This window comes from Lagopus leucura, unplaced genomic scaffold (assembly GCF_019238085.1).
Source record: "Lagopus leucura isolate 7727_CA_CO unplaced genomic scaffold, USGS_WTPT01 Super-Scaffold_100001, whole genome shotgun sequence".
Lineage (NCBI taxonomy): Eukaryota > Metazoa > Chordata > Aves > Galliformes > Phasianidae > Lagopus > Lagopus leucura.
The window spans coordinates 79160631-79304809 of record NW_024962262.1 but is presented as its reverse complement, the minus strand read 5'-3'; the positions used below and the strand labels follow the sequence as shown (position 1 = coordinate 79304809).

Genomic DNA, 144179 nt, shown 5'->3' with positions numbered 1-144179 from the left:
GAACTGCACCCACTTGTCCTAGTTCATCTTTATATAGGATGTTTGTTAACTTACAAGTCTGGAAGAAAAAGTGATTTTATTCTCCAGGATTTTTTTTCTTTCTTTTTTTTTAATAAAAAAAAAGATTAAAAAAAGAATAATTCATATACAATTCATTCTTATGCTCAAATATTACATTATCTGCCATTAACTGATTGCTAACTCATAACTCTGCTGAAAACATCAGAATTTCCTGTTATATTTCTAGTTAAAGTGAACTTCCCAAAGGCAAAATGACAGAATCTTGTCTTTCAACATATGTATGCTATTATTATAAAAGTACCTACTTTGATAAAGCCTTTTTTCTTTGCAGATCTCCAGAATTCCAATTAGATGATATATTAAGATACAGAATTCCAATTCTTCAGGTGGCGTTAATGCAAATTAATAAAATGCAGCTGAGTGAAACCGTTTGTTAAATATAGGAATCTATGTAATTGGAGATACTTTAATAAAGATAAATTTTAAATGCTGCTGTAGGGAATTTGGAAAGGAAATTAATGTATTTCAAGCACAATAAATGGGTGAAATTTCTGAAATATTATTTGTAAGAAGTAGTTCTTTTTTAGGGTTTCTTCGACATTGTTTACCCACTTCAAATATTAATATGAATACTATCAGTAAGTTTTCTTATGGTTTGTTCCAACATTGTGGCAATATAAGATTTGCATATATGTTATGGCTACATGTTAAAAAGACAAAAAAAAAAAGCAAACAAAAAATCTGAAAAATTCAGAATTTCCCTTCACACTGCTAGTTTAAAAGCTCATTCCAGAGATTAAATGTTATATAGCACCTTGTCTTTCAGCATACCTATGTTAGTATTTTTTTGAAAAATTCATTTTGATATGCATGTCACATAGCATTAGGGCTTTTTTTAATTTACAATGTGATTTACACATGGTCAGCACTTAACACTGAATGTGAAGCCATTGATTACAGTTTATGATATTTAGGAAAAACTCCAGAAAATGATATTTTGCTATTATTTACTTTTTATTATGATAGTGAATGCCTAAGGAAGTGTCAGTAGAATGACATCTCCTTGCAGATGCTTATTTAGTTTCACAGCAATGCTTCCTATGCCTGGTCCTGAGTAGATCATGATATTTCAGTTGCTTGGAAAATACAATACTAACTAACTATTGGACTCCTAATAGGTACAGACCTGGTCACCAGATAGAAACAGCTTAAGAATTTAGGGAATTAAGAGTGTCAATACACTCTTAACAGAAAATGCATATATGCTATTTTTTAAAGCCATAGTTTTGTTAGGAGAGAGTGATGGTTATAATTACCTTGTATTATAAATTTATTATAATTACATGTAATACAGCATACAGCTTCATGGTAAAATTAAGGGACAGTCCAAATGAGCTCAAGCTAAGATACTGACTGAGATGATAATTAAAGCATGTAAAATTTTTGAGTTTTCTTAGGATATTTAATGCTTATCATCAGCTTCCTGTACTGGGCACACATAGCCGGTGGGTAACACAGATCAAGAAAAAAGTTTAGACTCAGATATAAGCTACAGTGCACTGCTCTCATTAAATGTGTAATAGATATATTATTTATTACAAAAAAAAAAAAAAAAAAAAAAGAGATAAAAACATACATTTTCATGTCTGACAGGTAAGAGAGAATCTGGTGGATACCTATTCCATCTGCATTTCATACGTAGTCAATACCACTTTCAAAGCAAATTGAGAAACAAGAAAATGCATGACATGACTCATCTATCAAAATTTCATTTGGTATCTGAGATCAATAGTACACTTAATGCATCTAGAACCACAGATATCATCATTTTAATTAAAAATGCTAGAAGACTAATTACTTTTTGAGCATATGGCCACAGATAAGAAAATTGGATGACACTTAAATTAGTTCTGTAATAAAATGAATTTGCATTAGAAAGTCACTATTAGCCAGTTCAATGGAACAAAGGGAGATCAAGGTTATGAATGTTTGCTCCTTAGGTTAGGAAACCTGTTTTATGAGAGGTGATGTATTTGGTCTTTAAGACCAATAGGGTCTCAATGATTTTTCTCATCCCAGTGTCAGTTTAATTAGTGTCAACACACAAAGTAGCATTCGTTACTTTATTTCAGCAGCAGATAAGTGACCCTTTCTAAAGTGGAAAATACCATAGACTTAATTTTGTTCTAGAAATATAATCACCACTCTGTAACTGAAGCCACTGGACAGTCAAATTTGGAGGTGAAGGAAATCTTTAATTTTTTATTTTGCAACTTTTTAAAATATGATGTTAATCCAGTTAAATTTTTGGTGTAGTGAGGTCTGAAGAGGTATAAAATGAGAAAGGAAGCACAGGAAAATCTTCCTGATGTCTCATTAGAAAATTTCTGATTAATGACATTAATTTTTTTTTCAAATGAAAGCTAATTTATTGATATCCTTTAAAATTACTTTGATTTATTTTTTTTAATTCAAAAATAAAATATTTATTTTATTCACTCCTTCCTCAGCTTTTGTCCAAAATTTCAAAGCAAGTGTAAGAAGGTAAATCCTTATTAGACTCCAAGATGAAACTAGTATGTTACTTTTCCAAACTTATTGACATCTATTCATTTGTAATTTCAGGAATTATTTTTTTATATATAATCTATGAATACTCAGTGGAAGCTGAAGGTATTTTCTGCCAGCCCCAAGTCTTACTTCTTAGTAGTTTTCTCTGCAGTAAATTATTTAAAAGTCTGAATTCAAGCAACAGAGCCTGCGGGAATGGCATGGAGCTGAGTCACAGGAGGATCAGTGGGAGTTAAGGAAAGATTCTTTGCCAAACGGAAATGGACATGGAATAAGTTTCCGAGAGCAGTGACCATGGCCCCATGGGTCTCTTCCAACTTGGGATATTCTATGATTCGATAATGTTTTCCACTGTCATTTCTGGGCCCAGTGTAAGTGTAGTTTATATTCTTTTTATATGCATATGAGAAGTACTTCGCATCTTAAAAAAAAAAGAAAGAAAAAGCTTTAAATTGTGGAAAAAAGATGATCTGGGGAGATTATCCAGCCTATGACATACTAATTTCATTGGATTTTGATTTACTAGAAAGCATTTCCAAGTTCAAATTTATTCAAAGCTTGTTTGACTGCTGACCATCCCGTCTGCAACAGAAGTCAGGCGACATAAATATGAACGTGTCAGTACCTTATTTTTGTGAAGATTGGGCCATTGACATGTTAAGTTCTGAGATTTTTCTAGCTAGATTATTCTTAGAGAAACAATGAATTCTTTGTTGAGGTTAGAACTGTAGTAATGCAGATGAAAACAAGATTGATCTAGTTACAGGAAAGGAAATAAAACTGCTAAGTCATTGGAAAAAAGACAGCAATTTTCTGGTTTAAAATTACAGATATCATGACAACTGGATCTATCTAGAACATTGTTATAAACATTCAGAGCCCAAAAGATACTCTTAAAGCCCTGATAGTTTTCAATTTTTTTATGAATGTAGCTGAGGGGAGAAATAAACATTCTCTTAGCAAATTTAAATAACTTTATCTGTTTCTATATCTATTCACTGTTGTATAAAAAAAAAAAACAACTTGTTATATATGCTTAATTGTATATTGCTTCTTAGAAGCATTAGAAAAAAATAACAGAGATCTGTACGAATAATCATTTGTTGAAAAGGTTTATTTGGCTATAGTGAATTGTGACTGTTAACAGAAATACCTAGGCTTCTTGTCTTTCATATTTTTATTTTTTTTTCTTTTTGTCAAAATTCACATTACAAATTCCACCATGAACACCCATAGTGGTTTATTACTGTAAGGATTGCTTTCACATTAGAGTAGTGACACTCCTGGTACCACCTCAATAAATGTGAATGTTTCTCTGTTGCTTACCAGGAAATTTACATTTTTTTTCCCTAGCAAATTAAAAGTTAATTGCTTTAAGCATCAGTCAATAAAATATACAAAAGATCTAATGGTTTCTGGCCTCCAAGCATCCTGTATATCTTCATGGCTTTGTTCCTAGTTGTTTAGCTGCAGTAAATTTGCTTGTTTGAACTTCACTGAAATCTTGAAACCGCAAAGTGCATAGTTTACTTCCTGAAAGTGTTGATTTGATCTTTTAACATAGAGAGTCAAGAAGGCTGGGACAGACCTCCTTTCCTGAAGTCTTCCCGTCCAGCCTTTTGCTGAAAGCATGTCTGTTAGTGTAAGTTGCTCAGGGGGCTGTGTCCAGGTAAGTTTTGAATATTGCAAGGGATGGAGTCTGACAAACTCTATGGACAGCATAGCCCTTTCTCATCAGAATCCTCCCTGCCCGAAATCTCTAGTCAGTCCAGGTCATGTTGAATGGTAGCACAGCCTTCAAGTAGGTCAGACATTCCTCCCAGTTTTGTATCATCTGCAAACATGCTGAGGTTGCACTTTATCCCTTCTTCCAGGTAATTTATGATGATGTTGAACAAAACTGGACCCAGCACTGACCCCTGGGGAACACTATTAGTTACAGGCCTTCAAACAGACTCTGCACTATTGATGAACACCCTCTGAGCTCTGCCAGACAGATAGTTCTCAATCCACCTCACTGCCCATTCATCTATCTCACCCTTTCAAAGTTTCCTTACAAGAATGCTGTAGGAGACAGTGTGAAACGCCTTGCTAATGTCAAGGTGCACAACATCCACTGCTTTCCCTTCATCCTAATGACATAGAAGGCTATCAGGTTTGTCAAGCATAATTTCCCCTCGGTGAATATGCATTGACTACTTCTGACAACCTTCTTCTCTTCCAATTGCTTGGAGATGATCCAGAACAAGTTGTTCTGTCACTTTCTATCCCCCTTTCCTAGGGATGGAAGTGAGGCTGACTGGCCTGTAGCTGCCCATATCATTCTTACCATTTTGAAGACTGGTGTGATGTTTGCTATCCTCTAGTACTCAGGGATCTCTCCCATTCTCCAGGACCAATCAAAGATGACAGAAAGCAGTTTAGCAATCACTTCTGCCAGTTCTCTCAGCATACATGGATACAACCCCTCAGGGCCCATGGATTCGTGTGCGTTGATTTTGGATCTGATCAAGTCTATCTCTACCAAAGGGAAGTCTTCCATTCCCCAGACTCTCTGTCTTACATCAGGGGTCTGGGATTCCCTAGGGATAGTCTTAGTAGTAAAGGCTAAGGCAAGTAAGGCATTCAATTATCTCTACCTTCTCAGGATCCTCTGTTACCAGGGCATCACTATTCAGTAGCAGACCCACACTGTCTCTAGTCCTCCTTTTACTATTGCCATATTTTAAGAAGCCTTTCTTTTTATCCTTCTGACCTCTTTTGCTATATTTAATTCCAAGTCAGCCTTAGCCTGCCTTCTTGCATATCTGTGGGCCCTAACAACATTCCAGTACTCTTTCCAAGTAGGCAGACCCTTTTTCCACATGTCATGGACCTTCTTCTTACCTTTGAATTTTCCCATGAGCTCTTTGTTCATCCATGCAGACCTCCTGCCACTTTCCCTGATTTCATACTCTTAGGGACGCATCGATCTTAAGCTTGTCCAAGAGCCTAGAAGTGTTTACTTTACTACTAAGTGTAGTGGAAATGTGGCCTTAAAAGAACAGAGTAGGATAGAAGAATAATTTCTCTGGACCTGCTGACTGTACCCCAACCTGCACAGAGGCATACTTCGCATCTCAAACAGGATGCTTTCTTTTTCTTTAATGCAAGGACTTGTAATTTCTTTTACCTAGTTGCAATTGTAATGCCAAATTACAAATAAATATTGAAATATGTTCTGAGACATCTCAGCAGAAGATGTTGCATGAAATATTTCACTATAGCAAAGAAGGTTTAATTTACAACAGAAAAACACGCAGATGTGAGCTAATCTCAGATTACTACAATAATGCAGGCACTTCAGATACCTCTCCAAACTCAGCTTCTGTACTTATGTAAAAACTAAACACTGATGTAATCTAATTCAAGTTTAAAAATCTGACCATCATCATCACAGATTATGACATGAACATTCAAAGCTGCTAATGTAAATGCTCCACATGGTTCAAGTGTTTTCCCTTCAGATTAGGCAAACTCAAAAGAAACCTAGCATTATGTTAAGGACAGTTTTGGTAAGCTCAGGTGAAACCAATGATGGCTCTAGAAGCTTACAAAAAATGAGAAATGAGAATTCTACTTTTTCTATGTAGAACAGCAAGTCTGCCAACTGAAGGTATTCAGTTTTCCTCTGGGGAAGATTTTACTTCCCTTTTCAGTAAATTATTCACTCTCATTTCAAAGAGTACCAGTTCAGCACTGTTCAATATAGTCATGCTCCATAACTGTTATCATTTAAATAGGACAAATAATGGATGGTCTATTCTCTCAGCATTGTTTATTTTGTTAGCACCTTTTTATATATTTTTATCACAGATAGAAGCACACAGATGTAGCAGGAAGCCCTGTTCAAGGATCCCTTTCTTCTTACACTTCTCCATCCCCATGATTGCTTTCCTTTGTTTTAATCTTTTTGTTAGTTGCAAATGTAGGATATCCAACCCTGAAGATATGAAGCTCACTCTCATTCCATGAATTTATGATTTAATTCTATTAAGCATACCAAAATAACTGTTTCTCAATTAAGCTACGGTGTGTTTTACTTGTAGAAAAGAATATAAAAGATAGGTCTAGTATATTTGTGGGTTACTTTGTTGGCTTTTTGAGGAAGCATTATATGTAATAATTTTATTGCTCTAGCAGTGTTCCCTCTTGTATAATCTCCTCAATGCAGGATAATCCAGCAATGTGTATCTTTCCTAGCTGAATGTACATCTGTGTCAATAAAAGTATGCATCTTAAATCACACCATTATAAAAAATTCTGTAAGAATTAGGGGTATGTCAGGAATGGTACTGCTGGAGAATCTGAAAACCGAAGACAATTTTATTTTGGTTCTTATACTTTGATTAAACTTTAGCATATTAAATGAAAAGTTTTCACACTGACTGTTACATTTACTTGTAATATTTTTGAGCAAAAAGTAGTGTAAGAGATTAGTGTATAAAAATCTTTTAAAAATGAATACCCAAATATTTGCCTTTTTTCTATACTAAGTGCAGTGAGAGTTATATTCAGAGGATTACAGACAAAAGACAACACTTTAAATTGTGATATTTTTTTCTTTTCCTTTTTCTTTTTTAATAAGCTTTGTATCTCAAATATTTAAGGCTAGATTGATTTGCTACCTTGGAAATGTATTTGGATCTATCCTATCTTTTGCCATCCTATTTTGTGCATTTGATCTTTATTGTTTGAGGTATGGGATTATAACCTCAAAATAGACAAGAACGTAGATGTTTGCATGTTTTAGAAAGCAACATTTAAAAAAAATTCTTTATAAGCTTTTCACAGTAATTGCAAATAAAGAGATAAGTTAAAAAAAAGTTGAGAAAAGATACGACCTAAGTTGTCAGTAGGCAAAATACAACGGGATATTAAATAGCAGTGAATATAAATCACTCAAGTGATTTCTAAAGGCTTTCTAAAGTGTAAAATAAGGGTAAGTGACAGATGAAGATGATTTATTTACTAGAAACTAAGCAAGCATTCCAAACCACAATTGCTAAAGTTTAATCTCTGGCTGAATTCAACCATTAAGTTGAAGTTCAAATTATTTTCTTTCATGGATGCTAAATTTGATGAGCGCTTTTAACTGAAGTATCAAATACAGAAATAAATGCCCAAGACAGAGTGTAGGCTAAGCACAGGTTATGTACAAGATTGTAAGCCATTTTTTTTACGTGGTGTATTCCAGAGAGCTTTTTTTTTCTTTTTTTTTCTCCAGGTGGAAAATGAAAAGAATTTTCAACAGGTATGTAGTATTTCTCTTTCCAGCAGAAACCACAGATTACAACTTTTAAGAACTAAATTTCTTTGTAGATTTGCAGGGACTAGGGAAATAATTGGTAAGTTTTCCATTAATAGAGATCATGATCCATCATGATTTTCTTCTCATTCCCCAGTCAGGTATTAACCCTCTAATTTCTCAGCAGAGGCTTGGTCTTTTTTGATTGATGCTTACTCCTGCAGGAAAACTGTGATATTTTGTAATTTTTGCACCACGGAAATCTTTATTGCATGATTCAGTGACTATGCAGTACTATGGTAATCTGTCCAGAATTTTCCTCAGCGATGGAACCTCTGTGATAGATGTTTGAGGTGGAGACAGGAGAGGAGAGGCAAGATGGCTCCAGATGGCTTTCAGACTTAGCTCAGACTTCAGGAATGAAATGGAGTCATTCTATATTTACTGAGAAGGGTAAAATGCATCATCTCTTCTCTTAGCAGCAACTAGTAAATTCCTGGGTGGGTGACTTTCCCTCTATTTCTAATTTTTTTCCGCAGTAGATTATGGTGACTTGAATCTCATGTCTTCTTAAAACAAACAAACAAACAAAAAAAAAAAACCTCCTAATTTCTTACATATATGCTGCTTTGTTCTGTAGAAAGAAAGAACACCTCTGCTGTGAAAGTGAAATTCACTTTCATGGATTTGTTTTAATACTTAACATTTAGCATCTGTACTTTTGCTCAGTAATATACATATGCATTCCTGGATTTGAAAAAAAAGTGAATCTGAGCTTTAAATTTCTAGGATTTTAAAATGTGATTTATGAATATTTTATGTAACTCTGTCAAAATATTTATGTCCATTGATAAGGTTTGCTTTGTTTTTTTTCAAATAATAACTGCAGTCAAGTCAAGTTACAAATTCCCTGTGAAAAGTTTCACACAATTTATTTAGAAGTTTTAATACAAAAATTAGAGCAGAGTTGTGCTTGGAATTTCTCAGATGTTCAATCAAATTCACTGCCCAGAGCAACCATTTTGTAGTTCTTTGCACTAGGGAAAATATCTAATCATTAGTTTCTTAAGCTAATTCAGAGACATTTAGTATTTCCCAAAATATCATTATTAAGTAGGTTAAGATTTTCTCTCATTAAAATATCAACTGTTTATTGGATATGGTATACTTTCTCACTTTAAATATACATTTTCAGTTACCTTGTTCTTTTTATTAGGTATCGTCTATAGGTGTTTCACCAATATTCTTTGTGATTTGAGTTTTGAGTAGGAGATTATATATTAGTATATACACTTGAGTAGGAGGTGTTTATCTTATATACACTTCATTACACTTCTTATATATAGATAGATATAATTAGTATTATAGTATTAGTATTAGGATGCTCATCTTTTTTTTTTTTTTTTTTTTTTTTTTTTAGCAAAAGGCAGCTGTCTTGGTAGTTACCGTCCATTCTCCGTGTGCTAGAAGATGTTTGCCTCAAGTATCCCTGTTGTATTTAACGGTTCTAAAACTATGTGGAGTAGAAAGTTGTTGAGTCCAGCAAATTTACCAGTAGATGTGAACATAGTGGTAGCTCTGTGTTCTGCTGAGACAGCTTTATGTACAGCATTGTCTTGCATTCCTGAGAGTTGTGGAAAGTTTTTAGTCTATTGATTTAAGCCTTATAAGTAGTTAGGTAGACTGAATTGACAGTAAGACCTGAATTACATTTCTTCCTCCTTCTTTCGTTTTTCATTTTACTCTGCTAGAATTTTCCCAGATCTTTATTTTGTCCTCAGTGCAGCTTTTCTTTCTTTTCTTGGAAGTGTCAAAATGCATTATATGATAAGAGCATTTCAGTCTTCGTTGGCTTTTGCTTGTTGGTAAGTACTTTTTATTTTTTACAATTTTATTGATGAGATAATTAATGCTTTCCAGCTGTAGGAATTTTCTTTGTTAGTCATTATTACACAAGTTAACCTTGTTAGCAAATTAACAAGCTTACCTCTTCTGATGCTGAGAGAATGTGGTTTTGTGTGCATTGCCTGTGGCCTATGGACATACAGTTTTCTGTTTTCTTCAGACATCATTCTTTTCTTAATGTTTCTCACTAGATGTACCATGGTGCAGTAGAACAATGTAAATCACTGGCAGCAATCTGCTTTTTGAATTTATATTGTCTCACAGGCATACTGCTTAACTATGATTTTTTTTTTTTACTATGGGATTCTTTAAAATGATATTTTTTCCTCATTATCTATAATATATAATAAAGTTATTTCTACCTTTTACTTTCAACTTACCTTTCAAATGATTGTTGAATTTGTCACTTTCATTATACAACTCACAAAATTATGTTTTACAATGAAATAGGATTCTAAAAATATTGTTTCTCTATCTAATCTATCTCTTTATTTATATTAAAAATCAGATTTATCCCTAATTATAGTTTTTTGTTTGTTTGTTTGTTTTTGTTTTTGTTTTTTTTTTGCTAGAGGCAAGAAAAAGGCTTTAGTAACAGGATGACCAGTGCTTAATTTTGCCCACAACTTAGAAATTACTTTATAACTTCTTTCCTATTATTGTAAAAAACCCACTATGAATTCTCATCATGTTGCCTTGCAAGATACCAGGTACGTGCAGTAAAATATTCTGCCATTTAAGTCAGCACAGAGTGTTGCTGATCTAGCAGGTAAAAGAGCCATTGGTAGAAACATATATCAGAAAGTAGTTACATCAGAGGGGAATAGTGTATGTACCACTCACTTGGTGAGACTGCTTGTCGTGCCCTTTAAATGATCCTGGGGTACTATCTGGAGACTTAACTTAGGATCTTAACAGTGTGTTAAAAGGACCCAGTACAAAGCCCATTAATGTCAGTGGAACAATCCCCATAGACTTAAATGAACTTTAAATCAGGATGAGTATGAGTCAGTATTTTATTTGAGTCATAGATGGGACTAACAGAAGGGGAAGGTTTTGAAGTTAGAATGAAGTGGACCTCAGATCCCAGCAGTAAATCTCACTAGGTATGATTTGATAGTCCTAAAATGACATTATGCTTTGTTTTATACTGACATTAGTGAGTAATATGAGCTGATAACTTCTAGCAGACTTGCAGAGCAAGGCTATGAGGACAGAAAGACTCTGTCAAATTTAGGAGTAATAAACCTGCATTCCTTTTCTATCAGCTATATTTTTTTTCTACTTTTAGAAACTCCTTTATATCAGCACTTTGTTTTATTCTAGAGTGGAGAATGATTTTCTTAATACCTTTCCACAGTGCAAACTTTAGTGTTGTGAACCATGTTGATGAACCCATACTTACCAGTGGCACTGAATGATAATTTCTAGATACAAAGTTTATGTTATCTCAAAGAATAAGGACTAGTCTCTTTTAAAGATGGATTTTCTGCTGTGTGTACAACCATTCTAGCTTGAAATAAAATATGCCTAGGTACCATCTTGAGCTAGATTCTTTGTTTACACAGAGTATCCAATTGATCTCTTTTGATGAGAATCTTGATGTTACTGAAAGAACTGCAGTAAGAAACCAAGTAGTGCAGCAAATATTGTAAGTACTAGTTTTTTCTTCTTTCCTTTTTAATCAAGAACTGTAAAAATTAGCATTGTATACTATGATCATAAAAAATCAGTAATGAGAAAACTCTACTGAAAAACAGATAAACTTCTGAACATTTCATTATATGGCTACAATTTATCTTTTTTTTTACTTAGCCTCTAGCATCAGCACAATGAATGCAACACATGAAAATACATAAATTGGTTTGTCTTTTTCTTCATTTTTTGAAGCAAATCTAGTCAGATCATAAAGAAAATATGTTAAAGTTTTCCAGAATGTTAAAAAAAAAGTTTGAAAATGCCGTAAGCAATTATTTAATTTCAGAGTTATTGGAAGAACAAAAATAAAAACAAAACAATGGGGTCATGGAGAAACATAGAAAGGTTTTGTGCTATGTTTTTTTCCTTGGTCTCTGTGAAAGAACAGATCTATGGAAAAATAATGTATTAATTCATAATTTTCTTGTCTTTTTGTTAAGAAGATCTCCAAAATATGGGAAAAACAAACAAACAAAAAAAATCAGATATTCACTGTTCGTATGATATTAGAAATTATAACTTGATGTTCATACTTATAAAATATCTTGACACCCTGTTAAAGAGGAGCAAGTTGAACTCTGAAGACCACACAGTGGGTTAAACTAGGAGCTGCACTGCTTTAAACACTTCCAAAAATATCACATCAAAAAATTACAAAAGATCAGACACTGTTCCTGGTTTTAATATTTTTACAGCCTCTACGACTTTTTGTGTAAGTCTTCATTTTTTCCTCTATTACAGTTCAGTGGTATGGTAGTAGATTAATAAATAGGATAACCTATTACTTTGAAGGGGAAATTAAATGTTAATGAAAATTTTTCTCTACATTTACATATGTCATACATATATATGAAATAACTGTAGTGGCTTGTGTTTTCTTTTTAAATCAATCAAATAACAACATTTCATTGTAAATATATGTAATGAAATGTAATTCTGCAAATGTAGAATGCAGACTAAAGAAACTCAGTGGGCACTCAGAGGAAGTTGTCTGTGGGTCAGTATCAAGAACAGTTGATGTTCAATTTGTAGCAACCTCTTACCTCTTAGAAAAAATCACATATTTCTGAGGAGTGAATTACACAGTTGAATAGACAATGTAACATGCAACTCTTCTAACACATTCTCTGTAGTGCAACAGAAAGGATATGCATTTAACTTGACTTGATGACAGGTCTTTCTCTGGTCTTCTCATTATCAACTACTCATCTGTATAACTTTTGGAACCACTGAATACAGTCCTAACTATAGCTGAGTATTTAGCTTTCAGAAAAGCTGCCTTGCAACAGGAGCCGCCATCTTGCATCAAGACCCACCAACTGTGCAGATTTTTTAGTGGAGGGAGGCAGAGGAAGAGTAAGTGAGGACATGGAAAACAGAATAAGTCTTCGATTTACTTTTGAAATTCTTTCATTTGATTGAGGACTGGAAGTTTCTAGGCAGCTTTGTTTGTTTGCTAGTTTGTTTGGCTTGATTTGTTGCTTTATTTTTTCTTTTTCTTTTCTTTTTTTTTTTTTCTTTCCCCTGATAATATTGACATTTTAAACAGGTGAAGAAAATGTCATTAGCAAAATCACAAACAGCGTGTGAAATGGCATTTTAAGATGCTTACAAAACAAAATATCGTATACTTATAAATGCTCTCTGAAACTGAATGGATACCTATGATGTAATCTAATATATAATTGGCTCAGTTTTAAGACTAATTGCACATCACATTGCTCTGCCAGATGTGTCAATGCCCATGATATTTGTGCATTATTACAAAAGGAGTGCCAAATAATGAATAATGTACCTTACATTGACATGAGTAATTTGTGTGCTTACAAGAAATCAGAACACTTTTCTGCATCAAAGAGATTCAAGAGTTAAACCATGTACAGAAAAATTAAGAACAACTCTGGTACAAACACCTACCTTTCTCTTCATGTAGAAAGAAATGTGAGAACTATCAGTGGTGCTATATAATAATGGCTAATATCTTCCATGTCCAAGACAAATCGCATTGCCATTAAGAGAGGTGAAGACTTGTTTTCTCTTCCAACTTCATAGCACAGTGCTTTGGAGAAAAATGCATTTACATTGGAAACAGATTATGACTGGTCAGTTTACTCTCATTTTTTTTCCACCTTACGACAGGAAACAAACAAACAAACAAACAAACAAAAAATACCATAAGGATTTTCCTTCACCAAGTTCAATTATCTGCTGTTGTAGGTAATTCATAGCATAATCTTAGAATCATAGAATCATAGAATCACCAAGGTTGGAAAAGACCTTCAAGATCATCCAGTCCAACCATTCACCTATTCCCAGTAGCTCCCACTAAACCATGTCTCTCAACACAACATCCAGCCTTTATCTTGTTCACATACTTACTTCTCCTTGCTATTCCTTCTAGGCACTGCTTTACAACTTCATTTTCTGGTGGTTTGGAATCTTCTAATTTACAGTGCAATTTTCAGGCCAAATTACATACTTTTGTTCTAGCACTGATACTGTCTTCTAGTTTTAATAACTCTTCCTTCTTCCCTGTGTTTGTTCCCATATGTACTTATAGAAAACAATCACCTACACTCTTATCTTATGTTTTCTTAGCCTAAACAAGCCTACCTCTTTCAGTCAGTCATGTAAGATATGCTCTGTCTCCCTTGTTTGTTACACATTAATTCTCACTCAAAAGAATTATCAGAAGAAACACTCACTGGAGAATAAAGTTTCAGCATACAGTGTAGAGAATTCAAACCCTTCCAAATTTATTTCAGGCATAAGCCTAGAATTGTGCACCGGGTAAGTGTTTTTAAAGAACTGTTAATTAAATTTCTAAGTCAAAATTGCAGGTTATGTACATTTAGTAATAATGATGCCACTGTGTCTGTAGAAATTTCTGGAAAATTAGATTGATCCAATTCACAGCACAGTATAAGCTAGGAAGACTATTTTATTTTCAGAAAAGGAAAGGAACCAAATTTTAAAAGATAAGCAAGCTGTGAGAATCCTTCCTTGTTTTTTTGGCTCAAAGCTTGCTTCCTGAGGTATTGCTTGTGAGAAGACTGACTTGTCTAGCAGATGAGTGATGGGTGTTGCCGTGTGGCAATCAACATCACTGTGTGGACAATTTTAGCTGTTTGCCTTCAGAAGATAGTGCTCAGGCAAAAGATCTGGCCTGTGACCAAATAACTCCAGCTTGCTATGGGAGACTGGGGAACGATGCCATTGTATCCTGTGAAGGCAAGATACAAGTTGGTGCCTCCCTGCTCCTTCTTATCTGCTGGGAAGCTAGGAAGATGATAACAAAGGAGTTTCCACTGAGATCCCAAAGCCAGAAGCTGCCACTCCAAGGAGAGCTGACTCAACCACTTTGGATTTGAACTGTCACTCCAAAGACAGCTGACTTGACCACTTTGGAACCATTGAAAAAGGGCCATCATCACCATGGTTGTCATCATCGTCATCAACAGAACAACACTGCCCAATGACCCATCACTACTGAAGATCAATGACTGAACTACGAACCATGCTGAATCCATGGTGGTGACTATCTCCTTCTTTCTTCCTATAAAGATTCCTTGTTTCTTCTTTCCTATCTTTTCTATCACCCTCCTTCCCCTCCCCATTACTCTAATTCATAATAGTGTCTGTCCTCCCCTTCCCCATCTCCCTGATTAAGATCTGTAATAAACTGGTGGGACCAACATTTGAACCATTGTTTCTCAATCTCACGCTGGGTATACAGATATTAAAACAAACCTCCTCTCCCTCCTATAAATTGGAGCAAGACACAAGCAAATAGATAAGAATATGTAGTTACCCCAATAAAGAATTTGTAATTACCCCAATAAATACAAAATATCTTCTCTCCTTTTCCTTCTAAAAACAAACAATAAGAAGAAAAGTAAATCCTATGAAAATGATATCTATTTGCTTCTTTTTGAAGTTTTAGGCATACCTGTCAACATTTGAGTTTCTGGTGGCTGAGAGTGGAGACTATGATCTGCTTTGATCTTTGCATGCAATGGAAACAGCCCACTGGGCCCCGAGACTGCAGCAGGCACAGCATCTCATAGTTCTGCAGCTCAAGTGTGTTTAAGGAAGGACAGTACCTATGTTCAAGGAGACACTTGAGAAAGTATTCAAGAACATGACTGTGGGAAAGAGGGAGGAGAAATGAAGATATATAAAGTGACATTTCTGAAAGGAGAGGCTCCATGAGAGAGAAAATACCCCTGAGATACCTTGGAGTAGGGAGGATACCATAAGTGGACAGGAACAACCCTAAAGGGTCTGTGGATCAAGGAGAAATCTGTGCCAGTATGGGGACACCACAACGTGTGGCCTTTGAAGACCACATCAGGGCAGGGATGCCCTTGAAAGGACAGTAGGCCATAGAGGAGCCCACACTGGGATGAGGAGGGTCCTAAAGGACTGTTGCCCATCTTGTTGCAGAGGAAAAAAGTGAGGAACATAAAGCAGCAAAGGAAAATGAGTAAAAAGTAGAGAAGGTCAAAAATAAACAAGTACTAATCTCAATAGCCTGCTCTTTCATTTGCCTAATAAAAGAGATTGGGAAGGAATGCATTTAACTTTGGAAGAAACCAGAGAAGTTGATATTACTAAAGAGAAAGGAGGTACTGAACAAAAGTTGAGCTTAAGAAAGATGGAAGTTTTTCCCTGTGTTTGTCTATTCTTGAGAATAGAGCACATGAGAGATGTGGAGGTGATCTGAGGCAGACAGTGCAGCTTCACCAAGGGCAGATCACGCCTGAACAATCTTATAGTCTTCTATGATGTAGTGGTCTCCAGTACAGGAAGGATGCAGAGCTGTGGGAGTGGGTACAGAAGAATGCGACAAAGATATTCAAAGGGCTGGAGCACCTCTCATGTTGAGAGGAGAAAAGAGACAAGAAAAGTTGAGGGAGTTGGCTTGTTTAGTCTGAGGCAGAGAAGGTTCCAGGGAGACTCCATTGCAGCCTGACAGTACTTGAGCTTACAAGCGAGAAGGGCGCTTAGTATTTTCAGTATGATAGTAACAGAACAAGGGGGAAGAGCTTTAAATTAAATGAGGGTAGAATATTATTAGATGCAAGGAAGAAAGTTTTTACTAAAAAGGCTGTGAGGCACTGCCCAGAGAAGCTGTGGTACCGCATCCCTGGAGAAGCACAAGGCCAGTTTGTTTGGGGCCCTAGGCAGCCTTATTTGGTGGGTTGCAGCCTCGCCTGTGGAAGGGGATTGGAACTAGATGGACTTTATTGTCTCTTTTAACCTAAGTCATTCTATGATTCTATGATCTATGTGTGCAGCACTGAGGATATGCAGTAGCAATAAAGAATACAAGATCATAATTCAATTCTCTCTTCTGAGAGAAGTTCAAAGAAAATCTGAACCAGTTTCACTTGTTAGTTAAATACTGTAGTCATTCAGAAGATGTATTAGAAGGCAGCATGCTCTCAGTCATTTCATTTGAAAGCCAGTCTTCGTGGCACAATCAAATGCTCATCATTTATTACCCCCTTATAAACAAGACACCTTTAAGAAGAAGTGAAGCTCTTTTAAGACATTTGTCCTAGTAGCTATTATATGCTTTTGAGTAGTACTGGCCTCTAGTGCTGACAGTGCCATTTGTGTCCCATGAATCTGGAAGAAATTTGAGAGCCAAACCTAAAAGTTCTAAAATCTGTTTAGGCAGACAACAACTATTTTAAAAATCCCAGTCAGCTGAAGCAGCCAGTGACCTTTGTGTGAAGGAGCCTGTAGCATTGCCCTCTTTAGCTATATTTCAGCAATAAAACAAGGCAAAGAGTAAGAATCGTGTCATTCATTTTGAAGATCTGCTTCTGAGTGCCTTACGCTAGTGCAGTTTGGAGTCCATGAAGAAAAATTCGTATTTTTGGATTACAGGCCATCCAGCCTGTTCAAGGTTTTGCTTTATCATACCTCTTTTTTCTTATTTGTTGATACTGATAATGATCATGTGGGTCAGCAGCAAATGTCTGCTTACTAAATTTCTGCTTCTGACATATCCTAAGAACGAAAAACACAGTATTCAGACTTGCAAGATAATGCTCATACAGAACTTTGAGATTACTAGTAGTAGTAGTTGCTACAGATTTGAAGTAGTTTTCACTACTGCAAGCACAATATACTCTTACTGTTTTGGTGGTGTCACAGTTTTTAATCCATTTGTGCATGTATATACTTCCTAGAGCTGATTTACTGACTCTTAAGATTTATTATGTTTCACAAAATTTGGTGATAAGTTCTTATTTAGCACAAAAACAGCTGATCTGAAACCAGTGCATTATAATTTATTGGACTAGAGGATCTTAAATACTAGCTCAGTGAACCAAGTTGTTGTAACAACCTCTTTTCCAATTGTTGTTCTTTTTATAGGCATCAGTGAAGTTGTTTCGGAGAATTTTTTTCCACTTTTTTCTTTTATTTTCTTTCTTAATTCTTAATTCTAATGAAATTAAGCGAGTCACTACATACCTAAACTATGCATCTAATTTCAGAAAGTGATTATTATCACTGTAGAAGTCAGAAAGTAATTGCAATCTTATCTCAAATAAGTTATGAGTTTTCTCCAGCATGTAACACTTGTATTATTTATACACACACATTTATGCATATAGCTTTTACTTTTAATACTTAAGTAGACAGGAAATAGACTGCTCTCTTCAAATGCCTGAAAGGTGCTTACAGCAAGAGTTGGTCTCTTCTCACTGGTGACAGGTGACAGGACGAGGGCAAATGACCTCAAGTTGTACCAGGGGTAGTTTAGGTTGTATATTAGGAAACACTTATGTACAGAAAGGGTTGTTAAGTACTGGAATAGGTTCCCCAGGGAAGTGGTTAAGTCACCTCACCGAATGTGTTTAAAAGCTGTTTGGATGTTGGTGTTCAAGGACATGATTTAGTGAAGGACTGTGAGAGTTAGGGTAGTATGGTTAGGTTGAGGTTGGACCTGGTGATCATTAAGGTCCTTTCCAACCTGAGCAATTATATGATTCTATGATTCTATTATTTTAGGTGTGTTTTCTTTCTTATAGTGCCCTTTTCATCCTGACTTGAGCAACTTCATGTAGCTAAAAGGGAACTTCTAAGTTAATACAGATATTTTGATTGCTACCTTGAGATACGCACAAATACATGTCAAAGCTTTTAACAGATTCTATGCTCCCAAATTTGTCTTTAAAGACACAGATTATACTTTTTTTTCTAATGCCATATTTATCAGACACTGGATTACCTCTGTAATAATATGAATTTAAGTTTCCAATAGTTCTTAGAGTAAGTTAAGCCTTTCAATTGTCTGCAGTTCTGTATTTCTATTATTAAATCCCATAAAAAATGAACCAAAGATAAATAAATAAATAAATAAATAAAGTTAAAGAATCCATAAATAAATGAAAAAATAATACAGTTGTTTTTAAAAAAAACAACATTCTAAATTAGAACAATCATAATTCCAAAATGGTTTAAATAAAATATAAGTATATACTTGTCATTTTTAAAATGTTAATAATAAATGCACCGTTGTAAGGAGAAGTTATCAAAACTTTTATAACTGCCTTCAATGTAAGCAACTGAAACCCTCCCCTATTTGCTATTGTCAGTGTTTTTTCAGTCAAGGGCAATCTGTGTGCTATAGATTTGACACTTGACTCTGTGTACTCTGCTTTTGAGCTAGAAAACTAAAGCAGTCTACAGTAAAGTGCAGGATGACTTGTTTTTTTCATCTACCGAATACATTTAGATTAGTGAAAGCTCAGTTCAACACTGCCAGGTAAGATTTTTCTTTCTCTTTTGCTAGCTTATTACCACTTGAAGTTAAGGCACTTGAAGTCTTATATCATTTGCTACTTCAGTAGTAAGTTTAGTACAGGTGTCATTTTGATCCTAGATAGACAAAGCATGTCTGTTCACTCTTTTGTTTTTGGTGCCTCCCACACACAGAGTAGTTAATAGATGAGGAGTATAGGTTATCCTCCTCGCTACCACAGCCTTTGTTCTCACTACTGGGATAAAGTCAGGGAGCCAATTTTGACCTTGCTAGCAATTCTGCATCTTACATCTTCACTGGATAAGTTTCAAGCATCAAAGCAGTCTGTGTATTGTATAATGTTAGAGCTGTGTAAAATTGTTATTCATGGGTTTCTTTTAACTTTATGTTTTAGCCAGAGGAAGTACAGTGAAGTGGGAAAAGAATGCAAAAATGCATTTTGTCTGAATGAAAAGCTGAAAGACCAGTTAGGCTAGGACATCCTCCCTTCCCTACTACAGTTAAGTTGAAATCCCCCATTTTTGACAAAATGGTATTTGAGATTTGATTGACTTATCAGATTTATGGGAACTTTATCACCTGATGGTGATGACTGGTTGGGAATAAATCTTCACAAAAATTCATGCTTCTGATGTTGCTATTGCTTGATTACAGTGGTGCAAGGCATTTGGACATCTACATGACTGCGTTTTCCTTTTAAACAGAAAAACTGAGATACTATATTAAGCTTGAATGACTGAACAGACTAAACCTGAACAAACTTCAGCTTGTTTCTTTAAAAAAAAAAAAAAAAAAGGATTGAAAAAGATCAATGGAAAATATTTATATAGAGAAGAATTATTATTTTTTAAAAAGTAAAATATCTTTACAAATTATTTCCAGTCTGCTCAAATAGCTAAACTGTCTTCATAAAAACAATTATGAATCCACTAGAAATTATGTTCTATGTTATGTTTCACATTTGGTAGAATCAGTAGTTGGCACTCAATGTGGTAATGCCACTGCAATAGATCTCTAGATTGATTCTCATGTTACTTGTTTCATGAATAATACATTTATAATCTTAAAGAACTTCTGAGGAGTCTTTTCTAAATACTTGAATAATATGCTACTGGTTTATACACATAAACTGATATTATTAGAACTCTTGAAACTTCCAGCCAAATTCAAGAATAAAACAGTTTTGACTTTTCAGTTAAAATGTTTATTCTCCTACTAAAAAGTAACATTTTGAGAAATGAAGCCTTTATAAAATATATTATTAACTACAGTGACCAATGATTTTCAACTGAAAAGAAAGAAAGCATTCTCAAATTACAGTCTAAACATAAATTAAAAAGTTGCAGCAGAATAAAAATATTTTAGTGATAAAAAGTTGTTGGGTTTTTGTTCACATTCATCAGAGTAAGACTTGATGCCAAAACACATGGTAGTTCAAGCATCCATTGAGTCTTCTCTTGTGAACACAGATAGATGAGACCAGCAGTACATCTAATTCCTTTTTACTTGCTATTGTTGCAGTTGTCTTTGCCAGAAGGCTACAATACAAGTGCTGAGTACTTCTGATCCTGCCAGAATCATGCTAGTGTGCTTTGGGACTGAGTTTGGTGCATTGGTGCTGATGTGGGTTATACAGGGGGGATGTGAGACTTAGAATGAGTTAGAGCATAGTACAGTTCTGGTGGGGATAGGCTTCACTTTCCTCGGTATACATGGTGCTGTGGATGTGAATAAACTCATCCCAGTGACACCCATACTGGTGGCCTCAAAGGCAGACAGACTGATTAGAGATGAACAACAGAAAATCTTTTTAAAGCGTTGTTTCTTAACATTGACATGGTGGCTGGCAACTCTGCTTATGGCAGGCAGCATGGAATTAGATGGTCTTTGAGGTCCCTTCCCACCCAAGCTATTCTATAATTCTATGATTTAGGGTCTGCCCTTTTGGAAGCACAAAACTGGAAAATTCAATGTAATTATAGTAAACGTAGTTTACAACTTTACGCATATATGGGAAAACTAACTGCAATATTCAATACAGATTTTTAAAAATATCAAAATCATGCATGTCTTTTTCTCTGAAGAAATCCTAACTTTCCTTTGAAACATCCTGACAAATGCATTTGAACTTTGGAGGGAAAGAATCATGAAAAATAATAACCAAGAAACAAAATAGAAGCATGTTCAACTACTTGGTTTTTTTCTGCATGAGTTATAATTTCTGTGTTTGCCTTGGCACAAGAAGTATAGGACTTTCATGTAGCTTTCAAGTGTGTGTGTTTATAAATATGTATAAGTACACAGATACAGGAAAGTTTCTAAAACTTCAAATTGCTCTAGCTTTATCATTAAGTTAGTACAATAAGATAGCTTTCTTCTCCTGTCCTATTAATTTCACTGACATGGAAAAGGTTGCAACCAAGCAAAAGGAAAGACCTCAGGGTGAGAGAGAGATAAACTGTGATTCTGTGGAAGAGTCCTGCTGTAATTCTTCCTTGCCCTCCAGTTACCAGAGTGTTTTCTTCATTTCCTTTTATCTAGATGTAGCGTTTGGTGGGTACACTGTCTGCTAGCAAGCATGTTGCAAGAGTTTGCGGGATAACTGTGCAGCTAGCAGGACAGCTAGCAAGTTCTTTATACAGCTAAATTGTTGAGTGAAAAGGAACTTATTGAAAATATATTTATCTACAAAGGTGCCTCCCATTTTGAAAGGAAACAAATACTGTTTTCCAACTGAAAGCTAAGAGATTTTCTGTTGCACCAACAAACTGCCAGTACTCAAACAGAACATTAGAAGAATTGTAATCCTGTTTGGCAAAAACTGGCTTTATGTTGTGAAAGTCTAATAATAGTAAGAGTTCTCAGACACCACTGAAATTATCCCTTTATTTAAATAGTGGTGGTGTGTGCTTATCTATGCAGTCAGAAATTATGTAATTAAACTATGAAGAATGGAATAATGTACCCTATGGTTTAGAAAAGTAAGTTCACACACAAATAGGAATAAAAAAAAAAGAAAAAAATGATAATTCATACTTATTTGGTTGTTTGTATAATAGCAGAGACTTTGTATTGGAATCATAATATGCTAAGGAAACTTGATTTTAATAAAAATGACTGAATACAGCAGTTAAGTGAAAGCCTTAGAGAACTTTTGCTGTATATATAAACTTGAACCTGTATTTTCTTGTACTAATATGTTTATAATTTCCTAATTAAAGATTATCTGCATGAATAGGATCTGAGATAACTGAGGATAAATAATGTTTTGGACAACTAACTGAAGTCTATTTATTATTTTCTCATGAATAGAAATGGTCTTTTATTTATTTACATATTTATTTATTCTCTTTTTACATCTGTGCTCTCTGGACATGTAGAAAGGCTGGAATAAGCTTTCTTTGAGTGCACTCAGGTGGCTATTGTTAACTGACGGTCCAAGCACTTCTGCCTCCTACGGCCACAATGGCTTAGGAACCTGTGGAACTTGCACTTGCCTCACTCATGCCTGTCACCCCTAGTATCTGATTTGGATGAACACACTGCTCCCACCCCATGGACAAGGGTAGAAAACCCCCCTGGCTCCTGTAGTTGATGCTGGATCCCCATTCACTCCAGTAGCTGGCACCACAGGCTGGAAGTGCCTACCTCTGATACACTCCCCTGTGTGAATTCATTTGCTGGTACAAGTTTCACTTGCACACACGCTGGTCTTGCCAATAACTGGCATGCAGTCCCTGTAGCATGCAGACACATGGAAGAAAGAGTGAGAATACACAGAGAGATTTAAGAAAGATTTAGTGAGGAAAAGAATTTCAATAAAAAGGGTAGTGGAGAAATTTGATATAAATTGGGAGTTAGCTCAAAAGCATTACAGATCTTTTTATATTATTTTTTCTGCATTGGAGTGTATTACCTTCAAAATATTCCACATCTTCCTGGGGACTCAATCTGTAAGCATGAAAATAAAATTGATTACGGTTTGTTCACACTACTAACTATGCAAGTGACCTATGCAGTGTTACATCACGCTTGCAAAATGTAATGAGAAGAAACAGAACTGAAATGCAACATGAGCATGCATACAGCTACTTTAATTGTCTAAAAGTGTGATCAATTATACTCATTCCTAACTAATGTTTTTCATCAAAATTTAAAGAACTCCAGAGCTAGAAAGACATATAGTGTCTCCATGCAAACTGTTCTAGAGCTTCTCTATTTTTTCCTAATGCCTGGATTGACTCTTCTTTACTGCAGATGAATGCTGTTACTAGTCTAGTAGTAAAAAGACTAGGAGAAAGGGATATGGGCTAGGGAGAGACATTTTTTCAATTTATAGGGTGAGAAGTGTTGGAAATACACAGAAACAGAGGATTCAGAGCAACTGTTTAGGGAAACGAAATGAAGTGAAATTTTCTAAGGAGAAAAGCACAGAACAGTGAACTACTAGCAAAAGCATCGTGTCACTATTCAAAATTGCACAGCCACCCTGTAGTGCTTTCATCATGAATGAATTCCCTTCCTTAGAATTCAATACCAGTGTTCCTTTTCATCTAGGCATTTTCAAAACCTGCAACCACCTTCTAGGGAAAGAAAATACTTATGCAGAAAAATGCAATCCCTGATGTTGCCTAGAATCTTAAGAATCCTAGAATCACAAAGTGATGTTGACTTTGAGTCGGAGGTGGCTCAAAGGAACTAGAAATTCTGCTGTAGGTACTAAACATCTGACAACACTATCATTGTAATGATAAGAATAGTTAAATATTGAGTACATTTCCACTGAATCTCATTATATTGCTTACTGTAAAAGTAGTTCAATTCAAATGCAACAAGAAAAAATTGTCAAGAAAAACACAAAATATTACGTGTAATAATAAGTATTAGGATCATTAGGTAAAAATTAAATTTGACTTCCGTTGGGTCAAGTAAGCAACTTTCACATTCTATGGGTCTAAGCATTTTTACACATTTACACAAGTATTAATAAATTTACCTTGTATTTCCAGGTTTCTGGAATGAAAGGCTGTTATGCAGAGAGGTAATCTCCAGTGCTTACCTTTTCTTTCTACTTGTCTTTGACAACAAATTTTGCACTGCAGCAAGATATGATTTTTGACTATTTAAATGAAGCCAACGAGCCCATTGGGATCACTATCATTCTAAAAATAAATTCATGATTTTACAGCACATCATATTTATCTTATAACTGCTACATGCCCAATAATTTGACATAGCATTGTGTCATTAGTGGATTTGTATAGCTATTATTTTTGTGTGTGTTGCATTTGGATAGAGAGGGGAAAAGAGAACAGTTGTCCAACTTTTTATCTTCCAGACTTCAAGTTCACTTGCTTACAGCTACTAAGAGTCTAAAATAGTCACAGACAATGTACTGGCCTAGAAAATGTTTCTCTTTGGAGACAACAGTTTCTTGAATATTATAACACAAAGAAGATGAAAATGTATTTTTAATACTGTTTATTTTTTTCTAATGAAAAACTATGAGGTCTATTTAGCTAATGACTTGTGAAATTAATATTATATATTAATATACCAAGAAATTTTACATAAAATTTTATGTTTTCCTACAGATATTTAGCTGCCACTCATCTTTAACCTAAATTTCTCAAAATCTCTCTGGAAAATTGTGGATAAAAATTGTCTCTCTATCAAGAAAAGTGAATAGATACTTTTCCCTTGGTAGGGACTGTTAATTAATAGACTAATAAAGGAAAATTCTACACATGAAAAATAAACGTGAGAATATCTTCAATTAGACAAGATATTGAACTTCAATCTTTAGTCTGTTTAGCCATTGCCACATTTCAAGAAAATTTGCTTTTTGTTATAGATAGATAAAAAGTTGAAAACATTTGAAGTAGATAAGAGGTGGTTTAAAACATTTCTGAAAGACAGTTAAAAATAATTGTATGATTTTGATTTGATTTACAATCAACCAAGTAATGAATGAATAAACAATCAAATAAGGGGTTGCTACACATACTGTGGAATGGAAAAGACCAGAAACAAAAACTCTTGTACTTTAGATTTTTCAATTTGTTATTGTAAAATGTGCAATATAGATGTGCAATTGTAATTTAATTTCTGATAGACTTTTTATTATTATTATCCTGCCAGAAGTTGGTATCACAGAATACAATATGATTTATAAAGGCTCATTCAAAAAAGCAGTTAGAAGATTGAAAGGTAAGGGACAGTGTATAGTTAATTAATATGACATTTTTTGCTGTGTCTGAAAAATTGTAGCAAAGATTAATTTCAAAAATTTATGCTTTCACAGTTAAATGGCAATGTACAATAATTACATAAATATCTATAAATCCTTACGTGTTGTTTTTTTTTTTTGTTTTTATTTTTTTTGTTTGTTTGTTTGTTTTCCACAAAAATACTTCTGATGTGGAACATCTATTGAAAAAAAATTGCCAGAATAACAATAGCTTTTTAAAATTTGTTTAATGTATTTGCAACTCTGATGATTTGAAGCCTTTATTGTTGATAGCCTTTGACTTTTCTGAAGTCACTGAATGAAATGCCAGTGAAAATAGAAGTCTGTAAGTGCTTAATTCTCTCTGATCTTTTCAGTTACTTTTCTTTTTACCCCATTTGACATGAAAGTATTTCATTTTCAAATAGAAGATGAAAATAAGAAATTCTAGCATCAAAGAAAAAGCTATAAGAAATAACTGACCAGAATGCACCACTGAGTTAAGTAGAATGCATTCATACTGCAATATGCAGTGATTGTGTCTAATTTCAAAGCATGCTGACAATTTCAAATCATTTGTTGAGTTTGTGTGGTTTATCCTTTATACGAAATTGTTGAATTAGTTGACTTGCTTTTGTCTTCATCTAAACAAATTTTACAAAAAATACCAAATATTTTCAACCACATGTATGAACTGGATAGAAGAATAAATTTAAATATTAATTCCTATTGCAAAAGCCATATAATTGGGAAACAATTAAGGAAGAAACTGACTGAACATTTAGAAACTGCCATAAGAACAAAGATAACATCTACGCAAAAAGGCGAGTAAGAAAGCTAACATGAGCTCCGTTTGGATGCTCATCTATGGATTATAGGTTTCCTTAAAAAATACCTATTCAAATCTTTAAAAAAATTAAAATAAAATAAAAAAGATTTTAGAATCAGCTTATATCCATATTTGAATATTTTTTTAAAAGATAATCTTGAGCAATCTTTTTTATTTTTACGGAGAGATTTTTAGAGCAGTGGTTTTTTTTTGTATATGTGAGAAGCATAGAGGAAACAATTGATTTCTCATTGTGTGAAGAGGTGAAAATAGTGCTTTAATATTCCAGTGGAAAAAAAAAAAAAAAAAAAAGCATGCTATTGAGAACTGTAAGTTTCTATGTTTTATGTGCTTACCTTACCTCTATTGATGTGGTATTGATTGTTACCCCCTGTAACACTAACTTAAATTTTAAGGTTAATCATATGAGTAAAGGAGAATATATGTTCATTGAAAAATTTGATCTTAGAAAATTAGCTGCATTCCTGCTATTGTATCCAGATCAAACATATAAAATATTCCCACTGGAAACCATTGCAGCTTCAGATGTACTTGCTGAAGTTTATAGTGTGATATTTGGACTACAAAGGCCACTCGTTTCCTCAGGGACCCTGCATTCATAACTCACACTATGTTGAGGACAGAGATCTGGTAAATTGCTTAAATTTTCCAGGGAATTTTCAATCTGCAATGATATCTTAAGACATTTGTTAGAAGACTATTCACTCTGAGGCCACAGGTATCTCATGTTCTCCTAATGATTGTGATTCAACAATTCTATTTTATTGATTTTTAGCTCTGAAGCATAACATTTTTTCAGCTGGATATTATTTGATATTCATCAGTGTATTAAAACAATGTTGCATGTTTCTCCTCTAAAATCAGTAAAGAACCTGATGATCAAAACATTTCATATAGTTAACATAAATTAGATATAGAAGCAGTACAGTGGACTGGACCTGTAAGCTTGATTTTTCCCTCTGGAGAAAGTTTTCCACTGGCTCAAATTACTCTTTAGCTTTGAAACAGCACAGGTTATTTCTCTCAAAAAACTGGCATAGGATTAATCTTATTAAATCCACCAATAGCTAACATACTCGGGGAAGGCTCAGTGTAAAGCTGATTTTCTGCTATCTTAAGCATGTCTTTTTCACTGAAGCATAAATGGGAAAATATCTGCATAAATATAAATCCATAACACTATAATTCATTGAAGCAAACCTACCTGTATTTTATTGTTGTGACCATCATATTTGGAGTCTCTTGAATGAAATGTAAGATAGACCAGAAGATTCTGGAAGAGATTCATTAATTACGTGTAATTTTTAAGCATGATAGTATAAAATTAAATATTACTTCTTTCTTACCAAATATTTCAACTTATCTGTCCTAAAAGCTTTCCAGGAAAAAAAAAAAAATAATAATCATTCATCTATTCAATATAATTTTTATTTTTATATTATTTAAATTAAATATTTCTTTATACACAATAGATCCTAATGGAAATTCAGTGACACATTATACTGTACAACTCTTCTGAGCAGTCCACAATCCATTGTAGCACCTATGAATATTGGCAAGATGTCAAGCACTGGAAGAGTTGTTGAAATCTGTATAATACTACCTCTTTATATTGGGATCTAAGTAATCCCACATTATTTAGAAAAGCTTTATCTTTTTTTCTACTCACCAGTAATTTATATCACACATTTATGCTCTTACACATCTGAAAAAAAAAAAAAAACTTTACATTAATTTCTAGGATTTTCAGGTAAGTTATTAATGTGTATAAGATCTGAAGCATTTCATTACTGAAATGGAGCAAAACAAATCAAAGGAACACAATTTTGATTACACACCACTTATTTTCTGGCAGTACAATCACATGCTATTCTTTAAAGAATTAATAAAATTGATATGAATAGAAAGGAAGACTTAATTTTAGTAAAGCTTTGGAAAAAAGTGAATTTTACACATAATCTTTTTAAAATTTTGTAAAGCATATTTGTGTGATATCCTGAGCTCTGTCTCATTGTGACATTTTCTCAGGCCATTAGACACATTGCATTGTCTTCTGTAATACTGCTTGGCAGAGCACAAGGAATACAGCTTGATTTGAGTTGTCACAGTACAAGGTGTCCTCAAGACAACTTTGAAAACAAAAGAGCAAAGTACCATTAAACATACTTCAGCTTTCCAGTGGGAAATAAAGGTTTTCTTTCTGTGAATAAACTCTGGAAAGCATAAAATGCTGAAAATTTTCACTGTCTTTCTGACTTGTATAATTTTCTTAAATAAAACAATGGCAGATCTCTTCAACTTCAATGAAACAGTAGCTGTGAAGCTGAAAAGAATGTATGTAGATCATAAAATATGCAAAAACAACCTCTTAAAATTGAGAGAAAAGACATCTCAGCATGTGAATTTATTGCCATTGTTCATTAGCTACAGAACAGGGAGTATGTAGAAGTTTTGAAAGAGCTTTGATGCTACTGTCAGTCAATGACATTGGGTGCTGTAATCCCTATGTCTTTTTAAATTTTTATAAAGTATGATTGTGAAAACTATGAAACTGAAAAAAAAACATTATTTGATTAGCTAGTAGGAGTCCACCAGGCTCATGTTACCTCATCTTGTCTTCTGTGTTTCACAGTGTTTATAATGAGACCTATTCCTTTTTGAAGACATCACAAGAATTTCTCTGTTCACCTTCAGTGAAATGTGCCCAATAACGTTTTGTGAGGACACGTAATACTTACTTGTCTGAGTGTATTAGTATGAGATTGTGAAACATATTATTTTTATGTTGGCCTGCTCAAGATAGTACGCAGACAAGAGAGAAAAACTGAGTAACTGACAAACACATTGTATTTTTCCATTTTATTTCTCTGTGTTTTCTTAATTACTATCTGTAATGTTCTGCTTAGTTTCTTTTCACAGATTTTTGTATATTTTAATAAATAGTATTAAGGAAAAAGTCCCAAGATATCATTATTTCCTTGACATATTCTGCTACATCTTTTTCAACTTGCCAATCAGATATTAGTTTATTTTTCAGCCCTAAGCTAATCAAAACTACATCCAAAATATAGTTTTTCATCTATAGACTTCTATCAGTTTTCTGATCATATGCTATTGTTTGTAGCCTTACTAATTCAAATGTGTTAATTTTACAAGAGAACTTCAGTGAAGCAAGGATTTGGGAGCCACAAGTACCTATTAAAGAAAATATGTTGCCTGAAATAAAGTAATAGATTATTCTAAGAAATTAAAATATTGATTTACATCTGGCCAGAGGCTTAGAATTTATGTATTTCAGAAAAAGTAATAAATTTAATGTCAGAACTAACATAAAATCAAGCATTAGGGTGTGGCAGTATTTTTAATATAGACAGATACCATAAAACACCTAAGTAGTCTTTTTATGTTGACTATTCTTTGACATATGTATAACAGCAGAATATTTATTCTTGGAGGACGCTATAATTTTGAAACAGTGTTGGGATTTGTTCCAACCTTCTTCAGTGATGAAGGAAAAACATAATCACGTTCAAATATGAAAACAAAGAAGAAATAATGATCATATGTGTTCCATTCTTGATAAATTCCAGTGCATAGTCTTACTAGAAAAATAATTTTTGTGATGGTTTAAATAAAGCATGTTTCTTATTTAATTTATATGTCCTTTCTGAAAATTATGTGACAGCTACACATGATTTAAAAAGATAATTTGGAAGAGGAATAAATTCTATTCAGCAAACTGAATTTTAAGAAAATGTCAGGTATATGAGACAGATGGAGATGCAATCAGAAAAGAATATCTTTTTTTGTGAATTTGAAGAATTTCAAATTCATAGATGTCTCTCTTTCCATCATGAATTATTAGGTACTAATCTTTCTATACTCACTGGTCAGGAAAAAAAAAAAAAAAAAAAAAAAGGCAGTTTCTCTTGCTATTGTTCCTGTGGACACATAACCCCACTGAGCTATCCAAATGTGACTTCTATGTTTCAAGAGACTCCAGTCTACAATTTTCTGTTAAAAACCAAAAAAACGAAAAACAACCAAGCAAACAAACAAACAAAAAACATATTTAACAGCAATAATGAAACAGGTTTATTCAAGCTACGCATAAAACATCCAAAGCAGTTATAACAGTACTCTATGTCTCACAGTTATCTTGCTCTTTGCTTCTTTTTTTTTTTTTTTTTTTTTTTTTTTTTTTCACCCAGATACTTTCTCTATGCACTTCTGGCAAAATAAACCTCTGAGAATGACTTCACTCTCTGTTTACTGATCATTAAATTTGCTTGTTTCAGCATAAATAATTATTAGGCATAATCTTTGCTGCTATGTCAACCTTTCAAAAGCCTTATCTGCTCTCATCTCATATCCCGTGTTCTTCCATGCTCAGGGACAGATCCTCAGCTGTATTTGTGAAGCATTCAGAAAAGCTCAGGAGGGAATCATCCCATTTTCTTATTCCACTGTTAGGGGTATGAGTTGATTTATTGCATTTATCAGAAGTTATTTTATTAATTATCTCCTAACCATTAATATGCTATGCACTGAGATGATTCTAAAAGCCTGTGTAAATTGCTGTAAGGCCACTTTTTGCTGGTCTGATATTGTAAAACTGCCAACACAGACATGGAACAAAAACTGTGTCAGTCTACTGCAGTTTATGTGAGCAAAATGCTTCATTGTAGTGGAATGATCTGTTTTAAGTCTGGGCTTGAAGAAAATAACAATACCAACAAGCATGCAATTCATTTAGGCACACACTGCTTTTGCAGAAGGAAGAGGTCACTTTCACATAGGAGAGCCTCGTGATTTTTTTTTTTCCTATGAGCAAATTGTTTTGAAAGAAGACGATAAAGGGTATATAACCTTTATCTACAGTAATAAAAATTGTACAGATGAGGAAACAGAAAATATAACTAAAACTAAAGTTAACCATTCTAACCATTGTTTGTAGGATGGACCTGCCACTAAAAAGTTTCTTGTACAGGAAAGTAAGATTTGATTTCAAGAAGAAAAATTCATGCCTTTTGTTGCCATCTTGAAATCTTTCCAATACTGCTTAAACAAATAGCTTCTCTTTTTAATTGTCTCAGATGCAAGGGCTCTGTTTTATTCTTATCATGGAAGTACAGGCCTAGTTATTTCACACTTTGATTGAGTGTTTCCCAATTGCATTTGAGAGGAGATAGAAAAACTCATGTACAGGAGGTGCAAAAATATGGTAGAAGGGCAAGATATTTCACGTGGGTTGTGGCAACCTCCACTATCAATACAAGCTGGGGGTTGTAATGACGGAGCACAGCCCTGCTGAAAAGGACTTAGGGGTACTGGTGGATAGCAGGCTGGACATGAGTCCGCAGTGTGCCTTCATAGCTCAGAAATCTGACCATATCCTGGGTTGCATCAAAAGAAGCATGGCCAGCAGGTTGAGGAAGGTGATCCTCTAATCTGCGAAGGTGAGACATGACTTAAAGTACTACGTCCAGATGTGGAGTCCTCAGTATAGGAGAGATCTGTTGGAGCATGTCCAGAAGAGATCCACAAAGATGATCCAAGGGACAGAACACCTCCCCTACAAGGACAGGTAGAGAGATCTGGGGCTGTCCAGACTGGAGAAAGGAAGGTTTTTGGGAGACCAGATAGCAGCCTTTCAGTATATAAAGAGGAGCAAAAAGAAAGATGGGGACAGACTCTTTATCAGCATCTGTTTTGATAGGATAAGGATAAAAGAGGAGAGATTTAGATTGGACATAAGGAAGAAGGTTTTTTTCCAATAAAAGTGGTGAGGCACTAGACCAGGTTCCAGAGAGGTGGTAGATGTCCCACCCTTGGAAACGCTCAAGGTGTGGCTGGATGTGGCTCTGAGAAATCTGACCTTGATATAGATGCCCTTATTCACCGCAGTGGAGTTGAACTAGATGATCCTTAAGTGTCCCTTCCAGCTTAAAAAATTCTATGATTATATGACAACCTGTGGTTTTTGTCTTCAAATACTTCAATGTTTATCTCTTTTAATATTGAACAAGATGCCAGGTTTATGCATTTCTTCTATTAGCTCAACATTTTTTATATATATGCAGACATAAGCTTTAGATTTTAACAATGATTTTTAATATTTTTAATAATGTTAGTTTTTTCATTGGGCAACTAACAGTTGATGTCAGTAATTCTGATGAACTCTTTCAGAAAAAAAAAAAAAAAAAAAAAAAGGATTAAAAATGTGTAGACATGGAATATTATTAAATATAAACTGATTGGGATAATTCAAAATTTAGGTTGGTACCATTTAGAAATGAATTGAAAAATTCTTCCAGACATGCTATATTATCTTTCTACTCTTCTTTAAATACAGTAGTATTTTTTGGAGATTTTCCAATAAATGATTTTTTGAGTGAACTTAATTTTACTTTAGTTTCTTTCAGTCAACTGTTGGATTAAATTTTAGAAATTTCTTCTATCTTTTTCAACCTTACAGCCATTTGTTTTGTTCTGTTTTGTTTTGTTTTCCCAGCTAGGAAAGAAAGTGATATCCAAAAAAACTTGATAGAAGGAGCACTGATATCAAGCAGGATGTTTCAGAGTCCAAAAACTTGTCTCACAACTGTAGATAAAGTTTACAGGATTATTGCTTAAAGCACTGCTACTTACTTGCCCATACAATACTTTTAATAATTCAGTTGCCCAGTGATCTAAAATAAATATGTCTGTATTATTGTTATTTCATAGACATGGACTGAAATGTTCCATAAGCCTTATTCATTCCAAAAACATGACTCATAAAAGAATTTGATTTCCAAATGAATTGTCCCTCATAGTATAATGTCTTTATGTCAAAACTTAGTGCATTAGAAAACAAAACAGAGATATCACTAGAATTATCCTTTTCATCTTGTTCCAAAATTCATTATTTTAATGAGGCACAATCATTGAATCTGTACGTGGCTAATCAAGTAAAAACATTTTTACTTTTTTTTAACGTTTTCTTTCAGAGTAAAAACTGTGAAATGAGATCCTCCCATTTCTTCATGACTTACTGGAATGAGAGATATTAATTACCAGACTGACAGGAGTTTTGTGTTTTTATATTTTTTTAAAGTAATTTTAACCATAAATTAATTACTTCCAATTCTAAACTCACAGAATACATTAGGACGCATATAAAATGCATAAAACCTTTAGTTTTAACTATATTAGTTATTGTTACAGTGTAACTGTAGCTTTTATCAGATTTGATGTCAGCAAATTTTGAAAACTAAACGGTTTTCAGTCTGTGCATCTCAAAAAAGGAAATCCATGCAAAGTCCAGCAGTGACATACTTGACTTAAAATTAAAGTCAGATAGATGTATCAACAATATGATTCACCTTCACATAGCTTCTCTGGTTTTGAGGTCTGCAAGAGAACTATTTTTGAATTATATTGGGAATTATTTGAATTATAATGGGAATGTAATGAAGGGAAAATGACAGAAATTAAGCTCCTTGTATCTTTTTTATTACAGAACTCAAATAATAGCATAAAATTCCATATTCACATTCTGTGGAAAATGAGGGGGAAAGAGTGGACAAGAGAAAGAAGGGTTTGAAAAGAATACATTTTCACAAATGCATTTTACTTGTCTGAACTGGCATGAAACTTTTTCAGTCTAGTTGCCTCTATCAGTTCCCATTCTGTAAATGAAAGTTGAATAGTCCTTTCCTACCATTTATGATATTTCAGAAGAATTGTATTGATTTAATTTTGTTTCCTCTCAAAACTTGTGGAAGCTTTTCTTCTCACTTTTTCCACTGAATTCAATGGCAGCAGAATTAGTTTAGCAGTGAATAAGCTTGGGAACTGTGTTCCTTAAATGACAATTCAAGTGCATTTTTAATTTTGTCTTTAATTATTTGAATAGCCCTGTTAAAAAAATAAAAAAATAAAAACCTCTATTTTTAAGACTGATTATTTCAATTGTTGCTCCAGGTAACTCATTCAATAATATCTTTCTTTCATGATTGTTTTCCTCCCCATGTTATAAATGATATACAAGGTAGTGTCTTTTGTTTTCTATTTCAAAAAGAAGCAATTTAATTTAACTAGTTCCTATGCTTTCCAAGAAATTTCACAAACAGCATCATTTTTCAGTCAGACTGTTTCAATAACACTGGGATTTTAAAAAAAAAACAAACCTCAAATACTCTGAATTCCATGAAAAAGACAGTCCTAAAATGGAATATGATATTATTGAATCTTATACTGTATTTGAAAAATCAGAAAATGCAAGTTTGCACTGAAAAATCTCAGAAAGTGTGCTTAGAGAACATCTTTTTGTAGTAATGTACCTTGAAAGTTTTTGTTTTTTTGTTGAAGCCTAAAAGACAGGAAAAGAAATAAAAAGATAATGGGTTTCATTTGCTATAAATTAAAAAAATATATATTTCTATGGAATAGTTGGAAAGTGGCAAACCCATTTGTAATAGCACTGTCATTTGGTTAATTAACAGTAACTCCATTTCAATTAGTGTGAGAAGAAAATTGAGATCTTACGGTCTAGGACCTTTGCTTTTACATATAGGGCTTGAGAACCACTGGCAAAGTGATTTAAACTGTTAACTTTCTTAAGCTGCAATGAAGTGCACTAGCAAGACATAATAATACATTCAAACTTTTCTTCTTTCTCTTGACATTTGAAAAATCAAGAGCACTACATAATCATTTCCATCTTCTTTTCCTAGGGGTTCTTGACATATCTCTGAAGTATGAAAAGTGTATGAAGTTGAGATGGAAACCAAAATATTCCTATTCCACTCCATGATAGCTGAGTAAAATGCGGTTGCAGTTTGAACTGTAGTCCTTTGTAATACCATAATTTAGATTCTCCAGAGATGTTAAGATTTCTCAGTTGAATAAAGGAACTGAAAATTGATTTTTTTTGAATTATAAAAGATAGAAGAATACAAGGACAATTTCTGTCTCTTGTCATGATCATAGTTGCTACTGCAAAAAATTTAAGTGGATAGATAGCATCCTGGCTCCCTTAATTTCCTTAAACTGTTAATATTCTTAAACATAATAATATTCTTAAATGTTATCTTGAAGAAAATCAAAAGCACAACCTTTTTCAGATTCTATTTTATGTTATAATCCATTGTCTGGAGCAATGCTTGCTTTTAATTTTCAGTTTCAACTACTTTTAACGTTCTCTTAGTTGGTAATAATTCATAATCCAGTTCTTTCACAATCAGTGCACAAAGTGACATGTGCCAGCTGGTAACGCTAGCTTGATTTAGGAGAAAGTCTTACTGGGATTTTCCAGAGAAGGTGGGAATAGTGCTCTGAATTAATTATATTTAAAAACATTTTTCTGGGGAGAACATAAATATTCCTTCTGCTAAGAAATATAGACAGGTGACAAACCAGATTGAAAATCCCAGGACTTGTGTCTTGGAAATGAAGTGGGTTTGACTCAAAGGAATTGTGCAATTTTTTTAATACTGTTAAAGCATTGAATACAAAACAATACTGCTCATGACAAGATTTATTTTGAACTACTTTCTCTACTTTCTCTATTTAAACTAAGAAGCGTGTGGAATTTTCAGCTGAAATGTTTGGAGACTGTTGTCTTGATTGGTAAGTTGTCTTCTGTACCATTTATCTTGAGATCATAACAAAATTTTTTTTAAAAAAATCCTTCCTGTGAAAAATTTAGTAAAGTCACTCTTACGCTACTTTGAATGAACAGTGTTTGATACGAGGGGGAAAAAAAAAAAAAAAAAAAAAAAAAAGGTATTTTTCTTCTTGTATTGTGCTTTAGACGTCCATACATTTTGATACTTAACATTTGCAAACTACTTAAACAAAAAAACAAACAAACATAGAGCAACCCCAAAACTTCTAACAGTGGCATATGTAGTTTTCATAGTAGTATAACCAAAGTCCTGATGGGTGAGAAGGCAATTCCATGCTGTGTATACTAAGAGCAAAGACATCTGGAAAACAAGCTTGCTAGCATCATTTGAAATATCACAGGAAGTAAGAAGCACACTAGTCATATTAGATAGCACTTTGAATGTCATGGTCTTAAAAAACACATATGGTTTCATGTATTATCTAAGCAAAGAGGTTGCTTTAAAACCACATCATGTGCAAAAATGAGAGCATTTCATTTCTTCACAGGTCCCATAAAAATATTCTTTTTCTTTGTTTGTTTGTTTGTTTTAAGCTATTTCTTGCAGCTTAACCACTTCATATTTTATGAATTTCTTCATAAATTCACTTTATGAATTTTTAAAATAAATAAATAAAAACTGTGCAGTTAAACTCAGAAAATCTTTCTTTGCATTTTGAATACATCAATTTTTGTGTTCATTTTAATGGAGAAATACCAAAGATAATTTAAATCCAGAATGACTAAGAACCACATCAGTAAATATACATTAACAGAATGGATCTGTTAGTAGGACCATTCAGAATGTTTAAATATAATAATAATAAAATAATAACTTTCACTAGAAAGACTGAAATTCAACTGGAGCTATAACATAGTGGTGAGGTTGTCATTTGTGATGGGAAATTCTGTGGGCGGCTTCTGTTTTGATTGGACAAAATTCAGATAGATAAAAAGATCTACAAAGTAATCATTAATATATACATGTATTAATGAAAGAATGTCTAAGCTTGTTTGCTCAGATGATAATCATGTTTTTGTTGCTTTGGACTGGAAATAAAACAGGCTTTGGAAATGTCTGGAGGCAATACCTAAAAGGGAAAAAATAATTAATCAGAAGGTGCATCGTTGTAAAGTGAAATGAAGTTCAGGTGTAGTGTAGTATTAAAGAAATACTTTGCTATAACAAAAAGTTAATTTAGAAGCAAAAAAAAGCATATCTAAAAATACACAACATAAAATCAACTGTGTACTATTTATTTGTACTTACTTTCTGTCCTCTACAGCAATTGCAAAGTCAGAACTCGCCACTCTAAAATGAATTCTTTATGTGACTTACTCTTCTGTCCTCAAGAGTCAGAGACTATCTTTCATAATGCAAATGAATATCCAGCTTGTATAATTCTGCTCTGTACAATACTGCAACAAACGTTGCCAGCTGTCAAGAATTGTTAAATGAAATAAAGCTGATGAAGTATTATTTGTGTGTATAGAAATGGTTGAGACAAAGACAACCAAAAAATTGTCTTCTGTTAATAGACAATAACGAAGGTGAATTCATACATGCTAATAGTACATTTTCTTAACTATGAGTCTATAAGGCAAAGTTTTATTGCCTAGTATGCTATGAACATTTGTACAATATTCTGAAATTCAAATGAGTGTTACTGAGTGCTACTGTAACTTCTTAAGCTCAAGCACACATATTTTTATACAAAGGTGATAAGAAGGTTATGAAAACAACTTTCAATTACAGTAGCATATTTCAAACATGCTGATGAATAGAAATTTTCAAAGGCATAACATCAAGAAATACAAGCTCACCTTCATTATTGCTTCTAACATTTGCAGAAGCCTTTTGTCAGCTGCAAGAAAACAAAAAATATCTATGAAGATCAGAAAATTAAATAGAAAAAAAAACCATGAAAAATGTGATGTGGCCTGTATAAGTAGGAAATACATTTTACATTAGCACCAATGAACACCTTTAGTACCTTATTCATACTTATCCCTTATCTTTTCACATGATGAGAAAAGGCATAACCATGGAAAATTATTTTGTTATCATGTATTGATAATACCTGCAATATTTAGTCTATTTTTACCATTCTTATTGTCTGATTGGTTTGAATTTACTTGCTTGATTTAGGATCTTCTTTTTGGGTAGGAAATCATTGGAATTACGACCAATAAAGATATGCTTAACATTTTTTCTCAAATCCAGAGAGATTAATATTCAGATATAAATCTGCCAAAACTAATACATTTTTCTTACATCTCCTGTGGATCAGCTTAGTGTGAAATATGAGTAGTTGATTTAAATATTTTTATTCCATTACTGTGGACTATCCACACTCCTGTTCAAGGCAGCAATATGTTACTTCAAGAAGCCTTGCCTTTCTGGTCTCTCTGGAGGTAATATTTTAACATTAAATTTAAGCACAATGAATTAATAATTTGTAACAATTTATTATATATTGCAAAGAGGGATTAAATAAAATTGTCACTTTAAAATAAACTATTTTGAGGAGATAATACATCATTGAAGAAAAGACAGACATGAATAATGGGGATTCTTCCTTTTCTTTGAAATTCTGGGATTAGCTTTGAGAAAAATCGAACACTTTCAAGCAAGAGTTTTTGGGTTGGTTCTGCTGTACAATGTCAGTGTAAAAGACTTTTTTAGGTAATGACACAAAAAATAGCATAATAGGACTATTATTTCTTCAATTCAATTCATTTTATGATTCTTCTTATTACTGGAATTATTTCTGTGATAAATATGTTTGACCGTTATGTTTTATTTTCTTCCTACTTTAACAATGAATATAATGTTTATAGAATCTACTGTGAATTAAGAATGAAACAGTTGTATAAACTAAAAAGAATGCAATGAAAAGCTGAATTGAATCCTTATTTCTTGATTTTAGATTAACGTTGTTTGATGCTGAATTTATATATTAGAATCTGATTTTTGTTTGTATCTTCTTTGTTACTAAGTATTCATGGTATCTAATACAGTTACCCCAGTGGATAAGTCTTCTGGTCATAACTATTTCACCGAACCAAAATAATTTCTCCTGAAGAGAATGTGATTTCTGCTTTAATAAGCTTAGTTCACATGCAGTCAGACTTGAATTTTTCTGAGTTACTGCAAATATATGTTCCAATTTTTACATCGCATATGCATGGTCTCAGTGCTGATACTGCATTTCCAACAATACAGAATTTGTGTAAAGTTATGCTCCCCACTGTGTGCAAAAGTGGAAAGGCTGTACTGGAAATGCTGCATATGTTTGGGCACATCTTGCTCAAGACAGTCCTGCTATAAGGTACCAGATGGTAGCTAGAACACACTGGATCTGAGGAGAGCTGAGGGGAGCTGGTCTTTTTCAATTTGACAGCACGACAGTTCTTCAGAGGATAACCGCAAAGATGATGGAGCCAAACTCTTTGCAGTAGCAATGAACTCCCATGCAAGGAAGGGGGTAACAGTGACAAACGGTGGACTGGAAACTTTAAGAAAAACCTTAGTAAAAAGATTATCAGCCAAAGTGCAAAAGCAGTGCTGAAAAAGCTGCTCACTGACATCATGGATCCTCCACCAGTGGAACTTTCCAGGACACAGCTAGAGAAAGGCAAAAGTGACCTGATCTACTGCAGGACGCTGTCCCACTTTTTGTCTGAAGTTGAGCTAGACAACCTGCAGAGATCCTTCCTGGGGAACATTTTATGATCTTCTGATTAATTAGTAAGTATTATTAACTAGAGGGGCAAGAACTGAAAATATACATTTAATGATAAAAATGAGTTTTAAACAGATGTCAAATGAGTTTAACTGCCCAAATTTTCCTAATAGAAATGGTAAGTATGGTGGTGCAAGTTGCCTTCCCTCTTCATTTTCCCTCTTCTATTAGGACTCTTGGTGCTTTGTGTGATTCTTCTCCTTGGATGAAAAGCAAAGGATCAATACACAAAAGCACTCTTTCTTGTACCTAGCACCTGCTTGCCTGTAAATTGTGAAAAAGTAGCAGAGCAGAGCATTAAGGCACCTGTTTACTGTATCTGACTCCTGCTTCTTCTCCTATCACCTGGAAACTATTGTGGAATCAATCATCTCCTGACAACTTGGTACATCTGTACCTTGATCGTGACCCTTGATTTGTGAATATCACAAATTCTAGTTTTTGAGCCACTTGTGGAAAGTATCAGAATATTTCACTGTCCAAGGGGGCTGGTATAGATCAGTACTGACAAAAGTCAGTTGTCTTGAATCCTATAAATAGAAGTTCTAAGACCCTTTGAGCATTTCTGAATCACAGTGGCCTGTGACCAGCATCTCCTCTGGGTTGGGATGCCACTAGGTACTGCAAAATCCTTGAAGCCATCTAGTAGGGCCAGGGTGAAATCATCCCAGTGGAGTGAGCCTAAATTATCACCTGATGAGGAATACCAATGTATTGTATTCATTCTAAATTCGAGTAGAGGAAGATTTTAAGTATAGGCTGGCTCTTTTTTTCTGTCCGTCTTCCTACTCGTATATGCATTTCAGCGATGAAGATTTGTTTAATGACTGTGGTCACTGAGATATTTTACTGGTGTGAGAATCCTTCTTAGTTTTTTTTTGGCTCAAAGCTTGCTTCCTGAGGTTTTTCTTTGATAAGACTCTGAGTGACTTGTCAAGGAGGCAGCTGATGGGTGCTAACTGTGTGACAATTGATATCGCTTTGGGAACATTTGCAAGCCCCTTCCCCCAGAGCTGCTTGCTCTGTAGAAGAGCGGAAGAGAGTGCCGCTCCAGCTAAGTATGGAAGGCTGGGGGATGATACCATTGTATCTTGCGAAGGCAAGATGCAAGTTGGTGCCTCCCTGCTTCCTCTTATCTGCTGGCAAGGCCAGAAAGATAAGAACAAAGGAGGTTCCTGCTGAGATCCCAGAGCCAGAAGCTGCCACCGCAAGGAGAACTGACTCGACTACTTTGGATTTGAGCTGTCACTCCAAAAAGAGCTGACTCAACCACTTTGAAGCATTGAAAAAGGGCCATCATCACCATGGTTGTCGTCGTCATTGTCAACAGGACAACTCTGCCTGACGACCCACCGCTACTGAGGATCAAAGACGGAACTACGAACCTCGCTGGATCCATGGTGGTGACTATCTCCCTCTTGCTGCCTATAAAGACTCCTTGCTTCTTCTTTTCTATCTTTTCTATCGCCCTCCTTCCCTTCCCCCATTACCCTAATCATAATAGTGTCCGTCCTCCCCTTCCCCATTTCCCCTAATTAAGATTTGTAATAAACTGGTTGGACCAACATTTGAACCGTTGCTTCTTAATCTCACGCCGGGTATATAGATAATAAAAGAACCTCCTCTCCCTCCTATAAATTGGAGCGAGACAACTGGATCAACATATTTCTGTTTATCCATGTGTATATATGTGTGTGTATGAGTTTATATATGTTACATTTCATATCTGTACATTGATTTATTATATGTTGTTAGTAAGTTAGTGTGAATTTTGTCATCAATGAATCTGTAACAAGTCACTGTGTAATCATCACATATTTCTCTACATCATCTTATTAATCTCCAAATTGGTTAATGGCTAAATGTTGCTAAAATTCAGTGCTTTGATTATACTATCAATAAATCTAAAACTGCTGCAAAAAATAATTGAGTGAAATATACTTCTACAAGTTAGTAGGATTTCTCTATGGTTTCTTTATGTTTTAGGAGAACTTGAGATGCAATTCTGAGAATAAAATTAAGAAGTTATTCAATATTTAATAGAAAGTAATTTTCATTTAATGTTTTGAGACTTTATGCTTGTTTATAAAAAAACAAGAATACTCTGACTGCAGTAAGTACAAATTTTAGTCACAGTCATTTTACTTATAATTTAAAAATTGTGGATAACTGCAATGATACTCAAAAGTAAAACCCCCCAAATAATGCAAGCAAGCATATGTGCAGTGGCTTTTTAGTAATATGCTTACTGAGACTTATAATTCCTGTTGTAGTTCTCAGGATGGGCTTGTTCTATTATGCCATGTTCAGTGATTTGTGGCAATGTTTTTTTGAGTACTGAAAGGTCCAGGAGAGCTAGGAAGGATGGCTCTTCCCTTGGATGAGTATAGTTGTACATGATACTTCAGCAGATGTAAACTCAAGGCAGACTAATTAGGCCTTGGTGTTCTCAGAAGTAGTGAATGACTAATACAAAGGAAAATTTTGGAAAATGAGCTGTCTGCTTTGTCACATGGGATTTCCATGAGGTCCATCTGCTAGGATGCGAATATAAGATGCAAAATAATCTCTATGGCTAAAGACTGTAACAGAGGAAAGCAGTCTTTTCATCATTTTACCTCTGCTCTGACAAGCTTGACAAAAAAAGCAAAATCATTTAAACTCAGCTGATGTGCAGTTTTGTCTGTATTACTTCTTCTTCCTAAGCATGTTTTTATGAACTTACTTATTAACATAGAAACATTCCATATGTATTGCATTCTAAGGGCAAATTCATAAAAATGTTTATAGAGATACATGATCATATAGAAATAAGCCAACAAGTGCTTTTACTTCACATGGATCAGTTAAGCCAGGTAAAGTTTATAGAGAAAGTAGGAAACATAAAGACTACAACATACAACGATATCTTTTTATTTTCTTTTAAATTTCAGTGTTTAGCTGAAAAACACTCTTTTCAAACCTGTAGTTGTTTGAAAGCCAGTTAGATAACAACCTTCTCTGTTCTTACTGATTCAAGCAAATGAGTGTCTATGTTCCTGCACCTTTCTTTCCAAACCTTTCTTTCCAAACTTTCTTCACCAACTTTCTCAGCATAAATTTCATTTTCTCTTAGATAAAAAATGTATGCAATTGTAGTTTGTAACAAGGTACTGATAGAGAGAAAAAAGTGTAATACTAAAAATCACAATCTGAAAATCATAGGAAAATACAATTAAGGAAAAAGAGATAAGCATCTTGATTTGTAAAAAAATTTTAAGAAAATGAGAAGAACAAATAGGAAAAAAAGTCACAAGCATGACCTGGAAAGTAAAATAAAAAGATAGATAATAAGCTAAAAATATATAGTTACTGGTCTCTAATTAAAGTTTAATCACTGTTCACTTTCTGTTTTTGTTTGCTATAACTGAGAATCTGAAATTAGAGTTATTGAAGTTATTATAGCTTTATTAAGATAAGCTCTAAAGGCTTGTTCATTCAGATCATCATATGGTTTGAAATAGAAGTGCAATTAGAACTGCAATACATTATTAACTCCAATTATGGTTACTTTCTTTCTTAAATGAAGCATTCTGTATTTTATCTGGTATGCTGTAAACTCAGACAGTGTAACATTTCTGGAGATAGTTTGCATAAACATGTCTTTGCTTCATATTTAAATTGAAATAAAATAACCAAAATAAATGACCCATATTCCAGAAAGACACCCTTTGCATGAAGAATTCATCCAGTTGAGTTGAATAGTTGAATCTGTCACTAGGTCAACTACTACACAAACTGCTGTATTTCTGTTTGACTTGAATCAGACAAAAATTGTCTGATAGCCCAAAAAGAAATAAGAACACTTCTTCTATTTCTATATTTTTCTACAATGTTCATTATATTTCTGTTTGTGTTTTTTGCTTCTTTATTTTTCTGGGGGAAGGATACCTTGCTTATGGAATTTCTGTCCCTCATCAATAATTAGGCATAGATGACTGAAAATTGGCAAAGGTACTTAACACTCTCTGTAATATACTGTGCGAAGGTAAAAATGTATTTATTAAAAAAAAAATTATGATCTCTTATAGTTCTTTACAAATGTACTTGTATCTTGATATAGAAAACTCCTGGTAGTTGCTTTCTTGTACTTGGAAACAAATAGTGATCATAGTGATACTGAGTAATCACTTATCATTTTCTGATACTGCAACAAGTTATATATGTTTTCAGAAAAATATTCCTTATTCCTGGATTCTGAACATAATACTAGTAACTTTACAAAACACAACTAACACTTATGCCATAGTCGTTTAATTTATTCTTTCAAAAATGACTTTCCTGGTATTATAAACAGTATTTCTGCTCTCATACTCAGTTGCTGTATTGGTAATTAAACCTACTTGATTCAGACTAAACCTAAGTGGAACAGGTGAATGTTTTCAGTATATCTTTTCATATACCCTTCAAAGATATGTTCACCTGTAATCAAGATTTACGCAAATATATTTCTTAATTCTTTAGGCTGGTCGTGAAAGCTGCTAAAGTGAGGATCTAGAATTCTGAAACTGATTTTATGAGGTATTCTAAGGAGATAAAAATCCTGCAGCTACGTCTCAGCACAGAGTGCATTTCCATTCATCTCCTGGCCTAAGGAATTAGGTAGGAATACTCACTGCTTGGAGTTAATGACCTACAGAAAGAGGAGTATCCTGCTGCAGAACAATAGGGAAGACTGCGTAAGGAGGGGTGACACTAAACTGTCAATAAGTCATGATAGAGAAAGGGAGGAGCATTTTGGTGCATACCTCAGATGAAGTGTTGAAAGCTAACTGACTTTGGCTACTTATGAAGAGTAGAAGCAGCCCACTAATGCATTTTCTCAAGATGCTTGTTCCTGCTTATAGATGGCACATGAGATTCCATGCAAAAAGTGAACAAACAAGCAAAAAAAAACCTTTACAAATAATTTGATGGCAGTTTTCCACTAAGACAACCATTGAAGTGCTAGACAATGTGCTAGTTCTCAGCAGTTTAAGTAAGAGGATTTTTTTAACTACCTCTTTTGTAATGAAGCTATCAAGATAGAAGAATAAGGGCTCAGTCTTCACTCAAATTTCAAGTCTCCAACTATATTTTCAAGAATACTTTCACATAAAAAGGTGAAAAAGTAAATAATATTTATTCATATAAATACTTATATGAAGTAAGATTTGGCATCAACGTTTCTAATCAATGTTCCTATGATTTCTGCCCAACATGAGCATTTGCAGTAGATTCAGTTCAGTACCTTAATATTGAAACAAACATTTTTAGTTAAAGAAATGAAACAAATACATAAAGAATCCTGCTGCTTGGAAGAATTGTATTGTTCTATGGAATAAACTACAATTTCCATGGTACTGAACCTCAAGGTGCTACACTACATCTGCTTTTTGCAGAACTGTGTTCCATAATTATGTTTTTCTTCCTCAGTGAGAAGTGAAGTGGCCATCACAGAAGTAATAGGCAATTCCAAAGCCCATCATAGAAGCGTAAATTATAAAAGGTTAGCAAAGAAATAATGTAATGTTCAAAGAAATGTGATTAATTTTCCAGAATGAGGTTAACCTTAACAACTTCTCAATGAAAACTGTACAAAATACTAACACTGTAATATTATTACATTTCTGTTTTCTAACAATGAAGCATTCTCTTCATGATAAATAATTGTGTCAAGTAGAAAGGTTCATTTTGAAGGTAGAAACAAAAATATTAGCAAGTTATTGAGAATATGTTATGTATAGGAAGAAAAGGAGGAGCAAACACATAATCTAATAATTATGGAAGCAGGTGGTAAAAAAAATACAGCTCTCACTTGGTATTCTAAAACTTGTACTTATATTGTTCCTTTTTGCTATGTTCTAGTGTTCTTATTCAGATTATAATGAAACCAGAGATGCTTTTGTTGCCATATGAGACGACTGCTATTTACTGAGAATGATTTATAATAAATGACATTGAAAATTAATACAATTGTAAAACAGAGGGCAGCATCCAAAAATTAAATGAAAAAAATGTAGATGCTCAGCTTTCACAACACAGTAAAGATAATCCATGTGTCCTGCTTCATAATAATTAGCAACAAGAACAGGAAACATACTTTGTCTTAACTTCAGAAAAGATTTTTGATGTCTTCCCAGTGCCATGAAATGAACACCCTGTTATTAATACCTGATATTCTGTTTAGTAGTCCACACACAATGAACCAGTTTTCTCAGTTTACTTGAAGAAGTCCCTCATTTATAAAAATAAGCACAACATAGTGACTAGGCAAATAATAGATGCACAAACCAAATGACTTCTTAACTTCAAGCATATTGAGAATAAACACTCTGAATGCGAAAACAAACTACTTCTTCAGCATGTATTCTAAATGATTGATTTCTAAATTGAACACCATAGAAAACAATCAGCCATCATCTCCCTTAATTCAGAATTTAATTCCTTGCTCTCAAATAACAAAAGTAGTAGAATGCTATTATATAAGTATCAAACACATATAAATAACTCTAAAATGAAACAAAAGTAACCAGAATCCCTTATTTTCCATTCTTTATAATTTCTTTCAATTTTGTTAATTTTGAAGTTGTTTTGACTATTAAAGTTTCTACTGTGTTTCATAATGAACTAATTATAATTAAATATGATGTTTCAGAAATACTGTTACCATATGTATATTACCAAGGATCTACAAACACCTTGGAGAAATGTGAATATCAGCTTATCTGACAAAATTTTTCTAACAATAGTATTGTAAAGAATCATTAACTTTGTACTCACAAATAAGGTAGACTTTTGTAAACTATTGTGAAATTGCTAAATTGCTTTCTTTAGTGGATACATTTCTTTCAAATGAAGGAATTTGTACTTTGAATACTGCAAGCTAAAAAGGCCTTTAAATAGTTACATCCTCATATTGTTTCTTTATTATTCACATGTACATTCTCTTTGTACTTTTTTTCTCATTTTTCTACCAATATTTATCTATTTCTCAGAATTTCTCAGAAGCACTTACACTTAAATTTCTCAGAAACAGGCCGTGACTCATGTGCCTGCTTTTTTCAGCTCCTGCCTTAGAGGCTATGGACCTGCAGATTAGAAAATCACAGACTGGTTGAGGTGACCTCTGAAGGATCTGGATCAACCAATTTTGATCCAACTCCCCTATTCAATTTGGGACACCTAGATCACGCTGCCCAGGACCATGTCCAGAAATTAAATATATAAATGGATCTCAGAAAAAAATTAGGAGGAGGTGAGAGACTGCTTACATCTCTGCAGGAGTTTCTAAACAAACACTGTTCTTGAACAGACTAATTAATGGTAAGGTTGTTCTTGTGAGATCAGGCAATTCTCATGAGATCTGAAAGCAATGATAGCTCATTCATTCAGCAAAGAGATCAAAAAAAATTTCCTTGTTTTCTCAATTGTTAGTAATCTATATGATTAAACTTTCTTTGTTTCTATTATGATTTTTCTAATATTTTACTGTTTTCCAGTGTTTTATTTGATAAAAAGTAACAATGAGGAATGTGCTCACCGTAAACAGTGGAAGTATTATTTGAGAATTCCAGGGTATGAGAAATATAAAATGCTTTTCTGTTCTTTTTCCAACTTCTTTTCCACAGTTTTTAACTCAGCCTTTTCATTAACTGATCTATTTATGAAAAAAATCAGCTTCAACAGTTGTAGAATTCACTAGAACAGAAAGATGCTACATTGCTACTTCTCAAGTTAGGTGACCTGTAAATACCTAGGTTACCCTAAATAAAGTCATGTACAGTAACTGATGTAGTTTCTCCTATTGCACTTCAATAAAACAAAATTAATAAACAAATATTTCTTCATTTTAAAATTTTGTTTTTCCAAAAATATAAAAAACTAGAATTTTAAGGAGTAAAACCTCTATAGCTGTTTGAGTGTAAATCGGTTGTGTTGGAAGAACAACAGAATATGTGGCTTTACATGTCAGTAAGCATCTGATGGGAAAAGCAAACCAGAAAGATGTTTATAAATTAATGCTAGTATTTGCGAAATGCAACAAACTGCTTTTTTAAAAAAAAATATAGAGATATACTTACTGCTTTTGTTTTCAGTCAACAAGATAACACTATGCTGAAAACAAGTCTGTGCTGTCAAGACCACACTAAAAAGAAATGCATATCCAGAATCAAGACAATATTTACAGGATTAAAAAAAGTTTAAATTCAAAAGTAGGGGCTACTCCTTAGTCACACAAGTAATTTTACACATTAAGTGCTGGATGGACATTCTTTCTGTAGTTTTCACATACATAGATGCCTTTAAACAAGTTTTCTCTTTGTTCAGGTTCTTCTATAAATTTTGCTGAATTCACCAACACTAAAGTTACAGCGTTTCTCCTGGAAGTTTTGCTGAATTTATTCAAAAAAGAATTCATGACTGTTTTTACATGCCTCCTTAACAGATATGACTTCAAGATGTGCATCACTAAATATGAAAATTATGGGTTTTTAAAAATTTGTTTAATCTGAAGGAGTGTGTTTTAAAATTCTTAGAAAACTTAAGCAAAATAAAACAAGTCAAAACAAAATAGATCATAATATTTGAGGCAAGAAAAATGGATAAATAAACTGTTTATTTTAACTAGTAAAGCTAGTTATACTTTTAAAATGTTACTGTTCCCACCACAAGAGTATCTTGCAGACCTTCCGTTAAAGACTGTTTCTGTACTTGATATTATTCACTGAAGTTTTATGAAGGTCTTTGAAAATGAAAATGGAATCAAGCTCTCCTTTCTAAGTGATTGGTATGTTCCTTTTCTAGTCTGTTTGTCCTTTCTGGTTCACTGAACCATTAATTCCTTTATGCAAAAATGAATTAGGACAGGAGTAATGACACCTTGTTGTAAGAATTTTTATCTGTTGGTTGGGGCTTCCATACAAAATAGGAAGTTTTCAGTCATCCCCTTTGGCAGGAGTAGAGAAGAGGGAGGGATAAAATTCCTTCGTGTGTATTCAGCAATTGATTTTTCAAATAAGAAGGAATTGAGGAGGTGATAAAGAAAACGGAAAGTACTAGAACTTCATTCCCTAGTTCTGTACTTAACGGTAAATGATAACTCCCCTGATACTCTTTTTTTTTTTTTTTTTTTTTGGAAGGGGATGTGCATGTGTATGACTATTAACAAGAAATCAAGAATTTTTTAACTATTTCATCTTCATTTTTTCAGACTGCAAAGAGGGAGAATTGTCTATATCTGTCTCACTCATTTTGCTCATGTCATAATTGCATGAAAAGCATGTGTACTGCACACTGTTCAGGGATACTTCATTTTTTTCAAGACCCTAGCAAATATTAGAGTCACCCTATTCAGAAGAGTCTTTTCTTATCTATTCCATTTAGGGTACGCAGTGGCATTTACTGTGTAGATTAGATTCACTAAGAATGCTGGATTTTGTGGCTTGTTCAAGATTGTTACAGTTATTTTTGTTCCTTTGTTCAAGGAATTAAATAATCATAAGATGTCCTACATGTGGCTTGGTGCTTATCTCAGGACTGCGGATCATGCTAGAGATCAGATTTTTAATATAACAGTTTCTACGCATTCACAGTTGCATTGTACAGTTTCTTTTGCAGATGTGATCCTTAGTCGTCCTTAGTAAAGATCACTCAAGACTTAAAATGTAGAACTTAACCAAATATTTAATGCATATTAAAAATATTTTTTCAAGTATTTATATATTTCTGATATTATGATGTTCTGGCCCTCCCATCTCACAAGATGTCCATACTGTAACAATGCAGACAGACCATAATTGATTATCAACATATCAGTGTAGTTCTTAGATAACAGTGTGATTGTTGTGCATTAGATTGCCCCAACTCTGTATCTTTTAAAGACAGAATATGTAGATATCATTAAAAAGGAGAACATTTCCAGCCTCTGTAGAAGTAGCCTTAATTAACGAAATAATTTAATCTTTATGCACAATTATTGTTAGTGTGCTTGTGGTACCACATTTCTCCTCTCTCTCCTTCCACATCGCTGCTTTAGTAGAGGTTCACAGATCTTCAAGACAGTGATGCTGAAGAAACAGTTCATATTTATCTCACTGCTATGCCAGTCTGGTATAGATGCAAGCAGGATCAATTTCAAATTAATCAGCTTTCTTTTTCTTGGTTTTAATGTGGTTGAGCCCATAGAAATTTGTAGTAGTATAACAAAAAAGGACAGAGAAGAGAAAGATTAGGAATGAAATTAGTTTTTTGATTGATTTTGGCTTTGGTTCTGGTTTTTATTAACAGTATTGGTTTATGCCATTGCAAATTGTTGATTAAATTGTGATTCAAGACGAACAACCTTGGGAATTAAACAGAACAATCCCTTATAAGTAAGCATCTGACTTGCTCTAATAATTTTTTTTTTTTTTTTTTTTTCTGGAATTCCGGGTATTTCTTATGTAAGAAATGCAATTCCATCTGCTGAAATTCAAAAGCAATGCTCAGCCTCCTTTATCTTCCATAACCTGCGAACATCCTATGCATTTTAGACATGCTCAGAGTTAGTGTCATCTGAGCAAAAGAAGAGTCAAGTAAAAGAAATAATTGTAATTTAAACAGTAATTTCTGATTTACAACTCTGGGAAACGTTAGTTCTAGACCTACCTAAGCCTGGAAGTAGAGCAATCAGGGATTAAAGAGTGAAATTGAACATGGAAAGAAGAGAGGTGGACGAGAATGTGTGTTAGTTTTAGTCTGTTTCTCTCCATTCCTCTATATGTTTTAATTGGCAATGTTTTTTTGTTTGTTTTTTTTTGTTTGTTTGTTTGTTTTGTTTGCTTTTTTGTTTGTTTGTTTGCTTGTTTGTTTCCCCAAGTTGAGTCTGCTTAGCCAGTGGTGGTATTTGGCACATGATTTCCTTTCTCTTGACTAACTTTCTTTTCCATCTTAATCACCCTGCCTCATTCTGTTGACTTGTTGATATACTGAAAGTATTCAGTCCTCAGATTCTGAAGATTTACAATGCATAAAAAAATACATTCTGGCTCCATTTAGTCTGTTCAGTGATTTTTGTTTTTACTCTGTGGATTTAGTGGAACTAACATTCTGCCTTATGTGATCTTGTTTTGCACTTCACAAAGTACAACACTAGTTAACAGCAAACCATATGCGCATCTTTGTCTGGTACAGTATTTGTATGATCTCAGGCCATGAGATTAAGGGTTCAGACCTGGAAAAAATGAGTAAAGCTTAAGCCTCAGAAAAGTAAAAGTATTTACACTATTGCACTTGTATAAATTAGAGAATTTTTATTTATGATTGAATTCTAGGCTAATTGTGCTGAGATGGATCCTTTTTTTAATTATTATTAGTGAAAATATTCTTGCCAAACAGGTTTGTCCAACAGGTGTTACATCCAAAAGTTATTGTATTAAATGGAGCTTAATCAACACCTGGAAAATAGAAACTTAAGGCAGCTCAGATCCTACACCTTAATAGCTGAAACCTAATAAATTATTTTAAAAAACTTGATGTATTTTTGAAATTAATGAAAAATGACCAGTGTAGTATAAATAAATAAATAAATAAATAAATATTATTAAAGCTTTCTCTTTGCATTTATTTAATTGCTAAAGTGTAAAACATTATCAGGATAGGTAGATACATCAGAAAAAAAGTAGTAACAATTTTTAAATGCCAGTGGTGTCTTCAGTTTATTGGTGGATATGTTATTTACTACCATAGTAACAATTTCCTATATTAGAATGGTTTTCAGCTGTAAAATGAATACCGTAGATAATTAATTTTTCTGCACACTAATACGTATAACACAGTCTCTGTGTTATATTGCCAATAAGTCACTGACATTTATAACATAAATGAAATTATCAACAGAATTAAAAGGATTAAATGATAGAATTACATGCCACCAGTTGCTCAAAGTAAATTGCCAGGACATAATGGCATAACTCTGTATTCTGAAGCTCAACAAACTGAAAAGCTATTTATGCATGCATTAACAGAATTGTACATGTCACAGACAAAGTTGCAGGAAAAAAAAAAAAGACTAGAAACATCATAAACAAGATGAAGAATGAGGGACAAAAGTGCTGGAAATTAACCTGAATTGAAATTCATTCCTGCTACTCATCCCTGCGTGAATACAGATATGCAAAAAAAAAAAAAAAAAAAAAAAAAAAAAAAAACCACAAAAAAAAAACCACAAAAAAACACAAAAAAAAACAACAAAGAAAGCAAACAAAAAAAAACACAAACAGTCAAACAGCAACAAAAGCAAACAATAGATAACAGTCAAAACCATCTGTACATTAAGTATCTGAAGTACGAATTAGCATAGTCCATCCCATATATTCTCTATGTTCTAATGTGTTCACTCAACAACAGATGAGAGTAGTGTATTTGTAGCTCTCACAGTCTTTTTTCCTTTTTTTGTTTCCCCTGGATCTGTCAGGAACTGGACTTCCCACTTACCTCATTTCAGAAAGGCCACAGCTCATTCTGACATGAAAATTAGTTTGTCCTATATAAGTGGCACAATTTTTGCAAAAATTTCTCTGTGAAATTTAATTTTAATGTACGGGATTTGTACTTCAGTATAAAATTTAATCCTAACTGTAAACAAATTGCATCCTTCTGAAGTCTGCTATTATTGGGGATCATTTTGCTCAGTAGAAATTCTGTTTGAATTCTCTGTCATTTTCCTTTCTCTAGCTCTTGTTGGAAAGGCATTTTGCATCAAGGCTTATTCTGAATACACATTTTGTTTCCAAAGGTTTATTTTGTACATTTTGTTTGGATTGACTTTTAATGAGACTTCAACGGATTCACAAAGCTGCTAAAAAAAAGGACCATCACGTTGAATTTGAATCTTTGCAGTACATGGATTTGGAGGTGAAAAGGCAGATATAAAAATATACAACATATATAGTATATTATATATATATATATATATTATAGTATAAAGGTAGCCGGGATTCAACCTGCATAAGATATGAGCAGGTGGATGATCTGCTGAATATGGTGGTGAGACTCAAGGACAAGGTAGAGATATTAAGGAGTATCAGAGCATCAGAAAGACTGAGGGAGTAACTCCCTGCCAAACTTGGAAGAAAGACACTGGGGTGGTATCCCCAAACAATGAGGTGAGGGGACTTATGAGGAATGGCTGAGGGAACTGAGATTTTTTAGTCAGGAGAAGAGGAGGCTTGGGGGAGACATTATAGCTCACTACAACTACCTGAAGGGTAGAGGTGGAGGTCAGCCTCTTCTCCTGGGTAACTAGCAATAGGACTGAAGGGAATGGCCTCAAGTTGTGCCAGGGGAAATTCATGTTAGGAAAACTTTCTTCCTCAGAACAGCGGTTAGGTGCATTTATATGTTGTACTGAGTGACATGGTTTAGTGGGAAACATTGCTGGTAGGTAGACAGTTGGACTGGATGACCTTGGAGGTATTTTTCAACATTCGTGATTCTGTGATTCTATGATAATTTATACTATATAGTATATAGTATAAATAAATAATAACTTTTTATCCTTTTCTGTATTTCTATGGTTTGAAAATCATGATTTAAAAATCAGTTTAATAATATTTTAATTTCTGTGAATTTCATAAAACTTTCATTACTTCTGCTTGCATTTTTACTTCCAGGTTTTTGCAATCTATACTTTTGAAGATGGCAAAATAAAGCCAGTAATTTAGAATCCAAGAGCTTAAATCCATAAAAGTTCTTCAGGAGACTTGGGAAGACTCAGCTACAAATAGATGTTTCAGTGAGGTCACTCCTCACATAGCTGTTGTCCAGCATCGTACAAAACACATGTGGAAATACTGAAGTACTGAAGGCAATAAGGTCAAAATAAGCCGATATTCTATTAATATTTTTGTGTTCTCATCTCTACTCAGTTATCCTCAGGAAGAAAAAGAAAAACCAACCAACCAGCCAGCTACTTAGTACATAAATGGAAAATAGGTTTATAAGTTTTTTTAAAAAGGGATGGAGTAATGTAAAAAACTGACTTGTACAGATTAATTTATTATACATGAAAATGCTAATTATATTCAGTTTGTGTTAACGATGATGCCAGAAGGGCACAAGTCTGAATTAAACTAATTAAATATAACCTAAAGAAAGAAGAAATCAAACTTTCTAAAGCTGAATATATATAATTAAAATGAGAAATAATGATAGAATTTAAATACAGTATTATTCAGATCCATAATGGGGAGATTGAACTGTAAGACATTTAAATATTATATTTCTATTTTACAAGATATAATAATCCATTTAATAATGCTTGAAGGATCAATTTACACGATTTCACACATAAGTACAAAAACTTTAGCGACAACTGCTAACATAGAAAGTAAATATATCCATACTATATATGTTTTAGAAAAACAATGGTTCTCCTTCTCTTGTACCCTGTTGTGGTACTCCCAGCAGTAATCTTTTGGATCCATGTTACGGGCAAACCAAAACTAATCTCAGCTTAAATATATCTCCACTTGTAACCATACACACACCATGAAGTTTGCCCAAAGGTTACCAGGCTGTGCTGTGGTGTGGGCAATTTGAGCTCAGATATAAAAAAAAGGGCTGGGGGAGATGCACCCTTTTTTGTAATGGGCCAGGTTCAGGTGTCATAGCAACTGTGTGCAACCAAGTCAGATCTGATTGTTTTATCTACTCTTAAAAGTTTTTACATTACTATATACTGTTCTGTGACTGTATATATTTGTTTGCTTCAGTATCTTGGATTTTTTGGGGGGTGTTTCTTTTGGGAGAAAGCTTGGTTCTTAAAAATTTTATATGCATTTGAGGGAGTGAGGGTTGTTTTGTTTTGCTTTGTTTTTTGAACCGCAATAGAAAAGCAGAGAAGAAAATATAATCTTACTTTTGGAGTATGCAAAATTTTAGCTTTTAGTTTCACAAATTGTTGTTGAATTAAAAGAAGGAAGAAGAAACCCACTCCTTTTGTATAGATTCCAGAAACTCAGAATCTCCTAGATTTACAAGTAGGAAGTTAGTTGGAACTGGGAAACAATGCAGGACCTTGACAGAGTTGAGCTTCAAACTTACAAATAGGTATGAGCTATTCTGTTAGGATCATTTGTTTGAACTTTGAACCCCTTATGCACTTATAAATCTGAAAATTCACCAGAAAGCAATCAGCTGTTGTAATATTCTATTGTAACTATGTTTTGCATTTAGGGGGAATATTTTACAAATAGTCTCTGTTCTTAAAACATAAAGGAAAAACGAAGCAGGAAATGTAGAAAAGGCAGACTTCTTAACTAACTGACTTCTTAAATAACATTGTAAAACTTCTGGGAGATTTTGCATAGCGCTTACTGAGCTTGTTAAGAGCATCTACTTTTATTTTTAAAATCTTGGGATGAGGGTAGGCTACAGGATTTGCAGCCTTCCTATGCATGTTTTATTGTCCTTGCATGGTCTGCGACAGCAGTGGTGATACATTAACTGCAAATGGGAACATTTGTCTTATTATTGAAGATGTAACTGTTCTCACTTGCCTAATATCTGTGAAACAGCAGGACTAGGCCACAGAAAGGGTTCCTAGGACCTAGAACACTTACCTTAGAATAACAAGAATCAATACCATATCTTTAATATTTAACTGAACTTCTACTTTTATATCCTATTTATAACACTCGGAAGAAATTATTTTGAAAAAAACAAAAAGAAAAGAAAAAGAAAAAGTAAACACTCCAATAATCAAACATTCCATTAAATATTTCTGAAAGTTACATAAGTGCTGTTTCCACACATATCCCTTTCATTCTAAGAAAAATAATTCTACCCCAAAGACAGGTAGAATACAGCTTATTTGCATTTCTTTAGTATAAAGGGTTACACCAGAATATTAGGAATACAGAATAGGAGATAGGTAGAGAATTGGTAAGCCCTGAAGTAGTTGAAATAAGGAGCAAGAGAATGTGCCTGGCGGAAATACTAAGTGATATAATAAAAATTCCTCACAGGACTATAAACTTTCTTACATAGTCTTACAGGACTATTTTTTATTTTTATTTTTTTTATTATATCCTATTACAGGATATTTTAAGGATAGAATGAAGAAGTGATTCCTGAATTTGGATTACAGGAAGCTCGATCTTATTATATAATGTCATTTTACTGATCATCTCCCGCTGAGAGTCTAAACTTGGAACAGCAGAGAAACATCAGCATTTGGCAATAGACAGTTGGGAGCCAGGAGGAAGCGATCCAAAGTAGCATTTGAATATGTTTTTGTAAGCGGAGAAATGAGAAGAAGCAGTGTGAGGACTAAAGAGCCTGTTCAGTAGGGAAAGGACTAGTGGCTAAAAGAAGCCTGTGAAGTCATTGTTAGCTAAAACCTTTCTTTCTCCTTTCACTTTTATTTTATTTTTTTTTTTTTTAAATTCTAAAAAATGCTACATGAGTGGCAGAGATAGTTCCAATGAATGTTGCGTGTTTGTTGTGTTGGGACTGGGTTACAACATGAAGCATGTATAGTGATGCATAAGGAGGATGATGATTGTGTGTGCCTCTCATTTTTCCAGGTCACAATGTGAAGTGCCTAGGGCATTTTTGAAAACTGTTGTGACTTAGGTAAAGTCATTTATAACATAAAGTTAATATTGAGCAGAGCATGGAACAGTTTGCTCAGACTAAAATCAAGGCATAGGGGGTGTCAAATTCCTGTCTTGCCTACACTGCATCTTCAGCAGGGTACACCAGGTTTATTGCCTAAGGGCCTGCATTGTGGATACAGCTGAGTTTCTCAAGGTTAGAATAATAATACATGGTCTCTGAAACATGGGCATAAGTGCTCAGCAGTTGTAAATGCAACTATTTATCCTTGCTTTATGAATTTTCAGAATAAAGATGTTGGATAAAATAAGAGCCCAAGGGCATCCATGGGGGACATTGCTGGACATTATTTCCTTATCTAGATGGAATTACTATTTATATAATTAGCCTCTCCTGAGTTAGACAGACAGCTTTTGATCCATTTAATTGTATTTCTCTCCAAACCAATTTGATTTAATTTCCCCATAGGATATGGTGTGACATAGCATCAAATAAATTTTGTGAAATCCAGACAGACCTCCTGCATGCCATTCTCATAGTTCTGCAGTAGTATCAGCAGCAGAAAAAAATGATCAAGATGGCTTGGGACATTTGGTCTCTATTAATTCATTTATGATTCTATTTAGCAACTAATTCCAGGCTTCCAATTATCATATCTAACTAATGTAGTATGGAAGATATTAGATTCTAGCAGAACTTTCTCATTTCATAGAATGGCCTGGGTTGAAAAGGACCTCAAAAATCATATAGTTTCAAACCCCTGCCATGGGCAGGGCTGCCAAACATTTTTCAATGTCACAATTGCAACTTATTAATGCTAATTACTCAGAAAACTATTCTATACTCTGCAGCTAACTCATTGATTTCTGTGCTTCCAGCCCTGTTTACATTAATCAGATATAACAAACATGTCTTGATCTAAGCTAACCTTTGCAGCAGAGTTTTTGTGTTTTGCTTTTCATCTATGCTGGGTTTTTTTTTTTTTTTTTTTTTTTTTTTTTGTTTTGTTTTTTTTTTTTCATTTCTGGTCAAGTTGCACATCTGAAGCTGTTTCACACCAATAACTAGGAAAAGTCTACTGTGCTGAGCTCTCACTCTCTGAACAGAGAACAGGTGGAGAAAATCCTGATGAAAAAATGCTCATGGATTGAGGTAAAATCAGGGAGGTCACTCAGCATTTACCATAACAAGACAAATAGACTCAGCATACAGAGAAAAAAGTAATTTCTTACATACAGGTAGCAGATGAATCAAAGAAATCTATACATAGAAACCTAACAGTGAAGTTTTGTTACTGTTAAGCAAGGTATTTACTGGCAGCACAGGAGTAGCATTGAGACAACTCTCCAAGAATGCTCCACCAGTTGATTGTTTGTGAACAGATTATATTTTCACACTTATTACACATTCATTACATTCCCAAATTCATTAACCAACACTTGCAATGATTACCCAACTAACACAGCCATATTTGGCAATCACTTAGTATCCTTCCAGCATCGTGATGGTCCACTGTTAGTCTGTTGTTAGTCCTTGGAGTGACTGTTTACTTCCTCCCAACGCTCCTTTTGTCCCAAAGATTGCTATGGAATGCAAGAACAATGGGAGAAATCTCTGCAGGTACAGATTACGAAAACAAAGAGGAATGTCTTGATACTCTGTCACATTTCAGGCAAATTCTACCTGGCATGTGAGGATCCTGCCTTTAATTACATCTTCAGTTAACAGACTAGAGCAGAAACAATTAAAAGTAAACTAACAATACGTTTTCCTCATCCACCTTCTATTAATTCCTCCCAATGAGTGGTGCGGTGAAATGGGGAAGAGGAGTTGTGATCAGTACATAATTCTTTGTTATATGCTTCCCCTTCATGGTCATGAATGCACTCCTCCCCATAGGATGCTTCCCTTCACAAAATATTTCAACATGGGCTTTCAAAACTCCAAGCACCATCCCAACACGGCTCAATAACGCAAAGCCCTTCAGGCACTTCCCCACACGGATCCCCCCGAGCGGCAATTCCCGCAGTCCTCCCGCCTCCGTGGCCTCATGGAGAGCTCAGCTCAGCCCGGATACCCGCGGACTGCAGGGTCCTGGGCTGTACGGAGCTGCTGCTGTGCTCCCTCAGTGCCTCCTGCTGCGCTTACCTCGGTGCCTGCGGGGCCGCTCCTCCTACATCTCGCACCCTTCTCCCACCTGCGGCTGCATAGCAGTTTCCCTTCCCTAACTCCGCTCTCCTACAGTACCCGGCTTCACTTGTAGCTCTGCTCCAGCAGCGGTGGTTTCCCTTGAAGCAGGTAGAGCGGCTCTGTTCATACATGGGACAGTGCAGAGTTCTGCTCATAGAAGCCCCCATGCAGCCCCCTTCTACCAAAACCTTGCCATGTAAGCCCAGTACAGTAGCTAAAAACATAGTTTTGGATTTTTAGGTATTCCAGTGACCTCCTTGTAGTCTGATTTTCCCACTTATGGTTTTCCTTAACTGGAAGACGTAACGCCAATAATTTTGCTCTTTTATGTCTTTGTATATGGTTCTTTTGTATGTTTAGTTGATTCTGCCACATGGTCCAGCTGCAATCATTTTTTATTGTATTTTATTATTTTATTTTGTTTTATTTTATTTTGTTTTATTTTATTTTATTTTTTTCAGGGAACAGCTATTGATGTATCTGTAGGTCTTTGACGTGGTCCCCCACAACAGCCATCTATCCAAATTGGAAGATATGGATTTGGTGGGTGGGTGGACTGTTCAGTGGAAAAGGAACAGGTTGCAGGATCATACCCAGCAAGTAGTGGACAGTAGCTCAGCATCCAGATGGAGATCAGTGATGAGCATTGCTCCTCAGGGATCAGTAGTGGGACCGAGGATCTTTAACATCTTCCTCAATGACATCAACAGTATTCAAAAGACTCAGGAAGACCTCGTGAGTTTTAACAAAGGTAAGTACAAGGTCTTGCACCCGGGTTGTGGCAATCTCTGCTAACAATACAACCTGAGGGATGTGTATGGGAACTGCTGAATCATGGCCTGAACCTTTGATTGATTACCTGAGGTGAGCAATGAATCAGCCAGAGGAGCATAGGTGAAGGCAATTCACCTGTGCTGCCAGAAAGGGTGGAGCCTGGCTCAACTTCTCCTAGACCTATTTAAGAGCTGACTACCAGGTAGGAATGGTCTCTTCTGGAGATCCTTTCTCTGGAGTTTTGCAGCAAACCTAGGATGTGGGTAAGTATTCTATTTATTCTCTTTTTGTTACCATAGACTGTTTAGCTAAGCTCTCTGGTTTATTTTGTAATTATAGCATCTTTATATTCATTGATTATACAGGATGTATTGATGGAGTACAGTTCTACTGAAAAGGACTTGGGAGTACTGGTGGATGGCAAGCTGGATGTGAGCCAACAGTGTGTCCTCTCAGCCTAAAATGCCAACTGTATCTTTAGCTACATCAAAAGAAGCATGGCCAACAGGTTAAGGGAAGGGATCTTGTCCTTCTACTCTGTGTTGGTGAGATCTCACCTGGAGTTCTGAATCCAGATATGAAGTTCTCAGTACAGGAGAAACATGGACTTATTGAAATGCATCCAGAGGAGTGCCATAAAAATGATTTAATAGATGGAATATATCCCCTATGAGGCCAGGCTGAGGAAACTAGGGCTGTTCAGCCTGGAGAAGAGAAGTGTTCAGGGAGACTGGATAGAGTGGAGATCTATATTGTAAATGAGGAAGAAGTTTTTTTACAGTAAGGGCAGTCAAGCATTGGAACAGGTTGTCCAGTGAGGTGGTGGATGTTCCATCCCTGGAGTCATTCAAGATATGGCTGGACAGGGCTCTCAGAAACGTTACACGGCTAAAGGTGTCCCAGTTCTTTGCAGGGAAGTTGTACTAGATGACCTTTAGGTGTCCCTTCCAACTCAAACAATTCTATGAGCCTGTGATTCCGTTTCACCTGTCTTTCAATGGATTAATTATCTATCAGCAACCATAGGAAATAAAAAATAAGTCCAGTGCTAAATCAGACATGATTCATTTTCTTTGGCCTGCACTCTCTGACAGAGGCTAATATCTGAAACTTCAAAGAAAAATGGAAAATAATAAAACAAAATTCTGCTTTCAGGAAAGCAGAATTTGAAGGATTTAAAAAAAAAAAAAAAAAAAAAAAAGCCCTAGTAAAAATCTGTAGAAAATAGTAGTAATTCTTTATAATCTATTCCAAATATTTCTCTCTGTTAAGGAAAAGGGTGGAATTGCCTTATAGATTAGAATAGCTCTTCTTTCTAATAATTGGTTATGTCAGGCAAATGTAGCCTTGACGTCTTAAACATCCTATGTAAAACATTCAGCTTTAAATTTCTGAAGAGTCAAAGGTTTAAAAAGCAAATAAGTTATCTCTTGATATACATACAGATGTATTTGTTGTGTGATATAAACTTCTAGTCTAGGCTTAAAGCCTTTTAAAATAATTATTAAATATATTCATAAATGTATTTTGTGTAAGGTTGCTATAAGTTTGTCCTGTTTTGAAATTGTTAAAAAATGCTTTCTATCTTTTGTATTTGAACTGCTTCTGTAGTACAGAAGTAGTCTAGTTTCTAATATCTGTTTCTTAGAAGATGATGAAAATTAAGAACATTGTAAATTTTTGGTTTTTTTAGCAAAATCTTGGAGAATCATAGATAGGTATACACATGAGAATGAAATTTCTTGCAGCAAACACCGTCAAGTGTTTGTTTGCTATCTATTACAATGATAAGTATTTTATATTCCTTTTCTCTATTACTTATTGTGGAAATAAAAAAAATCTTTTCTCATTAATCTAACTATTTTAGGATTTGGAATTGCTTATTTATGAAGTAAATGAAATTATGGCTTTTCAATTTTCTTAGCTACAAGCTGTGAAAAGAAATTTTAGTACTACTAATGGTGTATTTTTCACCTTCTTATCTATAATGTAGAAACAAAATCATTTCATTTCGTGAAATGCTCTTTATAGCAACCTTAAAAACTATAATAACCATTGTGTTGGGAGCAGTATGTGCCTTCTTGTGCACAAAATACAGTGCCTTGCATTGCAGGCTTGAAGAAATAGCAAGTAAGGCATTATTTTTATCATTATTTTATGATTTTTTTTCTTTCCTACAGCACAAACACATCCTGTATCAGTCAAGGTTCAGTGCTATGGTTGTCTTTTCGTCAATGCACATAATTGCTGAAGAGTGGTCTTGTTAATTATTGAAAGCTTGTCTTTAGATCAATGGGGAAAAACAAAAAAAAAAGTTAGTGAATGAAAATACCCAAATTTCTTCAGGGATAAATAAAATATTCCACTTGATACAAATTTTACTTTCTAAAACTCATATCAGAATTAACCTTGAGTTTAAAAAGGCCAATCACAAATTGTTTTGCTGTGGTTAGTTGGTTGGTGGAAGACTGAATGTCAGCTGAAATTTGAAAAGCAAATTGTTTTCCCCTCAGTCTGTAATCAGCAAGTCTTTGCATTTAAGAATGACTATATAAAAACAATACAGTCTTCAGGGATTTCTTTAATGGCTACAGTGGGAAAAGGACTTTTCTTAGTGAGATAGTTCTCTAGTAATTTAAAGATTGTGCATGTATATATAAAGTGATCATTTAGTAGTTTCACTTCTTAAAATTAGGTCCTAATGACTTTAATATGCTGTCAAAATTTACATTTCCTGTATTTTTAATATTAAAAGTGCTCATGTTTTTGTATGTTTGCACTCAAGTAACATTTTATAAATGGTTTCTAAAAGCATATGAAAAATGTATTGTAAATCATACAAATCTAATATAAGTTAAATTTTGAAAATTTCAGTGTAGTTAGTAAGTGTAATGACTTCTCTTCAAAAGAGAAGGATGAATTCACAACTACGTTTCTTTATTCTGCAAGCATGTCTTTAATTGTGCAAGATACAGGAAGGTGACCTTTTCTCCTATGCAAACAGAAAATATTTTTTCAGGAACACATTTAATTGAATTTCAGCTGTACCATTCCCATTCCAACAGGAAAAAGGTCTTAAGAGACAATAAAATCAAGGGTATGCTTGAATAACAAAGCTTTTCTTTTTCCTAGTACTTTTGTTAATAACGGAGAACATAAAGTAAATATGAATAGACAAAAGTAAACTGAATAGACAAAAAAAGTGAAAGTGTAGATACAAGAAATAAGTGAGCTGGAAAAGAAACGCCAAGCTATTTTCATGCTCTTAATTTAAGGAATGGAAATGTAATTTTGGGGATGCTTGTTTAAAAAAAAAGTGATGAATATAAGAAATAAATGAAAATTATGTAAGGTATTAGATCTAAATATGAAGTTATTGAGACTCAATACTAAAAAATACTAATGGTATGTAAAACTAGCTTCATAAATATGATTTTGGCCATAAATTCAGTAACATTTGACACTCATAGACAGTAGTCAGTACTTGCTGCCAATCATAACTAAGTAAAACTTTTAATAATTTAAAGGTTTAATTTTGCTGCATTTTTTGTTACTTGTGTGTTTCTGTACATTTTTGTTCATTGTAGCTACTTCTGCTGCTTTTTCATTTTTCTCTGCTACATCTTTCCATTACTTTAGGCTGTTATTTAAACTGAATTTTGTCCATAAATAATAAAACAGAACTTTCATCTTACAGAGGTGCTGTTGCCAAGATAGAATCTAGTGTAAGCTGAATCAAAACAAAATTGAGAAACAAATTCTTCTCAATGTTGTATAGAAATTGTTGGATAGAGATTCTGCTGAATTAAAAAAAAAATAAAAATAAAGAAATCTGGGTGAAGCAAAGGAAACAAAGCCATATACGTGAGGGAGCTTGCATAAACTGGTTTTGTAATCCTCTTAAATAGTACAATATAACTCTCTGGGAGGGTAATGTACAAGCTCTATTGTAAGGACACTGCAAGGAGGTTTGACTTTGGGACTATCAATGTGATTTTATGTTAATGGAATTGGAAGCCAAAGTTAATAGCTAGGAATTGCAATTATTTTTCTGAAACAATCTGAGCTGGTTAAACAGAGTCAGTGACATCAGAGAGATAATGTTTAAGTCCTAAGACTAGAATACAATAATTCTTGTGTACCTAAAGCATTACTCAGTGAAGAATAAGAATGATAAATATTTACCATATGTTTAATATAATAAGGACATAAACAAATAACTATTTAAAATGACCTATGTATAACTTGTTATTTAGGAAAATGAACAGGGGAAACTAATGAGCAAAATATTAGAAGAGTAAACACATACATACACAGCTCTTTTTCAAAACAAGAACACTCATAAATGTCATCTCCCATTTTGTTAGGTGTCTAACTAACACTTGTTAAATATCCCTACAGTGTTGCAATCTTGCTGAATTTGATAATGAGTCTGTGAAATTATTTGGAGCTCTAGTTAACAAACAAGTCTTATTGTTGTAAATGACTTTGTGACTTTCTTAGATGGCTTTGAAAATAGTTGCAAAACACAGTATTTTGATATATTATTGCTTCTCACATTCACTATTAAGAGGGAATTTTTGCAGCTGTGACTGATTTCAGCAGCTTCAAGTCACTCATGGTTTTCAGCTGAATATTTGACTTTTTAGTTATGTCCTGGGATTATATGGTATAGTAAACAGAGGAAGACTGTGAACATGTTGCAGTTCTACTGATATCTTCCTCTATTCTAACCTTAGTTTTGTTTTGCAAGTGAAATATATCTTTTTTGTGTGTGTGTGTGCACATCTGTTTTTAAACAAGAGATGTGTCATTTACATTAATTTCTTTTCCTGTTATGTCAAAACTCTTTCTTGGGCATTTTTTTCCTAAAACTTGATTTGAAAAGAGTGAAAGCAGCATATTTTCAGTATTAGATTTCTCTGAGGACAAAATCATTTCTTACAGTGTGTTTCTTAATCCATGTTAGTCTTCTACTTAGACATATAAACAACGGTTTAACTGTTTTTCCCAAGTCCAAATTCCATAATTGTGAACATCCAAGACACAATAAATCTGAAGGGTTGCATAACTTGTGGTAGCTGAAGAAATATTTTTTTCAGTGACCATGCTTCAACACAATTTCGTAAAGTTACCCAAGCACCACTCCTATGTCAAAAGGAGGAATGCTTCCATTTTTTTTTTTTTTTTTCATGCAAAATCTCTTCATAATGGATTTTCACATTGTTGGAGGTGTTTTCACACAGTTTTGGAGATTATGGATGGATAATTTTTGCTGTTTTAAGCTTTCTGCTAAATATATGTCCAATTTGGTGCGGTTTTGCACTTCACTTATTCTAGCACTTTTAAACAAATGAATCCTAGAAGTTCTTTTGTAAATTTAGCTGCTTTGAATAACCCAAATAATCATTTTTGCATCACATTTCCTACAAAATCAATAACATTTATGGATTCCCTGCAAATCATTCATCAAAACAATTACATTTTTATATGGTACATGAAAAATATGCATAGAATTGCTCCTATTTAATTATGATGGACTACTCTATAAAAGTATAATAAATTAAAGGTTTCCATTTTATTTAGTTATGACATTAATATATTTGACCTTACTAAAACCTGTCACCATTAGAGATATTTTTGGGATTATAATAGTCTATATTCTAGTATTTTAGATAATATAGGGACAGATTTTTCATTTTCTTTAATAGCTGTGTAAAAGCATCTAACATCTTTACTGTGTAGGGTTAATATTTTTAGCAAGTTGTCTTATTAAAGAATATAACTGTTCTATTTGCTTGATATGGGTGGATTTTTCTTTGCAGCAGTTATTAACTCAGAAAACTCATTCCTAGTTTTGAAAATCTCTATGGAGCAACTTTACTTCAAAATAAAACTCTCAGAAAGGTTCATTAATGAAGCCGATAGCAATTCAAAACAGAAGAATAATGTGTAAAATTTTTGTTTCCACAAGCAAGGATTTTTTTAGTGAATTTGTATTTATTAACCTTGTGCTTTGGACAGTCTTCTGTCTGTTTTCAGGAACAAGAAAAAAAAAGAGGAAAAATAGGTTGACTGGTAACTTTTCATATGCTTCTGAATACAACCTAACTATACCTGAACATGAGAGGTAGAGCAGACTGTACTCTTGTGTTCATTATTATTTGTGGATGAAATAGGTGAACAGAGCAGATGTTCTAGAAAGCTTTCCAGATTGGACACCTATTGTCTGAATGCTAAGGGTCTACATTTGATTGCTCAAGGTTGCTTAGTCTGGATCTGGGCTTTTTCAGCCAGAAGGCTTGATGGGACCTAGTTTACTGCCTTTCACCATCTAGTAAACAAATAGAGGAGATGGAATCTGACTGTTCTCAGAGGTGAATTGTGGAAGGATATAATGCAGTGGTCACATATGGCTGCAAGGAAAACACAAAGTTAACAAAAACTATAATGGGGTCATTAAGCACTGGAACAGACTGTTTGGAGATGCAGGCAAATATCAGTGCTCAGTGGTATTCAAAACATAAATGGACGTAGTACTGAGCAAAATAAACTAATTGTAAGTTGATCATACTTTAAGCAGGAAAATGGATGGTATGACTTCCATTAATCCCTTCCAAATGCAATTATTATTTGAGTCTATATAAAGAAATAAGTAATGATATATGCAGGCTCTGCTGGAGGTTTGTTTATTTGTTTGCTTTTTCCAAACAATGTACTATTGTGAAATATATTGCCTGTATGTAGTGCTCAAACTGATCTCTTTGTCTTGTTATGGTCATTTAGAATTTCATATATAATCCAATTCATATTGGATTTGCTCAGAAATGCCTGTCTCAGTTAGTTACCTCCTTATTAGGACTCGATTATAGTCACAGTGTGGTTGTAAGCACTGAAAAATTCTGATGTGGATTTTGATTAGATATACATTTTGATCACAAAACTTACTTTTTCCAGTCTTCTTGAAAATGTCATTTGATGCTGAATCTCTGCTTCTTACATAGGTGCTTGTTCCACCATATTCCACATGCACGCAATTTCAAATGCAAATGATTATGTTCTGCAATTAAAATGCAACAAGTTTTCAATGTCAGCAGAAGGTGAGAGTTCATTCTTAAGTATTTGCTTTTATATATATATTTTGTAATTTGTTGTATAACTTTCTGTTTAACCCTTGCATGGAGTCATATTTTAACTATTCTTGATGACAAATTGAAAGATTTCTCTAGTCACATTTTATATATGGTGCCTGGTTTTATTAACATAAAATCTCCAGGAATACAGAACCAAAGTACTGTTTACTGACAAGAATGATGAGGAACCAAAGAAAAGAACTCTGTTTCACTATGCACATGTGGCTTCTCAACACTTATTCTCAAGTTTGATTGGTCTTTTAGTAGTAATAAAGTTGTCTCCCTTCCTTGCCTTGCCTTCTGGGTCAGGCTTCTGGAGAAAGTATTATGTAAGCTTGTGTCACAATCAGTGCTGTGAAAAGGCATGTATACAGTAAGGTAATCTTTAAAATCAGAAGATGAATGTTTGCAATGATATTCTGTCTACAGAAACTGTATGTCTGCACTTGCAATTTTAAAGTTTTTATACCATGGCTGATATGGTACTTTGGATTTAAGTCATTTCAGTGTTTGAAAGTGATGGTTTAATTATGTGAACTAAATTAGATAAAGCAGACTGTGGAAGTGTGATGCTGATGGAGATAAACCAAGGATTCAGCAGCAGTGAACTGTTGGTTTGGTTCACTTGATCAACCAGTCTTATGGCACTAGTTCATCTAAACTCCAAGCTCTTGTCACCATTACTTGAGAAAACTTTGTCCAATGCATGTATTGTGCCAATTCTTTCAATTTCCAGTTGTATTTTCATTACTGAATTTAAATATCATAACTGATTAAAACCAAAAGAAGATGCAAGGAATCCCTATTTTAGTATGATATTCTAGCTTTAAGAAGCCACCACTATTTTCTGCTTTCAAGTATGAGAAGAACAAATGCTCTTGCTTTAAGATACAAAATGGAGAAATAAAACGAAGGGTTAAAATAACTGATAAATTTTACACTTTTTTATATTCTCTCATAAAGATATTCTAATGTCTTACAGTTGAGTTGTAAATTCAATCATCTTGGGACCGTTTTGGATGGTATTTTTAGAAAGAAGTTACAAGTTTACATATACATTTTTCCAGTTATAGAAGATCATGTCAGAGTCTTGCAAGGAAGCTGACAATAACACAAAGATCAAAAAAACTAATATAATTGAGCTCATAGTCTCATTCTTTTATATACTTCCCAATCATAGTGGAATAAAAAACTACCATATTAATTTGTTAAATTTTAAAATTAGTATTAAATGAGAATGGTAACAGCTTTGTATTTAAATATTTTATGTTCACTCACTTTTCAGGACTGCTAAGGAGAACTGCATGGCGTATATGGCAACATACAAAATAAAGAGAGGAAAAGAGGTGTTGTAACTAAGTTATTTCCAGGTGTTGATTGTGACTGGTCAGAGTTGTTTAATTGTGTGCCCTTTGTAATCTTTAAAAAAAAATAATAATAATTGGGTAACTCAATGCCACCTGTTAGTGACTTTTCCATGATTTTTTTGGTGTGAATGTTCTTGCCACATATTTTCAAGATTGGTAATCTCAAGTGTTTATCAGACCATTGGCATGGTCCAGACACTCAGAGCTGGCACAATGGACTTCAATAGAGTGGACAAAACTGTTTTATGTTCAGTGATTTCCAGGAAGTTGAGAGCAAAGTCCAGGGAGATACTCTCTGTTTTGGAAAGTCAGAAGCTTGAGGTAAGTGTAGCTTCAGCTCTGATCAAGACACACAGAATTCCAAGGCTCTGAGGGGTACAAGTGTACCATAAGTAGACAATGAGTTATTCATTGTCTCTGCAAACTGAAAAGATCAGAAATATTACAGAAGCATTGCTCTGTTTATAGCCACTGGTGCCTGCAGTTTTATTTCATGACATGACAGATAGGGAAGGTAGGAGAACAGTGACAACAGCTGACCCTGGCAGTGACAGCCTTCTTTCTATAGGCCCTGGCAGCAAAGAGCAGCAATTGAGGGCATAATTTTAAGAGTCCAGGAAAGGCTGAGATGAGATATTCTGGAATGTCATCGTGGTAGGTTTTTCTTGTTTGTGGTTTTTTTTTTTTTTTTTTTTTTTTGTGGGTTTTTTGTTTTTTTCCTCCTCTGGAGAGAGATGTAGGTGTTTGATTTCCATTTTAATCTCCTTGTAATTTTAATCACCTCAGTAAGTGTACATTATCTATTTATTTGCCACTCTGTTAGCTTATTTCTCCCAGCATCACTACGTCCTATTTCCTCTTAAGTTGTTCCTTACATGATATATCACTGATGTCAGAAACTGCTCTGTATAGTACAAGGTCCTGGAAATGGCTGAATTTCTGGTAAAATCACTAAGGAGAACACTGTGGAGCGGTGACAGATATGTAATCTGACAAGTGATAGTTTGCTCTCATGCAAGGCAAACAATTCTGTGCTTATTTGCTTTTATGTACATTTACACTGCTGTAGAATGCAGAACAGGATTGTTTCAAGCTGTAATCTGTATAGTTATAAGCAAGCTCTACTGTGTGTAAGTTACAACTTGCTTATCTATGCACAGAATATTTTTCGGAGAAGGCTTCCAGCATTTTCATGATCATCTGAAACAAGCACTTTTATTCCCTTTTCAGCCTATATGTAGTTCTTCCCATGAGCTGAGCAGCTCTCTCTAGAATAAACTGAGCAAATCACTTGACTTTCTTTCCTTCTCATTATTGAAATCCATATTAGAAAGCGGAGCATGTGCAGATATTCCATTTACTTTATTGTTAAACAAAGCAAATTTGTTGGCAAGACCTTCTTCAGGTTATGGCCTTGGGTGGTGTCTCGCTCCAATTTACAGGAGGAAGAGAAGGTTCTTTTTAATATATGTATACCTGGCATGAGATTAAACAATGGTTCAAATGTTGGTCTGACCAGTTTATTACAAATCTTAATCAGGGAGATGAGGAAGGGGAGGACAGACGCTATTATGAATTAGGGTAATGGGGAAGGGAAGAAGGGTGATAGAAAGGATGAGAAAGAAGAAGCAAGGAGTCTTTATAGGAAGCAAGAGGGAGGTAGTCACCACCATGGATTCAGCATGGCTCATAGTTCAGTCATTGATCTTCAGTAGTGGTGGTTCATCAGGCATTGTTTTTCTATTGAGGATGATGGTGACCATGGCAATGATGGCAACTCTTCAATGGTAGTACCAGCTTATAAAGTGGTTGAGTCAGCTCTTCTTGGAGTGGCAGCTGCTGGCTTTGGGATCTCAGCAGAAACTCCTTTGTTATCATCTTCCAGGCCTTACCAGCAGATAAGAGGGAGCAGGGAGGAGCACATTTGTATCTTGCCTTCACAGGATACAATGGTATCACCCCCCAAGCTGGAGTTATTCGGTCACAGGTTAGATCTTCTGCTGGTAAACAGCTAAAACTGTCCATACAGTGATGTTGATTGCCCCATGGCAGCACTCATCTCCTAGAAAAGTCAGTCTTCTCACAAGAAATACCTCAGGAAGCAAGCTTTGAGCCAAAAGGAAAAAAAAAAACAAAGAAAGATTCTCACAAGTGGTTTACTAGTCAGCTGAGGTAGTATTGAGGCTATGAACCCAAAAATATGAATAACAAAACTCACACTAGTTATGTGCTTATTTTAAACTTTACGATTTCTTTCAAGTGAGTAGTTTCATTACATATGTATATTTCTGTGAGAAATAAATTGTAATATTTATATGAGAATTCTGAGTCCATCATTTAAAGCAATTTAAGAGAAAGAAAAACAGTGTGAAATACATGCATGAAGTAATACAAGCCACAGCATGGTTGTAGATATGCACTTGCAAATATAATTTCAAAAACTGCTACTTTTATGACCTTTGTGACAAACTGGGGATGGATTAATTCCCCCAAATCAGTTCTCTGATTATAGATGAAGGAAAATTGTCTTTTTTAATACTTCATTTTGACTTGTGATATCATTCAGCATTGCATCTGGTTGTAAATAGTCATGTCATATTGTGCTAATTTATACTACAATACCATCCCGAGAAGGGTGATGTAATGATTTATGGCATGTCATATCTTGATGTGCTCACCAAGGAAGTAGAGCATATACAGATCAATCCTTTCTGTAAACAGTTTGAATATATGGCATTTAAAATGAAAATATATTTCATGACAAGTAGAAAGCATAAGAATATCTGCTTTTATATTGGCCTATAGCAGTTGGAATTATCTTTGTGTTAGTTACTTCAAAACTGAATATTGGCAAACTTGGGTGAAAAAAAGGGTTGTGAGATACATAAAACAAAGAATTCCTTCTGTAAAAAGAAATATTGGGAATCTATTTTCAGCAGAGCACAACAGGAGTCTTCATCATAGTAACATTTGAAGTACTAATGGAATCTAAATGTTTAAATTCATAAAATAAATACAGTCAGTGGTAGAATAGATGAAACTTTGAAAAATTGCACTTTAATATATTTCTTCTTTTATAGTATTTGTGGTTGCAGTGTCCAAAATTATTCACAGGTATACATTAAGCATGACAGGAAAACCTGAAAGTTGAGTTCTTTGAGAACTTCATCTCTAAGAATAGCAGCCAGCAAACTTATCTGGGCACAGATCAGTTAATGACAGCCTATTTCTTAAATGTGTGAAAGAATATTTTTATAAGCAGATCATAGATTTATATGGTCAAAGACTCTTTTCTTCAATATGCTTAACTATGCAAGGAACAAACAAGAGACTTGTAAGTAAAGACAATTGGGATTTGATGGATTTTCTTTTACTCTTTCCTTGGAAGACTTTATCATAGTTCTTCAACCATTAAGCTTGTGTAAAGTGTTTGATGGTGTCCACCACCTCCATTAAGGGTTTTGAGGCCAGCAGGAGCAGTAACTAATATAGCTATCTAAAACTGTATTTATACAAAAAGGCTGTAAAACAATAAATGTAGAATTGGCTATTTACTTTAATGCTGTATCCTAGATGTTTGAAGGATGCTACTCAGAATGAATTGTTATTTCTGTCTTTTGGTACCAATTTTTCCAATTGTACTTCAGGTTTTTTGGAAGATATTCTGAAGATGATAATGGTTGAAAGCAATGAGGATGATGGATTTCACAGGTAATGTGTCATTATTCTAATTAGTTTAGCTAAATCACAGTAATTTACAATGAACTTGTTATAAATATATTCAAGATAGCACTCCTAGAATTATACAGAGGAGAGTCTGACCAGAATTTTAATCTTTTCTAAGAAAACAAAATATCATTGATGATTAGAGAAAAACTTGCACATAATGGGCAATAATTTTTATGCACCTCTGTAGGAGTAAAGTTGTAGTGCTACATTTTAGTACTTTGGTTTTTTTCTATTTTTCTGCCCTGGATTTTATAGATATGACATAATTAGAAGATTACACTTAATTCCATGTTCTATTTTTAAATGAAATGGTAAGCAGTTTATTTTACTGAAGGAAATGTTTGAAGGAATATTTTTTAGAGCAGACTAGCTACTTTGAATATTGTGTTTTAAATACCTCAAACTCTTTAATTTATTAAATATAAGTCACTAAGGTTGACTTCTCTTATCCCTGCAACTTCTAATCTTTGTCTATTATTGTTGGAAAATATTAAGCATATAAATATGCTGCACTATACTACTCTCTCACTCCCCATTCTCAAAAGAACAGAAGGAGAAAATATGATTTATAAAAAAAGCTCATAGGTTGAGATAAGGATGAAAATCACTCAACAATTACCATAATGTACAAACCAGATTAAGCATAGGGAAACTTTTTTTTTTTTTTTTTTAAATCTCTGCTCTGTAATTTAATTTTAATTTAAAAAAAAAAAAAAAAAAACAAAAAAAAAAAACAACACATGAGAACATCTTCCCCATCCTCTCTCTCCTACTTCCTCCTCCCAAGTTGCAGGGAATGGGAATGGGTGCTGCGGTCAGACCATAATGTTTTGTCTCTGTCACCCCCCCAGTGGTCACTTTGACCCTGCTCCACGTGGGTTTGTGCTATGTGATGCTGTCCTCCCTAAACTGATTCTGCATGGGCTTTCTGCAGATTAGAACTCTCCAAGCACTGCTCCAGCACAGCTCTGTACCACGGGGACAACCCTTCAGGGTGGTGCTGCTCAAGTAGCCATAGGCATCAGCTAACCGAGACCATGGAGATAGAGTATTCCACCATGGGACTCTCCTGGACTGCAGGGAGCTTCTGCTCTGTGTCTGGAGCACCTCCTGCCCTCCTTTTGCAGTGACCTTGCTGGTTGCAGGGCTATTTCACATTTCTCGCTCTTGAGCTGCTGTTGTGCAGCATTTTTTTTCCTCTTTATTAAACCTGCTCTCCAAAACTTGCAACCAGTGTTTCTCATGGTTCAGCTAAGCCAGGTTCCTGCTGGAGCAGCTAGATCTAGGTCTGCTCACAAAGGTCGACTCTGCAGCCTTGCTATGTAAGCCCAATGCAATTGTTCATCTTGTTCAGCATCAGAATGAGGATATTAGAAATGAACTAGCTTCTCAATTTTATATAAGCCTTAGTTATCTTTTCTGCCTTTCTGAACCGTTAGGTTTTAAGCAGCGAACTTGGAAATTTTAATAAAATTATTACATACTGTCCTTTGTCAAATTTGTAACAAAATTCTGAACCAAATTATCCTTATGTAAATTAATGTTTCATTTTGAATATTCAACATATTTTCCATAACGGAGTTTGTAATCATCATTGTCTTCTGAGATTTCTAGTAAGCTACTGTCATTCGGGTAAATCTTATAAACCTTTTGTTCTACCCTACAAGTTGTTACATGATTTAGTATAATTTATTTTAAAAAAAGATCTAAAAAACTTGATTTTGTAATTCCATTAACATTGCGCTATAATTTTCCATCCTTTGTTTCAAAGGTTAACATTTTCTTTTTTCTGTACTGAAGTGTATATATATAAAAGAAGAGGATAAGAACTAACAGTCATCCATGAGTTTTAGACCTTTTTTAGTTTGTATTTTTTTCTCCTTTATAAACTGTAATTATATTTATGTTCTCCTTTTGGTAACTCAGAAGCCAGTATTCCATTTTGGTCACAACAACCTGAGGCAACCCTACAGGCTTGGGGAGGAGTGGCTGGTAAGCTACCTGATGGAAAGTGACCTTGGTGTACTGATGGACAGCTGAATATGAGCCAGCAGTGTGCCCGGGTGGCCAAGAAGGCCAATAGCATCCTGGCTTGTATCAGGAATGGTATGGTGAGCAGGACTAGGGAAGTAACCCTGCCCCTGTACTCAGCATTGGCGAGGCCTCACCTTGAGTTGTGTTCAGGTTTGGGCACCTCAGTAAAGAAAAGACACTGAGGTGCTGGAGCAGGTTCAAAGAACGGCAACAAGACTTGTGAAGGGCTTGGAGGATATGCCCTATGAGGAGTGACTGAAGGAACTGGTACTGCTTAGTCTGGGGATAAGGAGGCTGAGGGGACACCTTATTGCTCTCTTCCAATATCTGAAAGATGCTTACAACAAGAGTGGGGTTGGTCTCTTCCCACAGGTGACAGGATGAGGGGAAATGGCTGCAAGTTGCACCAGGGTAAGTTTAGGTTGGATATTAGGAAACTTCTTTACAAAAGGCTTGTTAAGTACTGGAATAGGCTCCCCAGGAAGGTGGTTGAGTCACCATCCCTGGATGTATTTAACAACTGTTTGTATGTGGTGCTCAAGGACATGATTTAGCAGAGGGTTGTTATTAGGGTAGTATGGTTAGGTTGTGTTTGGGCTCCATGATCTTGAGAGTCTTTTCCAACCTGAGTGATTCTATGCCTCTAAGATTAGATGTGGAAAGCTGTTGTTTCACAGCTTGTAGTCAAATTGCTGTGCTTCATTTTTTAATTGTCCTCAACAGACCTTTTGGCAGCTCATCTCTTTGGATTTTCTTCAATTTGAAATTGCAAGGAAAAAAAAAAAAACACTTTGTCAAATAAAAGCAATGACTACTCGTAGAGAAGTGAATAAAAGACTGAGAGGAAAGAGAAGGGAGAGTAACAGACAGGGGAAAAAAAAGATTGATTTCAAGGTAGAAACATTTCACCACTCCTGGATCCAGTGTTGTCTTTAGTCTGAGTCTTGATCCATGGGTGGTGGGTCAATGAAGGTAAATGTGAATGTTCACCGTGATAGTCATTAAAGCTCCATTCTTTTCATTCTCAGACACTCGTTAGGCTAGTTGGTTGACTCAACAAGTTTCTTGCAAGGCTTAGAGGGTCTCCTAAGAACTTACGTCATCATCTAAGTGTTCAGAGTTGATTTGGAAAATGCAGGAAGCTATGGTTTTAGAAAAGAAGAATCCTGTGAAAATAAGATTCTTTCAGGAAGGTTGTCAACAAGACTGATGGAGAACTGAAATACCTTATCATACTTCAAAAACAACAGATCAACTTAAGTTCAGATCTGAAAACTAAGAAAGTTGACAGTGGGATGCTTAAGCTCATTGTTATAAGCAAGTGTAACAATCCAGAAGAAAGGAAAAGATATTCTTTAGTTCTTGTATTAAATAAAACTTAAGAGTGATGATATAATATATGCCTTTAAAGGGGGAAGAAAGAATAGTATGTAAAGGCAAAGGGTCTGTAAGCTTGGTCACAAAGACCAACCAAGTCCAATCAAATAGTTAAACTCATCACAATGTTATCAAACTACTGTAAATGATATGAATATTAAACCATATGCTATGTGGGTGAACTTCACAATTTAAGTTGTATAGTTATGAGTGCATGTGTGACATTCGTGGAAAACAAGGAACTTGGTTTTAAATTTAGAGTATGACCATGGTGTGAGATAAGCATCATTAACTCATTAATGCGAAGTAGTCAAGCTTAATGTGGAAGGTACTTCTTTGTAGTTTGCTTTGTTACAAAAGAAATATTTTGGAAAGAAGTGTCACAGTAAGGCCAAATACAGCTTTTATGTATCCTCTTGTATCAGTAAGTACTTCAATTTAAGAGCAGAACTTGACCCTGCAATTGACACTAAAATGTTTTGATTCTGTACAGTTTGTTCGCTAATCTCTGAAAATACCTGATGTTCACAGAGTTATAATCCTTTCATTAAAGCTGATAGACTAATTTATCCCATTCAAAGACCAAATATATCAGAATATTGAGCTTCTTCACCTCAATTTCTGCAACAGTTTTATTACCTGGTTACTGTATTTTTATTTGAAGATGCTGTTAAAGCTTTTACAAAATGAATGCAATTTAATATCTGCTGTTTACAAGTTCAAAGTCTTTTCTATTCAAATATGTGGAATATTAGGCTTTCTCTTTGATTTAGAACACTCTTGAGCTTTGACAGTCAAAGATTTCCAGTGTCATTTAGTAGAAGTTTGCACAGTATTTGAAATGGCAAAGCATAGAACTTCTTAAATAATTTGTTGTTTTATCTTAAAAAAAATCAATAAATTATTGGGATTTTTTAATTTTTTGTTTTGTTTTTAAGATTTGTTGTCCCAAGAACCATGTAGTCACAATCACCAGAAGTAATGCTGCTTTTTTTTTTTTTTTTTTTTTTTTAAAGACAGACAGGCTTACCCAGTTGTTTTGTATTTTTCAGAAAGATATAAATAAATTCGTGAATTATTTGTAATGAAATTAAGTAATTCTAAATATTTTCAAACTTTTTTCATCTTTTTTTTAAATTTTAGGCATAGAAGTCCAAATCTACCTTCACTTTTATGTAATGTCAAATTATGTCAAATTAGGCAGTTGTCTAGCTCTGAATTCTTGCAATGTTGTTGTTGTTGCCGATGATAATATTTTTATTGTGGGGAACATATTCAAGAAGTGGAATAAATAGGTAAAGCCTTGAAGATGTTTAAGAATTGCTTGTAGGCTTCCAATATGATTTTAGACATTATTTTTAGATTTATAATGCAATTTGACTGAAAAACTAGCCAGCTTGCTTCCTGTGATGTATTAGCCTGAAACATTTCTGGTTAAATCTTGAAGCCATATGGTCTCATTAGTATTTAAATAAGAGATTACCCAAGAAAACACAGATGCTACTGAGTGAGGATCCTACAACATCCTCCTCTTCTGTTTTTTCTCAGATTAATCTTTCTTTTGATCAAAGGTTCTGAAAGTACTTCAGTAATATTCCTATAGAGTTTCAAATCATTTGAGATTTAGACTCACAGTAGATTATTTTGTATCCTCAGTATTATTCCTTTCTCTTCCTGAAATCTGACTGATTTTAATGGACTGATGCTGTTTTCTCAATTTTGTGAATTTGTTTGTTGTTTGCTAGACACCTTTAATCTATATTGATAATTGCTGTGTATATGTTGATAAGGGATTTTATTTCTCTGAGATTACGTTCTTTAGCAAAATATGTCTAAACATGGATCAGAGTAGGAAATAGTTGAAGAAACTTCAATGAACTGTGTAGAAAACGTTAAAATAATTAAATACATTTTTTTAAAGTCATATGTTTCACAGGCTATATTTCATAAAGGATTAATAATTTCCTGTTCATATTAAAAAAAATAGACTGTCATAAACAAAATCCCAGATCCTCACAATTCTACATTCATTAAAATGGATGTTAATTTTTAGCACATTGTAATAAATGAACCATATGAATGCAGACTACGAAGTACTGTGGAGAGAGGGAGGCTGTTCTGTGTATGAAATCTACATCCAGTACTGTCGTATTCTATTGATATTTACTGATAGAAGTTTGGTTTGAATGTCTTTTGGCTTCAAATAGTTGAGACTTGGCTTCAGGTGTGAGTTGATGTAACACTGATGATACCCTAAAAAAAACTAAACACCTGTTCAGAGTAAACCTGCCAAGTCCCTTCACTTCTGTAGTTTTAAGACTTTAAGGCTTTGAAATGTAGCTGAATGTTCTGCTTCTTTAATATCTACACAAGGAATCAAAAATTGATTTTTGTTTTGTTTTCTTTCAAAGTCTTTCATAGAGTCTAGCTATTATAGGGAAATGACATGAACATTCAAAGTAGTACTAGAAATACAAGGCTTATGTAAGGGTTTGATCTTTTGCATTTTACATACAAGGATAATAATTCAATAAAACATTAATTGTTTCAACACATTGAAAGAAGCCTGAAAAAAAGGTTTTGAGGCTCCAGTTTAAAGATTTCAGATTGTTGTATGCTGATAATATTAAATATCTTAATCCTGTCTAAAATAGAAATATATTTATATATGAGATTGTAATTAGTGTAACTGAGACTGTTTTGTTTTCTCTTCCAATTTCTCACAAAAAAAACCTATTAAATGTGATCTCTAAAATTTGTACTGAATATTTGCACAATCTACATATAAATGAAATATCACTGGACTTCTAAGGGAGCCATTTAAACTAGTCAGTGATTCATCTTCTGAGCAAGGTGAATCTTTTTCTTTCTAGGAGTCAAATCTTTAAATACTGTCTCACTTTTACTGCCTATATGGGGTTAGATTCTTCTACAGTGAATGCACTGAATAGAAGTCAACTAAACCATTGAATGTATTCTATCCTAATATTTAATATTTTTTTATTACAGATATTGCTTTCTCCCTATTTACCCACATTGTGGGTATTGTCCCTATTTAGCCACAGTGATTTAAGTAAGTTACTAAAAGTACTTTTAAAAGTATTTGAAAGAGAAAAGGGCAGTGTCATTATGAGTCTTTAGAAGCATTAAAATACACAAAGACAGTTGCTGGAGTTAGTGCCAGTATCAGGAGTAAAGGCTAGAGATGGCAGAAGTTGATCTCTTTGTTAACTACAACGTGCAGTAGGTTTACCTTGTCTAGCTGCCAGATTCCTATCCCACATCTCTTGAGTGGGATGGGAGCAGGAAATGATATAGAAAACCTCATGGGTTGAATTTGAGAGGTCAATTACAGGCAAAAAAATAAAAATAAAAAAAAAAATGGACATGGTATAAATTAATTTACTTTCACTTGTAATAAATTTGGATGGTTAGAAACAATGATAAAACTGAAACACCTTTCCTTCACCCCTTGCTTTTTTTGCTTTTCGACAGGCTCAGCTTCACTTTTCCATCCCCAGCTCCTCTACCTCCTCCCTCTCAACTGTGATCTGTGCAAAGGAGTGGAGAAGTGGGGGCTGTTGTCAGTCCATAACAGCACCTTTCTGCCTCTTCCTCCTCCTCAACATGATTCTTACTGCATATTTTACCCTTCCGGAGACCATACAGCTATAACACTGGGAATGCTTTCATAATTTCCAATAGGTATTTTTTTTACAATGAGCAAATAGTTTTATTGCTTTATTTCACATTTTACATGATAAGAAAAGATAAACTTTGTGGCATGTCTATTTCTCCTTCTGCTGGGATCTGGACGTTTTTGGCCCTGCTTTTGTGTATCTGAATAAATTTCTAGAAATTACTTTGCTGGCAGAACTTGACAGGTAAAAATGTGAAGCCTTATCTATCAAATATGACATTTCAAGTGATTACACTTTCAAATGCCATCTCTCTATAATAAGCAATTTCCAATTTTATTTATACCATGCCTACATTGTTTTGAAATGCATTATCTCATCTTTTTATCATTGTTTTGTTAATCCTGTTATTGGTATTCCACACCATAACGTCATGTAGTGAACTGGGGGTTAAAGAGTTAATGTTCCAGTACCATAGGCTGTTGATAGTTCCAGGTATACCTTTCTCTGAAGAGAAGAACTACATATCCCAGAAGACATCACTGTTTCATTTCCATGGGAAAGATTAAACTCAGAGTTATGAGACTGTGCCTTTCTTTTGATTTTTGCTTGTCTCTGTGGTGTGTGCTCTCTAGCCATCTCACCTTTAGCATTAGAGTGAGGCCTTCAGGTTTTTTGAACATGCTCTCTCTCATTTTATTTATTAGCTTCAGTTCCAATTATATTGTACTATATTGTTTTACCTCACATTTCACTATCATATCTAGTAAATTAATTTTCTCCTTTAGCTCGCTGCCACTGTTTGGTTTTTAGGTTCATCTCAGAGCTTGGGTCTGTGGATCTCTCCATCCCATTTAATCACAGAACAAGGACAAACCAGGTCAGAATTGTGAAACTTGTTTAATTTTTTGGGGGGATGACTGGCAGGGAGGCCAGGGTATACTTCCAGTGGTTATTGATATCCATGTGACTGACACAAATTGGCAAATCACAGATTGGATAGATCTCCGGTGGTCGCTGACGTCCATGTTACTGACACAGACTGGCACGCTGCTGTGCTGCCAATTAGTTTGGCAGAAATATGAACAAAAAATGTGTAAGTTATGAAGAATGCTTTGTTCTTTCTACCTTTACTTCCTTCCCCTTGGAAGACAAACACCAACTTGATATTAGTGCTTGTGTTCTGAAGTATCTCCTGCCCCTCCACCCACCTTGCGGAGGGACATTAGTGGGTACTATCTGTCCAGTTGGCTTATGGAGTCTGACAAATGCACTGCAGATTTCTGCAGTTCTCTGACATACCTGCTCTTTCTGCTTCTTCTCAGAACTGCTATATAAATTAAAAGTCAAATCCAGTCTTAATTCCTTCAGTTGTAATAATGAGGTTCAGTTTCTATTAGATTAGCATTTTTCCATTTCTGAGGAATTTCCACTGTATCTCTGTCTAAATAACAAGATTTGCCAAATGCTGTTTTCCTTTGCTTCATTGTAAAAATGAAACAATAACCTTGAAGGTAAGAATCAGTGAATAGCTATATCCTAATTAACCATCCTCTGATATCGATAGCCCTTGAAAAATATCTTACGTATCTGGGGTTAGTATAACGTATAGTATGGCTACTTCTAATTCATATCTTTCTAAATAGATGACTAGTCAATCCCAAATTAATAATTTGTTTTCAATTTGTTGTTTCTAGTATTTGAATCTTGAAGTATTCTAATTGTGTTATCATTAAATATTAAATTAGATAAAAACAAACAATATTAAATAGCAAAAAATTGCTATATGGAAATGTGGAAAAAAATGAAATGATAAGGATAGTAATATTTGATTCTCTTTCTGAAAACAAGCAAACAAGGAAAAAAAAAACAAACAGTATAACTTCTTACCAAGAAAAATAGAAAAATTTTCTATTTTTGTACACAAAGAACTGAGACAGTGTTAAGCTTGAAGTTGAGCTATTAAGCAGCTACAGGTCCTTTTCTCATTTTGGTTGCTTCCCTAGTGTCAGCCCCTATGTTTGTATCTCTGGATGATATTCTACAATTCATCCCTCCTTTTCAACTATGTGTTCAAGTGACAATAGTACTCTTTAGAAAACTGTATCACATTTTCAGGTCCAAAGCTGTTGAGCTGCCTTAATGGATTTCCCATTTGTAGTATGTGACCTGTTAAAATTGTGGTGACTTGGGAGATCCTCTTCAAAACAAAATACTTACCTGTCATAACATAAATACAAAGGAAAACGGATAAAACAGTATGACATCAATCAAAAAAAAATTTCTTCACTTTAGTTCACCTTATCTTCTATAACAGTGTTTTTTTTTTTTTAACTTCTTTATTTCTCTTTCTAAATAATCAATATGTTCTAAGTCCTGTCACACTCCTATGGTTTGTCCTACAGGACAAATGACCCTCTCTTGAGTTGCCCAGACCTTATCCAATTATTTACTTAGTTCTGACAGTTTTTTCAGAGTTAAGATCCTCTGTCACTTCCTCTGGGGCATACAGAGGAGGCTCAAATGAGCACAGTGTAAGCTAATAATACCGAATCTTAAGACTTAAACAATGGTCTTGTTACTTTAAATATAATGTTCTCTGGCTGTGAAAGAACACACGAAAACACAACACAATTGGAGCAAAAAATTTGTGGGATAATATTATGGAAATATGTGGCAAACCAGATTTTGGGTTGGGTTTGAAATGTCCTTTTCTGTGAAGTGGGACAAGCACTAAATTTCCACAAAGATCTCAGTATCAATAGTCTCAAAGCTGCTCATTGTAGTGCAGTCATTTTGAGCAGAGTGGTTTAATGTCCAGTTATTTTGCATTTCATTATAGGACTCAGCCTAGACTTCACAGAAGATCACTATTTTTATTGTCTTTGATATCTCGGTCAATGGAAATTACGCTGCAATCCCTCTGCCATCCTTTTGCTTTACTTTGCATGAGAGTAGGAGAAAACTTTCCAGAATATGTTGTCCACTGAATACTGGAGCAAATCAGATATTTGACTACAGGTGCCAATAATAATAAGCTATAAGTTTCGGACCACTGAATTGATAATATGGTAGTTATGACAATGGGTGGAGTTACCATAATTTATCTGTTGGAAATAAGACTAGTTAGAAATCAGTCTCTTACTAAAAGAAATAATCTGGAAATAATTAGAATAATAAGAAATATAAGAAAATAATATCAGAAATAATCTGCTCTATTATGTGACACTTGTGTATTACATGGAAAAATAACAATGCAAAATATGTCCTTTCTCCTTAACCAAATGCATTCACTATATATATATGTATATGTGTACTATATACATATGTATAATTGTTTCAATCCTAGATGTAATAATTTGTGTTATTTTATACTAAAGAGTGATTTTGTTAAAGTTTGTTATAGTAACATTGAAAAGTAGGGGCATTTTCTATTTGCAGTACAAAATGGGACAAAGATCTCATCCTAAACAGAACCAAGTTGTGGGAATTTTTTTTTTTTTTTGAGGAAAAAAATGCACTGTACTTCAGTATTCAGAACAAATGTGTTCAGTTTCCAATTCTGTTGTGCTGTGTTGCAAATTCCTTTAGAATATTATCTTCTAACATCCTACAACCTGATTCATTGCCTTAATTTTAGTTTTAAACTCAGTGCTGAAAAAGTTCAGATCCTTTTCTCATAGGAGTTTTCAAAAGAATTAATTAAAATATAATGAAAGAAAGGGAGCGGTTGAATGGATTTCTAAACTAGTTTCATTTTTACTAGGGGAAAAAAAGCCTGTCAGGGTACAAATAGTAAGTTTGAAGGGACTGGCAGCAATGTAGGAGAGTTCTGTGAACTATGCTAATTCATTTAGCTACCGGAGGTAGTACATCAGAGGCTATATAGCTGAACCAATTTTTCCAAAAAGCCAATTTCTTCTTCTGAGATTAGGAAAAAAAAAAAAAAGCTTTATAAACATCTCATGAGAAATTCACCATCACGGAGTTTAAAACCAGTAGTTCATTCTGTACTGTAGTGTGTTTTTCCCCATGGAGGGGAGGTGGACGGCCTCTACCCGGTGCTTGTCCTGCTCCAAAGCTCTTGCTTTTTCCCTTTCCCAAAGAGGAATTTAAAGTTCAAGCTGTTCAAGTGCAGCCTAATGCACAATGTGTTCTTGGATAAATAATATTTCTACTGCTAGTGAACGACCTGGGATGCTATGTTTAAGAAATCTGGATAATGTTTTTCCAATATATGACAGGTTTTAAACTGTTCATTTACAATTGCATCAGAACTTAGCTGCACATGAAGCAGTGATAATTGTAGAAATTTAATTATAGGACTGTGAGAACACTGTCAGACATGCATCACTGACCTGAGCCAACCCCACATGGGACACTTCCCATCTCTAATCACCCAGGCTAGGAGCTCTATACTAGCTGTGTATTCAGAGGCATGGAATCATAGAATTTCTCTGTTTGGAAAAGACCTCAAAGATCACCAGGTCCAACTGCAGCCTACCCATACTACCCTAACTCTAACAATGCTCTGCTAAATCATGTCTCTGGACACCACATCCAAATGGTCTTTAAACACATTCAGAGATAGCGATTCAACCGCCTACTTGGATAGCCTATTCCAGTGCTAAACAATCCTTTCTGTAAAGAAGATTTTCCTAATATCCAGCCTGAACTTATGCAACTTGAGGCAGTTTCCCCTCATCCTGTCACCTGTGAGAAGAGACCAATCTCGATCTTGCTGTAAGCACCTTTCAGATATTGGAAGAGAGCAGTAAGGTCTGCCCTCAGCTTCCTTTTCCGCAGACTGAACAGCACCACTCTCCTCATAGAGCATATTCTCCAAGCTCTTCACCAGCCTTGTTGCCTTTCTTTGGACCTGCTTCGTCATCTCTGGTCCCAGTGCACTTACTGGCTTTTCCAAGTGAATCTAGACCCAACTTGCTCCTCACTGTGTCTGGATCTTGGTACCTGTCACAGTTACCACCATAAGGGGTTGGTCCCTCAAGGCATGGTGGGCAGTGCAGTGGCCCACAAATGTGAGAGAGGACTTCTTTACTTTGACAGGACTGGAACAAGCTGTTGGGGAGTCTCCTCTGGAGATATTCAAAACCTTCCTGAATGCTTTCCTGTGCAACCTATTCTAGGGAACCTGCTTTAGCAGAGGAGTTGAACAAGATGATCTCCAGAGGTCCCTTCTACTCCCTAAAATTCTATCATTAGGATAAAGTTGCACTCCTTGGATAAGCAGTTATATCTAAGATCTATAACAATATCCTTTAACAATACATGGAAAGCTATGCCACATGAAACTAGAGGTGAAATTAACTAATTTATTTCTGGATAAATTATTTCTACTTATGGATATTTCAGACTAGAGAAGAAAAGGCTCTGAGGTGACCTGATAGCAGCTTTTCAGCATCTAAAGGGAAGCTACAGGAAAGAAGGGACAGAGTCTTTTCCAGGTTTGTGGTGTTAGAACAAGGAGAAATGGTTTCAAAACTAAAGAGAGTAGATTTAGGTCGTGTTGTGGTTTTACGGTTTTCGGCTATCAATATTCCACATCATAACATCATGTATCATACATCACTGGTAGTTAAAGAGTTAATGCTTCAGTTCTGAGAAGAAGAACTACATACCCCAGAGGACTTTGTGTTCAGAGATGAGATAAAGCCCCTGGCAATGTCGCTAAATCAGGCTGTCTTCCCTTCTTCTCATCCTGACTACATGTCTTGCATTACTGTAAGGCCTTTGGCTTTTGGACACTCTCTCTCATTATATTTGATTTATTAGCTCCAAATCAAATTATGTTGTATTATATTGTATTATAATGTGTTATCTTGCATTCTGATATCTTATTTAGTAAATTAGTTTGTTTCTCCTCAGGTTGTTGCCGCTGCTTTGTTTTAGTCCCATCTCTCTACCCTTTTCCCTTATCCCTTTCCAGAGGCACAGTTCCACAGATCCCTCCACCCCTCTAGTCAAGAAAGCAAGCCGAATCAGCCCGTAAAACATGGACAGTTTGGATACAAGGAAAATGACTTTTCCTTGCAAGGATGGTGAGACACTGGAACAGATTGCCCAGAAATGTGGTGGATGCCTTGTTCCTGGAGACTTTCAAGAACAAGCTAGCCAAGGCTCTAAGCAACCAGATGTAACTGTGGATGTCTACGTTCAGTGTAGGGGGTTTGGTCCAGATGACTTTTAAAGGTCCTTTCCAACTGTCACGGAATTGATCAGATCAATCTATGTCCGTGACAGGGGCAACAGGCCTCTGCCCCTCCCCCCTCCACCCCAGTCCCACAAAAATGGGAAGGAAGGAAGGGAGAAAAAGAACAGCGGCAAGAATCTATGGAGGTAAACTTATTTTACTATAATACTAGAATAGAAGATAACACAATATATACAATTTAGTTGAAATTGAGATTAATAAATCAGACAAGATAAGAGAGAGAGTTTCCGGGACCGAGTCAAACCTGAAAAGCTTGGAACAGCTAGGAAAGCACCCTCCAGCACCCACTGCAAGGCAGCAAGAGAGCGCCCCCCCACCCAGAAGGGTCAGATCCTGTGACTTCTGTAATGTACAGGGATAGGTACCTGGAATTGGGGCATTAACACTTCAATGCCCCGTACACTACATGATGTTTTGATGTGGAATACTGAAACCCAAAATTAAAAAGCAAAACAAAACAAAAAAAAAAAACATAGAACCATGACACCAACTCTAAGCATTCTATGATTCTATAATACATGCTATAGTGGATGCTCAAGAAAATCAGTAAGTAGACACTTGTTCATTTTCTTCATTCTCTTTTGTTTTTAACAAACCTTTCCAATTTCTGACAAGTCTTGTTATTTATGATTGAAGTACTTCTTAAAAAAAAAAAAGTTTTTAATCAGAAAAGTACAAAAATGAGCAGAGATGATCAAAAGAATTGAGCGACACCTAACATAGACCTTGATAAATCTGTCTTGTCCTTTTTGAAATTCTTTATGTTCTAGCTTTGATATTCTCCAATAATGAGCTGCTCAGTTAATATCATGTAATCTAGGGAAAAGTGTTCTTCTGTTAGTTTTGAAGTACTACCTGACTATATAACTAAATGTCGCATATCCTTGGTATTGCAAGATACTATTGAAAATGTTCTTATGGTTCTTCCTGGTATCTTCTGTAATTCTTTCTGTAGAGAATGTATTTTCTATAAAAAGATAATTTCCATATGTTCATTAGTTTGATTTTCTGTGATACCCTGTTTTTCTGTGTTACTAGACTTTAAGCGGATATCTTTACTAAAAAAAAAAAAAAGAAGTAAAATGTGAATTTTCTCTGAGAAGCCTAGGTATCTTTAAGTATCTTTTTCCCATTCATTCAAGTTTTTATTTTTTTCCTTCTAGACTGTGAAGGTCTGTTAGTCTTCTTTTTTGCCTTGAATGCATATTAATAATATACATTGGCACACTCACCCCATAACTTGAAAATATCACATAAGTATATGATGCACTAAGGTTTTTTTGTCGGTTTATTCTTATTTTTCTTCCTTTTGTATTTTATACCATGGCTTGAGTAGAGCAATCTAGTGATTTCTTCCTCTAATGAGTTAAGCTCTGAAGAAAAATAAAAGATCTTTGAGCAATTTGGGGTGCTTTTGTTTTGTTCAGGTGATAATGAGGTGGTGAAAACATTCTCTGCGTATACGTAGATAATTAAATTTAAGAATCATAGAATCATAGAATCACCAAGGTTGGAAAAGACCTAAAAGATCACTCAGTCCAACCGTTCACCTATTCCCAATAGCTCCTACTAAACCATGTCCCTCAACACAACATTCAGCCTTTCCTTGAACACCCCCAGGCTCGGTGACTCCACCACCTCCCTGGGCAGTCCATTCCAGTGCCTGACCACCCTTTCTGAAAAGTAATACTTCCTCATGTCCAGCCTGAATCTCCCCTGCCGTAGCTTGAAACCATTCCCTCTGGTCCTATCGCTAATGACAAGAGAAGAGGCCGACCCCCAGCTCACTACAACCTCCCTTCAGGAAGTTATAGAGAGCAATGAGGTCTCCCCTGAGCCTCCTCTTCTCCAGGCTGAACATTCCCAGCTCCTTCAGCCTCTCCTCATATGGCCTGTGTTCCAGACCCCTCACCAGCTTTGTTGCCCTCCTTTGAACACGTTCCAGAGCCTCAATATCTTTCTTGCAGTGAGGGGCCCAAAACTGGACACAGTACTCGAGGTGCGGCCTCACTAGTGCTGAATATAGGGGAACAATCACCTCTCTGCTCCTGCTTGCAACACTGTTTCTGATGCAAGCCAGGATGCCATTGGCCTTCTTGGCCACCTGGGCACACTGTCGGCTCATGTTCAGCCGAGCATCAATCAATACCCCCAGGTCCATTTCCTCTACGCAGTCCTCCAGCCACACCGCCCCAAGCCTGTAGCGTCGCCTGGGGTTGTTGTGGCCGAAGTGCAGGACCCGGCATTTGGCCTTATTGAAACTCATCCCATTGGCTTCAGCCCAGCTCTCCAGCCTGTCCAGATCCCTCTGTAGGGCCTCGCTACCCCCAGGCAGATCCACACTTCCAGCCAATTTGGTGTCATCTGCGAATTTACTGAGGGTGCACTCGATGCCCTCATTGAGGTCATCAATAAAGATATTGAAGAGGACAGGCCCCAGCACCGACCCCTGGGGAACACCACTCACGACCGGTCGCCAGCTGGATTTGACTCCATTCACCACCACTCTCTGTGCCCGGCCCTCCAGCCAGCTCCTTACCCAGCCAAGAAATTCACAGTATTTTACTTTTAAGAGTACTAAGTCTCATCTCAACTCAGGATTATATTCTGAATACAAAAGTAGTGTTTCTCTTTAAGAAGTGCAGCTCCTGTACAATCTAATATGGGCAGAGGATAATCTTATATCTTCTTTTCTGTGTCTTTTGTTTTTTTTATTATTTGCTGCATAGAAAACTGCTGCAATTTGATGCAGTCTTTAGTATTTGAATTGTTTTTAAAAATCCTCGACAGTGAAATACTATTGTATTCCTGTTGCTTTTCAACCATATCCCTTTCAGTATGTATTTTAAATATATTTTAAATTCATGCTTTCTGTTTTATCCTTAATTCTTCAAATAGTTTCTTTGCAAAACTTAGCTTTACTTAAGACAAGCAAAGTCTTCTAACACTCTGGAGACCAATCTAAAAAAAAAAAGTAATTTTGCCTTTATTTTCTTCTAACAGTTTCAAAAGGAAATTATATATAACCTGGAGAAGTTAGCAATGTGCTGTATTATTTTAAGAACGTATCCTTTATTATTTAAAGTTTTCAATAAATTTTATTTCTCGCTTCACTTAAATATTATGGCTCAGAGTACAAAGAAATCTTTGAAAATAATTTCTTGTTTATTTTTTCACTGAGAGAAATTTATCTTTCTTCTACCAATATTTTGTATGCTTTGAAGTGTGATCAGGTTTTGTTGTTGGTTTGTTTGTTTGTTTGTTTTAATTCAATCATTAATTCATTCATCCATTAATTTATTTTTAAATTGACAAATAACAGTATCATCAATGAAATGAATTCATCAAGTAAGAATATCATCCAAAATAACAGGTGCTTTGATAGTGTTTGCTGTATTACAGTAAGACAAATATAAACTGTCAAAATAGAAATACCTTCTGTTGGGAAAAGCATGGCATGGGAGAATTCACTTCTAACAACGGAATAACTTGATCTATCTTGACCTACTTGTCTTTAATCTGACTGCTATGAAAGATATCGACAGATTCTGGTGGGTCCCTTCCAATTCAGGGTATTCCATGATCCCGTGATTCTCTGATAGATCAGCTTTTAATATCTGGTAGTTTAGCGTTTAGAATTTAAACTTTCCTTTAAGCAGTCTGATACTGGCCGTTTACTCTTTAATCTTTTTGACTCTGACATTTTTTTAATTCCGGATTCTTTTATTATTCTGTAAACAAAACCCTTGTAAACAGAGAACAAAACTATTCTTTCCCAATTCTCCAAAAGAAATTGAGAAAACAACAGAGCAAACCTTTCCTAGAAGGTGCATCTGCTCCTTATATCATTATTTCCTGCTCCCAGACTTACTGCAACTTTTTGTAAATTCCAAAAAGTTTTTCTCTGCTTTCTCATAACTTTGGGTGTGAAAGGTGTGTGAAAGAGGTAAGACTATCTGGAAAACATTAATTCAGGCCTTTCTATTTCTTGGAGAAAAATCAGGGAAGCCTTGTATCGCGACCTCGTTTTTTGTTTGGAAAGGGAAAATCTTGTAACAGGAATGGAAATAACTGGTGGATAGACGAGAATGCAACAGATATACGAGGTGATAAAACAGAATACAGAAGAAATTAACGGTTATATTCAATAGACAGGAAATTTTTAAAATGTCTGCTTTTACAGCACTGAAAGAAACTAGCTTGCTTTTTCAGTTGATAATATTAATCTTCTCATAAATGTATTAATAAAAATTCCTAATATGAATGGAAATAAGAGAGAATAAACTTATAAAGAATCATTCTACCAGAAACTCTATAGAAAGTATTTTCACAATTTCATGAGTATTCTTCATTTTATTTCTTCCCCTTACGTTCATAAAAAGCATCCATTTTGACATTTCCACTTGTTTTTCTTGATATTTGTAAAATCAGCTGTAGCAGGTGTAGTTGCTCTGACACTTTCCTACAATACTCTGAAGTGACAACTAGCAATGCCATTTTTGGGAACAAAACTGCCATGAGGGCAAATTCCTGGTGTTAGCTTTCTACTAATTAGGTAAATGTACACTTGAGGTTACATTTGCATGCATCCATTTGCATAATTATCTCAAATTTAATAGTATACTCACTGTATCCCATAGCTACTTGGGATGCAATTATTTTGACAATTATTATTAGCAGATATTATAAATAATTCAGGACATATTAATGCAAAATAAATCCATTAAGACCAAAGCCCTAGGGCAGAAAGTCTGACTCTCATAGAGTGATGAATAAAACACTTTTCTTGGATGCCAATTTTTGTACCATGTGAGAGTATACAGGAAAAATGGTCAAAATGTGACATAGAATGTGTAGCATTATAATGTTATCAAAGCATAAGCTATGTTTAATATTTCTCTAATGTAAAAAGGAAAATTTTGTTTCCGTAATACTTAATAAACAGAAATGTTTTCTTGGAAAACATCTGGTAAAGCTTATGATAGGTGAATGATGGACAAGAATGTGATTGAGAAAAAGCAGCTGGATTTATCAAAGGCAAATATTGTCTATCCAACTCAGTTCACTCAGTTGATGAAATAACTAGATTTGTGGACATGGAGAGAGCAGATAATCTCATATTTCTTGACCTTAGGAAGACCTTCAGTAATGCCTCTTCCGGTATTCTTACAGCCAAATTGGACATGCTGGATAAATGGAGGGTTATTGGAATATCAGGTTTAAAAGTCCAACTGGCAGTCTGTGATAAGTGTTGACCCCAGATATTACTGTAGGAGACAATACTGATTAATGGCTTTATTAATGACCTCAGTGTTTGGATAGAATGCACCATCAAGCAGTCTGGATGATACCACACTGTCAGAGGAACTGGTCAAAGAGACTTTTAGAGAGTGAAAAGATCACCCTGAGCTCAACAATATGAAGGTGAAGTTCTGGGCTTGAGATGGACTAAGCTTGTGTAACAGTGCCAGCAGTATGGCAACTGGTTTCAAAAAGTGATTATTCCCTTTTAATAATGCTTGTGAGACCACATCTTGAATATACATCGATTAGACGCAGAAATCTCTAATGCCAAACTACTGAACTCCTGAAGTATTTCTTCTTGATAAGGAGTTAAGAAGGATGACCCATTTGCTCCAGTGCAGGTCTTGCCACAATGCAAGAAATTGGACTTTACTTCAAAAATACTAAAATACCAATCACTTTGTAACAATTTCTTAAGTTTATTTCTCAAAATTCTTCACAAAATGTTTGTAGAAGTAATTCAAATTTGGTGTTCATATGTGCCATGTATTACATGAAACAGATCTGAAATCTTTCTTCTTCAACATTTTGCTATATTCAGTCAGAAATTTTCTTTGGCATTCTGTCTCACTCCAATTTATAGGAGGGAGATGAGGTTCTTTTAATATCTGCATACCTGGTGTGAGATTAAGAAACAACGGTTCAAATGTTGGTCCAACCAGTCTATTATAAATCCTAATCAGGGAGATGGGGAAAGGAAGGAGGGTGATAGAAAAGATAGGAAAGAAGCAAGAACTGTGTAAAGCAGGGAGAGTCACCACCAGGTTCAAGCAGCGTCCCGTTGCATGACGTTTCGAAGGTCCAAGATAGAAGCAGTGAGGGGGTGTGGGGGGGGTGAAGGGGAGCAGCAGCATGGCTGGTCTTGGGGAGCAAGCAGGAAGCAGGAATAAGTCACAGAGCCAATCTGGGAGGAAGCAGCAGGACTCAGGTAGCAGGCCCAGGAGAGTCCATCAGCATGCAGGAATGTCGTAGTGAGGCAGACACCTGTCCTCATGGTTTTCAATTCCTCTTTTATCCTACTTGTTCTCCTGCCTACGTGACATCCCTGGGCGCTTGAGCAAGTCATGTGAGTACCCCTGAGATGGCCATATTCCTTGAGATAAGTCCACACAAAAGGCTGCTTCACGGCCATTAAGCTGCATCTTATCTCTCTCTCGCTGCCCCGACCTTGTCCATCTGTGTCCCCCAGACAAAGGATTTCTCAGCCCTTGCCCAGGACTTGCTTGGACTTGTTCATCTGTGTCTCCAGAAAGCCTTGAGACAATGATGTAAAGGAATAATCTCTTACACATTCCTGAGAACTTTAATTTTGGATCCAGCACTAGTAAGCACTTAACCTTAAAAAAAATCCTGTTATTTTTACATGTTATTATTATGTGCCCTCTGATAATTTATAATCAAAATTTTGAAATGTGTTATAAAGCTTTAAAGCTTTGACACTGTGTACATACATATGTGTTTGTAGCCAACTTATAACATTACATCTATTAGACCATAAAAATTTCATAAAGAATAATTCATTCTAATTTTGAAGAAAAAAAAAACTTATAACAAAATAAACCAAATAATATTGCTTATTCTAAAAATGTCTGTCTTCTAATAAGTGTCTGAGTAAATGGTCCAAGATCAATGAAAGTTAACAGGGTTCCTTTAATGACCGTTTCTTTTTCCTTAAAATTGAATTAATCTAAATTAAATTTCAATTTGAGACAATTATGAAAGAAAATATCTTAATGCTATTTTTTAAACAAAAAGGCAAGCAATGAGTCAGAACAGCAACTGTGAAACAGTTAAGAAGTATGTGGTCATATAATGCATTCTTGATTTCAGAATTAAAGTTCCCCCACTTTCTGTACTTAGGGGGGTATGAGTTGTTATTCACGCCAGTGTTATGAACATAAAATAAGTTGTCACGGTTTTATGATTTTTCATAAGGTCATCTGACCTCCTTTTCTTCTTCATCAGGCTCTGCTCCCTGCTGCTCGTCCCAACAGCACGCATCACTTCAGCATTAGTGAAAGGCCTTAAGCTTTTGGACAATCTGTCATTATATTTGATTTATTAGCTTCAATTCTAATTATAATGTATTACAGTGTGTTATCTTGCATTCCGATACCATATTTAGTAAATTAGTTTGTTTCTCCTCAGATCGTTGCCGCTGTTTTTAATTATTTTGGGGTCCCCTGTTTCCCTTTTCCGGAGGTGCGGATTTGCAAATCTGCACCCCACTAGTCATGGAACTGGGCCAAACCAGCCCTTCAACAGTTGACATAAGTACATCTGAACGTAATGAACATAATTTTAAGTACATCATTTTTCTGGATTCAAGTATTCTGTTTTATTTTATTGGCTGTAAGACAGAGTCACACAACTGTCCTGCTGATCTGAGAGAATTAACACAAAAGCATTAAACAAACATTTTCATTTAAATTAATGACCTGTGCTTATACAAGTTTGCCTGTTGTTCCTTTGATTCATGAAGTTTTTCTGTAGCAGTGCTTCCTCAATTGATTGGCTATAACAAATGAGAAATACCCTCACAACTCAAAGGGAAAACATGTCATGGGCAAAGAAAGAAGAGACAACAAAGAACTGAAATTTTTAATTTTGAAATTGTCTATTTATTAAGACAGATTCTTATTACTTTACTAGCATTGAAAATGCCTTTCATTTTCTCACCTTTATTCATATAAATATCTTTCTTATTGTGTGGGAACTGCTGAGTCACAACCTGAACCTCTGATTGATCACCTGAGGCAAGCAATGAGTCAGCCAGAGAAGCACAGGTGAAGGCAATTCACCTGTGCTGCCGGAAGGGGTGGAGCCAGGCTCCTAGATCTATTTAAGAGTTGGCTACCAGTAGGGAAGGATCTCTTCTGGAGATTGCCTCTGCTGCAGTTTTGTAAGTGAGCCTAGGATAGGGGTAAGCTTTTCTATCTATTTTTTTTTTTGTTATTGTTATCTGCTTTGCCAAACTCTCTTGTTTATTTTATAATTATAACATCTTAATGTTCATTGATTGTACATTTATTTATTAGTTTGGGGATTATTTATCTTGATATTGGGGGTCTTTTAGTCAAGTTTGAGCTGAAAAATGACTGGAGTTACAATTTTAAATTTCTTCAGAAGGACTGTAATTGAAAATTCTGAATTAAATTAAAGTGATGTTAAAGAGTTTTATGTATGTGTATATATATATATATATATATGCAAACATATATAAGCATTCAGGCTTTATAGTCACATGTTATTCTAATGCTGACGTGGATTTCTGTGTGTGTGATAGGATGAAAGCAGTGCATGATCTTGATTTCTCTTCCACGCACATGATGTTGTATGCTCTCAGTTCCTCTGTGGAAACAGTGAGTCACTTTACTTTGACATACAGTGAGGAATTTGAACTATACAGTTTCTCTTTTCTCCTAATTAGGTATTAATCAAGTCAAGAGAGACATTAACTTAAATGGTAGCTGGGCTTCAAACCCTAGAAAAAGCTTTATATTTGTAATAGAATTTATGCCAGTGTAAATCAGGAAAAAATGAATGTATATGCATTCAAAGAGTATCTTCAAAAAAAGCTTGAAGCACTATGTTATTTATTGCAGCTGATAAAATATTTCAGCAAGAAACTGGTATTTATTTCCATGTTTTTTAGAAGAATTAACAAGTTCTAAAATCACAAATCAAAAACTCAATTCAACCTATGTTCATGCACTGCAAACGATTAAGAGGTAAGGATATTTAAATTTGGCTAGACTTGGTCAAGTACTGAACTTAATGTGTGTAATGTCACTTGCACTGCACAGAGATGACCAGGTATAAGGATTTGAAACAACACTTCAGAAGTTTTAGCTACAAAATTTGTATTGGCACTTCTGAATAAAAATTGTCTATATTTGCTAGTATCTAAAATGGGGGGAAATATAATATATTGATAAATATAATAAATATTTAAAATATTTTTATATTTATATTAATATTTATATTATTACACCATACGATGATGATTATTACAGATTATAAAATATAAAATATTAAAAATATTAAAATATTTAATGCGTAAATTAATAAATAATAATCTTGCAATCACCCATCTTGAGTCTGTTCCCCAGAATACACTGACTGTGTCTCAACTACAAGCACAGTAAACATCCTACAAGATTTTTCATCCTCTTAGCTATTGGCTTTGCAGAGACACACCATGTTGTACAGGGTATGTCATCATGACTGCAGCTGCTTTAAAAGAGGTTCATCTACGTTCAGCTTCACACTGTGGCACTGGTGGCACCACTCCTCTCATATTTCCTCTCTCTCATTCCATTTCAGGATCCTCAGGCTTCTGGGGATCCTGCTGTTTTGGCTCATGTCATTGTTGCTACATTTCCCATGGGGTCCAGCTCTGAATTAGGGGTGCAAGAAAATCTACTCCTCTGGATGCCACTTCATTGAATCCTTTCTTATGGGGAAAAGAAAGGAGTCATTGTTTTTCTAAGCTTTGCTATCAGTGACAGCCACTAAACACAGTAGCATTATTTTTTTTCAACATTGTTAGTGAAAATACACATTTTCTGTTTTCTAGTATGAATTTACTTCATACTATTCTAACTTCTCTGATTCTCTGAAGCTCTGGGAAAAGCATATTTAAACATATCATGTGGGGGAAAAAAAGACTCAAACACAGAAGGGGGCTTATTAACTGTCCCTTACTTTCTTGGTTTGATAAAAGAAGGATGAATAAACAGATGGGGTGAAATTCCCAATTTCTCCATTTTTCTAACGGAGAAGTACTTACATTTTCCTTAATATCTTTATGTTACTGTAGCAATATAATCTTAAAATGATGTATGTATTGTGAAATTTAAGGAAAAAAACTAACACTTATCCTTTTTTTTTTTTTGCTTATTACTAATGAGATCTTCAGATTAAAATATTACTAACTTACTCTGAAATCTAAATTTCAGTTACTTCTCTCTTAAATAAAAAAATAATCTTACTGGAAGTCTTGTACCAATACAATATTCTATGTTTCCTTATAAACTGCACTCTGAAATACAGTCTGTTAGAAAAATAAGTAATAGACTGGTATTGGTATTCACTGTAAGAATCTAGCAGTTTCTTTAGATTTCTTTTTTTTTCACCTGGCTGATGGAATAAATTCACTTCTAAATTTGATGGAATTAATTCACTTTTGAGAAACTTTTTATTTATAATAAATGGTAGTAATATTTCCTCATCATATTAAGCGTTTTCAGTGATTTCTAAAGTTAAATATTACATGTGTGGGTTTTAGGTCCCACTCAAATTGCATTAAATATGCAGTATACTTTGTGGTATTTGGCAGCTTAAATAACCAGTGAAGTTCTAACTAGGCTATGAGAACAGAAAGCTGGAGGTGTAACTCATCCCAAACTTTGTCAAGACTTTGTATATTACACCAGTGAAAATTTCCTTCAAAAATAGGAATAAAATTCCAACTGAAATTTTTGTTTTTAATATAATGAACAACTTAAAGAACTAATAATTATTCTCTTCAGGAAAAAATACTTTTATTGCTATTGAGAGAAAAAATCAAAATAATGTATAATTATATATTACTATATATATGTATATATTTTTCCTCCAGAAAATATGCATTTTGAATTACATAGGGTTCCAAGGAAATTGTAATTCATTTGTCTTTCTATACTTGTTTTCTCTTGGGCTAGCTTCTCAAACTGGGCGATGTTTCCTGTAATGTACCATTCTGATGATTCACCATAATCTTCTTTCTTGGAGAAAATATGAGTGCACCCTTTGGGAAACAGAATGAACTCATAGAATGTGGTCTGAAGAGACATGTGAGAGCAAAGCTAATCGAACTGCAATCCTCATAAGACAGAGCAGGATTATTATTTTTTTTAATTGCAATAATTTGTATGTAATATTCAGAAAGAAAAAACAAAACAACAGGGCTTTCTGAGGAAAAAAATAGGCAATAACATAATTTATTTTTAATAATAAATTGTCTGCTGACAGAGGTTTTTTTTTTTCTTTCAAGAAAGGATACAGTTAACAGACAATCTTAAAGCAGTTGCATTGTAATGCTCAGACAAATATCTAAGAAGTATATTTTCATCCCACATCTGTGAAGAAAACAGAAATGGTGAGCATTCTGTGCATTTACCTAACATTCCTTGGTGTGCAAGGCAAGAAAAAATTAGTCAGTTACAAATATTCCTTCAGTGAATGAGAATTCAGGCTAGGCTAGATCACAGGAGTTTCTATGCTAGAAGTATGCTTGATATCTTCCAGGTTTTCCAATACACCAGGGTGGCAATTCCAGATATGTGTACAGGCTGGTAGACAAAAAGCTTAAGATGAGCCAACAGTACACATTTGTGACCCAAAAGGTCAAATGTATCCTGGGCTGCTTCAAAAGAGTGGTGGCCAGCAGGGAAAGGGTGGTGACTGTTCTCTACTTCTTTCCCATGAAGCTCCACCTAGAGTACTGTCTGTGTCTTGGCTTGAGATTCCCAGGAGGAATGTGGAGCTGTTGTAGTGAGTTAAGAGGAGGGCCACAAAGATGATCAAAGGACTGGAGCAGCTCTTCTATGAAGAAAGATTGAGGAAGTTGGGCTTCTTCATCCTGAAGAAGATAAGGCTGTGAAAAAGTCTTATGGTAGCCTTCTAATACATAAAGGAAAAGATGGGAAGGCACATGTAGTGATAGGATGACAGATAATAGTTTTAAACTGAGAGAGGATAGATTTATATTATATATAAGGAGTAAATTATTGATGATGATAGAGGTAAGGCACTGAAACCTGTTATCCAGACAAGCTGTGTATGCCCCATCCCTGGAGGTGTTCATGGCCAGGTTGACTGGGGCACTGTGCAGTCTGAACTAGTGGTGGAAACCCTGCCCACTATGGGGGAGCTGGAACTAGATAATCTTTAGGGTCCTTCCCAACCCAAGAACTTCTATGATTTAGCAGATTGCTAAAATGATACAAATGAATACAGGAGAGGCTTCCTAAACAAATGGTTGAAATGAAAGTTGCCATAAAATCAGCTAGAATCTGAGAGAGAGAATGAGAATTGAGAATTGTACTATGATCCTACCTTTTAAGAAAAACAGTATTGGCATCTTCCACAAAGTCATCATGTGCAAACAAAGTACTTAAGGATTCACAAAAAAATTCTTCTTATGGGCGTATGACATACATATATATATATATATATATATATATATATATATATAGTCTTAGTCAGGGGGCTCCTAATCTTTTTTTAAAACTTATACATATTGTAATGAATTCAGAGTTTATTGACTAAATTCATTGTAATAAAGCAAAAATCAGACAAAGTAATATGCTTTTGAGAATATTCTTCGTCACCAAAATAATTATTTGTTGTGTGATTTCCACAAAGGAGGACCCAGTAATAAATCTTTCAGATATTTCTCATTAAAAAAGTGAAGTGTTTCTTTGTTTGTCTTTCTTATTGCTTTTGCTTTGTGTGTCATTTTAATTTTGCTATTTGTACAATTGCATATCTGCATCCAGGCATTTAAGCTCTGTGGAATTATAACAGCCAAACCACCAATTTGTTTATTTTCCGTTAATGTAATTTACTTGAGCTGCTGTGCTTGCAGGGAAAAAAAGCAGACCTCCTTGGAGCTGTGTTGGTACTGTTCTAACACATTTTATTATTTGTAGCAGATGTTGGAATTTTAATATTTTAATAATAATAATAATTGTGTGTGTTTGTTGATAAATGGTGGCTCTTGCAAGTAAAGCATATCATGAGGTTATAATAATGTAATAATTTGAAATCAAATGTTTCCTTAGGGGGAAAAAATTAATTCCTTCCCCACCCCTCCCTTAAGATCATTGGGATACTAATAGTCTCTTATTTCTTCTTTTATTTTACTATCAAAACTGACTGAAATCTTTATGTGAGGCAGTCTGACCTAAAAATAAGTTTTCCTGAATCTGACTTAGAAATACCAATTTTTTTTATCATAGTTTTTTTTTTTTTATCGTAGTTGGAAATATTTAGATAACTGTTAGTGTGAGAATGTGTGTGGGGCTTGGTTGGTTGGGTTTTAGTTTTTTTTCTTGTTCTTTGTTTGGTAGTGGTTTTTCCCAGAAAAATAATTCCGATCTGCTGACACCTCAATGCTAGATCTCAAAAATTACTCCATACTGAAAAGTCTGACACTGCACTTTTCTATATGTAAGCATTTTTTCCAATTTGAAGAGTTTGCCTGGTATAGCTGATATTTTAATATAGAAGGTATTTCTGAAATGTCACATGGTAACTTTCAATTTGAAAATTTTGAGGCTTTTCTAGATGTGCCTGTTTGAAGATATGCTTTAATGACATTTTATGTGTTCAAGAACTCTGCTTGTCCTCATATTTATTTTAAAAAGTTCTAAATTTACTGAAAAAAATAGTTCTTAACTTTCATGTAGAAATGGCAGATAGCTGCTAATAGTTAAATTTCTTTTTAAAATCTACTCAGTCTTTTTATGATTCTGTCCAGAAATCATTATAAATAAATAAAAGTCCCGCTGATCTGGAAATAAAGGGCAAAAATGTGAAAAAGTTATCAAGAAAAAGACTTCTTGAAAGTCTTATGTCTTATTCAGTGTAGATACTTTCATCTTTCATATGCAATTTCAAATTGAAAGGCCTATACAAAGGGATAATTAGAAACTGAACCAAACTTTTTCTAAATGAAAATATTTTGGAACTGATATTTCTGAATTTCATAAATTTTAGACAAAAAAAAACAAATTTTTGCATGGCATTTTTTCTTGACAATCTTTCAACTGGTTCTAACCAATTACAAAGTTCCCCTGTAAATATTTCCTGGCCTACTCCAGGTTTAAATTCTTTACATACTGCTACAATATAAAAAATAATAACCCATGTTACTCTTTTACCTTCTTAGTTGTTCCATTGACATTTCAGTCCACACTTTAAGCCATTTCTGTATGAATTATCTAATATTTCATTTTCCTGAGCAAGCAAGGAATATTTACTGCTGAATTCAAAGAACAAACAATATAAATAAAAATAAAATTTCTGAGCAATTTTGCCTCTGCATGAGAGCCAAATGTTTATTGAGAGAAACATTTCTTCACATCATTTCAGTAGTTCATGCGTCTCTGTTACTGTCTCCAGTTTCAAGAGAAGAAGACAGGGGAGGTGAAAAATTATGTGGTGTAACTTGTAGATGCCTCTTATCTGGTTTTGTGAACTGATCTAATGCCTGACATTCTCATCTGAATTCAAACATTAAAAACAAAACAAACTTTTTATTTATTTATTTTAAATAGAGGAAGGATGGGCCAAATATTGAAGCACTATTCGTAACTTTATGAAAATAGGATTCAATTAAATATGTTGCCATTTCTATATGACCTTATATAAATTACTTAGGCTAAATTTTCAGTACTATTTTGGTAGCCAATGTGGAATTCATCTCACTTAACTTTTAACTATCAAAGATGAAAGCATTTAACCTAAGTAGGTGCATTGGATCTCTTTATAGTCAGTGAAGTATGTAGATATGTCCCTCCAGAGAAAATGTCATCCCACTTTTCTTTTTCTGCCTTAGAGAGAACCTATATAATTAGTATAATCTATATATGCTTGGCTCCTATAACTTCATCCAGAATGAGATGATGATTTCTGTGACCAAATTCTCTAGTGAATGTCACTTTTCCTACTCCATTTACAGAATTCTGAAACTTGTTCATGTGACTCAATATACATAAAGTCTCCACATGTGCATCCACACATAAACATACATATACACATGCATATCAGAATGTAAACTAATATGACAAATGCATATACAATGATTTTTCTTTTGAACACTTGCTATGTTTGGTTTCATCTTTGGCACTGAAGTAGACAGACATTACAGGATGTTTTTCCTTAAGAATGCAGCAAGATAATGATTTTTGTTGTTATTTTTATTTATCTATTTATCTACTTGTTTGTTTACTATGTCCATGTGCTAAAACATAAACATTTTTTAATTTCAGTATGGTCATAACAGAGCTAATAGAGGAAGAAAAAGGACATGGTTAATGAAGTCTTATGAAATGTCTGCTCTGAAAGTAATGTCTTCTACCTTATTAAGCTGGCCCCATAACATCAGAGGCAGATGTTGGTGGTGTGGCAATAGAGACTGAATCTTCCCACTAAAATTCTGCTTCATTCTGTCACCTTGTGATAGATGACAGCAGAGGGGCAATCTGACAAAATGGTTTCTGATATAGAAGAGAGGATGAATCAAAGGCATGGAATTGATTTCCTCCATATGGAGAACATGGCACCCACTGATGTTTGCAGACAGTTGCTGAGCATTTATGGAGATTGAACAGTGGGCATCAGCATGACGATGTAGTGGGTGGTGCATTTCAGCAGTGGTGACATGGAACATTCCAGATAACTATGCAGATGGTTATGAGTGTGGCAAGCAGGCTCTTGTTCATCACTGGTGAAAGTGCATAGCTAATCATTGTGACGATGTTGAAAAATAGTGTTTTGTAGCTGAGAATTTGCTCTTTTTCTGTTTTAGTTTCCATGGAAATAAATAGGAGGTATTACTTTGAGAGCAACCTATATATAACATAATGTGGAACTTAGCAAATTATATTCTGAGTACTTAATTGCGCAGAGAAACTCTGCAAGACTAAGATCACCTGATTCCTCAGAGTGTGCATTAAAGAAAATGAAGAAAGGGACAGTTAGAAGTGTAATGCATGTATTGTTTACTAGCAGGAATTTATCTCTTTTCTGATCCATTTAATCATATTTGATGTTTTACGGTCATTAAAATTAATTTTATGAACATATTGCAAGTTGAGATCATTTCACTATCGACTGGCAAGTCCCACTGTTGCATTAATATTATAATTATTTTGTATTTCGTTTCATGTTCTGCTTCAAAGTAATTTCAGTTCACTCTCTTCAGCAAAATTAAAAGAAACACGGTGAAAAAAAATCAAAACTATAGTGGAAAAGTTTTTACAAAACTTTCCTAGATTAATAAAAATCTGTATTTTGAGCTCCATTTTTTTATGTAGACTTACATGTTCTATTTAAGTATGCATGTGGGCAAAATGTCCTATGTATATCTTGGAATCTATCTTCTAACACCTTATCTGAGTAGGTGCAAAATATGCTCAGCTTGTCTATTTTAATTGGGAATGGGATACTTACCTCTGGCAAACCTTTAGTTACAGTCTGAAAGCACATCTATGAGAGGTAATTTTTTTATTTCCTCTATTTCTTCATCTATTCAGAAGGGGAAACAACAATCAATTTGTGTGAATGATCTCTGGCTGATTCTCTTTAATAATTCTGAAATTCTCTAACTCATCTATATGCTCTGAACCAAAACTTATTACAGCAATTAATATTCATGTCTTTACCCTTTTCCCTTTAAGTGCAAAGAGGATGAAAAGACAGATAGCTTTAGATCTAATGAAGAAACAAAATGAGATAAAGATTATAGGCTTTCCAAATGCTCATTTCTTAATTTCAGCAGGTGAAAGAAGATAAAAAGAATAAACAGAGCATTAGCACTAAATAACATGCAAATATGTACTAGCCCAGAGACTAAGGTATTGCCATTGGATGAGCAGGGTACTAGCTGTGCCATGATCTAGGGGAAGCTGGACCACCATTAGCCTCGGTGGGACTGAGCTGGATATCGCAGTGGTCAAGTGCCCACTGCCCAGTCTGGCTCTCAGCTTCAGCTCTGGAAGTACCGTGAGGGGAAGAGTTGATGGCCCAAGTCCATCCCTATGAAGGACACGGTCCCAGGGGCAGAGGGCTACAGGGCAGCCATCACCTTGCCCTGGAAATAGAGGACAGGTGCAGGCCAGGATAGGAGGGAGTATGTAAAGTATACGTAAAGGAACCCAAAGGCTGTATCAAAAGAAGTATATCCAGCAGGTTAAGGGAGATGACTCTCCTCTCTACTCTACTCTCGTGAGACCCTATCTGGAGTATCACACTGAGCTGTGAAGTGTGCAGTACAAGAAGAACGTGAACCTGCTGGAGTGAGACCAGAGGAGGGCCATAGAGATGACCAGAAGATGGAAGCACCTCTCCCACAGAGACAGGCTGAGAGATTTGGGGCTGTAACACCCATAGAAGAGAAGGCTACAGGGAGACCTCACTCGGACCGACAGGAAAGATGGCAGGGGCTCTTTATCAGACAGAGTTATGATAGACAAGGAGTAATAGTTTTAAACTAAAAGAGGGTAGAATTAGAATTTAGAATTAGAATTAGGCAGCTTGAACTACTGGGTGACAACAATACCCATGGTAGAGGTTTGGAATTATGTGATCTTCAATGTCCCCTTCATCCAAACCAATTTCTCCTGTAATTCTATGATCCATGAATTAGGAGTAATGACTGAATCCCTCCCCTGGGAAGGAGGGAGGGATACTGAACACCTGTCCCTTGTTCTTCTGAGGAAGACAAAAACTGTCAGTGAAATGTATTCAAGAATTTTGGGAGAGTGATCATAAGACTAAGGAAAAATATATAGATAGTGGGAAGGTTTTTTCTGTAACTGTTTTATAATTGTACATAACCCTACTACCACTGAAGTTTTTCTGGTTCATTTGGATGATTTTGACTGTCAAACTATTAAACCATTTGTTGAACTGACAGTAAATTCAAGGCTTTGTGCCTTTTCCTGCAACAATACCTTAATTGTCATAGCATTTAAATACGTACTTGGAAACAAGTATACAAGGTATATATTTGCTACTTATTGTTACTTAAATGTCACTTCCTGTTATTTCGAACTCTGCATTTATTCAGTACATTACTATATGCAGATAATTGGCATTCTATGGTAAAATCCAAACTGAGCAGCAGTTTTTAAAAAGGGTTTGTTACTGCATTCTTATACTGTACTATTATTTATGTAGAAGTGTATATACAATATGATTTCTGTAGTAATGTAACCTACCAGCGCACCTCCACAAAGAAAGAAGGCTGAGAGTCAATAGACGAAGGTGACAAAGATGATGTGTTCATTGAAGCTCAGGGAAGAGGCCTCTCAGGGAGAAGCTATAGCTGTTGTGTAAGAAATAAATAAATAAATAAATAAATAAAAATAAAAAAAATTGAGCATGAAATAAAGGGGTATGCCTGTATCACCTGAATCAACTGTTTGTGTAAATGGCCATCTCTGAATTGAATAAGAAGTTGTTGAAGTCTAAGCCAGCCAAACCAGCAAATGGGATATATATATATATGGCTCAGCCCAGCACAGGATCTAAAACCTGAGCAACAAACAAAATGAATTGTGAAGAGAGTAAAGGTATGAGCTGGTTTCAGCCTATTCTTTTCTGGTTACTGAAGACAGCAAGTCTTGTGATAGTGAGCATACACAGACTGTAATAGGAATCAGCTGATAATAATGATTGAACTCTATATTACAATTACTATACTAGGCTTGTGTTGTAACTTAAAAACATTACTGTATCACTTTACCAAATCACAGTCCTGTATAACGTGAAGTATCTTCAGAGAAGTAAATTTAATGTTAAAACTTCAAACCATCATGGAGGAGATCTAAAATAGTGGGCTCAGTAGGATATTTGGCTCTAACAACAACAAAAATAAAGCAGAACAGTGCAAGAAAACAGGATTTTTCTGAACCAGTAATCCTCTTCTATATGACAAAAGTAAAATTCTGGATGATTCTCTGTGAGAGCAAATGTTTTCTGTGGTAGAAGATAACACGCTGTGCAGGAAAACATGAGTCTGTTAAGCAGGCATGTATAATACAGCAATGAGCTGCTATGAGGAAAGACAAACCACTGAGCACTGCTTAAACTGCTGTTTGCTCTCAGTTAATATCAATATCGACTTTATGATTATTGTAAGCACTTTGAGCCTACATGCAACTCTTGCAAACAAAATGTGTTTCTGAGGACATGCTCATGCCTGCACCAATTTTGCAAGGAGACCACAGGAAGATAAGAATATGAGCTCAAGTCCGTAAATCGACTCAAGATATTGCACAGCTGCTGTGATGACATGTTAGTCCATCCAATCTATTTTGGCAATTAAATCATTATTATATAATTGAAAATAAGGAGTAAATGTGGTCATCTTCAGGGAGAGAAAATTGATGCAGTTCTCCTAAATGAGGGTGCTTTGAAGTATGCTTTTATGTAAGGTCAGTGTGTGTTAGTATACATTATTATTTAAAGCATATGTTTTCTGTTCTGATATTTCCCATAATTTCAATTCAAACTCACTCTAGGCAAACATGTTTTGGGATTTTCAAGTTGAGTGTAGTTAATACTTCACTTTCCTGCTAAAGACAGTGTTACTACTTCCTACTTAACCTCTGTTGCGTAAAAAATCTCTGAATTACCATTCAGATGAGTACTAAAGAGGCAATACTGAACATTTTGATCAAGTTGTCTGGTATATCAATTTAAGTAGGTCTTCATTAAGCAATTTCTCTTTTATTCTGTGTTGTCTTACTTATCCAAGAGCATATAAGATATTCTACACCAATTTACTTTATTTCTTAGAATATTTTTGGACTTTGGAAACTATTCCAATTTTTACTTTAAGTAAATAAATTGTTCAATTTTGCGATATGGAAGGCAGATATTGTCCTGCCTATCTAACTTGGATTTGCTGATAAAGCACAAACAAGGGCAAAAGAAAGTGATGATTGTTGTGTTGAATGAAAAAAATAAAGGCTGCTGTTGAGACAAAACAACATCTCCATCCTAGAATTATTATTAATTTATAGTACTTTTGTGGTTTTCTTGTAATTACACTTTAAATGATTCATCATTATTATCTATTAAATATCTTTCACCTGACAGTATAGGACAACCAAACAGTTTTCAGTCATATTTGAATTTAATTTCATACTATTAGTTGACTTTTTTAGTTATATATATATAGTTATAGTAATATATATGCACTTGAGAAAATTTTTCTTTTTAAACTTCCTTTAGATAAAGGTGTACACATATGTAGTGAGAAGGACCAGAGAAAGCACTGCTGGGCAGATATTTTCATGTATGTGGTACCAGATGTACCACCTATTCTATAAATGTTGTTAAATAGGTTTACTTTGAAAACATGAATTCTGGAATAATTCTATGATGTTTTGCAATTTGTGCACAAATTCCTAGATCAAATTTTGTGATGTTCATATGAAACCAAATGCTCTTGTAGTTTAAGCGGTGTATTCTGCAGAAATCATTAGAATTATACTAAATTAATTTAAATATTTAATTTAATTAAAATATTATATATTTTAAATATATATTAAATTTATATATTAAATTAAATATTTTAATTTAAAATAATTTTAAATATTTTTTGCTTTAAGATGAGATGGTTTACTCAGAACTCTCAATTTTTTAATTTGATGGGCCTTCTACCCTCTTTTCCAGAAGTGGGAAAAGCTCTTAACCTTGACCAGGCATATTTTATGTATGCAATATCAAGCATTGTGACAGATAATCATAATATATTATAAGAAGTAGCACAAGAGACACTGCATTTTATAATTTCTTTCTCCCAGTTTTAATAAATTATTACTGATGTATTTGAAAGGAAATCTTAAACTTGGTAAGACTAATCCAGGAAGAGGGAAAAAAATCACAAGAACTGCTTGCAAAATAAAACCAAATATTCCTTTACTTCATTGGACTTTAATACTATCAGGTCTTATTTATCCAGAAACCTTACTGAATAGAAAAATCTTCTAGTTATGTTTACTGAAGATTGGTATGATTTTATAATACTGGTCTGTATTGCTGCCCCTAGGTCACAGATTTTTTTTTAATTATTATGAAAGATAGAAGGTTTGTTGTTTTTTTTAATATGATTTATGTGGCAATTGTTTTTAATGCTTATCTGTAAATAGTTCTAAAAGCTGCCATTTTCAGCATCTTTTGAAAGTTAGTGCTCCTATAGCAGTGCTCCTTCCCTATCTGCATTCATTTTCTGTCATGTTTTCTCAACATGGTATCAGCTCATCTGTCATCCTAAGCAATAGCTGAAGTTATTTTAGACTCTATTTGTCATCTGGGGACTCTCAAAGCAAGCAGTGTGGTCTGGATTTTCTTTTTTTTTTTTTTTTTTTTTTTTAAGGTATTTCTAATTTCATTCAGTTATCTAATTCACATTCAATAAATGTGGACTTTATTCTTTCTGACTGATTTTGGTAAATACTTACTACTTAGTAAATGCCCAAATGTTAATAGCTAATTCCCATGAATATATATTTTAGGTAAAGTTTTTATATAATAAATACTAATAGAAATTATCTGTGAATGCCTTTGTCACTATAACCATCAAACTAATAATACAAGTGGAGGAGTCAAAACTAAAATGTAAGTTGCTTTCAAAGGATAAATTAGTGCATGGTTACTTTAATTGTGCAACTGAGATATTAGCATTATTCTGTTTAGCTCACGCTTATAAAGCATGTTTTAAAATGCTTGTAAAAGTATAGAGTTTAATAGTTTTACAAATGTATGTGAGTAGATTGCAATAATAGCTACAATTTTTTTTTAATTACTTTAAAAAGAAATGCAAGTGAAAGCACATAGACAAAAAAAAATAGAAATATATGAAGTTATGGTTAGTTCGTTGGCAAAAAGTAGTAATGATAGTTATATAATTATATATCTAAAAAAGTTTTAGTGTCCCCCTTTGGCTCAAAATAGCTATACTTAGAGCCTAGAGCAGACTTTCACAGGTAGGTAGATCTGATCTTGAGCATAACTTTTGTCTGAAGCCTATGCTTGTTTGGATCTCCAACTTGGTTTGATCAGTTTCTTCATCAAATAGACGTGTTCATAGTTAGCAGGAAACTGGGCATCCATTTTGCCTTTGTTTTGTCAGGAAGTTTAAGGAAAGCAAGCTTCTCCAAAAATAAACAAGTATATTTGTGCTAAGGACACATCAGAAAACAGGGCAGTGATTAGGGTTGGGGTTAGGGTTAGGACTGCTGTCAGGACCTTTGGGTAATTTTTCTTCTGACTTATCAAATGCAATAGGTAGGTCTGCCTTGAAGACTGATCCACAGATTAACCACAATGATGCTCGATCAAGATTATCTTCAATAGTTTTCTAATGATTAGAATTATCCACATCTTACTTGCAATTCTATGTATAGTAATGGATGTTATGTCTTTAGCAAACAATTCTACATGAGATTAAGAATGAAAGCCATACAGAAATTCCAGTAGTTTAATATACAGAAGCTCTTCTAGAAAACACACACAAAATACTGCGTATCATTAACTGAAAAAATCACAAGCATTCCTAGTCAACATGGATGGAGACCTCCAATTTAAGACTTTCATTTCTGATTTGTATGTTTATAGAGGCACAGTGGACGCAGGTCAGCTATCTTGGGAAACTATCACTTTTCACTACTCGTTAGGAAGAGACATTTATCTGGAAAATATTTTTGTCCACATAAATGCTTGTGGTGACTCATGTTGCCCCCGTACTCAGCATTGGTGAGGCCTCACCTCAAGTACTGTGTTCAGTTTTGGGCACTTCAGTATAGAAAGGACATTGAGGTGCTGGAGCAGGTCCAGAGAAGGGCAATAAATCTTGTGAAGGGCTTGAAGAATGTGCCTTCTGAGGTGCGACTGAAGGAACTGGGGATTTTCAGTCTGGGGAAAAGGAGGCTGTGGGGAGACCTTATTGCTCTTTCTTCCAATATCAGAAAGGTGCTTACAACAAGAGCAGGGCTGGTCTCTTCTCGCCGGGACAGGTGACAGGACAAGGGGAAAGGGCCTTAAGTTGCACCAGAGTAAGTTTAGGTTGGATATCAGGAGACACTTCTTTACAGAAAGGGTTGTATGGTTAGGTTGCAGTTGGACTTTTGATGATCCTTGAGGTTTTTTCAAACCTGAGTGATTCTATGATTCTATGATATAGATGTCTTACTACTGCTATGAATCAGTCTTGAAAACTATGGAATGAATAATGTGCAAGATATATCCCAAATATTTTCTTAACTTTTTAAGTCAGATTTCAGCAAAAGAAAATAAAGGAAAATTTTGACTCACAAGTCCATTTCTCAGGAAAGAAAAAACGAAAAATACAATGTTCCTCTTACATAGTGGTACACTGGATAATGCATTGAGTACTGACTTTTTTGTAAATAAACTGTTAAATAACTGCTTCTAAAGAAAACCTCTAAAACTCTTCAAAAAGGATAAGCAAAGGAGGGGCAGTGGTGAGGCACTCTATGCTAGAGAGTCTTTCAGTATTGTTGATCTCAGGGTTGGGAATGATAAGGTTGAGTGTCTGTGAGTAAGGACCAGAGGGAAAGCCTCCAGGGCTGACAACCTTGTGGGGGTCTGTTATAGACTACCTAACCATGATGAAGTGATGAATGAGGGATTTTACAGGCAGCTGGCAGAAACTGTGAGGTTAACAGCCCTTGCTCTCATGAGTGAATTCATCTTCCCTGATCTATGCTGGAAATCAGTATGGCACAGAAAATGTTTAGAAAGTTTGTAAATTGTGTGAAAGATAACTTCCTGGTGCAGTTGGAAAGTCTCTCCACCAGGAGAGGAGCCCTGCTACACCTGCTGCTCACAAAGAGGGAAGAACTGGTGAGAGATATGCAGGCTAGGAACTGTCTTGGGCAGAGAGACTACAAAACAGTAGAGTTCTTGGTAAAGTCAGGAGGGGCTTCAGCAAAACTGAATAGCAGTACTGACCCCAGGGATCAGTACTGGGGCCTGTCCTATTCAATATCTTTACGGATGATTTGAACAAGGGAATTGAGTGCACCTTCAGTAAGTTTGTAGATGGCACCAAGTTAGAAGGAAGCGTTGATCTGCCTGAGGGTAGGAAGACCCTTCTGAGGGCTCTGAAAAGGCAGAATTGATGGGCTGAGGCCAGTTGGAAGAAATTCAACAAGACCAAATGGTGGGTCCTGCACTTTGGTATGAAAAACCCCAGGCAATGTTAGAGGCTTGAGGTAGAGTGGCTGGAAGACTGTGCACAGAAAAAGGACAGGTGTTGGTCAATGCTCAGCTGAACATGAGCAAGCAGTGTGTCCAGGTGAAGGACAATGGCATCCTGAGTTGCATCAGCATAGCCAACAGTAGCAGCAAGATGAATGTCCCCCCCATACTTAGCTCTAGTGAGACATCTTGAGGACTGTGTTCTGCTTTGGGCCCATCACTTCAAGAAAAACTTTGAGGCTCTGCAGTGTGTTCAGAGAAGGGCAACAAAGTTGGTGAGGTGTCTGGAGCACAAATCTTCTGAGGAGTGGATGAGGGAGCTGGGATTGTTTAGTCTGGAGAAGAGGAGGCTCAAGGGAGACCTTATTTCTTTCTGCAAATACCTGAAAGAAGGTTGTGGCAAGCTGGGTCAGCCTCTTCTCCCAGGTAATTAGAGATAAGACTACAGGGAACAGCCTCAAGTTGTGCCAGGGGAGGTTCAGGTTGTATATTAGGGAAAATCTCTGAAGGAGTGATCAGGCACTGGAACAGTCTGAATCATTGTCTCTGGGTATTCAAGAAACATGTACACGTGGTACTAAAGAACAATATCGGTGATAGGTAGATGGTTGGACTAGAAGATCTTAGAGGTCTTTTCCAAGCTTAATGATTCTATGATTCTAAATAAGTTCTTTATTTTATTTATTTATTTATTTATTTATTTAAAATAAAGTAGAAGACATTTTGCTACCAGTTCTTCTGTATGGGAGAAAGAATTGTGAGAGAAGATGAGAATAAACTAATACAATGATTCTTGTCTGAACAGTATCTTCTGCAGGTTAAGCTGACAAATGCTACTGTCACTGCCAATAGTGATAACATTCAATACGCTACACCACTAAATTAAAATGAATGCTACATTTTTCTGTTGGTGTAGTGAAGTAGTGAGACTGAGATGGGGAGTTATGACTTGCTCTATGCCTTTTACTAATGCAGTTCACTTTCTATCCTTCTGAGGTAACAAAAACTATTGCTTAAATAGAATATTTTTTCAGTTTCATTCTGTACAGTTACAAATTTCAGTGGCTTGAAATGTAGAAAATCATTGCTAAATTATCATGTTAAATAGTATTTCTCTAAGAACTGGGTCTAGGAGAAGAGACAGATAAACATCTTGGTTTCCCTGACTGTTTTTATTGCCTATATTCCAAGTGCATTAAAAATTCATTATCAATTTAAAATTGTTTAAAATTAAATTAGAAACAACATGAATAATTATATGGTGCATACTGTTGTAATTACTAAAGTTCTGATGGGGGTAAATTAATTGAATCTTTATTTCAACATTATTCAAAATTACATTTTTTAGTAAATTAGCATCATAAGGGGGGGATTATGCCTGTAATAATTGGTGTTAATGAAATTGTCAGGAAAATGGCTGATTTGAGAGAGTTAGGTGAAGGGTTGTGAACTTCTTGGTTAATCTCCTTCTTACTGCTCATTTTATAAAAGATTAGGAGATAAGAAGAATGGAAAATATCCTCTTTGTTCTAATGTCCACTATTGGCATAATCTTGAGCCCGTAAAGAGGAGGTAGCATATAAGCTATTAGGCTTCTAGTCAGGGTACAAAAATTACATTTATCATCATAAATACTTTATTAGCATCAATGTTGCTATTGTATGAACATAGACACAACATACAAAAAGCAGAAGGACAAGGAAAAAGACAGTAAAATATTGTAAGCTTTCTTCTTTCTTTGATGCATTTTCACAGTTATTGTAACCTGACTGTATAGATCAACTTGCTCTTCTGCTGTCTATCAGAAGGTCTCATAGCTGTCGCCAGTTGGGCATAACTTTCTTCTCCAAAAGTGTGATCAGGCTGCCAAGGAGGTAGTGCAGTCACTGTCCCTGGAGGTGTTTAAAGGACATTTAGGTGTTGCACTGAGGGACGTGGTTTGGTGAGAACTGTTGGTGATAGGTGAACAGTTAGACTGGATGATCTTGTAGGACTTTTCCAACCTTGGTGATCCTATGATTCTATGATTTTATGGAAAAAAAAAGGCATGCAGAGATCTACAGATTTTATATGACACACAGCCGACAAATACAAATCTTCATTATGCAATAATATATTTTGACAAATACTTTAAACAATCATCTTTAAATGCATAGGTTCTCCTCCTTTTCTTGTTTATTTGCTTATTCTTTTATTCTATTGAACTTTCATCTTGAGAAAATGTCTAAATTGCAGCTGATACTTACATCCATGTGGGGTCAGACTTCTACATCTGTGAGCTATCTCCACATTTAAGCTGTTGTGTATTTCACATAATTTTAAGCGGGTTAAGTTAAATGTAAAAAACAAAAAACAAAACAAAAAAAAATACACCAAAAAACAGGACAATAATAATGTTGTTATAGTAACATAATTAGTGAAAAAGACTTGATACACTTCACCATGTCAAAAACTTCAAAACTCAATCTCAAATACATTCAACTGTACCTGGAAGCAGAATAAGGAAAACAAATGGAGACACAGATGTCTGTATACAGTTCAACCCTCATGTTTCGTCATTATAAAACTAAGAGAAGTTCTGTAAATTCGTTCTGATGGTGGCCTGAAAAGGATGGCTAGATGATGAGTAACTGAATCATTAATTAGGACATGATTCCTTCCCTGACAGTATCCTGGTTTATAATTTTCAGCATTTTATTACCTGAGTTTGTAGCTTTATTCATGTGTGTCTTCTGTGTAATATTTTAATTATTATTATTTTTTATTTCAGTTTCTTTTCTCTGTTATTAGCAAATCAAGCCAATTTCATATTATGTGGCAAAAATCTTTTTACTTCACTTAGTTTTATGTAACATCTCCTAAATTTTCTAAAATAAATTGCAACAAGTAATTATCCCTTAATGATGAGTTGCCCGCAACTCATCATTTCTGTCATGGACCATTCCAATCACCTGGGTTTTAAACTGAAGAGTCCTAGTGTCTTTAATATGACTGTATAAGAAATCCCCTTCCCTCCCCTCCACTTTCTTATTGCTAAAGTACTTCATAAAACCTCATTTCATCATTCAGTGTTGCAAGCAGGAGCAGAGAAGTGATTGTTCCCCTATATTCACCACTAGTGAGGCCACACCTCAAGTACTGTGTCCAGTTTTGGGCCCCTCACTGCAAGAAAGATATTGAGGCCCTGGAATGTGTTCAAAGGAGGGCAACAAAGCTGGTGAGGGGTCTGGAACACAGGCCATATGAGGAGAGGCTGAAGGAGCTGGGAATGTTCAGCCTGGAGAAGAGGAGGCTCAGGGGAGACCTCATTGCTCTCTATAACTTCCTGAAGGGAGGTTGTAGTGAGCTGGGGGTCGGCCTCTTCTCTCGTGTCATTAGTGATAGGACCAGAGGGAATGGTTTCAAGCTACGGCAGGGGAGATTCAGGCTGGACATTAGGAAGTATTACTTTTCAGAAAGGGTGGTCAGGCACTGGAATGGACTGCCCAGGGAGGTGGTGGAGTCACTGAGCCTGGGGGTGTTCAAGGAAAGGCTGAATGTTGTGTTGAGGGACATGGTTTAGTGGGAGCTATTGGGAATAGGTGAACGGTTGGACTGGGTGATCTTTTAGGTCTTTTCCAACCTTGGTGATTTTATGATTCTATGATTCCATCGCAACTTCAGCCAACTCCTTCTCCCATTAGATTGTGTGGTTTTTGATCACTAGCCTAAGAAATGCTTATAAGTGTTACTGTACATACCAACTATTTTAATATATGAATTTGATCAGGCTAGAAGGAATGAACTATAATTTAGGCTCTTACTTTTTAAAAGCATACTACAGTCCTTTAAAATAACTTTTTTTTATCATAAATCTAGTACAGCTTGGCTAATTATTTTTTTCAGAATCAATGACATCATAGAATAGCAATATCCCATAATGGCAACTTATTCCCAGTGTCACTGTTTTCCCTGCTGTATCGAAGTTTTGTTATATAGAACTGTATAGAGAAAATCAGAACAGTGAACCTGAATCATCTGAAGAAGTAGGCATTTACTTACTCTCTGGATTGTCCTTACATTCTCCAATCAAATGAGTACAGAAATTTCTGTGCCTTCATGAACTCACAGTAATGCCACAGAGGTGGAAACTAGTGCTTGGATAGATATAGACAGCGACTGTTGGCTTAAGCATCTCTTAATATCTAATGGAAATTAGCATGTCCTTCACCTGACAAAATGAAGATACTGTAGATATCAGGTATAGAGTTACCTCCGATTTCCTTGAAGGCCATACCAAATTAGAGAGAAGTAACTATAGTCTCATGATTCTTTTCATTTTAAAGCAGAAGTCTGAAATAGATGAATTGTGCCATAGAAATGGTTATTTTTATCAAAGTGAAAGTCTAGATGGCTAGCTCATATGAGCCAAATCCCTCTCCTAGTCTACATTTCATTGTTTTGGGGGAAAGGTGAAGTGCCTTCTTTCATAATTCTACATGAGCTGACTGTTTCAGGTCTTCTCATAATAGGAACATGGCCACAGGCAATATGAGCAAGCTAGTGGAAGCTGATACATATTTCAGGAAGTTTGTGTAAGTACATACCATTTATTCCTCACTCTTTATTTTTATGGGTTTTTTTTTTTTTTTTTTTTTTTGTTATTTAGATCTGATTCTGACATCACTCAAATGCTTTATCAGACAGCAATGGTTTTTTTTTGTTGTTGTTGTTTTCTTGTTTGCTTAGATTTTTTGTTTTGCTTTTGTAGTTCTGATTCTTCTCATGGCTCTTTTTTTTTTTTTTGTATTTTTTTTTTCTTTATAGTAGATATAATTGTTTCAGTCTAATGGTTTACCACAAAGGTTTGAATAAACTTGGAATGGTAAAGGAAAGGGTTAAAGACAAGCACATATCTGTCTTCAAATAGAAGAAGATTGATGGAGAGACATAGAATCTGTGCTTAATGGTCATGATAATATGTGTTATATATATTAAGTTGCAACATTGAGAATGCAACTTAGAAAAGCTTCTACAAGTCAATGACTGTGATACGTGAGTATGCATTACCTGAGACTTCATTAGTAAGGATATTTCTAAGTCAAATATAATCAATCCTGTCTTTGGAAAGAGAGAGGAGGAATAAATGATCTCTTAAATTTTTTTTTTTCAGTTCCTTATGTTCTTTTTCTGTAGCTATGATGAAATTTTTGTGAATACCTGCTAAAATGTTTCCATACATATATGTATAGAGTAAATGTTACATAAAGATTTTATTTAAATATATATATGCATGCTTGTATGCACATATATAGAAGGGGCCACTCTGAAACTAATGTCTTCTATTTTATTATGTTGACCCACTACATCAAAGGTAGATGTTGGTGATACGGGCAATAGAAGTTGAACCTTCCCACCAATATACCTTTACATTTTGTTGTCATGTGACAGAAGGCAGTGGAAGGGCAGTGTGACAAACTGGTGTCTGGCATGGAAGTGCACATGAAGCAAGTGGAGATAACTGTAATGGTCTGATTTTCCATAAGGAAAACACTGCACTGGCTGATATTCACTTATGCTTGCTGAACATTTCAGCAAAGACGAAACAGTGAGAGGTGATCACAGTGAGGCTGTGGGTGGTTCATTTCAGCAGTGGTGACACTGACAGGAAAGACAAGCCATATTCTGGAAGGCCATTTAGAGATACCACACTATGAAATGAAGAGTATCTTGTTCATCTGTGCAAACTGGCTTGCTGTGGTGACTACATTGAGAAATGGTGTTTTGTAGCTGAGAATACTCTATCAAATAGTGTTACTGTGCTCTTTGTATCTGTTGTCTTTTCCATGGAAATAAATAAGAGGCATTACTTTCAGAGCAACCAGTGTAAAATATATGTAATATTTAATAGATACCAAATCATGTGTCTTTCTGATACTTACTTTCAGAAAAGTCAGGAAACTACACTGACTTAGAGACTCCATGCAGTATGACCAAAACCTTCCTTCTTTGTCTGTATTTTAAATATATAAATGGTTTCTGGTTATGATCTGGAAAATTTTCACCATAGTGTTTCAGTGTTAGTTAGTGTTCCAGTATTTTGTATTTCCTGAAAGTGGAGACGTTTCCATGAAGAATTTCATGATCCATTTTTTAACAGATATTTTTTTTCTTCTCAGAATGAACCCAAAATCTCCAATATATGTAACCACAGAAAAACTGGAGAAAAAACAAGCAAACAAGTTATCTTGTGTATTACGTTTACACAAAGCTCAATTAACTCACTATATGCTGTGTTTTTCAGGTATTCATACAGGCATTTCTTAATACAGTCACTGTATTTGACTCCCAAACTTCTCAAGTTGTTTTCTCTACTGCTGTACTTTCTTCTTTTGGATAAGTGACCTCAAAATTTGTAAAATTTAACCTAAAATTTAACTTTTCTGTATACTTCTGCAGACTCTGACAAGTGCAAAGTTATTGCTCTTCAGGTTAGCTCAGTGCTAAGCAGAACAGTACTATTGTTCGTTCCATGTCATACTTCATTATGTGCTCAGTAATAGTATGGTGTTCACTCAATGTTATGCTATCGTTGTTTCTCAAGAAGCCTAGAACACTTTCTGAAGAACATCCTCTGATATTTGAGAAGCAGATTATCATTTCCTATGTTCAAACAGAATTCCATACCATTTACTGGGATATTTTCCAGTTTGTAAATGTAATTTTTAATTTCAATCTCACACTCCAAGGGATTTGCTTCTTCCTATTTTGTGTCATTCCAAATCAAACTCATATTCTCCATAAAATTATTCCTTACATTCTCCAGCTTACTAAGGAAACACTATATAGCCCTAGAGCCAGGGAGATCCTTGTGGAACCAGACATTTTCCTGGATATCTATTGATCGTTCTTTTCTGTTTACAGTAATCTCAGTATGTTATATTATGTTTCTCCAACAACAAAATATGTGTTATTATAGAAGAAGAAACTTCCATTGACAAAGAGACAAATTCACACTCCCTGTACAAAACGCAACAAAAAGTGTTAAAGAACTGTACTTGCTGAACTGTGCTTTGCTGTGCTTCACTAGAATCTAAGTCATGAAGATCATGAAAGGTACATTTATTGACAAATGTGGTGTTATAAATGAAGGTAGATGTCAATCAGTGGGGATATTTTTAGTATGAAGCAATATCCAAATGTCTCACAAAACATTTGATTGTCTTTGTAAACGTAAATCAGAAAATGCATGCTCAGAGATTTCAGGAAAAAATAAATAATACTTCTCTCTCATCAAAGCTATTATTAAAAACAATGTCTTTACTAATTACAGCAGCTGAAATTAAAGTACTATTTAATGGCTTCCAGAATCTTTAATTTTATTGGCCCATGTAGACATTTTTAATTCTTTAGATATTGAAGATGACAACAGATCAGAAAATTTGATTTCAGCTAATATTTTTGGAAGGTCCAAAAAGGAGTTAATGATTAGTACTGTAATCAACTATAGTGGAAGAAAACTGTGAGGTTTATTGTTAGGTATAGTTTTCATTAGGTAAATAATTTTATTTTCCATTTTTTGTTTGTTTCACTGATCTTTTTTTTTTCCCCCATCAGGAAAGAATGTGAGAGTACTTTGATCCCAGAAAATATTGTCCATTATGCCCTAAGAATGCTGTAGGAAGACAAGGAAATTCATTAAAAGTGAAATATGGCTGTCATATGAAATAAAGTGTCAAAGAAAAGTGTTTTTTCAGAAGTTTCTACAATTTGCTAGTTTTTCATTTGTTATGAAATTACAAGAAACGAGAATTGAAAATGATGACAATTATAACAATCTGAACAGTTGAAAAATGGAATTTTGCCCATCTTGATACTTGCACCAAGAAATGATTTCAGTGAGGATTTGGGAATAGGATGCAGTTTTGTACGCAATGACATTTATGACCATATCATAGAACTAAACAGCAGAGGATTAGAAAACTTGATAAATAATGAATGTGAATGCTATTCTATTCAGTAATTAGGCAAGGGAGGATGAGTGTGAATAGAAAGAATTATGCTATAGCTGCGCTTCCTGCTTACTAGGCTGTCCTTCCAATGATCTCTGTCTAGATAAGTTGTGGAATTTACTCCATCAAATATATTGGTACTGCAGATAACATTTTTCAACACTAAAGACGTTAGGAAATATGGAAGAATACCACACTAACATGGCAACAGCTATGTTCTCTGTATTTGTTCCCTTTGTATTTGTTGCTTGAAATATGTATTACAGTACTGAATTATTTCTGAAACCCTTCACTAAATATTACCTAAAACTTCAATGTTCTGAATAAACTAAGTAGAATGAAATAGCTTTGTATGGATGATATACAGTTTTTAACATATTTATTTTTCTCATGTTTGAAATGTTGTAATCTCTCAAAGTTAGTAGAAAGCCTCTAAAAAATTGGAACATATTCTAAATAAGGTGTGATGAACTTCTTCTTCTCTCATCATCATGCAGCTCTGAATGAATTGGTTCAGGAAAATTAGCTGAAGTCTGAATGAAAAGAGGTTAACTTTCCCCGTGGGAACTGATCAACTTATTTTTCAGACACATAGACCTCAGTGACATAAAAACTAATAGATGTTTTGTTACTACCAAGTGTCTTGATAGCTTTGGTAAAGCAGAATAAAAACAGAGTGTGTTATGCCTTAGATTTCAACCAGCTATCAGATTAAGAGCCCTCTAGGTCATCACATTTACTCTTTGGTTCTTTATCTAAACACATTTTGAAACGATGTATTCTTGCTAGTTTAAGTTGTATGAGAAATTTTAGCTATACATTTAAAATGTGTTTTAACAAAGCATTAACAAAAGAATTTTCCTGATTTGAAATTCTTTATGCTCCTGGGCCTTTGACATTTATGGAAAATGATCAATAACTCCCTCTTCATCTTCCATCTTCTTCTGACGTAAGATTCCTCATTCATCCTAGTGTGTCTTACAGAAATTACTTTTTATAGATATCAACCTCTTCTCCCAGGTAAATAGTGAGAGGTCAGGAGGTAATGGCCTCATGTTGCTCCAGGGGAGTTCAGATTGAATGTTAAGAAAAATTTCTTCTCAGAAAGTAGTAATGTATTTGAACAAGCTGTCCAGGGAAGTGGTGTAGTCAGCTAGTCACCATCCATGGAGGTATGTAAGAAAAGAGCAGATGTCCTACACAGGATCATAGTTTAGTGAACAATATCGATGGTAGGTAGGCAGTTACTGGAACTAGTAAACCTACTTTATCACCTTGTTAGTTCTATATCTGAGACTTGCTTCTCTCTGTACATCTGGCTTTGCAAAAATTATCGGGAGACATCAGTGCTCTCTATATCTTTCAGTTCCCTGTAATACAACCATTCAATCCCTTGGGAGTTTTACCTATCTTCATACATGCCAGTAAGGATAGGTATTTCTGACTAGCTCTCTGGGCTTCACATATCCAGTTTTCTTGATCAGTCTTTAACATTCCTATTATCCAAATTTTTGAGTTGTTATTTTTACTGTTTTGTAAAGTGATCATAGTGTTTTGTAAAGGTTTAAAAATTCCATAACAACCAGGCTTGACTCACTTTGAATGAATTCTTCTTTTGCTGTCATCATATTCTGGTACAGATTTATTAAATCTTTATTTATTTATTTATTTATTTATTTATTTATTTTTATTAATTCAGATTTTGAAAATCCAATGTGTTTCTTTTGCAAGTTTTTGACCTGGAAAATGTAATTTTTGAATAATAATTTTGTCCTCAAATTTCCAGATGGCTAGCTTTGTGATTAATGGAGGGAAAAGAAGAAGAAAAATTAATTTATATCTTGTCTAAATTGTCAGTGATTTTGCTGGATCTTAATTAATTGCATTGGTAACATAGGATATTTATGATATTTGTCAAAAGTTTCTGGAATACAGCATAAGGTTTTTAGTATCATAATAAATGAGTAATATACACCTGCTATATCAGTACAATAGAAGCATTTCCTTGCCCCACAGATCTAATCAATAACCTAATTTTAGTCAAGTGAATGTGGCAAACAATGAGTATGAATACAAGCTGTTTACTTAAAAATACAGTATTGCTGAATACAAACAATAAATCTAAATCTCATGAAAAACATGAAAGATGATCAATCTATATATGTGATGGTTGGAAAAAAAGAAGAAAAAAAGAAAAAAAAAAGAAAAACAATTAAAACTTCAGTTTGATTACTAGCATTATCTCATTTCATCTTTCCAGCATTGAAAATCATTTCCTGAGCTTTCCTAGGTACTACACATCTCCAAATCAGTATCATCACAAGGACAGGATCTTCCCAGCCTTCTGAAGATGCAGGTTTTCAAACTGTAAAATCATAGAATATTGCAAGTTGGAAAGGACCCATGGAGATCACTGAGTCCAATTCCTGGCTCCACATGGCACTATCTGAAAATTAAACTCTACATCTGAGAGTGGTGTTCAAATGCTTTTTGAACTTTAGCAGGCTTGGTGCCATGACTGCTAAAGAGCCTGACAGCCCAACCGATCTATAAGTGAAGAACTTTTTTTTCTAATATTCCTACCTGACTCTCCCCTGATTCAGTCCCCTGCCATTCCCTTGAATCTTGTTGCTGTCACCAGAGAACAGAGCTCAGTGCTGCCCCTCAGCTCCCCTCTATGAAGCTGTAGGCTACCATGAGGTCTCCCTTCCCCTGTGACCAGGGAAAGGGGAAGGCAATGATTTTTATCAATCATTTTTGTCAAACATTAATGTAATATGCAGGTCACTTTTTTTTTTTTTTTAGTCTGTGAAACATTACCCAGCATTGTAAGAGACAAGTTTGTACATGTTTTGCATCCCTCTTGAGAAGAATAAGGGAAGGCATTCTTTTGTATCCCTCTGAAGCTAGAAATGATACTACTGAATACACACTGGTAATAGCATGTTCTGCTGCAAAGAAGAAGGTGCTTTAGCAAAGAATATCAGATGTCTATTAGATATTCTCTTGCAACTGTTCTACTAGCCGCATGAAATAGTATCAAATGAAGAAACACAAGAAATAATGAGTAGAAGCAATAAAATGCAGCCATAAAGAAAATCAGGGTCTTTTGAGAATACAATGAGAATATTGATGAGAAAATACTACTATTCACTTGTGCTACCTGTAGGTGCATCCAAGAACAGAGTAAATTCTCTGTCTTCCAAGGAACCATACTCTGTGGTATTTTTACATTTCACACAAAGAATCATGATACAAACTGTCATGCTTGTATTTGAAATTTAAAGAAGATGCAAGCAGAATGTGATCTCAAGGTTACTTTGTTTATGGTGTAGACTGCCTCATCTCCTTGCTCATTTCAGGTGTCAGCATGACCCTGTGTTCTGCTTGAAAGGTTACTGATGAAAGCAAAAGACATTTCATCCTTAGTGTATCTATGCTGATCACCATGGTTTAGAGTCTGTGGTATAGTCAAGTCTTCAGGCATGTTTTCCTTACTACAGTTTCACTAACAAAAAAGATAAAATAAAAACATGAAACGAATTTTGTTAGAGGCTGAGTTTTGCTTTATTTCAATGATTTCATTTGTTTTTATGCAGGCTTATATATTAAAACTTTGCATAACATAGGTAACTCAGTAATAGCTCACATTATTGCACTTCGTTACATATACTAATATGTGTATTTATGTGAAATGAGCAAGTAGACTTTGTATAAAAATCACATAAAAAGTGTACGTAAAGGATTGTTATTACTACTTGTAGAAAAATGGGAAATGGCCTAGTGGTAATAAAGTTCATCTCTTTCGTTATAATTTCAACGGTCATGTATTGGACTTAACTATATTGAGTTTTCATACTTTCCTAAATTTCTTTTCAATTTCTCTTTCATTAGGAAAATGCTTTTAACCTTAAATCTCATCTTATCACCAGGATGACTAACTGAAATTTCAACTATCTGTATTTTACAAAGTATCCAAAAAGTATGCCTGTTTTATATAGGTATGTCATACAAAATGTGAATTTGAAGAATTCTGTTATAATTCATATTTCTAGCTGTTTTTCATGTTTGCAAGTTTAATAGATACATTTTTATTTTCCTTTCTTAGAATCAAATTTAATTCAAATTGAAGCTGAACCCATGCAATCTATACATCAGAATTTTTTTTTAATTTAATAATATTGATATTAATGATAGTAGCTTAAAAAAGGAAAAAGAAATAGAAAAAAAAATTTTTACTAAAAGGAGTTGATTTGCCACTTTAAACATGGGGAAGAAATACATTGAAAAGCATCAGAAATATAGCTACAATAAAATGAATATAATAACTATAACGTACATAGTTACAGAGTCATGGATAATTGAGGTCTGAAGGGACCTCTGAATGTCTTCTGATCCTATCCTCCTCCTCAAGAAGGGACCCTGAGAACAGGTTGCTAAGGACTGTATCCAGGCGGCTTACAAAAAGATCTTCAGGGAGGGTCAGAATAGTTTCAGAAGGAGCAAGAAAAAGCACAGAAGGTAATGTTTGCTTGCCAGAGTTAATCTGGTGATCCTGACAGCAAGAATGTTTATTGATTTTTGTTTTATATATATAGTAGAGTACATGAGGTATTTGATAAATTCTTGTATAACATTAAAACCTAGGATACATATTAGTACTATAATTTAATAATAATGAAATGCTCCTCTCTGTTATCATAAACACATGTAGAATACAGAATAATAATAAACATGTCTATTATAATGTCATAAAGCAATGGATATTTCTTTGTTTTACATTAATTCAGAAAAAAAGAAGAAGTATCATCTATTGCTCTTATAATTACAGACTGTAATAGGTAGCAATTGAGTAGGAAGTTGTGCTTGGCACATGCACTGAAAAGCTGGAATTATATTGCAGACCAGTTGTCATAAAATACTAATCATTTGTTCTTCTTCAAATGTTGTACTTAAAATGGGATTGTTCAGTGTAAAGATCAGAAATGAAGTAGGGTGTAAAATTAGTTGATTGTGTAAGACTCAGTGAAATTACACTATCAAAGTATTTATATCAAAAAGTTGTTGAAAAATATTAATGCTATCATACAGATTTAGAAACTTGAAAATGTATTGTCAATAGAGGCACATCAATAAGCTCACCTGATATTAAGACTTTGTTGCTTAGTCTTTAATGGGTTTGCCTTAAAGATCTATTTTCTGTGTGATTTAAATTCTAGGTTTTGACCTGGGTAGACTTAATTAGATAAACCAAGAATAAGGTGGAGTTTCCAACTTCTGTGTTTCTAAAATGGAGAAGCACAATGTAGATGCAGGGGAAAAAAAAAAAAAAAAAAAAATCACAAAAGCTCTGTTAGGAAAAACATATTCTGTCAATACAGAATGATAGAAAGACTTGACTATGACATGAACAGCTACTGTATTACCAGTTGTTTCAGAAATTAGATACATTAGAATTGCAATTAACTTTAGTTTCCTAGCTCAGATTTAACAATCTAACCATGCTTTACTTAATATGGTATGTTTTCCACAGGGATTCACCTAGATCTGTAGAACAAATAATATGTTTTCTGTTCAGAATTTTAACTGGTTCCAGCAAATGTTTTCAAATTAGCTTGAAGTTATTGAGTTTCAAGTTAAAATTAGCTACGGTAGCACCAAGGCTGTTTTATTATCTTGATAGAAATATCCATGTCATCTATGATCAGAGAATGATTCGACAAGTCAGAAATGCTATAAAATATGTACATGTGTAAATAATTTTTGAGCAGCTAATAGCATCTGAACTATAAAAGTTTTGTCTTCACATGGAATACTGTCAGATCCTCTTGTCACTTTATTTCTAAGAAGTGAACAGATTGTATGAAGACAAGCCAATGTGGATCCAAGAAGTATTAGAAATCAATTTATTAATAAGATTAATGGCATAGGAAGTTAAACGATGCCTGTCATCTTTCTTCTATCTACATATCTTCTTTCTTCTGTTACAAGTGAAACACTGAAGATAGCAGTGAAATTTAAAATAATTATAAATCAACAGAAATGAATATGTAGATTGATGGACAGAATGTATTACTAAACATCAGCTTTTAAATATTAGTTAAAAATTCTTGCATTAAGTAACAAAGTTCATAGCTAAATACGATGATGACAGTTGTAAATTAACAGGAATTCATCTTTGACAAAGTTTAAGATGAAACTTCTGACAGGGAAGGCATCTGAGTTCTTTTTGTGGTCTTTTGAAACATTATCAGGATAGGAGCCTTAAAAAAATTTTGGCAGTTCTGATCAAGCCTTGTAAGTACTATGACTTTGCATTCCTATCACAGATGTTTTCAATAACCCACAGCTCTCTTACCACAAGAGGGCACTGTAGGAATGCCTGCTAAGTAGTTGCCAAATACTCATCTGAAGCATATTGGTTATATTTCCTTTTTCATTTTCTCCTTCCATAAAAGTAAACAGTAAAAATGCTAACATAACTACCAAGATCTCACAATTTATTAATGAAAGCCAGTAATTTTTAGTGAAGATTACTAAGAATTTTTTTTCCATGCAGTCAAAGAACTATTATCAAATTATAAACATCATCCTTTCCAGAGCCAGTCTTCTGTTACAAAACATTTCTTCCTCCACCCTTATATTAACCATACCACCTTCTTCTACTTTTTCTAATGACCAAATGTTCTTTTTACATGTCTTAAACAACATTTCTGAATAGTTTATTTATTAATATGTTAGAGATGTTGAGTGGGAGTTGGAGTTCAGGTCTTGACAGCAACATTTCCTGGCATAAACGGAAGAAAATTGTTGATATTTTATTGCAGTTCTAGAAAAAAAGAATCATTTCTACTTCTAGTTACAATTTTTATATGTCTCTGACCTAGAAAAGGAATAGAAGTTACTGTTTCCTTTTAAAATGAAACAGAATAACTACTGCACAGACAACACAAGTTACGACAACTGGAAAACTTGTTGGAAAGTAAGCCCACATACATATTTTTGATTTCTAACAAGAGTTTTCTTTCAACATCTTTTTTTTTTTTTTTTTTTTTTTTTTTAAATCAGTTTGCTATCTGCAAAGCTGAATGATAGAAGTCTCCTAACCTTCAGCATAACTCCTAACAATATTATCCTTATTTTCACATCATGGGGATTGTTGTTTATGAAGACCTCTTTTTTTCTTGACAAAAGGCTGTGTTTGTGAAGTTATGCTCTGTAATGGATAAAACAGTTCTGTAATTACACCAACACATTTTTTTTTTTTTTTTTAACGGACTCCTCTCTCTGAAATAGTAGAAGGTAGAATCTGCTTTACAAGATGACTAAAGTTACGCTCTGTTTCTAAAGTCTGATTTGTTGTTTGATTTTTAGTGAAAGCATACATGAAAGAATTTTACAGAGGAAATCCATTATTTTTATTAGAAATATTTAACAAGTTTTCTTTACTAAAAATAACCCTAATAAAATAATTGAAATATTCTTGGTGTCTTTATTACTATTATCACTATTCTGTTTTATCTTTGCATTTATGTCAACTTGTCTTTTACATGTTTCAGCTGACTATCTACATGAAAAAGAAGTGCTTCTGGGTGAGCTGGTGTCTTCTGGCTACATGATATCACACAAGAAATATAGTTTATATCCCTGTGTTCTACAGAACTTGTGTTACTGGTTAAGTAAAAAAGATAGAGCTGTCCATTTGTAAGCAGAAACTAGAATTTAATCTACCTTCAGATTAAAAGGACCTATGTTTGAGTATTCTCAGTTTTGTTTGTAACTTTGAGGCTTCTTCATAACGAAGGGAAATAAAGTGGTTAATATCAGACTTACAGACCAGATGTAAAGCTAGTCTATGTGCTTCCTTTCTTTTCGATACCACAAAAACTGCAAGGAACAACGTTTCAAGTTTAGCATGTCAGTGAATTTTCCTTTAAGTCTTCTTTGCTGTTTTTCAATCCAAGATAACTGAAGATGGGTTTTGAAATGCTGCACCATTCTGGTAAGCTTTTTAAGGATAGTACAATAAAGTTAGATTTAAGAAACTCTACTGAAAATGCACATCGTAAAATCTTTTGAAGGCAAGGAAACAGTAAGCCTGTACTTTCAAAATTGGATAAAAAATCAAACTTCCATGTAGTTTACATATTCATTGACTATGTTCAATCTCTTTGTTTTTCTGTCAGCTGCAGCAGATGTGCAATGTATATTGTCTGTCCCCTACTACTTTGCCAGATCAGTGGTAAAAAAAAAAACTGTACTAAAATTCATCATGTTTCAAATGTCCCTTTGTCTTCAAACTACAAAGAGATATATTACAAATCCTTTGATCAAATTGTGTCTTCAGCAAGTTTTGTTTGATTGCAAAAGGTCTTTCTCTGTCAAACTTTGCTGCGTAGGGATTTTGGAATATGTTTTTCTCTGAAACCACAGGCAGTTCTGCAAGTGTGCATATGCAATAATTCAAAAGCTTGTACTTCTGGGTAAATCTTGATCAACTGTAATGGATAAAACTCTGGTTTTGCAGATGCACTGAGTCACTGATGCAATTGGATTTGACATAAGAACTGGATACTATCCTTTCAATTCTTTACAAATGTTCACCCACAAATCTTTGAAATCCTGGGAGTTTGAATTGATTTCCTCCTTTTAAATTCACTTAAGAGGAGTTACCACCTAAGCTTTAACTGAATGATAGACAGATGGTTGCTATAGTATCTTTCCACCTGTATGAATTCTGGTAGCTAATTACTGTTTCAGCCATCAAGGTCTTTCCATTTACAGTTCAGTTTTAGCAGTCTCCTAATAGCACTCTGACATGGAAATTGTCTCATCATCGGTAAACCTTTACTTTTAAAAACATGATACCCTTTCAGAAGTTAGAGCTTGAGAAAAGCAGCATAAAGTCTGACAACATTCTGTAAAATGCACTTAATAATCTTGTAAGCTGAAAGCCAGATGCTCTTTCCCATGGTCAGTGAAGGAAACTCTCTTTAGTTCCTGCAGCAAGTAAGAAATGTTGCAAATAAGCATTCAAGTCAGAAATTTTTCCTAAGTTGAAAAATAAATTCTTTAATGAAAAAATTTAGAGAAAACAGAATGACTAGAAGGCCACGGAGGCAATTTATGTTCATTATGTTGTACATCATAGCATGAAATATTTTTGTCTGTAAGATAAGACAAGAAGAAATGTGCATGTTACACACAAATCAAGGTTAATAAACTATATCCTCTGAAAATGGTTGTACCTTTCCTTGTAAGTGTTTTACTTACTAAAAAAAAATGATGCTATTTGAAGGCATATGACACCTTCAAGAAATATAACAGTCTAGTAACTGCAACAAGTATTAAAACTAGGAGCTGACTTACAAAAGCATTGTTGCTATACAATATATATATAGTACAGAAAAAAAATATATATATACATCTCTCTCTTTCTCTCTCTCTCTCTCTCTCTCTCTCTCTTCTCTCTCTGTCTCTAATGAGCATTAAGCAACGTTGAACTCCCAACATACGGAAATTTTGTTCTAGCAACAAATACTAAAAAAATAGTGAAAACAAAGAAAAATGAAAATTATGGCTTATAGCTTGATAGTGAATGCATTGTAATATATAACAATATTATTAAAACCATTCATAAGTAGGTTTATGACCTCAAAAACATGATTGAAGTTTAAAATACCAAGGTATGTAGTATTACTTACTTGAAGAAACTCTCAGGCTCTCTTGGCAAGGTTCTCTGCAAGCTTAAAAACAATGAAAACTGCTACACTAAGAAGTAGCATGAGTGAATTATGTAAATCAACAAACTCACATTGAGTTTACTTTCTATTATAAGGAAGTTGGATTTGTTTCTTCCTCTACTGCAAAAGGTTAATGCCATATTATAGCATAACAGATATTCAAGGTTGAATGTGTGAGCAATTTATTACTGAGATTATAATTCAAATTATAATTCAGAGATTATGCTTCTCTTTCTGAATTGCTACATGTTGTTTTTTTTTACAATAGCTTTTTACTTTCACAAATTTTAATCATTAGAGTTTGATTTTTCTGATAGATTTCATAGTAAATGTTGTTATTATTATCTAATGTTTATTTTTAAAAGTCAGTCTCCTGTACTCCAGTACCCCATCCCCTGAAATTTCTAACTAACAAAGCATTTGAAAAAAATTTATAAGTGGGTGTACAGCTTTAATATTTTGATGTTATACTTCTTACAAATGCTCAGTAATGTTATTTTGAGCTTTGTCATTAAATTCTTCAAGGATTTTCTTTGCATTGGTCATATCCCAAGAACACTATCCTTGCAATTACTGATCATCTGCAGTGATGTTAGCCTGAGGTCCAGATATGGCCAGTAGAAAAAAAAAGTTCTAGTGATTTATTTTGTGTATTCTTTTTTCTCCCTTTCCACACTTTCCAGGGAAAAAAAAAAAACAAAAACAGGAAACAAGATCAAAGTTTTGTCCACCAAGGTATGGATAACGTAAGGGTCCTTGACAAGAAGACATTTGGGCCTGAGTGCCAGTGAAGCAGGCACTATTTTTCATTTGAGCATAGTACTTGTTTCAACAAAACAATTCATTCTAAATCTTGGGTAAGCTTTGTGGAGAATGAAGAAGAGGAGAAGGAAGAAGAATATCTGGATATTTAGTATTCCATATATATCATCCAGACATGGCACTCTTTTTTGCTTCCGCTTTAGTATATTCCACATCATTAGAAACAATGGTAAGACTAGGCCTGCTTCTTCTGTTCCTCTGAGCTTGCTGAAAAAGATGGACGTTGTTCAGATAAGAATTCTACCTGTTCAGTGTCAGAGAGGAAAGATGCATTCTGCTGTAATTGTATCAGACATAAAAAATCTGCCAAACAAGAAACAACAGATGGTATGCAGCATTCTATGATCTGTAAGAGTCTCTTCAAAGAAATATTCTCTGTAATAAACCGTCACGATTTGCTATAGTAATTACTCCTGATTTTAGTTTGCAAAAGTATTTTGTATAATGTGTTGAATTAATGCATTAATATTTGTTCGTGCATTTTTCATATTATTTTCATATATATTCAGTATTGATCAGGGAACCAGCATTTACATCAGGAACCAAATACACAAAGTAAATACTGGATAAAAGTATTACTGAGTCTGTAGCACAAGGACATCTGTTATTTTCAAGTGTTTTCCAGAGGGCAGGATCTTAGCAGAATAAGTTCAGAAAGAATCAGATAGCAGATTGTTTTCATTAGTAATGAATTTCTTGATGGATTTAATTACTGTCTGATTAATAACACATCAAAACAAATGCAATAAAAATTTTTCAGATAAATATTAGGGCTTTTATATTATCAAACACTAACTGAGAGTGGAGAAGATTCCCTTCTGGGCTTGTGTATGTCCTGCCATACCCATTACTTATTTCTGACAACTAACACCCACTTCTCATGAAAAACTTGCCTTGAACTTCTTGCTCCAAGGAAAATCTTACTTTTCTACGACTGCATTGTAATTCCATTTGTCATTCCTGTCATATTGCTTAAATGTCACTCAGGAGAAATAACCAAATAGTAATTAGCACTGATTTGTTCATAATGTTTGCTCTGTGTCTAGTCCTTCAGAGTAGCAATACTTTTGTATTCCAATTCTTGTTGCTTGTTAACAGCCCATGCTCTTCACCACAGAGATATGCATGTGTATATCTTTCAGTGTGCATGCGCCTCTAGACACACATACATGCATGCTCTATCACTTTTCCATCCTACTCCAAGTTCCCATTCACCCATGTACAAAAACAAAACATCTCATCAGAAACATTGCTTTGTCTGATCTAATCAGTTTCACCAAAACAATTTAATGAAGGGATTTTCTGCACAATCTCGTATTTAAATAATCCTTGTCATGTTCTCTTTTCAGAATATTCACATTCTAGAGGTCATTCTGAACCACTTCCTTCCCTTCTTCTTAAGAATCTTTTCTCAAGTAGTAAATTCATACAATCATAGAATGGCCTGGGTTGAAAAGGACCACAATGATCATCTAGCTTCAACCCCCCTGCTGAGGGCAGGGTCACCAACCACAGGCTGCCCAGAGCCACATCCAGCCTGGCCTTGAATGCCTCTAGGGACGGGACTTCCACAACCTCCTGAGGCAACCTGTTCCAGTGTGTCACCACCCTCTGAAAATCTAACCAAAAATCTTATCTAATATCTAACCTAAACCTCTCCTGTCACAGTTTAAAACCATTCCCCCTTGTCCTATCACTATCCACCCTCATAAACAGCCATTCCCCCTCCTGTTTATACACTCCTTTCAAATATTGGAAGGCCACAGCAAGGTTTCCCTGGAGCCTTCTCTTCTCCAAGCTAAGCAAGCCAGGCTCCCTCAACCTTTCAGATAATTCAATTTTGTATAAAATTTTAAAATGCCCTATGTATATTGTCACTTGCTGTGATTGTTGTCATTAACAAAGCTAAAGATTTGGATTTATGGAATTAGTTGTAAGCATCAATATGTCTTTAGTAAAGCTATTAAAAAGCTGCAAATCTTTTATTATCAGAGAGGAAAAAATCAAATATAGCTGCATTTTGCTACAAGACAAAATCTAAAGTTGATAATTAACTCATTTATGATATTTAAAGTAATTATCCTGAAATTCTGGACATGAGTGAAATACAGGTGATTTTAAAACAGTAAAATACTGCAGTCACTGAAAACAAAAGAGAAATTGCATTTCTTCATCCAAGGTATTACCTGTAATTTTTTTAATATAACCTAAGATTCAAAGAAAGAATATTGCCTACTACAATTAAAGATATTTCCAAAGAAGTCTACCTTCTTTATTTCACTTGCTGATAAAAGTAGTAAATCTATGATCTCTTGTTATAGATTTTATAAAAAGTTTTGAGGCTTTAAACATGCAGTTATACAGGTAAATGACAATATCAATCATATTTTCATCATTTTGAAGTTGTGCAAAAAATATTAGCAAAGAATTTCAATGAAGAAAAGCCTTTGGCTGAATTCTCATGTTTCATAGTTTTGAATGAAAACCAAAAAGTAAGCTTACTAGCTTTTTAATGGTTGAAAAAATGTATTGAAGAAAAAAAAAAAAAATAGCAGCACTAATAGGAACAAGCAAATATTATTCAAGGTGATATGTCTGTCAAATGAAAAAAGTGTCTTAGCAAGCTGAATACACATTTTCTTTATTTTCTAATTACACATTTCTTGGATTTTCTGTGGCGGGACACCATATACAAGAATTCAATTCCTACTTATTATTTTTCCATTTCATGGTCCCAGTTCTGAAGTTAAGTAATTGATACTAATAACTTACTGTAAGTTGTTCTTTTTCTTTAGAAAGAAAATAACACCTTCTTGCTCATCATTTTTTTTCTAATCCTTGCTTGAAGTTAATATTTCCTTTACCAGTTTTTACTGGAATGTACTTGGAGCACTCCATGATTATCTTGTAATATTGTATCTTTGGATATAAACTACAAAAAATCTACCATATGCCTTTTGAATGAATAATGTCTGATGTAAGATGGAAATTAAAGAAATAATTTATTTTTCAGTGTGGCTTTTTCTACTATATTTGACACTTGGCTACCCTTAAAATCTCTCAACATGCTTCTGTTTATAATATTTTTTTCTCAGATTCTAGAATCCCTTTTAGGGTTCAGTGGTTCTCATGATTCAGAAAAAGGAACTTGGCTTCTGTGAGGTACTGACAGCTTAAGATTCCTGCACTATTTCTTAAGGTCCTTTTACATGTGTTTAATCATTTTTATTCTGTAAAGATAATTTTTTAGGAATTGCTCTATTCCGATTATTTTGCTCTTCACTGAGTCTCTGCAATTTGATAACATGCTGTAGCCTTGTCAGTTGCTTGTGCTATTCTGTTTACTGAACTTCTGCTTTAAGAAAATATTTGACTCAAATTGTTGGAGAAATCATAACATCCCAAGTTTTCTTACAAAACAAATCCAAAAGTTGTATCTTGTTGGTTTAGGAACTTTTCACAAATTTTACACTGCAGTCATAAAATATTGAAACTATAGATGTTGGTACATCAGCTACTACCACCTTCCTTTAGAACAGAGATGAGCTGGCACTGCTGCAGTGACTGTAATCTTGTGTATGTCTGATGGAGGCTTTTGCACACAGACAAATCTCCACTAACATCCTGATCTGTCTACTTGAAGTAAATTTTATAAGGAATGGCTGATGCATCATTGAACAAATTCAAGTATAAACACATTTACGAAGAGCAAACAATTAGTCTGCTTTCTGAACAAAAGAAATACAACATTGATAGAACACAAAATATATGGTGAAGAGTTTTAAACCTATAAAATTCAAAGTGAGTATCTTTACTATGTCCTTAAAGTTCACCAGAAAGCCATAACAGCAAAGTACCTTTGAAGCTTTGTGTCAACTATGTATTGCTTGAATGCCAGATGGTTTGAACTGTTTGACTGAGAAATTAAGAAGCCCACTCAGATCATAAAATGGGGTATAATCTCATTCTTCAAGGTATATACACTTGTTTTTAGCATTAAAAGTAGAAAACTGATGCATATTTTCTCTGTTTAACAGTAGTATTTAACAAAAACTGTGGAGAGTGGATAGAGCATGGCAATTTGTTAGAGCTGAAATGAAACAAAGCTCCTTTGATGAAAGTGCAAAATATTACCTTCAAAAAATGTACCCTTCTTTTTATTTATTTATTTATTTATTTTGAATGAAAACAGTCTATCAAATATAACCTGATTTTGCAGGTAGTTTTGCTTCCTCTGTGAGTGTTTTGGGGTAAATTTCTCAGATGAAAAATAAAAATAAGAGACAAAAAAAAAAAAAAAGTAAAAAAAAGTGTGCAAACTAAGAGGTGAACCATAACTGACAGCAGGATCTTGGGCTTTTCATTGCTTCAAGCCATAACTCAAGGCATACAGTCAGCTGCATTAAATCTGCACCATTTTTCTGTGTAGATTATTATGCACAGCCATCAGTGCATTGCAACATTGCTGAAAGTCAGAGCTTTTTTGTGAGGACAGCTGAGAGAATGACAAATACTTTACTGCTTTGGAGATGCTGAGATAAATTTCAGTTGCATTTTGAGAACGAGTTTTCATTAAGACTGGGGTCATTCCTAGAGCTTCAAAGTAAATAATGCATCCCTCTATTCTCCTAATCTAAATACTACATTGTGAATAAAGGAGTGCAATTAACATTGGCTTAAAATCAACTGTTGTCATTAGTATGTTTTAAAATCATTTCTTATACAAACGATTTTTCATACTCCTAACATAAACAAGCACCAAATGTGGTATCGTCAAAACTATTTTCATACAGAAGGAAGATGATGTTTGTGCACAAGAGATTCTGTATGTCTTCTCCATACCTGATGATCAAAGTTTTTACAGTATCAGTTTATTATTATTATACTATTTTATAATTCTTGAAATAAAGTATGCTTCAAAATTCTCAGAGGTTCTCATAAAATCCTTTTCCAACAGCCAGTTTGTATCCCAGCTCTATAAATGAATGTATATTTTCTTTAGATCATCACAAACTATCTAACCAAATACGTCATCTAAGACATTAGGCAATGTGCACATGGCTCCCACTGATAGTACATACGTGCACAGAAAGTACAAGTTATTTGTTTATGAAAAATTTTAGGCACAGTCATGAAGTTCCACTCATGTAGGTGTGTCTCGCTCCAATTTATAGGAGGCAGAGGAGGTTCTTTTATTATCTATATACCCGGCGTGAGATTAAGAAGCAACGGTTCAAATGTTGGTCCGACCAGTTTATTACAAATCTTAATTAAGGAAATGGGGAAGGGGAGGACAGACACTATTATGAATTAGGGTAATGGGGGAAGGGAAGGAGGGCGATAGAAAAGATAGAAAAGAAGAAGCAAGCAGTCTTTATAGGAAGCAAGCAGGACATAGTCACCACCATGGATCCAGCGAGGTTCGTAGTTCAGTCTTTGATCCTCAGTAGTGGTGGGTCGTCGGGCAGAGTTGTCCTGTTGACAACGACGACAACAACCATGGCGATGATGTCCCCTTTTCAATGGTTTCAAAGTGGTTGAGTCAGCTGTCTTTGGAGTGACAGCTCAAATCCAAAGTGGTTGAGTCAGCTCTCCTTTGAGTGACAGCTCAAACCCAAGGTGGTTGAGTCAGTTCTCCATGCGGTGGCAGCTTCTGGCTCTTGGATCTCAGCAGGAACCTCCTTTGTTCTTATCTTTCTGGCCTTGCCAGCAGATAAGAGGAAGCAGGGAGGCACCAACTTGTATCTTGCCTTCGCAGGATACAATGGCATCATCCCCCAGCCTCCCATACCAAGCTGGAGCTGTTTTGTCACAGGTCAGATCTTCCACCAGTGAACACTCCTGAGCACTCTCACCTGCTCTTCTACAGAGCAAGCAGCTCTGGAGGAAGGGGCTTTCAAATGTTCCCAAAGCAATATCGATTGTCACACAGTTAGCACCCATCACTTGCCTCCTTGACAAGTCACTCAGAGTCTTATCACAAGAAAAACCTCAGGAAGCAAGCTTTGAGCCAAAAAACAAAGAAGGATTCTCACAAGGTGTATTCACTGCAGTGCTAATATTAACTGAGTCATCTTCCACAATCATGGAAAGATTGAAGTTGTGAATAATTGATGGACACAGTTCAGATGAGATATAGGCAAGACGTAATTATTTAGATACTTATCAACAAATAATTCAAACATTCACCTTCTGCAAGCTTCAGTTAAGTGTGACAAATTTAAATTTGTTTGCATTAAGCAAGAGAGCTTATACTTTAATACCTGACAAAGATTATAATATAATTACAATTGCCATTTTTATGCAAGAATGTAGTGCCCTAGAATAATCAAATACTTACTGTTTATAGCAAAATATCAGTATAACTGTATTATATTCTGTATACATTTAAATAAATGAGTAGCATATTAAATAAGTTACAGAGTGAAAACAGAAAAGAAAGCAAAGTGCAAATATTTCAGTCCTTTCTTAGTCATTAGTATTATTTACAAACTCATTTATCTTGGCACTGTTTTATATCTTTAAGGTAATCTGAGCAGCACTATTTCTTGATAACAGAAATTTGACTTTGTTAACCTTTCTGTGGTCTACTAATTTAAGCCCTAGTTTTTTCTCCAAGTTTCTAGTATGAATAGCTATGATATTTCTGCTGCTTGATAAAATTTCCAGTTTCTCTTCAATTTAAAGCTATTTTAAGAATTGTTTTTATAACGTAATTATTTTTGTTCAAAGTTGACAAGTTAAATCCAGCTTAATTTCTTAATTGATTTGTACTTGTTTTGGCCAATGGTAGTTCTGCTGTTTATGACAAACAAAATGGAATAAACATCCTTTTACATTTAAAATTATCCAACAAAGTTTTCATAACTGGTTTCTTGGTAACAGCCAATTGAATGAGATGGAAGAAGAAATAGGAGAAACTTTGCCTAAAGCCAAGGATGTGCATTTGCTTCAAACTGCTTTTAAAACATTCTGTAAGTGTTCAGAGACTCTTGCTTAGAATATTCTGCTGGTGTCATGTTTGTTCCATCCTCTCACTATCCCTGTGTCATGGAGGTAGAATTCCTTGTGTATCATTGTATCATCCTCGAAAAGAGCTCTAACCGTTTCCAAAAGAGGAAGAAATTAAACATAACATGCATGTGATTATGCCTTCTAGCTGCCAATATGGCAGCAGTAGGACTGAAGCTCTGGTGGCCTGTCTTCAGACTGTTTTTTATTTAATATACTTTATGTAGGCAGATATCATTTTTGGCATGCATAATTTTTTGGCTAATATTTTCTTCCTGTGTTTCTCATTTTTTTTTAATATTAAATGTTATAAAAATGTTATAAAAATTTTGTTATATTAAATGTTATTAAATGTTATAAAAACATTTTATATTAAATGTTATAAAATGTTATGAAAAAATAGTTATCACTATTTTCCCTTTGGATGATGGAGGCATTCTGATTAAATTTATTTCATGAACAAAGCTCTAGCTTGTATATTCAAAAGATGGGCCATATCTATCTAATTTATACGTATTTTTTGTACAGTTCTCTGTAGATCTAAAAATCTGATAAAGTGACAGGGAAAGAGGAGTCTGAAATATAGAGATCCCTTTGAGCATGTGTACAGAAGTGATTTAGAATAAAAACTTAATAATGCATTTATACTTTCACAATCAACAGTCTTACTGTAAATTAATAACTTCTGTTAGTGTATGTATTTGCAAATAGAACTCATGCATATATAGAGCAATCTGTTTTACTTTTGTTCAGCATTCTAGTCCACCACTTAATAATTTTCTGAAATTAAATTATTCTCTACAGAGATGATCTTTGTGGGAAAAAATAAACTCCCCTTAACAAACTAAGCTTCATTCTGCCCTTGGGGGATGCCAACACCTACATATCAGTGCATACATGCATGAAGGTTTTAAGGGGTGAATTCTTGTATTGTGGAAAAAAGTATCTTGTTCAAAATGGATTCAGATGATTATGGGAGGAATATCTTGAGGAAAAATTATTGTCCCGAATACAGTCTTTTTTTGCAGGAGGGGGCAGCTACATTCCTGCATCATTTGTGATCACATAGATTGAATTACAGTTAATTCTTTACTGAGAAAAATCCCAGCATCTGTGTCTGCCTTTTCAATTCCTAATTCACCTCACATAAAAACATGAATGGAAAGAAATGTGAATTTTGTTTCACAGTTGAAAAAGTATTACCAGATTCCTAAGAACCAGATCTCTGCTCACTTGTGTTATTTCTGTCTTCAGTAAAAGAAAAAAAAATCTCCTTCAGTTTTAAAAGAACAATAAATGTGTGCTCTTTTCTTTGGAATAATAAATGTGTGCTCTTGAACTTCCTTCTCAGTCAATGACTTAATAACCACTTGGTGTACTTGATCAGATCTCTACCACCGAATATATTTCCCAGGGAGGTCAAGGTCTTAACATTTCAAACTTCTCAGCTTTGTAACACTTCTTCTTCAGTAGAGAGAATGGCCTTGTTAAACTGCTGAGAGAACTGATATGAGAGGGGAAAATCTTATTTGTCTTTTATATTTGTCTTTTATACCAAGTAACAAATTTAAATCACTTGAATTTGTTTTTCCAGCAAATGCCTGTGCCTTAGATATTCTGGAAATGTAATTAAGATAGTATGTTTTCCTTTCAATAAAAATGTAGAGCTATAAGAGATAGAAACAAAAGTTTTCAAGCAATGCAACAATCTGGAATCTGCATCTTAATTGAACACAAGCTTTTCTATTGTTCTTGCTTAGTCAGTTTTACAACTCCAGCTCTGATGTACATCTTTTGCCATAAGACTAAAGAAATAATTTAAAAGAAAAGCTACATATGGCAGAACAGAGTCAAATCTAAAAGAGGAGTTAGCTTACATAATAGGAACAGCTCACAAGGTGACAGAAAAGACTACATAATGTATATTGATTCTGTGGGGGGAAAAATTCACATCTGAACCTATACAAAGAAAATGTTTCTTTGAAAGGTAAGAACGAATCTAGCTATATTGTAGATTTACTTTCTTTATGCTCAAATCTGTCATAGTTTTAAGGTGCTGGAAATAGGAATGAATGCCCCATCTAATGCTTGACATCTGTCTTACAATGGTTCAGCAAGACCTTATCAAAATACAGTACATCACTGTAAAGCAGTAAGTACTGTATTGGGTTATTCTCTTTTTCCCCATTTCCATGCTACACAAATATTTTATTTTTCAGCAATACCTCCACTTCTCCTTGAGAAGTTTTGCTGATGCCTTTTGTTCATTTCTTGCAATAGAAAATAGAGAACATTCATTTTTTTATGTGGATCTAATTGAAAGTAGAGAGTAAACAAACAGGTTATTCTCTTATTTTCACTTTTCCCTCTAAATAAGAATGTGTTTGTTGTGGTTTTTTTTTTTTTTACTACTCCATTCTCATTTTGTTTTGCAACATATTATTATTTTTAACTCTATCTGGTACATTTCTTTTCCTCACAGAACTGCTTCCACAAAGAATTAAGAGTTCTTCTGGGTGTTTTGCTTTGCACTACTTTACTGTCACAGTAAGGTCAATAACACTGTAAACATTATCCTCTCTCACCCTGTGTTCCTGCTTTTGGTTCCCCCTTCCCTCCCACTTCAGTAAATTTCAAGATGAAATGTTTGCAAGTTCTGTTTTTCACCAGTTTAAGGGGCTGTCTAGGAGGAAATAAATTCTGAATTCTATAAATTGTGTATTTAAATATTAATTGAATTATACAACATTCTGATATCAACAATCACCTTTAAATTCCTCTGTTTCTTCTTGTGTCCAGATTTTTTCATATCATATTTTCATTAAACAAAAGATTTTCTTAAAGTTGTTAAAGTTGTTTTACATAAGTTCAAATTTCATCAAGTTTATTAAAAACAATTTAGATTTTTATTTATTTGTGTGTTTTTTTTTTTAAATTTACTTCGTTGTTAGACAAAAATTGGTAAAGGAGAAATAATTACTTAAAGACAATTAAGTATGGTTAATTTCTAAATGACTTCTAAATTATAATTTCTATAATGTCATGATTTTGTGATTTTTGGTTTTCAGTATTCCACATCATAACATCATGTGGGGCACTGGGAGTTTAACTGTTAATGCTCAAGTTCTGAGTGCCTGCCCAGAAGAGAAGAACTACATTCCCCAGGGGACTTTGTGGTCACAGAGAGGAGATAGAATTCCTGGCAAGGTCACCTGATGGGCTCTTTTTCATCTGCTCTTCTTCATCGGCACTTTTCCCGTCTCCTTGCTGTTCAACTGGACTGCACATCTCACCTCAGTGTTATGGTGAGGCTTATCCACTTTTTGGACATTCTCTCTCTCATTATATTTGATTTATTACTTCAATTCTAATTATTATGGTGTGTTATCTTGCATTCTGATACTATATTTAGTAAATTAGTTTGTTTCTCCTCAGATTGTTGCTGCTATTTTTAATCATTTTGGGGTCCCCTGTTCCCTTGTTCCTAAGGCGCAGATTTTGTAAAATACCTCTGCCCCGCTAGTCATGGAACCAGGCTGAACCAGCCTGTAAACCATTGACATTCTACTGGGGGACCGTCCCCTCAGCCTGGAGATTCTCCCTCTCTGCTCGGAGTCTCTCCTGGAAACTCTCCTTTGAGAGAGTTAACATAAACCGTTGACATATATACACATTCTACAAGCACAACATATGTTGGGCAGAGAATGGTTTGAGAGCAGCTCTGAGCAGAAGGGATCTCCAGCATGAGAAGGACATTGACCTGTTGGTGTGGGTTCAGTCCAGAGGAGAGACACAAAGATGATCAGAGGGCTGGAGCACTACCCCTTCAGGGATGGGCTGAGAGAGTTGGGGCTCCTGGGGGTCCTGATGGACGAGAGACTGAATATGAACCAGCAGTGCGCTCTGGCAGCTCGAAAGGCAAATGGGATCCTGGGCTCCATCAGGAGAGGGGTGGCCAGCAGGGACAGGGAGGTGATTGTCCCTCTCTACTCGGCTCTTGTGAGGCCCCATCTGGAGTACTGTGTCCAGGTGTGGAGCCCTCAGTACAAGAAAGACATTGAGATTTTGGAAAGGGTCCAGAGGAGGGCGACTAAGATGATCAGGGGGCTGGAGCACCTCCCCTATGGGGACAGGCTGAGGGAGTTGGGCTTGTTCAGCCTGGAGAAGAGAAGGCTGCGGGGTGACCTCATTGCAGCCTATCAATACCTGAAGGGAACCTACACCCAGGAGGGGAGTAAACTCTTCAAAAGGGCTGATAACAGCAGGACTAGGGGAAATGGTTTTAAGTTGAAGGAGGGAAGATTTAGGTTGGATGTTAGGGGGAAGTTCTTTACTAGGAGAGTGGTTAGGCCCTGGAACGGGCTGCCCAAGGAGGTTGTGGATGCCCCATCCTTGGACGTGTTTAAGGCCGGGTTGGACGGGGTCCTGGGCAACCTGATCTGAATGTGTATGTTTGGTGGCCCTGCTAGGCAGGGGGGTTGGAACTACATGATCCTTGGGGTCCCTTCCAACCCGGGTGATTCTGTGATTCTGTGATTCTGTGATCTGTGATTCCTCTGCCTAGATATGAAAAGGCTCCAAGGGTACCTTAGAGTGTCCTTCCAGTACCTGAAGGGAGCCTACAGAAAAGCTGGGGAGGGACATTTTATAAGGGCATGCAGTGAGAGAACGAAGGGAAATTGATTTAAACTGGAAGAAAGTAGATCTAAACTAGATACTAGGAAGAAATTCTTTACTGTGATTGTGGTGAGACACTGGAACAAGTTGCCCAGTGAGGTTGTGGATGCCCCCTCTCTGGAAGCATTCAAGGCCAGGTTGGATGGGGCTTTGGGCAACCTGATCTAGAGGTAGGTGTCCCTGCCTATAGCAGAGTGTTTTGACCTGGATGATTTTGGGTGTCCTTTAAACCCAAACCATTCTATGATTCTGTAAATCTGTAGGTGTTCCATCATCTTGAACAATGGCTTAATATCCATGTAGTTCATAACATTTCTAAGGACGTGATGCCAAAGAAATTATGTATGTATAGTTTTATGATGAGTACAGGCTGTGCTTTAACAAAGGACTACTGAACAAAATAAATCCTAATTTCCACAAATCAGAAACTGCTGTTTAAGTGTCTTACTGTAAACAGTAAATACTCTGGCATAGTCGATGATTTGTTTTACTTGTTTGATTAGCTGCTTCTGCAATTAATTTATTCTGTTCACTGAAGAAAAATGTAAAAATGTTTACATTCTGATTGAAAACTAATTCCGATTATTTTTTTTCTGATGAATATCTTTTCTGTTGATGAAAATAATTTTCTCTTATGTTTCAGCTTAAGAATAATATGACTGTAATTTTTTCATTTGTTCCTTTAGGTACTGTATTAAAACATATGAATTTTTCTGTGATCAGAACTGGAAAATGCCAAAGATGATGAAATCTACAGAGGTTCCCCTCATCTAAGGCTGCAGTTGATTTTTAAGAACAAAAAAATGTTTGTGTTATTAAACAATGAATACATAAAGTAAAAGTTAGGTAGAATATGAATGGAATGCTGGCAGTATTACATTACTGGGCATGGTCAGTGATCACTATATGTGTTTGGTAATTGATTCAAAATGCTCCAGCATTTGTAACAGAGAAACAAATGCTGTAGGACAGCAAATATCTTAATAATTGGTTCTTGCAGTCATTTAATTCTGAAAATAATTGTTTCATTCATCCTTCTATAAAATAAGTAATAAAGAGATATTGCACACACTAAAAATACTGCTTTAGTTTAGCAAAATCACAAATGTAATGTACATTCAGAAAATATTCAAAGTAAGTACTTGTTTCTCTTTCAAATAATAAAAAAAAATCTTGTATTTGCTTACTACATCTTGCATGCTCCTTGCAGTTTTATTTCCAGAACACAGTAATACTGAGAAGGCTCAGGCAAGGGCAAAAGAATGAGCAAGTATGGAATATGTGCTTTACAAGGAGTGAGAAAGCCAACCAGCAGTTTTCAGCCCAGGAAAAAAAATTCTGGTTGAAAGACATGGGGATAGAGGGATATTGGAGAGATTTACAATACCATAGCATTCTTGTAGGAGATAAACTGAGATTTCTCACTCAGTGTGGCTATATTATTTTTCTTGGTTGCTATAGAATGTTTGCTTATAATTAATGTTGTTTCTCCTTAAAGAAATTTTGTTTACATTAGAGCAAATGCAAATTGAATTTCTCTCAGGTGAAAATAAACTGAAAGCTCTTCTACAGAACATTCATTCCATGGATATGGACTAGAGATGAACTGAAGCAAAACCTTAAAATACATATATAAACTGAGGGTCATTCCCCTAGCATTCACTGTGTTTTTCTGGATGTTAAATTTTATAGGAATTCCAAAGGAAGGCTGGATAAATTAATAAAAGCACAATCCACTGACTACTCTAAATATAAAACACTTTTGGTCTCTGAAATTCTGGGATCCCTCAGGCTCAAAAACTTGTACTTCAAATTAAATGCACTTTGCTTGACAACTGTTGTTGTCACTGGCCTAAGTGAACTTTCTACACTCTTTCTAATTTATAATAGGTATTTTCTCTAACAAAAAAAAAAAGAAAAGGAAAAGAGAATATGGCTCAGGAAACCAACTCCTGCTCTCATCTATGTAATAGGTAGTCTGCTAGCAACAATTTTCCTTCCTTGACCTTTTGGAACTGACCTTGTGCCCGATGTGTGGTGTTGTATTTGGCTGATGGTCACTTGGCTGTTGACAGAGCCTACTGCTGCTAAGTGAATATGCTGCCCACCCTGCTCACACTACTCAGGTGCTATTTGACTATGCCTCAACCATGACAGATGTTAGAGGGGAGGAATGGAGAGTGTTTGCTTTATTTTTAAGTTTTTTAGATATTTAACACTATCTTCTCAAGAAGACATCCATTAGAAATTAGTATGATTTTTACAATTTTTCAGGTAGACTGTAAATATAAAATAAAGAGATGAAGATTGAGCAAAATATTTTTCTTCTTTTTGTTATTTTCTCTCTTTTCTAAATTAAGACTTGTCTTTGAAGAAAACTATCTATAGTGAAAACCTGTAGAAGTCAACCAAAACAAAATTTCACCTACCTTAGGAAATTGTGGTAGAGGTTAGGTCAATAAGATAAGCTTGTTTTAAGTAAGAAGAGGGGAAAATGAAACATAAGAACAGTACACTTAGGCCTGCATGGCACAAAGAGTTTGTATGCAGGCTTGTGGAAACTAATATTCTACGGACTGACGTCACTGACAGCAAGTCTTCAGTTGGGGATTATTTGCAGAGCTCAAGTGAAGTAGTAAGTCCTAATTTAAGATGACAGTGCAGATAGGATAAATGTGAAAGAAGAGCATAATAACTGTGATAGTAGACTAGAAGCATCAGCAAGTGCAGAGAAAGGTGACAAATATTATCACTTCCTTATTGATCTCTTTGTAGATATATACTAATTCAGCTGATGTTTCAGTACAGTCTTTCTAGATTATTTCAGTCCCAATCAGCCTCACTGTCATGTAGAGTAATGGCTGGTCTTTGGGAAAAAATATTGAGAAACACCAGTAAAATATTCAGTGAAAAGATGAGAATCACTCTAACTTTCAGAATGGAAAGAGCTATTTTACAAATATCAAACTGGAACTAAGTGAAAAGTATTATAATATTGTTACTATAAGAAAATCTTGTTAATGTTCTTCTGTGTTCAAGGAGCCCTACAGAATTCTGTTTCTAAATATAAAATCTTCTATTCCACAGTACATTACCTTAAAAAGTGTGAATTTAGACAAGAGTTAATCATGTGTTAGGTTATGACAAAGTGTCAATAAAAAGATAACGCAGAACTTTATTTCTTTGTGTCTGTGCATGTACAGAAAAGCATAAGTAGCTTTAAGTTATTTTGTATCAGTAGCTTTCAGGGCACCCTTCGTGTTGCAAACTGCTTTCATAGTGGTGATGTGCCTGTAATCAAGTTTGCTGCTGAGGTTGAGGTTACAACTGTACTGAACCATAAACCTATCTCATACACTGAAGAATTACAGATTAACTAAAAGTCTCCAGATATTTTAGAAGACCTTTGATGACCTCTTCTAGTTTATTTTTGATTTTCCAAGGCCTTTGAAGAGTAAATAGCAAGTCAATAGCAGGTCTGATGTTTACAGAATTCATACATCTATTACCCTCCTTCAGGACTTGGTAGTCCTCTCTGGCTACCCAACAGTAATAACTTTAGCACAATCACTGGATATCTCTCTTATTTCTTCCTAGTACATTAACAAAGCAAAAGGCTGTATGGTGCTTAGATGACTGTAGGTTAAACCACAACACTCCTTTCTGCAAGACTGTTCTCAGGCTTACCCCCAGCTCTGTACACAGATCCAGAATTGCCTGGGTCTAAATGCAGAATCCAGAACTTGCCAGATTGAAATCAAATTTCATGCAGTCAGAAAATTTAATTTATTCTGAAATTAGGGGGAAAAAAGCAACTACAAAAGCAGTTTAAATTACAGATGATATATTGTAACTTTGAAAGCAGTTACAGGCTCATAACATTTCCACAAATCAAGCGCATGCTTTCTTATAAATACATCATTAAAATGTTTCCTGTTGCTTATAGGTAAGTTTGCAGAATGAAAAAGAATACATGCATACAGTATTAAATCCAGGTCTTTTCTGTGGGATAATTATCAATGCTCTAATTTCTTACTGAAGCAGCAAGACCTGGAATAAATGCCCTGTGTCTGAGAGAACATCTGTTGGAATTATTAAGCTGGTAAATGTTCCCTGAAAACATCAGCAGGAGAAATAAAGGTTTTCAAATGTGGCTGAATAGAAAAGATTAAAGTATGTATTTTGTTGTGAAAATAATAATGGGAAAAAATAGTTCGTTTTTCAAAAGAAAAGTAAGCTATTAAGAAATTGATATGATTTCCAGAAAAAAAAAAATCTACTTTACTATGAGTTTCATCTTATGAAATGAACCAGATAATGGATTATGTCAATCCATGTCTGTGTTCGTGATGCATCTATGCAGACTTCTTGTAAAAGTGCTCATAGCAGTGGGATCTGTGCAATATCTTCTTCATTACCTATTTTTAAAATTAAGAACAAAAATGTATATTCATGTATATTCATGTCAACATTTGGATAATAGGAAACAAGATATTTTAGTTGCTTCTCACTACATAGTTTCATTAATTAACAAAAATCATTTTTGTATAAATGCATATTCACTTATATTCAGTTATTTCTGTTACTCCAGATTAACAATTGATTTTCTCACTCTTTGTTTTACTGCCAGCCTCGTGTTACCTATCTAACTGGTATACATCACAGCCTGTCCTTGATGAAATAATTTAGAGGTAGTAATTTACATTTTTCTCTGATAATCATTAAGCAATGAAAGTGTTTTTCAAATCAGCAGGAGCTCTTGAAACATGCAGTACTCTCATACAAATGAA

The 144179-nt window shown here is 34.6% G+C and overlaps 1 long non-coding RNA gene and 1 pseudogene across 1 annotated transcript; both read left to right on the top strand.

The window, feature by feature from the left end:
* The first annotated feature begins 59690 nt into the window (after nt 1–59690).
* LOC122178297 lies at nt 59691–72955 on the top strand. Its single transcript, XR_006178271.1, has 5 exons — nt 59691–59757; nt 66331–66426; nt 67745–67805; nt 71474–71537; nt 72490–72955. It is a non-coding gene; the product is annotated as an uncharacterized LOC122178297 (long non-coding RNA).
* An 11662-nt stretch (nt 72956–84617) lies between these two features.
* LOC122177439 lies at nt 84618–112707 on the top strand (annotated as a pseudogene).
* The last annotated feature ends 31472 nt before the right edge of the window (nt 112708–144179 follow it).